Below are 144,179 nucleotides of genomic sequence, written 5' to 3'. Positions count from 1 at the left end.
GTGTGTGTGTGTGTGTGTGTGTGTGTGTGTGTGTGTTTGTGTATGTGTAGATGCTGCCGTGTTGCCTGATCCTGGACTTGTGAAGGGATCCTTTTTTCACTCACACCTGTTTCTTTTATCATCTGTGTTTTCCTGCTTCTCTTCTGATATCTGTGGAATGTCATCTTCAGACATCAGGGATTTCGGGGGTAGTTCACCCACGCTTGCAGCAGGAAGACTGCCATGTGTTGTTATTACCATATTGTGTAACATGGTAATCATTGTAATCATCTGTGCTGTCTTTTCAGATGTGCATTGCAATGCAACCCCGAATGTGCCCAGACATCTGAACTTGGCTTTCAGTACATCAAAGACATGCTGTATGGTGTTTCTTGTTGTGGTATGCACTCTGTTTTAGGTCTTATCTCTGGGGGTAGAAGAATCTCTGTACGGGGTCATTAGCCACAGCTTGTGGATAATCACAGTCACCTGTTGTGGGGGGCACATATGTTGTTATCATGCATAAATGTGACAGGGATGTATTTAGCTTATATACTAGCTGTATTTCTGTATTTATCCAGTAGCTGTCCTTCAGGTATTGGAATGCAGCCCTTAGACCACTTTCCCTGCATATGGCAGCACCAGGATGCTCCAGGCTTGTGTCATTGTGATATTTATTATGCTGCCATCTTATGTGCACACCACTAGACAGTTCAGGGATGGTGACCCCTTTTTATTGATGTGTCCTTCTTCTTCTGGTTCCATGGCAGTATTAATAGGGATGTGGGGGCAGTCTATTGCACCAAGGACAAGGGGGAAATCGTCAGTGTCATAGAAATGGTGTACGATATTTCATCCATGGGTGTAGATGGAAAGTGTATATGTTCATTTATCTTGGTGCACATTGCTGCCAGGCATTGTGTGACGATGCAACTGGCAGCTGTCCGTGACACTCCTACAACATCTCCCATATGATGTTGGAATGTCCCAGATATCAGTACACCTAGATTCAGACAGACTTTTGTTTCAAGAGGTATGAGGTTGTCTCAGAATGTGAACACAGACATGTGTGGGTGATATATGTTGCATACATCCTGTACAGATGTCTGTCTAGGTAGTACTTGTCAATGATTTCTTGATCTGACAGTTGGCTTAGTTGTAGCCTGGCCTCACTCTAGCTGGCTGTCTTCTAGGATGTGCAGCCAGATCCTCCTTCATAGCTTGCAGTGCCACAGTCTGTTGCAGTTCATTCACTGCAGGTAGCATTTTTATCATGCAGTATGGTTATGGATTCCATAGGATTCTGTGGCTATTAGCTTCCTTTTCTTGTGACACAATACGGCATTCGGTGAGGATTTCGTAAATAGAGTAAGTGTTGCTCTTCGTTGCGCTGGGCATGCATGATGTGTTTTGGAATGCAGTTGGCATGAGTGGAGTCAGTAATTATCCTATGCTGAATAAATAAGTATTCAGACTGATTCTGGCATGATGTCTTCTGAAATCATTTCTTCAGCTGGTGCACTGAAGTCTTCCTTTGGCGTGCTACGGTGTCTGCAACTAGCTTTTGGAATCCAACCCAAAGTGTACTACTGTATCCGCAGTGTGGCATATTTCTTCACTCCTTCACATGTTAAGCTCTTCTAATTTTTATATTACTTCTAATGGAGGCAATGTAACATTGTTATTACCTTTCTCTGAATGCTGTCTGTCCTGCCTATATCCTTAGAATACATCTCTTTCTAGAAATGCGCACAGTACTTTGCACGACAGTTTTACAACAATCTATAACAACGGACAATAACTTGCTCTTTTCTACAATGCTTTTCCTCTGTATCCTGGTATTCCACCAATCTCCTGCTTGGATTTTCACACTGCTTGCTTTAGGTAGGCTGATATGCTTGTAATACTTACTTGTTGCTGATGCTGTACCTCTTCCAACTGAGACTACTTTCTGAGGTTTATGCTTTCCACTTGGATTATTTTGCTGTTTCTATTTTATTTAAGTTGCTGTGTTTTACACCATTCCCTCAAGCTTGTAGGTCTTTTTTCCTCCTTTCTACATTTCTTTTTGTGTATCAGCCTTTGTGATCAACTTTACCGTTAATAAAACTGCAAGCATTTCTATAAGGTCCTTCTGAAATATTGATGATAAATACTGGCAGGCCAGGTAGCTTACATCCTTCTAAGTTGTGAACTGCTGATTGAGGGCTCAGTGTCTGTTATTCTAAAAGTGTATTAGTTCTGGTTTAAGCACTTGGGCTTCAGGCCAGTTATTTTACATTAAGAAGGTTCATAGTCTGCACTCTTGTGGGAGGAGAGGCTGGACTCTGCCCTTCTGAGCTGGGAATTTCTGGTTAAAGGCTTATAGTGCCTGCATATTTGAACTGTTTCTTACTGAAATTGGTACACCTTGTTTGCTGTAGCATAGACTAGATCCAGGCCTGCTGAATCTAGCTTTATTTGTATGCTGCTTGTTTGTTTGCTTGTTATTTCCCTGAAACGCTAATTCCACCTAAAACGCGGCTTTTCAGCTTCTGTGGATCCCTAGTGATATCTGCATTGCTTACTGTACTTATTTCCTTGTTTCACTTGAAAGAAAGTTACTGTTTGTCGTTTTTGCATTTAAGTTACCTGTAACACACTGCATTTAAGTTACCTGGCACTTGCTCACTAAAGCAATTATATAAGTCAGCACTAAAATATTAAAAGCACTACACTCTCACAAACTCCCCTTGAGTACCTTGTTCCCCATTGGCCCTTTTTTTCAATTATAAAGGAATTCCCAATTCTATTCTAGCATGTCCAAAGGTCAGTTGTCAATCTCCTCTCCGGTCCAGCTGGTGAATCTGGGAATCTTGAGGCAATGTTAAAACTGCCTCATGTACACAGACAACTCTCTCCTCCTCCCAACAAATTCCAACACATGTAAGAGATGCAACCATATAGCCATACTGGAGGTTAGGCTCTCTCAACTCAGTACTGGTGAAACCAGTCAGGAGGAGAAGGAAACCACACTCACTACAATTCCAGTCTCACATAGACCTACCACGACAGCAAACCAAACACATAAACACACAAAAACATACTCGGAGGCTCTAAATAAAAATCTGCCTAAGCAGCAGAGACCTCCAAAGCAGACACCCAAGGAACCGCTACCCCAAAACAAAACACGTGCAACACATTGCTCACAAAGCCAGTGTGCCGAACAGTCACAGCCCTTAAGGCTAAACAACACACCTGATACACTTGTAATAGGTGACTCTATCGTCAGGCACACTGATGTCCCGCTCACCAGGCTAAACAAGGAGAAGGTCACGGTGAGCTGCCTGTTGGGTGCTAGGATCAACCACATAACACAAGCACTCAGGTCACTCCAAGGCAAGTACAAATATGACTCAGTCATTGTCCATGCCGGTGTGAATGACCTGAGATGTACCTCCCTGGACTACATGAAAAGAGACATAGAGGAGCTCTCTGAGCATGTAGCCCAGGCCGGTATGACCCTGACCTTGAATAGCATCTTACCCTCTCCAAGAATGACGCTACAATATGAAGACAAGATGATCAGTTTCAACAATTGGCTTAAGTACTGGTGTCATTCAAAGGGGATCCAATGCCTGTCAGCCTGGGATGACATGCTCGACAAGCCACGATGCTTCACTAGGGACGGCTTGCTACCCCCATAGTGCCTTTTTTAGGCAAGGCTCAAAATACAGACCCACCTCCATAGGTATCACAAGGGATAAGAAACTAAGAGTAATGCTACTCAATGCCAGAAGTCTAAACCTCAAGATGCACGCACTCAAAATTCTCCTTAGCATGGAGAACATCGATATCTGTGCAGTAACAGAAACCTGGTTCAAGGCTCCAGAGAGCACCCCAGCACTACCAGGTTATACCTCATACCATGCTTTTCGGCCCCAAAACTTGGACCGTACCACAAAAGGAGGGGGAGTATCAATATTCGTCAAAGATATCCACACCTCCAGGTTGGTGGCATAGCACGAAGCATCAGAGACTATCCATGTGCAACTAACAGTGGGTAAAACTGCCTTCCAGTTTATAGCCTGCTACAGACCACCCTCCCAAATCCAGGAACCCCACTCGGCCTTCCTGAGAACACTGGAAAATATGAAGGTCTCTCCAAACACCATTATATTGGGCGACTTCAACTACCCAAACATAGACTGGGAGCATTACTCTAGCTCCAACACCCTAGCCCAAAGGTTCCTAGAATTTATAAACTCAAATGCTATGGAACAACTTGTTACCACTCCCACAAGAGGGGAAAACATACTGGACCTGATCATCACCAACATGGGGACACTATGCTCCAGACCAGAAGTGTATCCCTCACTGGTAAGATCAGACCATAAACTAATCTCACTGGATATTCACATCCCGACTCCACCCCCTGCCCTGAAAACCACAGTGAAAATCTTCTCTAAAGCAAATTTCACACTCCTCAAAACCGAGGTGGAATCCTTCAAAGCCCCGGGACTGTGAAAAATATGGCCCAGACCGCAGAATCCTTTATAAACGCATTCTATGGACACCTTCAGGAATGCATGGATCATGCAATCCCAAATAAAACCAAGACCCAATCCTCCAAAGGCAGGCGTCCTGTCTGGTGGACCCCAGCCATAAACAAACTATACAATAGAAGGAGGAAGCTACTACATGATAGAGCAAAATCCCAAAAGGAAGGCATCTCTGATCAGTATTAGCAAAAACTATGGGCACTCATAAAATCATCTAAGGCCAGCTTCGAGAGAAAAATTGCACAGGACACTAAGGATAATCACAAGGCTTTCTTTAGTTATGTTAGGAACCTGGGTGGGAATTCCCAGATATGGTCAGAATTAGTCCAAAATGACAAAAAATACACCAAATATACAGACATTGCCAACATCCCAGCTGACAGGTTCAGCACAAACTTCTACCCCCCTCCCCACCAAAAGGGCAAATATTTATCCCAGCAGAGTGCTGCCCCCTGACATCTCAGATGCTCAGGTAAGAGCTGCCCTCTCCAAAGCAAAAAACACAGCATCAATGGGACCAGATGGTGTCCTGGGCTGTGTCCTACATGAACTCCAAGAAGAGCTAAACCCAAACATAAAACCAGTATTCAATCTCAGCCTTACTACAAGATATGTACCCAAAGAGTAGAATACAGCAATAGTGGTCCCTCTCCACAAAGGTGGTGCCTCAATGGATCCTGGAAACTATCGCCCCATAAGCCTGACTAGCTTGGTCTGCAAAGCTATGGAAAGGATCATCATGGACCTCATAAATAAAGATATCGGGGACCTACAGACACTGGATCCTACCCAGTTCGGCTTTGTTAAGGGCAGATTCTGCCTCTTAAACCTGGTTGATTTCTTTGAAACAGTCACCAAGGCCATTGACGAGGGGAAGGTGGTCCATACAGCTTATCTGGACCTCGCAAAAGCCTTCGATACAATACCCCACTCTGGCATTATAGATAAGCTCACCAGCTTAAATATAAACCCCTATGTCACTAGATGGGTTGCAAACTGGCTCAAGGACAGAACCCACATGGTTAGAATTGCTAGAGCCATGTCAGACTCCAAACCAGTTACAAGTGGCGTCCCACAAGGCTCAGTCCTGGGACCTCTCTTGTTCGGTATATATTTCTCGGAGGTACAGGCCAACATGGAAGGACTGTGGCTGACTAAGTTTGCAGATGACTGCAAACTGGGCTCCATAATCGACTCTCCAGCCGACACAAGCATCCTCCAAAAGGGCCTCATAGAAACAGACAACTGGTGCCAGAGCCATGTCCTCAAGCTAAACGCCAAAAAGTGTATAGTCATCCCCTTTGGCAAAAACAAAGTGCCCACAAATTACGACATAGGTGGTAATCCATTAAGTACAGAAGAAGTAATTAGGGACCTGGGGACCCAAGTTGATAGCAATCTCTCATTTGACAACCACATGGCCAAAGTGGTTAGAAAAACATTTTATATAGCCCACCTAATCATGAAGGGATTCACATCTAGATCAGGGAGGTCATCGTGCCTCTTTACTCATCCCTCATCAGGCCCATAATTGAGTACAATGCCCCTTTTGGGATGTACCTTACCAGACACCTGCAGCAACTGGAAAGACCCCAAAAGTACCTCACCAAGAGGATCATAGGGCTCAAACAGATGCCATATGCTGCCCGGTTAAAGAAACTCCAGCTCTACTCAGTGGCATACCGCCTGCTCAGAGGTGATCTGTGCCTGACGTATAAAGCCATGTCCAACCCAGAATTAATGGACATGCTGCACCTCAGAAAATCCAAATCCCATCACGCTACGCTCGAGACTTGAACCTCAGCACTGAAATAAATAGGACATGCTGGAGGGACAGATTCATAACCCAGAGGCTCCCTTCACTCTGGAATAAAATCCCAGTCCAGGTTAGGCAGAGTCCCTCATTGACTCTCTTCAAGAGGAATCTTGATGAGTGGATGGGAGATTGTAGGTTTACCCCGGGTATCACTTCTGTGTCACTGTTAGACAGAGGCACAGTATACTAACCTCGAAAAGGGGCATAGCAAAATTAATTTAAAATGGGTGGCGAAAGCCAAACACACTCTGGCTAGGCTTATAAATGCCCTAGGGCAGATAGCCTAGTATGAACCAATGAACCTATGAAAAGGAGTGGCTCTAATGTTGGACCTTTTGATACACTATTTGTCACGATCCTTTTATCTGGGGAGATTCCATTTACTATGGTCCTTTTGCCATATCACTTAGCCAGAATTTTCATAACAATCCCTTTCCTACAGACCCCTCCAACTCTTCCTGTTTAGTTCACTAACTTTTATGTGGTATCATGCTGGATAACTAAGCAAGCAAGCACAATATAAAGTAGATTAACTTGAGAAAGCTTTCTAGTTTTTTTGTTTTGTTTGTTTTACTGATTCAAATGTCTCTCTATCTGGCACTTTTATTAACAGCTACAGTTTGGCAAGTTAGATGCACTGTTTATTCTATAATGTTCATAAGTTCATACTAGGCTAACTGCCCGTGCAAGCCATTTTAAGCCTAGCCAATTATCCCCTGTGAGATTCAAACCATGTATCTTGTGTTTGCAAGGTAAACACCTTAACCATTAGGCTATCCTCCCAACCCCTGTCAATGGCTTATCTAGTGAATTATACTCATTTTAAAATCAACTTCTTTCTTTCAGCTCCATGTGACTTTCCGACAAGTAAACTTAATTGGGAGCATGCCTAGTCACCAGTTCCAAATAAAACAATCAGCTACGTAGTACACAGAGCACTGTGATTCTGCTCCAATATCACAAAAATGATAAACTTGTTAACGAATTATCTGGTGTGAATGACTAACAGCGGACAGTGCCTGCCAGCAAGGAACAGCAGCAAAAGACAGCATTGTTTTTCCCCACTGTCTGTGCATCTCAGCTATCAGTGACTTTGTCACATTTTTGCTCTGTCCCTCATAAATTGTTTGATTTTCTGGTAAATTAAAAGAATAAGTTCCAGTCAGTCAAAAAATGGCTTGGTTTTAGTGTTTCATACTTCTTATTGTTCAAAAAATATGTATTGACGCAAAACATGTTCTGTTAACTTATTTAGTGAATAAAAACAATATTTAAGAACTGCCCCTGATTTTGATCATTTGTCCCCCATTTATTTTTGGACTTACCCAGAATTCTTAAGCAAAGAAGCTGAAATTAATGTTGCTATCTGATTGGCAGTGCCAGTTGGTTACAGGCTTTCAAAGCTCATAAAACACTTCATGCTCCTACACTTTTTTCTGCACCTAGTAGTACATGGAGCAGATAAAGATCTATGCAGTTACAGTACAAATAATTGTGATTGTTTCACTTATCGTAACCTTTTATTATGTGTTCTCAACATAGATGCCTAGATTTACCCCTTGAGCATGCATATCTCAGACGGATAATAATTATGAACAAAGACATACCTCTCAACTGACCAGATTTCCGCAGACTATCCAGATTTTTGCCTCATATTTTTGGTCTGTTCCTCTTACAATTTGTGGTTTTCTGGAAAATCATTGAGGATTGAAGTCATTAAATAATGCAATGTGAATGCAAAACCTACTATTTTAGCAACTATCTAAGAGTAATGTTTAAAATCTGCTGCTATTGGGCATTTGACCCCCATCCCCGTTATTTTTGTCTTTGTACCAATTTCTTGTGCTAACAGGTTGAAAGGTATGATTGGAGACTTGATCATAATACTCAATAATGATTTCCCTCTAAATCCAAAACATTTTATAACCCTGATCATTGTTACTCACATCCTTTAAATAATAATTCAGGGCCACTAAATTACTTTAATGACTAATGATGTTCTTTAGGCACTTTCACAGATCGCCCATTATCCTAGATCAGTAAAAGGAATAGCCTTTGATTATAATTTGTTTTCTCCCAGGCACTACAACTTATGTTACTTTTCATTTTGTACATCAGTAATCAGTATACTTCCACCTTTCTTGTCATCATTACATACATTCTGCCATTAATTTTTATTTTAAATCAGTTTCATGCTGACTATATCTAAAGTATGGAGCAAGCTGCTTATGTATATATATATATATCTATATGTGTGTGTGTGTGTGTGTGTGTGTGTGTGTGTGTGTGTGTGTGTGTGTGTGTGGTGTGTGTGTGTGTGTGTGTGTGTATGTATGTATATATATATATATATATATATATATATATATATATATATATATATATACACATATATATATATATATATATATATATATATATATATATATATACACATACACACACACACACACACACACACACACACACACACACACACACACACACACACGTTGCATCCCTCATCTCTGTTAAAAAACAATGCATACTAACATTACCAGCTTGGCCCTCTCTTTTGTAATATACTTTCAACATATTTATTTATTTAATGTTTGTTGACCAGGAAATCTGACTGGGCACATGCCCTTTTTCAGCGGAGGCCTGGGGGGAAAACCCCAAACAGAATAAAGATTGGTACAAATAAATTATACAATACATAAGCTCATACAATAGTGGTACAATCAAAGGCTTACAAGTTATAAATAGAGATATTCAAGCATAGACAAAACAGTTGACTATACAAGATATACATGGTGGGAAGTAGATATTTTTCTTTGTTTAGGTAGGAAAGATTAAGAGAACAGTAAACTTGGAGGAGGATGTAGTAGAGAAGTTCAAAAAGAAAGGGAAGAAAGGATGAGGTACAAAGGAATAGACATGAGATTTAAAGAGAGATAGAGACTGTAGGAGGGAAATTAGATGGGAAATAGAGACTACTATCAGGCTGAGTGAGTAAAGATCAACAGTGAGGTGCAGTGAAGGAAAACCTATAAAGATGGCAGGAAGGGGATGACGGTATCAGCCAGGTGTAAGGCAGCAGCAGAGCCAAGAATTATATAGGTGAGATTTGAGGAGTAATTTGAACTGTAGTTGATTTGGTGCAGTAAATGTGTTTTGGGGGATTAAGTTCCATGTTCGGGTCTACTATACATGATCGAAATCTCACAAAGCCGAATTTCATATGGCCGAGACCATATGATCAACTTTTGAAATTTCAATCATGTTAAAAAAAACAAACAAAACAAACACTAACCTTCTTATTGCTAGCAGGGGGTCAAGCCCCCTGCACCCCCCCACATACACCCAAATTTAAATATATCAACTCCGAGATTGCACTACAGTGCAGAAGATGGAAATCTTCCCAATCCACACTGTACGGAGATGCCCATTCTGCATGGTCAATATTTGAAAAGTTGATCATATGGTCTTGGCCATACGGTCTTCGGCTTTGTGAAATTTCAACCATGTGTAGGGGACCGCCATGTTCTGGTAATGGAATATAGAGAATCACCAGAAAAGTTGTTAGCTTTTGTAACTTGTAAGAGGAATTTGTCAGAATATCTAAGTAGTCTTTTATTAGATTAGGGTTGAAGTAGGTTGCGGAGTTCAGGACACCTGTCTGTGAGGTAAAGTATGCCATGGGCCATAGCGAGTTGGGCATATGTGAGGTAATTGGGGAGCTGAAGCCAGTTTAGTTGGCGTAGAGCAGTACAGTGATGGGATCTATGAGAAGAGTTGGTGGTGAATATGGCAGCTTTGTTGTAGCAGGCATCTAGTTTTGCTAGGTCAGTTCTGTACAGGTTAATGAAAATGGGTGAGGCATAAAGAAGAGTAGCTATTAGGTATGTCCTGGCAATAGAGTTGTCTTGTGGTGTCAGTAAGGAAGGGTTTGACTCTGTACAGAGAGCCTAATTTAATGTGAACTTTTTTCAGTTAGGGTAATGCATTTGTCAAATCTCATCTTGTTAAAGGTTGTAACACGAAGAAGCTCAGTGCGAGAAACAGGTTCAGTTTTTGTGTTATTAGAAGAATGTATCATGAAGGGGAACAGGAGGTCTGATGGTTTGTTGTGTGAGGAAAATCATAAGTTTAGTTTTATTGGGACTGAGGATTAATGGAGCATCAGAGAGTCAAGGATTTTTGGGTTATTTCTTGGAGTTTTAGGAATGGATACATTTCTCTAGAATTTTGGATAGTGGAGATAAGATGGCAATAGGTGTATAATTGGAGAAGTCTGTGGAGGTACCGCCTTTATGTAATGGGGTGATATAGGAAATTTTCCAAATCTTGGGAATGTACTGTTCTGTTATGGAGCGACTGGATTGGGTAAGAGATTGCGTCGGCAGCTAGCTTGAGATATTCAGAAGGGAGGTTGTCAGCATGAGGTGTATATCACTAAACCTGTTAGTCTTACCTTTTATTATTGTCTAAGCATTTTGAATTCACTCACATCAAAGGCACTGGAAATTTATCTGCTTATTTATTTATCATTTATTTACTTTTGTTTACCAGGAAAATCTGATTGGGTACATAACCTCTTTTCAGTGAGGCCTGGGGAGAAAAGCTCTGAGTGCAAAGACATTTTTACAAGAGTTATATACCACAATTGACTGTAAAAATATAATGTAGGATTATGTACATTTCAATATTATAATATAGTTTCAGCTGCAAAGTACAACTTAGAAAAAGACAGATAGATAGATATATACATATTTACAATATTGTAAATTCTACATCTTCAATTTATGGGGGCATTAGGAAGAAGTTGTAAAATAATTTCAGAGATTACTTTTAGAGTAAAGTAAAGCATGCCTGTGTAGACCTTTAATATAGAAATACAAGAGTTCAGTTTTTGGGTGACTTTAGTACTTTCCTTAAAGTGTATCACTACACTTCTCATACAGCTGTATTTTACAGTTCATAGGTGCATAGGTGATCACTAGGCTTACAGTCCTACAGGGCCTTTTTAAGACTAGCCATGCTTCACAACTGTATTTGATAGGTTATGACACCACTCATTTTATAGGTAGTGTAATTTGGGTATGAGTGCTCAAGCATTTATAAGATTCCTCTTTCTAATAAGGGTATAGTTGGCAGACCAGCAAGAAATATTTTTGATTACTCATCCAACGATCCAAGTTGCAATTGAATAAGTGCAGGGAGGAACTCAGCTTCACATGGGTGTGAAGCCTGTTCCAGAGAAGAGGTAGTCGGTGAGACATATACCTAGCTCTCCAACATGTCTTACTTTTGTTGCAGATCAGACTCAGGTACCTAAGTCAGGTGTTTCTGATGCTAGGTCCATAATGGCTAGATAAGATGCTGCTTTGAAGGCCAGGTATAGATCACCTATCAGCAGTCTGTAGAAGATCAAGTACAAGGATAAGGCTTTGAGGTGGTCCACGTAGGACATGTTTACCATACCATGCATTCTTTTGTGAGGAACCTCTGAAGATGTTCCAGTTATTGCAAATAACTGGTCAGGTACATACAAAACAATGACTGGTCTGATGAGAGCTGAATATAATGGAACAGGAACATCCATGGACCTAGATGCCATGTCCTTGCTTATAAATTGAGCAACATAGAATTACTTCCTTACTACAGCAGACACATGATGGTAAAAGGCCAAGTCACTGTCTACATGCATTCCCAAATCTCTGAACATAAGGTCAACATTTACTAATGTTTTATCAATGTAGCAATTTCCAGGGGTGGTTGTTTTTCCAAAAATTACTGTTATGCATTTTATGGCATTGCCTTTTAGACCATGACTCTGGCACCAGCTATTAGTCAGTATTAGGCATTTTTGGGGATGTTTGTATCTTTCTAGGATTCTATGACTGCATCAAGTTTTCAATCATATGGAAACTTGATCGGCAGAAGGCTTTTGACATTGGTATTGACTTCAGAGAAGTAGATGCTGAAAAGGAACAACCCCAGAACCCAGCCCTGGGGAACCCCACTAGTGACTGGCCTTTCTGCAGAAGTAAAGTCACTTATCCTAACTTGATGAAGGGGTTTATACCTAGGCTTTTGAGCTTTTCTAGAATGTCCTAGTGAGGCATTGTGTCAAATGCTTTGGCCAGGTTGAAGTGGCGGTATGCACCCTTTTGCTGTTGTCCATTGCTTTGGTGACCTTCTCAAAAAAATACAGGCGGTTGAGTAGTTATGACCTGCCCTTGATGAAACCAATGTGGGTTGAATCCAGTGTCTGAAGGTTTCCTATGTCATTGTTTATCATGTCCATGATTATTTTTTCTATGGCCTTACATATGATTCTAGTCAGGCTTATGGGTCAACAGTTACCCAAGTCTGTGGGTGGCATGTCCTTGTGCAGAGGGAAATCAGTTGCAGTCCTCCATTTTCCTGGCACAAGGCCTGTTTGCAGACTAACAGTGAATAGTGCTTTTATTGGGCCTGTTAGGTCATTTCATACCATTAAGAAGGAATCCTAGGATGTTATCAGGTCTCATTGCTGCAGTGGCTTTGGATTTGGAGAGCTCATTGATGACCTGTTCCTTTGCAATAGTTGGAGGAACCGGGGTTTGAGTTTTTTCTTAAGCGGTATCCAGTGGGGGGGGGGGGGGGTTGGGGAAGCAGGGTAAAATTGTAGCTGAATTTATTGGCCAATAGATTTGCTAGATACTCTGGCTCAGTAGAGATGGCTCTATTTACAATTAATTCAGTACATTGTTGTATATTACCTTTGAGGTTTCGGACATAGCTTTTGAATGCCTTGTGGTTGTCCTTAGCCTGGAAGGCTACTTTCACCTCAGATTTAGCTTTAGCAACTTAATTAGTCCCCTAGGTTGTTTATTTAGTGTAAAGAGGGACTTTTTACCTTGCCGGACATTTCACTTTATTATTTACCATAATTTTCTTCCTTTTGTTATACAATCTATGAATGATGGAATTCCACCAGGGTTCCTTAGATTTAGAGTTTGTCTGCTTATTTTGGGTAGGTACCACTGCCTTTATGCATCTACTGTATATACACGATTGTACAAGGTTTTTGTGAACAGTTCCTCCTAGGCAGCATTACGTGGGTTTGGGGAAGCTTGACATTTTACCAGGATGTCACTTAAAAGTAGGAAGTTAGCCTTGGAATAATTCCAAAAAGTAGCAGGGTTTCATGGTTTCCCATGTTTTATTTTTATTTTGAAAGCGGTAGTTCAACCTGACCAGTGAGAACATTACACTAGGAGGAGTTCAACATTCCCCCATGTTGGTGAGAACTAGGCCAAGGATGATTACATCCCTAGTTGATGTACTGACTACTTCATCCAGGGAATTCATGGACCATGTAAGCTACTCTTAACGTTTGACCAAGGTCTTACAATATTCTTACAAATGTGACCCAGATGCATGATCTATCAAATCTATAAATTATTCTTCCTCTACTCTTTCCTATAAGCTCTTGTAACAATAGATCCATCACTTTTATAAATAATATTAACATCTAAGAAGTTAATACTCTCTGCTGAAGTCATTACTGAAAATTCAAGAAAATCAGTAGGATTCTTTAAATATGTTATAAACAGCTGAGGTGATTATAAGAGGTCAAATGTTGAGGGTAGCTTGCTTGATGACTGATAATACTTTATTTGAAGTGCTGAATGATTTGGAGAATGATTTTTTTGGCTAGAGGATACCCTGTAGATAGAGAATGCTATGCAGGAAGTATTGAAAGGAATGATAAAGCTAAACCCTTCTTTATTAATCATTTAAGGGATATGGGTGATACTTCAACTGGAGTGCCTCATATGCACAGAGTACTGCTTACTTTTGATGTAAGTTGCATTTGTGACATCGTTAAATGGCATTTCTATATTTTAACTGAAGACTGATCTAAGAAAGATAGTTAGTCAACAACCTGCATTTACTTTTAAAAATAAACTGTCTTTGAAGAAATAATTATGCTATAGGCCTCCGCAAAATAGTAAGTTCATGATGAGACATGGTACATTCCCATGTTTAATTGTAATTATTGTAAACATATAGCCCAGCAAGAGAACTTCTTTCATCCTGTTATGAAGTTATCATTTTTAACAAAGTGTTATGCAGATTATAATACAACGAATTTCATTTATGTGGCTAAATGTATGCACTGTACTGCTTTTTATGTAGGTAACACCAATGGGCATTTGAAAGACAAAATCTAAAACCATTATGAAATTATCAAGTTCAATAATAATAATTCTTTGGCAAAACATGTTATAGAGGAAGGCATTACACACAGCTAAGTTCACAATGATGCAAGTTATTCCTGTAAACATACAAAGTGGTGATATCAGAAGTGTAACACAGAGCATGATATAAATGGATAATTAGCCTAAATGCTGTCACTGGTGTTTGTAAGAAACCAGTACTGACTACTAAGAAATTACATCATTGTTTTGTTGGCTATGTTTTAATTAACTCATTGAGGGTGTTTAATATTGAAACTAAGTGATGTCTGTATGATGTATTAACTAGATAAAGCATCTCTTGTACATGAAAGCGCTTGTTGTCTTGCATCTTTACGTGTTTTATTTATTAAAGGAACTATTTTTTGGAAAATACTTCTGTCTCAGTTGCATGTTTCAAGCTATTATTTTGTTTTATATTTTAACTAGGAAAGAGACCACAGCTGTGTCTCTTGTGAGTCACACAGAAATTAAATTTTTCATCACCCTCACACCTTGGTGCTGTGGTGTTTTAAACTCAACTGTCTTTCTAGTTACCTGCCCCTTATCTTAATTTGACCACATATCTTCTTCCCTCTTCTCTTTTATTGACAATTGTGAGTAAGCACTATTTTGTGAAATCACTCCCCTTCAACTATTTACATTTATTGGCCATCCCACTGTCTTCCATACAAGAAGAATACTAAGTGCCCTTCCAATCTATCTTGCTCTTTTAAAATTAGTGTCTCTCCACTTAGATAGCTAAAACTTAACTCATCCCTTATTTCATATCTAACTGTTAATTGCACACTGCAGATCTTAGGGTGTTAATTCATGTTTCCATTTTATCTTTCAAATTTGCAACATCTACTCCAAGACCAATTACTGGTGAACCCACATTCTGCCTCTCAGTAGTCATCTTAGGATTAGTGCTTCTGTATTGCTCCTGATGAGAGGATCATATGGATATTATTTCCTGGGGACTGCTAATCACCAAATAGCCTAATAACCGCTTCATAGGTGCCAGCTTGGAATTTGTAATTATATTTTGCTCCTGGTGAGAGAAGGAGCAGAGTGTTTAGATTCCTGACTCTTTCTGGTTGGGAAATGAGTGTCTGTGCTTGACCTTCCTGATTGGTCTGATTGCTAGTCAAGGCATCTACCAGGAAAAGGCTACAACAAGCCTACAGATTCTTGCATCATCTGGGACAAGACTGTGAATCATCAAACAGGCTGTGGCCTGTTTCACATCTTGGGTTTGGAACTACTGTTTTACATCTGGTGAGAGAAAAAGCAAAGGGGCACTGTATCCCAGCACAGTGAAGCTGTGGTGAGACCAACACTAGTAGTAGTCAGGCTGTAACCATTCAGATGACTCCCTTCTTTTCATCATTCTTCACAAGCTACCTCTCTTTCTTTACAGTAAGTACTGCTTGATTTATTTCTAACTTCAGAATATTTGCCTAAATACTTTATCCATAAATAATTAGGCTCTACTTATTAGTTTCCCCTCCAGTGTTTGGCAGTACCCTGTATAGCCATAGACACCTTGAGTTGACATTTTTCCTGTAAAAACACCATTGAAATGTCTCCAATACCTAATTGCACACAGGACAACTGACTTGCAGTGACAAGCATTGTCTCAGAGCTGTAAACTGGCTATTCCTGACATTACTTTATACTCTCACTCCAACTATCTAATCGATAAAAAGGGTCTGTTGCCATGGATATGAACTTTCCCACTATCTCCATTACCAGCTTGGTGGGTATGGATGTCCTGAGGCAATGTAGAAATTGCCTCATGTTTACTAATAACCAGATAATTCTCAAAAAAACTGACATGGTATTTGAGAGATGTGTCTGCACACTGTCACTGGAGGTAAAGCACTCACATAAAAGCACTCCTAACGTCAATAAGGTTGTCAGTAGTACACACTCTGCACCCATCACACACAATCCAAAATAGATGCATAGACCCACATATGCTGAGACACTTAAATGTAAACCTCCTAAACCCCAAAGATCTCTTAGACAAAGTACACATAATAAACACCCTCAGCAACTCCAAATGCAGTCTTTCAAAACAACCCGCATCAATACATATAGCCACATCTCATGGAGCCTCTACTTCTAAGGCCATAAGGCAAGCCACCACAGAATCCAACATTCTAGTCATTGGAGACTCTATTTTGAGACACACTGATCTGATGTCCCTCTTACCAGGCTGAGTAATGAGAAAGTCATGGTCAGTTGCTTATCAGGGTCCAGGATCACCACATTATGCATCCACTCAGGTCACTGGACCACAAGTACCAGTATGAAGCAATCATTGTCAATGTGGGTGTAGATAAACTTAGACATAACTCCCTTGACTATATGAAGAAAAACATCATGGAACTCTTGGAGTATGTGCCCTAGGCTGGTATGAGCCTAGCATTGAACATCATTTCACTTATTCCAAGGATGATGCCAAATATGAACAAAAGATGACTGACTTTAATAATTGGCTTCGTTTCTAGTGTCATTCTAAGGGGGTTCAATATTTGTCAGCATGGAAGGAGATGGTCAACTGACCATGCTGCTTTGCCAGTTATGGTCTGCACTTCTTCCTTACAGACTTTTGAATATTAGCTAAAACATTGTCCTCCCCCATAGTGCCTTTTTTAGGCATCACCAAACTGAAAGTACTTCTGACATAGCAAATCAAAATCAAGAAAATCTAAAAGTGTTACTGCTCAATGCTAGGAGTCTAAACAAAAAAACTCCACTCCCTAGAAGCTTACTTCACCCTAGAGAATACTGATTACAAAAGGTGGAGGTGTCTCAATTTATTTAAAAAATAAATATACCTCAAGGTTGGTCAAACAGGACAATGCACTTGAGCTTCTCCTCTTTCAAATCACCATAGGCAAAAGCCAGTACCACTTCCTTGCAAGCTATAGATCCCCCTCTATGACCCAGGAAACCCATGCCATGTATTTAAACTTATTTGAAACACTCACCATTCAACCCAATACCATATTCATGGGTGACTTTAATTACCCCACTTTCAACTGGGAATCATATACAACACCAAACATACAGGCACAGAGATTCCTGGATTTTGTAAACACAAACTTTCTGGACAAGATTGTCAGTACTCCAACAAGGGGTGCATGTACTGGATCTGGTCATCACTAATATGGGAGAGTGCTGCACACCCCCTAGTGTAATATCTTCTCTGGTTAGGTCAGGCCACTAAATGGTCTCCTCTGAAGTAAAAATAAAACCTGGAACCCCAGCTAAACCTGGAATATTCAGGAAATACTCTAAGGATAACTTCCAACTATTAAGTGATAACCTGGCAAAATTTTAAGCCCCTTTAAACCCTGAGAAGACTGCTGCCTACACAGAACTGTTCACAGAAACCCTATACAAGCATGTTAATAGCTGTACAGAAGAAGCTGTACCAATCAGGAAGAACTACAGAACTAACTCAAAAAACAAGCCACCTTAGTGGAATCACAACAATAGGCTGTATAACAGAAGGAAGAAAATCGTGACAAAAATTATGAGGTGCAGCACCCAGCAGGATAAAACCAGTCTCATTAAACTAAACAAACAACTCAGGGGACAAATAAAGTCTAACATGGCCAAATATGGGGTAAATTTGGCCTTCCAGGCCATTGATAACCACAAGGCATTCTTCAGCTATGTCCGCAACCTCAAAGTCAATGCACAATTGTGTGCAGAGTTCATTGTAAATGGGGCCACTTATACTGTGCCAGAAAATATAGCAAACCTACTGGCCAACAAACACAGCTCCAACTTTACCCCTCTCTCCCCATCAACATTCCCTCAGGAAATAACATCAAATATAATTCCCCCTGCTATCACTAGGGAACAGGCCCTTAATTCTCCTTCTAAGGCCAAGAACACTGCATTAATGGGCCCAGATGCCTTCTAAATAGCACGAAACATAAGCTACCAGGCCGTCTGAAAAAGAAGTTATGTTCTTACCATAACATTCCATCTGTTGTTGATCTTCATTCATTCATTACTGATGGGAAGTTGGTTCCGTCCTTGGAACCAAGTATGTCATTATAATAAGCTCGCACCAACCAAAAATCTCTTGAGCTAAGCTTTACCCATAGTGCTCCTCTCAGTATTACCTCAGATCAAGTTTGCTCGTAAGGAAGAAAGAAAGAAAGCAAAGGCTTTATCTGAGCAATTTCCCTATCCTAAGATAAGACCATGTCCGAACCTCCAGGAGTCTTTTGGAGGGGGATAGAGGGTGGGTTGTAATGAATGAATGAAGATCAACAACACAGATGGAACATTATGGTAAGAACATAACTTCTTTATCTGACGTTAATCTTCATTCATTCCTTACTGATGAGACAGAGTCCCTAGCTATTTTATTTTCTGGGTGGCCCTATGGAAGGATATTCCCGAGTACCATTGAACCATAGGAAGCTCTCCCTCTGGAGACCATATCCAATTTGTAATGCATGATAAAGGTATGAGGGGTGGCCCATGTTGCTGCTGCACAAATGTCATTCATGGAAGCCCTTGCATGGAAGGCAACAGACGTTGCCACTGATCTGGTCAAATGCTCTTTGACCTTAGATGGTAGAGGAGCTTTGTTCTGTTGATAGATAAAGCAAATGCAATCTCTCAACCATTTAGATAGAGTAACTTTGGAAATGGATCTTCCCAATTTTGGTCCTGGGAATGATACAAATAATTGGTCAAATTTTCTTAGTGATTTAGTCCTGTCAAGATAAAATTACAACTGTCTCAACTGTCTATGCATGTCGAACAAACGTAAAGAATATTCTCCTTTGTTAGAAAATTTTGGAAAGAAAACTGGTAGATCAATCATTTGATTAATAGTCAAGTCAGAAATAAATTTGGGTAGAGGTAAGATTAGTCTGGAGTGATATTCTGTCCTTATGGAATACCATGTAAGGACAATTTATGCACAAGGCTTGCAATTCAGATATTTGTCTTGCCGAAGTAATGATTACCAAGAATAAAGTTTTCCAGGATAAGACTTTCATATCGCAATTGGCAGCAGGTTCGAAAGGGGGGGTGAGTCATAGATTGTATACCTAATGTCAAACTCCAGGGCTCGACTGGCTTTTTGAAGGGTGGCCTAATGCGTGTGACACCTTTCAAAAAGGTTTTACAAAGGTGATGTGAAATCAAGGAACAGTCCTTAAAGCCATTATGGAAGCTAGAGATCGCTGCTAACTGTACTCGAATAGCTGAAGCTGCCATCCCAGAGTGAAGGAGGTTTGCCGAGTAATCTAGTACCAAGGTAAGTGGTGCTGAAAATAGGTCTATTCCCTTTTCTCAAGACCAGATTATGAATCTTTTCCACTTGCTGAGATAAAATTTCCTGGTGGATGGTTTATGGGAAGCCAGAAGAATGCGACGGACAGGGGAGGATAGGCAAATTTGCCTGGCGATTACCAGAAATGGAGGAACCAAGCTGTGAGCTTCAGGCTTGATATGTTTGGATGTTTCAACCCCTGTGGGTGCGACAGCAATTCTGGAGTTGGATCCAGAATCCATGGTTGAGGTACCAGGTGAGGCCAAAGAAAGGGAAACCAAATTTGTCAGGGCCAGTAAAGTTCAATGAGGATTACTTTGCTTTTCAACTGAAGAGCCTTCTTTAAAAATTGCGGGATTACAGGAAGTGGAGAATAAGCACAAAGAAGTCCTGTGGGCCAATCGTGCACAAAAGCGTCCCTCTGGGACTTCTCCTGTGGGAGAATTAGAGCAAAGTAGTTGCTGCATTTGTGATTTGTGGGGGATGTGAATAGATCACAGTAAGGCTGGCCCCAGTAACTAAAGATCTTTGCCACTATAATAGGATTGACGTACCACTCATGAGGCAGGAGAATGCATCTGCTCAATTTGTCTGCAATTACGTCAGAATCCCTGGGAATGTGCATTGCTATCAGAAAGCAGTTAGAAGCTATCACCCATTGCCAAATTGTCAAGGCCTCTCAACACAATGGGTAGGACTTAGTTCCCACTTGTTTGTTCATATACCAGACTACTGACATGTTGTCAGACTGGATGGCAATGGTTCCGAAAGGGAGAGCAGGTTGAAAAAATGCTTGCAATGCTAGAAGCACTACCCTTAGCTCTATAACACTGATATGCAGATTGGCCTCCATGGGTGACCAAGTGCCTTGAACTGCCTTTCTCTGGAAATGCCTCCCCCACTCAATCAGGGAGGCATCTGTGGTCACTATGGCCCTGGGCTGAGAGAGGGAGAAGGGGCGACTTCATAGGTGCTCTTCTGGCTTCCTCCACAAAAGTAAATCTTGTTTGCACTGATTCGTTATCCTGATCTGGAAGGACACAGAATAAGTCAAGGGGGACCACTGTGTTAGCAAAACCCACTGTAGAAGTCTCATGTAATCTTGACAGTGGAACTATTGTTATTGATGCTGCCATTAACCCTAGCAGTTGGAGGACTGCCCGAGCCAAAGCTTTGTCCTGATAGAGTATCACCTGGAGTTCAGACCTGAGTCTTCTAGCCTGTGAAGTGGAAGGGAGACTAGACAAGATTAAGTATCGAAAGTTGTCCCTATAAATTCCAGCCTTTGAGAAGGAGTCAACTTGCATTTTTCTTCATTTACTGTTATGCCTAAGTGTTTTGTTCGTTGTAGGGTATAATGTACAGCTGAAACCTGTAGACGCTTGGTTGGGGTGGTGAGCAGCCAATCATCTAAATATGGAAACACCCAGAATCCTTGCAGTCTCAAGTGAGCTGTTACCACTGCCATTCATTTGGTGAACACTCTGGGGTTAGTAGAGAGACCAAAGGGCAGCGTTCGGAATTGGTAGTGATTAGCTCCCAGCCAGCAGCAGAGGAAACTCCTGGAGCATTTGTCCATTTTTATGTTGTAATACATATCCTGGAGATCTATCAAGCACATCCAATCATCTTTCTCTAGAAATGGGAGGATAGACTGAACCATGACCATCCGGAATTTTGTCTGTCTGATGAACTTGTTTAGGATGCTGAGGTCCAAGATTGGCCTCCAGTCCCCTGTCTTTTTTGGCACTAAAAAGAACCTTGAGTAAATTCAGGATTCTATCTGGTCTGGTGGGACTGTTTGGATGACTCTTTTTAGAAGCAGCTTTTGTATTTCTTGAGCTGCTGCTTCCCGTTGAGTGGGTGGAATGTTGGGAATATGCCTGAGCGACCTTGCTAAAGATTGAAAGGGATATGATAACCTCTGAAAATTATCGTCTGCACCCAATAATCTGTAGTTATGGACTGCCAGGTGAGGAGGTGCATAGAAAACCTTCCCCCGACTGCTTTTAGAGGTAAGCAGCTGGGCCGCTCCTCAGGAGCACTGATAGGGCTGTTCAGAGAAAGAATCTCTGGATCCCTGATTATGCTGACCCCCTCTGCCTCTGAAGGGGTGTCTTCCAGGTGAGTTTCCCCCTCTACCCCGGGAGTAAACTCACCATGTGTGTCATAGAAAGGACCCTGGGATTCCCTCTACCACATCTTTCCACTCCTCTGATTCCTAGAATAGGGTTGTTCAGGGGTGGAAAACATGTACCCACAGCAGACAAAGTCTTACCATCCTTTTCACACTTGACTGAAGTGTCTTTCACCTTTGGGCCAAAAAGAGTGGATGCCTCTATGGGAGAGTTGAGAAAGAAAGACTTAAAGGGATCTGCAAAATCACATAAGCACATCCAGGCATGATGTCTCATGACAACTCCTGCACCCGCTGCTCTAGCTGCTTCTTCGGTAGAATGAGAAATCAACTGCATGGACGAGTTATAAATAGACTCCAGGGTGGCAAACTGTGAGGCAACTTTGTCATGTAACTCATCAGAATCTGCTCCTGCCAAGGTTTCTGAGCGTTCCGAGATTAGGTCTCTCTGAACCTGGGTACAGTGTGCCAGACAGTTCATGGCAAAGGTCGATGAAGAATACACCTGCTTCCCTAGTCTGTCTATCACCCGAGACTCCCTGTTAGGGGGAAGGACAGTAGGGGTGTCCTCAGCGAGGTCATTCTTAGTGGCCACCGTAATGACCATAGCGTTTACTGGTAGGCCCTTGGACCAGTGTGGATTGTCCTCTGGTGAAGAAAGAATTTTGTCTGGTTTCCAGGGGATAGGTTCAATAGTATCAGGATTCTTCCAGTTGTGCTGCAAGATGAGCTGAACCAGGTCATCTGCAGTTGAGGTCACCCAGGAAGTAGAGGGTCAAGCACAGAAAGCCTGCAAAAATACAGACTCCTGAGAGGAAGGAGTGGCGGACTTCCAGTCTCCCCACTGTTTCAAGATCTTCAATATGTCTCCAAAGGAGACATCCTCAGGGGGCGACCGTGAAGACCCTTCCCCTTCATTGTAGTCTGTATCTTTGATGAGGGATTCCTGGAGTAATCCATGTGCTTCCTGTTGCATGATCTCTTGCAAGGTACCTCCTCAGTGGGGATGTCTGAGGAGGTCTCTGAAAAGTGGGTACCTTGTGGAAGGGTCTCTTGAGGTTCCTGTGCCCAATGTCCCTGAGTAGTGTGCTGTGACAGCTGCAGCTCAGAGGAAAAGTATATATGAGACCCTGGCACTGAAGGGACCAGCTGAGAGCCTGCTGAGGCAAGTGCCCTCTGCATCACCTGGAAAGTGGGAGTGCCCGAAGAGGGATGGGAGCCTGGAACTGAGAAAGAAAACTTCGTGACTGGGGTCACACCCCGCTCCGACGAACCCACTCCCAGGGGAAGGGGCCACGAGAGGACTCAATTCCATCAATGCAACTTGTAACCATAGTAGACGGTGCCATGGTAAGGTCTACCAGTGGAACCGAAGAAGCTGGAACCGGGGTTGGCGTCAGTACCGAGGGCTCTAATACCTCCATGGAGATCAAAGGAGGAATATGCATCGGAGGCTGTGGAGACAATTCCTCAGCTCTGGGTGGGAGGGAGCTGATCCACTAACCTCACTACGTCCAGTTCCAAAAGGCTCTTGCAGGAGCAGGAGGACATCCCAGATGGGGAGCCAGGATGCTCCAGAAATGGGCTGCATTGCTGTCCAAAAAATGGATCCACCAAATGGGAATATTGGGTCTGAGGGGGTACTTCACTTTTCGGCACCGAGGTCAAAGGACCAGTATGCTGTAAAGGTAGGGGGAAGTGACCAGAATTGGAAGAACTATTTTTGGTGCTGAAAGGGATATTGGTACTGTAGTCAAAATTGGTGTCATAGTCGGTACTTGAGGCATTGGTGCAAAGGACGATACCATAGCCAGCTGCTGAGGTCCTGGAACTGAAGATGGCACTGTGGAGGGGGTTTGAAGCCTCGGTGCCAAGGTTGTTGGTGCTACTTTAGAAATTTTTGCTTTTGGTTCCATAGATTTTGATTCACTGACATAAGCAGAGGAGGGAATGGATTTACTCTTCTTTTTATGTTCCTTCTTAGGAGGGGTTAAGCCCTTCGACTCAGATATAGCCCCCAAGAATGGAGATTTCAAGAGACCTTTAAGCATCAGTTTTTCCATTCAGTCAACATGCAGGTGCTAAACCCCTTACATATTTCACAAGGGGGTTTCACAGACAGGTGTGGGATGCCGAGACAATAGACACAAGACAAATGGCTATCCACATTCGGCATTTTCCTGTCACACTGTTTACAATGTTTAAAACCAGTTATTCCCTTTTTCTCAGAAATATCAATAACAATATTCCCCAAAAATACAGTTTAAACAACACTGAATATGATTAAATCATACTCACACAAAGAAGAAAAGGGATTTATTTTTAACAGTTAAAAGGAGAAAGGGGGAAAGGGAATACCAACAATGGTATTGGGAATTACCTCAGTGTTAAGAGAAGGCCTGTAACAGCAATGTTACAAACAGTACCAAACTTGGAAAGAAAAAAGAAAGAAAGAAAGAAAGAAAGGGACACTCACGCAGATAAGCAGATACTATGCAATTAACAACAAATTATTTAAATATGCGAAAGAATCTAAGAAAAGGTTTAAGCAATGAGAAAAAAAAATTGTATTGCCTTAGCTGAGAACTGGCCTGACACATCTTGATTCAGTATGTGGCAAATGAGATCTGAGGTAATACTGAGAGGTGCACTATGGGTAAAGCTTAGCTCAAGAGTTTTCTGGCTGGTGCAAGCTTGTTATAATGGCCAACTTGATTCCGAGGATGGAACCAAATTCCCATCAGTAAGGAATGAATGAAGATTAACAACATCAGATTTGTTATTTAACTGTAGCCTCCAAACAGGCTTTATGCCTCATGAATGGAGAACAGCAGCAGTCATCCTACAAAGGTGGACAATCTACATACTCTGGAAATTAGAGACCCATGAGTCTCACTAGTCTCATATGCAAAGCCATGGAAAGAATTATCATGGAAATGATCAATAATGACATAGGAAACTTTCAGAAACTGGACCCAACCCAATTTGGTTTCATCAAAAGCAGGTCATACCTACTGAACCTAGTGGACTTCTTTGAGAAAGTCATCAAAGCTATGGATGATGGCAAAATGGTTCACACTGCTTATCTTGACCTGGCCAAAGCATTTGTCACAATCCCCCACACAGGCATTGTTGGCAAACTTAAGTGGCTAGGTACAAACCCTGATGTAACCCAGTGGATAGTCAGCTGGCTCACAGACAGGACCCAGGAAGTGAGAATTGGGGAGCCCACCTCTACAAAGAGGTTAGTCACAAGCGGACTCCCTCAAGGATCAGTCCTGGGACCGCTGCTTTTTGGTATTTACTTCTCTGAAGTCAAAGCCAATGTCAGTGGCTTCTGGCTGACTAAATTTGCAGATGATTGCAAATTAGGAGCTGTCATTGAATTGCCCACCAATTCAAATGTTCTCCAGAAAGGGCTGGCAAAAACTAAATGCTAAGGAATGCTTAATAATAACCTTTTGGAAGTCATCCACCCCTGGTAATTATCATATTGAAAACACATCCCTAAGAGCTGACCCAGTAGTCAGGGACTTGTTGACACACATAGACAGTAATCTATCCTTTCACCATCACAAACTCAAGAGAACCATACAGCCTTCCTGAAGACACTAGAGAGTATGAATGTTCTGTAAGATCAGACCATAAATTAATCTCACTGGAGAAATAACTATCCCAGCAGAGTGTAGCCTCCTAATATCTCAGATGCCTAACTCATAAGAAACAGTGACTAAGGCCATTGATGAGACAAACTCACCAGCTTTAATGTAAACCATATGTCACAAGATGGGTTGCAAACTGGCTCAAGGACAGAACCAATCCATGTTAGTCAGAGCGAACCTATGAACATGTCTACAGTAGTGAGGAAATCATTCTATGTTGTGCAACTTATAGACAAAGGTATGGCATGTGTGTCCAGGGAAGTCATTGTTTCACTGTATTCGGCATTCATCAGGTCTATTGTTGAGTACAGTGCCCACTTTGGTATGTACCTAACCAGGCATATCCAACAACTGGAACATCCATACAGATTCCTCACTAAAAGAATACAGGGCATAAGCAACATGTCCTATGCTGACCACCTCAAGGCCCTATCCCTGTATTCTGTCTCCTACAGGCTGTTGATGGGAGATCTATGCCCGGAATACAAGGCATTGCCAGACTCCACTCTGATGGACCTCCTGCATATCCACAAAACAAACAGCACCAGAATTACCCATTCTAAAGACTTAAACCTTGCCTATGATACAAACAGGACCTGCTGGAGAGACAGGTATGTATCCCAGAGACTAACTCTTCTCTGGAACAGGCTTCCCATCCATGTAAAGCAGAGTTCTCCCTAACCCAATTCAAGTGTGGCTTGGTTAACTGGATGGGGAACAGGAAACGGATCTCTGGTTTTGCACCCATTTCTTTAATAGACACAGGCAGCCTATAAAGGTTTCACCTCCCAAGCCCCTGCTTACACTTACCAAGGGTACCATAACTTGACAGAGATTTGGGATGCATGACTAGGCTTAAAAAGGCCCTTGTGGTCGTTAGCCAAGTAAACACCTATGAACCTATGTAGTACTGTTGGCCATACTGTTCCAGGATGTGGCTGAAAGGGGTCCATGGACTACTTCACTTACCCAGTTAACAAACGTTAAATAAAATAAAATAAACTGTTCCACCACAATGCAGGACAAAAATTCCAGAACTAAACATTCTTTAGTAAAGTTCAGCAAGGAGCTTTAAATTTGTGTCAGTTTAAGGTCAAAGAACAAAACATGAACGTTTAGTGCCATTTAAAAAAAGATTTGTTAAAGCAACACTAAGCAACAGCCACAACCAGAAGCAAGGTGTTTTACACGAGAGATGGGCTTTATTGATATGATGCCATGGAAGTGGACAGTCTGCAGTAGTATGGTGCATTGTAGCTCCAAATTAAGGTGCTATTTATTTGTTTAATTATAGTTATTATGTTTGGTTAGCTGAAAGAATTGCATTTACCTAGTATACACAATTAGTGAAATAATGTACTGCAGTAATTTAACTATTCTGTGAATTAAGATATTAGGTAGGTTAACCAGTATTCCATAAGCTAAGGGATACTGGTTGCTTAATAAAAAGGTTAACACAGCAACCACCATAGCAAAGAACAAGACATCAGACTCATTCTGACAGCTTCTGGAAAGTGACTCAGCAGACAGCACAAAGACACTCGATCAGGTTGCAAGGCAAAGAGAGAAAGATAAAGAAGATAGTTATCAGACATCCTTCATAAAGGATGCCAGCAACAACCTGTTCACCAGTCCACAGGATATCAAAGGCAGATGGTAGAGAAACTTTCATCAGCTTCTGAATAAAGAAAACCGCACGGAAGCTGTACCATCCCAGACACAGCCTATGATGAAAGAATGGGAAGAACAGCCTACCCTAGAATGGGTAAATATAGCACTAAGGAAAAGGAAGTAAGGAAAAGCAGCAGGCTCAGATGATGTCACAGCAGATATGATCAATATGTTGGGTGAATTAGGGGGAAAATATCTCTGGAATGTGTTCATAGCAGTTTGGAGAGAAAGACATAGCCTATATGACTGGAGAATAAGCATTCTAGTGCCAATGTACAAGAACAAAGGGGACATTCACAACTTTGGGAAGCATATAGGTATTAAACTTCTATCATACTGTCTGAAAGTGCTGGAGAGGGTAATTGATAAATGAATACACAGAGAAAGTAAAATGAGAGGCGAGTAGCTCAGATTCATATCATGATTCAGCACAACTGACCCAATGTTTGCAGTGAAACATACAGTTAAGAAGAAGCTAGAGATGAAGAAAGAGTTCAACTGGGCATTCCTAGATTTAAATAAAGCATATGACAATGTCCTAATTAAGCTACTTTGGGCAGTCCTGCAATGGTTCAAAGTTCTGGAAACATTGGTAGAATTAGTGTAGGCAATGTACAAGAAACCAATAAATATGTACAAAGAGTGTTTGGACTCACAGAGTTGTTCCCAGTGAGAGTGGGTGTGTATCAGGATTCATCTCTGAGCCCATTTGCTGTTCATACTGGTAATAGACTACATTAGCTAACAGGTCAGAGTGGACAGATCAACAAAGCTGCTGTATGCAGACAATGTGGCATTGCAAACAGACTGAACAAGAACTTCAGGAAATGGCACTGGAATGGAATGCAAAACTGAAGGCACATGGGATGAAACTGAGTGCAGACAACACAGTTGTCATGGATGCAAATGGAAAAAGTCAGAGGTGGAAATTTGAGAAAAAGGGAAATTAGTGGAACATATTAATAGCTTTAAGAATATGAAAGGGGTGGTTGAGAAGAATATCACTGTACGTGTGGGTGAGAATGACCTGAGACATATCTCCCTGAACTACATAAAAAGAGACGTGGAGGAGCTCTCGGATTATGTAGCCGGCGGGTATAACCCTAGCCCTGAGCAGCATCCTACCATCACCCAGAATGATACCACAGTACAAGCAGAAAATGATTGATTTCAACAACTGGCTAAGTTTCTGGTGTCATTCTAAGGGGATCCAGTATCTGTCTGCCTGGGATGGCGTGATTGACAGACCTTGATGCTTTGCCAGAGATGGCCTGCATCTGTCACCCCTGGGCTTCTGGATATTGGCCAAGGCTCTTGCCACCCCTATAGTGCCTTTTTTAGACAGTATTCCAAAGACCAAACTACCACTGTAACAGCTACAAACAAATGCAATCTGAGGGTCATGCTGCTCAACGCTAAAAGTCTAAATTTCAAAATGCACTTACTCGAAGCACTCCTTAAAATGGAGAACATCGACATTTGTGCTGTAAGAGAGACCTGGTTCAAGGCAGCAGAAAGCACCCCTGTACTACCAGGCTATAACTCATTCCACACCTTTCGGCCCCAGAACTTGGACTGAAGCTCCAAAGCAATGCACACACCTCCAGACTGGTAGCCCAACATAATGCATCAGAGATACTTCAGGTGCAGCTAACACTGGGTAAGACAGCGATTCAGGTTGCAGCCTGTTATAGGTCTCCAACCATGTCCCAAGACACTCACTCCATGTTCCTAAGCACCCTGGAGAATATTAGGGTCCAACGTTAACACACTCATACTGGGCGACTTCAATTACCCCTCCATTAACTGGGAAAACTACTCATGTACCAATACACTTGCCCAATGTTTCCTGGAATTCATTAATTCCAGTGCCCTGGACCAGCTCGCTCTTACCCCCACTAGAGGTAGCAACATCCTTGACCTAGTCATTACTAACATGGGCGACTGCTGCTCTACACCAATAGTCAACTCCTCCCTGGTTAGATCCAACCACAAACTAATCACCTTGCATACACATCCTTCCCACCCCCACCCCACCCCTGCAAAGATAGCCACCATGACAAACTTCTCCAAAGCTAACTTTGGGCTCCTAAAAACAGAGGTGGCTAATTTCATGGCACTGAAAAAACTGATGTGTTAAATGAACATCTTAAGGAAAAGGGGTACCTAAAGGAAAACTTAGGGCAGCATAATATCTAAATGGTTTTCTGATAGTAAAGAACAGCAGGGAGACAAGTTAAAGTCATCTAATAAATATGACAAAAAACCAAGGTAATGCTATGTTATAGTAATAATGTGTATGGGATATGTGATATTATTAAGCAGAATTGGAAGATATTAAGAAGTGACAATCACCTGAAAGATATTTTAGATGAGAAACCTAGATTTACCTTCAAGCTAAATAGCAATATAAAAGATGTTATCCATAGAACCTGGGCTAAAAACTAAGGTTAACAGTTTTTCCTCTGCACATATGAGAACAGGGACTTTTCCCTGTAGATATTGTAAAGCATGTTCAAATGTGAATGGTTTCAATTATTTTATACATCCTGTTACAAATAAAAAAAATACATTTCAGTTTTATTTATGTTGGAAAAACTAACTGTAAGTTAAAAACAAGAATATTGCACCACTTGTCATCTATCAGACAGAAGGATCAACATAATGCATTATATCAACATGTTTTTAGTTTTCCAGATCAGACTTTTGTTTTTATGGCTCTGCATGTTGCACAGATGAAAACAAAAGTGTGTGTGTGTCTGTGGGGGCATTGTTAATGACACAGAGTATGCAGAATTAAGATGGATTGTACAGTTGGCTGCTGACAACCCACCTTGGTTAAATAGTTCTGTACCTATAAAAACAGCCTTAAAGAAAAGGCGGGTCAAGTATAAAAAGTAATTGGTTGCTTTTAAAATTTTTTAATATTTAAGGACTGTAATGGTTATGTGAAGTTTGTCTGATGAAGGGTTTTTTAACCTGAACATGCTTAGATTTTATAATAAAATATTTTGGCCAGTTTGGACTCTGTTTCATTTGTTTTTGGATCTGTTTCTACAAGAAGTTCGAAAGGAGTCCTTAAGGGAAGCTAAGAGGCTTGTGTTTTGCTACATATCTGTTACTATATTCACTACTTCTAGTATGGTTGGTTTTGACTTTGATTTCCATTTTCTAGTAACTGCTTTTTTGGCACCCACAAGAATAAAACTCAGCAAGGCCTTACTATGTCTAAGCAATTCCAATTGCGCATCACAGCTCAAAAAAAGTAATTTTGTTGTTTATATCAATTCGCTCATCTAGTATTTCTAACAGAGTAGTCTGCAGGGAATTTTTAAAGTCTGCCAACTCATTACACTCCCAGAAATAAATTCCCAATTACCTCTTTCTTTTCCATCACACCTCCAACATTTGAAAGCTACCTCTGAAAAAATTCGTTGTAGTCTGCTTGTGGTATAAAAACACCTATAGACTTCCAAAGATCTTGGGGTATAGCCTTAATATGTATCCATCCCACTTCCATGGTGACATGCCTACTTAGGGTCCCCATCCTCAAGGAGCCTCCAATAGGGCACTAGAAGGACATGGTCCACCTAAATACGACATGCGTCACCACCTCTTCCCATCTGGCCATGGACTCCACTGTACTCCCCAGAACCCCAACAACACAACAGCTACAATCCTTCCCAGCATGAATCCCTGCCTCATCCCCAAGAGAAGCAAATGGGCACTGCCCCTTCATTTCTCTCCCTCTCATCAGCTCCTCCAATAATGGGGCCACGAATCAAACCCTGGTCACCTGTGTCATAGGCAGCGCTCCTTCCCTCTACACCACTATGAAGACTAAACTGCTGCAGTTTGCTTTTTTTTGTAGACATCAAAATGGATGTCAAATACCCCAGCCTGCATGGGAGGCATAAGGAACAGTGACCTGACTATGACCAGGTGACCTAAATTCAACTAGCAGCTTGGATACTTGATGGAGCATGCAGGCAGACAGGTGAAGATTGGTGTGCCCATCACTGAGACATATGTGTGTTGGCTGTATTTCCTAGATTGAAACCAGAAAAATTACCAAGGAGTAATACGTGTGAGTAGGTGGGTAATCCTGCTGACAACTGCTTGCAGAAGTAAGTAGTGGTGCAGTGCTGGCACCCCCTATGTGCCCCCTACAGGCTGTTGCTAGGTAGGCATGGGGGATTAAAGTGGGGAAGGGACTTAATGATGACCTGTCGCAATCAACCCTTGCACTCATGATGAACAAATGGGTCATTCAGCTGGAAAGGGGCTGATGTTCAGAAGAGGCAACATGTCCCAAATTCTTCTTCTTTCAGATTTTTTCCTGGTTAGGGGTCGCCACAGCAGATCACCTGTCTGCTCATGATTGGCAGTGGAGTTTTACAGTGTCGAGTTGCCAGCCCGGCACCCAACCTTCCACAGAAGGCACACACGCACACACTGACACCTAGGGCCAATTTAGAGTGGCCAATCCACCTACAGCATGTCTTTGGGATGTGGGAGGAAACCGGAGCACCTGGAGGAAACCCATGCGACCACAGGGAGGACATGCAGACTCCGCACAGAAGACACCCCAGCCAAGGATCAAACCGGAGAACCTTTTGCTGTGAGGCGTCAACTCTAACCGCTGCACCACCATGGCCGCCAGGCAACATGTCCCAAATAAAAAGTAGATATCCAATGTTGTGATCTGATGGCTTTTTTGAATGCTGTCAAAATACCTGTCAAACTGCAAAGCTATAAGCCAGTGGTTTCAGTGTTGCTCAACAGCATTTAAGTACAACTATTTTCATTACAGTCTCTGTTACTATGTAATACAGTGCAAAATGTCCATTGCCCCACCTACAAACACCCCCACATCACAGTTCCTGCCAAAGTATGGCTGGAGTGACTTACCTACAAGCTGTCTAGCTTAAACTGTATGAGGTGCCAACAACTCAGTTTCACAACAGCAAAGCTGAACTCCCTGATCACTATTTTTCCACTGAAAATCACTGTGGAGGGGTTTCTAAGTGTGTGATGGCAGTGACTCACTTCTTTTGTGAGATTTCACCCCTTTTCATGATTGTGTTATCACTGTCTTAGTATTTTTAAGTTCAGGTGTATGATGGGCTCTCTCGGTTCCCTTTTCAGAATTTATTATAAAATTCACAGGTGATAAAAGGATGCTGATATAGAAATACACACAAGACCGTTATTCTAACCTTACAGGAATCAATGCAAGATACTCCTGAATCTGGCCCCTACAACTTTAGCCACTAGAAAGTATGGCATTGCAGCCAGAACATGACACAAGTGAAACAAATTTGGGGTGAAATAGTATTTTTACTTTATATCTAATACCAGCTCATTAATGAAGTTGCATTACTGTGTTTTGCATCCTGATTCAAAGCAACACTCATTTGGAAACAAATATAATGCAAAATGTCATACTGCAGTAATGGACACCAGTAAATGTATTTATATAATGCCTATGTAGCCTATCTACAAAAAATGCTACTTTTAAAGATTTCTGTGCAGCCCTAGCTGAATATGGCTTCATTTCATTAGTTGTGCAAACATTTAGCATGTCAGCTATAGCACACTGCAAATTTTACATACAGTGGATATAAAAAGTTTATACACTCCTGTTAAAATGCCAGGTTTTTGTGATATAAAAAAATGGGACCACAATAAATCATTTCAAAACTTTTTTCACCTTTAATGTGACCTATAACCTGTACTATTCATTTGAAAAACAAACAAATCTGTTAGGGGAAAAATATAAAACACATACAATAAGCTGGTTGCATAAGTGTGCACACCCTTAAACTAATACTTTGTTGAAGCACCTTTTGATTTAATTATAGCATTCAGTCTTCTTGGGTACACAGCTGCCATCAATTAAAGAGACTCTGACTAACCCCAAATAAAGTTCAGCTGTCCTAGTAGGATTTTCCTGACATTTACTCAGTTGCCTGCTACAGCAAAAGCCATGGTTTGCAGAGAGCTTACACAAAGCATCAAAGGGATCTCATTGTTGAAAGGTATCAGTCAGGAGAAGGGTACAAAAAGATTTCCACAGCATTGTATATACCATGGAACACAGTGAAGACAGTCATCAAAAAGTGGAGAAAATATGGGACAACAGTGACATTGCAAAGAACAGGGCACCCCTCCAAAATTGATGAAAGGACAAGACGAAAACTGGTCAGGGAAGCTGCCAAGAGACCTACAGCAACACTGAAGGAGCTGCAGGAATGCCTGCCAAGTATTGGTTGTGTACTACATGTGACAACAATCTCTTGTATTCTCCATATGTCTGGGCTATGGGGTAGGGTTGCAAGATGGAAGCTTTTTCTTACACAGAATAACATCCAGGCCTGGCTAAAAAATGCAAAACAATACACCAAGTCTCCCAAAAGCATGTGGGAAAATGTGTTATGGTTTGATGACACCACGGTTTAAATTTTTGGCCACAATTCCAAAAAGGTATGTTTGGCGCAAAACAACACTTCGCATCACCAAAAGAACACCATCCCCACAGTGAAGCATGGTGGTGGCAGTATCATGATTTGGGGTTGCTTTTTTCAGCTGGAACTGGGGCTTTAGTCAAGATGGAAGGAATTATGAACAGATTCAAATACCAGTCCCTTTTGGCCCAAAACCTTCAGGCATCTGCTAGAAAGCTGAAGATGAATTTCTCTTTTCAGCACAATGACCTTAAGCATATATCCAAATCAGCAAAAGAATGGCTTCACCTGAGGAAAATTAATATTTTGGAATGGCCCAGCCAGAGCCCAGATCTAAATCCAATAGAAGATATGTGGGGTGACCTGAAGAGGACTGTGCACAAGAGATGCCCTTGCAATCTGACAGATTTGGACTGCTTTTGCAAGGAAGAATGGGCAAATATTACCAAGTCAAGATGTGCTATGCTGAAAGACTCCTACCCAAGACTGAATGCTGTAATTAAATCAAAAGGTGCTTCAACAAAGTATTAGTTTAACAGTATGCACACTTATGCAACCAGCTTATTGTATGTTCTTTATTTTTATATTTTTTCCCCTAACAGATTTGTTTTTCAATTGAATTGTACAGGTTATAGGTCATATTAAAGGTGGGAAAAGTTTTGAAATGATTTATTGTGGTCTCATTTTTTTATATCACAAAAACCTGGCATTTTTACAGGGGCGTATAAACTTTTTATATCCACTGTGTGTGTGTGTGTGTATGTATGTATGTATATATATATATGCCATTGTAGTCAGACTGCTGAACAGACGTTCTTCAACAAGACACCAAAAATGAATAGGAGTATAATGCTCTTAGACTGTGGCAGTAATAGTAAATGCACTAAAGCTACTGGTGACGGTCTTTAAAAACCTGTATCTCCATTTCCCTTTGAGATTTCGTTATGAAACATTCAGGTAATAAGAGGATGCTTAGTTACAAAAACAGACAGTATTGACATTCCAACTTCAGATCTCCCAATAGAGAACGACTTTTAATTTAAGCCCACAGCTTTAGCTATTAGAAAGCATGTAAATGTAGCCATGTCATATTATAATTATGAAAATAGTATTTTTTGGTGAAATATGTATAAGTTTGCTTCTGTTCTAATAACACGATAAAGTAGTATTACAGGATATTTTTTTTGTTCTGCATACTGAGCAGAAGTTTAAATCAACAGTTCTAATGGAAACCATGTATAATGCAAGATTGTGGCAGAGAAGACTTTTAAAACTGCAGACATAGTATTGATTTTTAAAACACCATATCTCAGTCTCCTTTGAGATTTCATTATGACACTTTCAGCATGCCCCAATAGCATGATTCTAAAAAAAAAAAAAAAATAATTTTACTTTTACAGGTTTCAGTTAAGCATTATGCTGAGTCTGACCTAGTGCATAGGCTGGTCAATATAGATAATTTTTTGACAACCAGTGTAATGATAATTCAGTAGAGAACTATTCCCGGTCACTACTCTACACTGAACATTGAGTAGAAATTCAACAGAGCATCAGGAAAAATTAGAAACTCAGTGTAATGGAAAATGTCACACTGTGGCACTAAAGGAATATGTACCAAAGCCTCAGGCACTGATTTAAAAAGGTCTCCATTTTAGATTTCAGTATAAAACTTCATGATAGTAGTACCTGGATGATCAGCTACAAAATGCATATACGACTCTTATGCCGTCCTCAGGAATTACAGTGCAGCTCAAATTGAATTTGAAAGGACCTACTGAATGAAAGCAATTCACTGTAATCAAATGCCATGACAAAGTATTTTTTTTTTTGCTGGTGAAATACAGATTTTTTTTTTTTTTACATTTCACATAATGAAAATGTAGTGTACATATATTTTGAACACAAGTAACACCCAGCTTTTTAAACAGAACTCAAGTAGCCCCAGTTAGTAATGAAATATAGTGCCAGACCATGGCAATATCAAAAGCCTTCTGAAATGCTTGCTTCACTGTTTAAGCACAGACAAGTGACATGGTCACTGTTGAATGATCATAGATATGGTTGGTTGGAGACAGTGCCTGTCTGTGGCCAACAAATTTTAATAAACTAGTGTGACAATTATGTCTTATAATTTCTGTACAATTAGACATTAGGAGGGTACACAAAAAGATATGTTTTGGGGGGCACAGTGTATGAAAGCAAAGTACAATTAAAAGATTCCTTTAAATCAATACAGATTGTTGGGCGTTCATGTGCATATGTCTGAGAACAACAAGTTGAAATATATCACTGTGGTCACTACTCGTTTCACTTTCATCCAATGAAACTTGAGAGTTAGTGGCAGATGACTGTCTTTTAGAGGTGGGGGGGGAGAAGAAATGCTGTGTAAGAAAAAATAGGATCATTACAAGATTACCACTGAGTGATCACCAAAATAGCTTATCAGGTGACAGTGTACATGTCTGAGGACTAACAGTTGAAATACAGTATGCGGCCATTTTTGTCTTTCACTTTCTTTTTCAGTGAGGAATTAGAAGTGCATGAGGAAATGGCAATATTTTTGATGAGTTATGTGTGAAAGCAAAAAGCAGTTACATCATAATGATTATACATTTGGTACTAGCTGAATACATAAACAGGTCTGGCTTGACCCAACTGTGAAAATGGTGTCCACTGCAGTCTGATGTGCGTATCACTTATGAGGCATCAGCAAACACCAGCTGAGCTGCTGTGAAAGTCAGTCTGGCCGATTGTGAATATGTGTTGCTATCAGAAAGTGTAGAGTCAACATGGCCCACTTCCATAGCCAGATGGTATTCTGGCACAGCAGATAAGAACCAACTCCCTCCTGCTTTTGATACACCAAGCTGCTGCCATAATGTTAGCATGGACAGTTACATCTTCTTTTGGTTTTCCCGGTTAGGGGGCAAAACAGTGGAACAACAGTCTGCAAACGATTGGCAGTAGAAGTTGCCAGCCTGGCACCCAACCTTCCACAGAAGGCACACACACTCACATCTAAGACTGAGTGTCCAATCAACCTACAGCATGTCTTGGGAGGAAACCAGAGCACCCAGTGGAAACTCACGTGACCACAGGGAGGACACAGAAACTCCACACAAAAGACACCCCAGCCGAGAATCAAACCAGCGAACCTCTTGTTGTGAGGCAGAAATGCTAATCATTGCACCACCGCGGCCACCCTTAGCATGGACAGTTACTATATCCTGAAAAAGGTGGCTCTGTAAAGCCCATGATGCTAGCAGGACTGCCCTGATCACCAGGACACTGAAGTGCACAGAGGCTTATTGTTGTGACCAGATTCTTTGGACTGTCTACAGTAAATAATGCCCCACACCAGGGCAGAAGATTCCATGAGGATGGTCACTTTGGGGGAAGGATAAAGGGGACATTTCCATAAAACACTGTCCAGCTGTAAACACCACTGCAGACACTGATGACATATCCAAGAAATCAACACTGGAAGACACAAAGTCAAAACATGTGATTCCACTGGATGCTGTGGATCTACTCAAGAACTCGCATGTGGTACTTTGTAAAATGGAACCAGAAAAATGTCAAAATCAGAGCAAAGGTAGAGGATACAAGATAATACACTTTGGCTTGCAGGGATTACTGGCTATATAGGTCAATATGTTCAGGTGACACGTGATTAGTTTTGAAGCCAGCATTACAACAGAAAGCAATGAATGCAGTGAACATTCTGAATGATGTGTTGTTAACTTATTCAGAAACTGCAAATGCTGCTAGTCTTTCTTTGGGACTACAAGAAGCAACAAAAGTATTTCACTGGTTCTATAAAATAAAATGATTTAATGACAGAACAACATGATGGCAACTGATTCTTTTGGAGCACTTCTGGAAAGTGTAATGGAGTTAAGCTTCATTGTTTATTTACTTTTTGACACAAAATCTGCTGTTTTACAAGGCTGAAGTGATTAAAAAACGTATTAAAAGGGAAATTCTCCTCTAAGACAGTTGGAGTGGAGAGCAAAGTGCAACACAGGAAGAGTTGGTAGGTACCAGTTTGTAGAATGTATATGGATGGCTGTTACTTTGACAGTACTTAGACCTAGTTTGTTTTTCTGAAATATGGGCATATTCTAGTCAGTAAACCTGTAGAAACATAGCAAGGCTAGAAAGTTTACTTCATATCTCAGAAATTATTCAGAAGGGAGAAAAATGCAAGGAAGATTCCTTAAGGTACCATTTCAGGTATAAGCTGATATATGTATATAGGTCCCAGAAGACGTGCAGGGTTCAAATTCCACCAATAAAGAAATCCAGCAAACCTATTGGAGTAATTCCCATAAAACGGCACAGCAAACAATGCTGCTCATCCATTAAAGACACCACTAGAGTCAGTGTACTCTAGAAATGTGTTCATAACAGCCTTTATTAATACCTGACCTCAGTCACGTGACTCATTAAAAATTATCCATCCATTCACAATCCCTTTTCCCATTTTTGCACAAGAGGTCAGGGTGTCACTTCAGCAGTGACAATCTGCATGAGCCAAGGTTTATACTTACAAGTGGCTAGCTCTACCACAGTAGTTCCCCCCACACACACACCTTTGAGCAATTTTCAGTGTTCAGTCCACCTACTGCATGTCTTTGGACTGTGGGAGGAAACACACACAAACTGCATTTAAGTCAAGAATCAAATCAGGAACCTCTTGCAGTGAGTTGATAATGCTATCCATGGACATTTGTTCATAATCCAATTAATTAAAATATGTAAACACTGAGGTTTTTATATATAAGCAAGCATAAAAAAATAATTAAGCTGCAATGGATATGAAAAAATCAAATGCTCGACACAGATGGAATAAAAAAAAATACATATATTGTCAGAATGTCTCCACTGAGTGGAGTGGAGTGGATAATCTTGTACAAGTCATAAGCATATTTTATGATTTTTTTTTTAATAACATTAATTATACTTTTATTACTGAAGCACATTCACAACTGTTCATTCATAACTGATCAGGAATCCACATTCTTTTCTTTCCTATTTAATAATTTGTATTATTGTTCACTTGCATTGTATGCTGTGCTCTTTTGTTATATGGGAATTAAACCAGATATAAACTTACTGGTGTGCTAGACTTCTTTACTGGTGGAATTACATTACACAGGTGTACATCACTTTGTCGAAGGTAGCTTTGACAGAAAAACACTAGGTATTTTCACTAAATTTTCTTTTGACTGAAAAGGTATTTTGTCAAAAGCTGTTTAAGTCTATAGATTGTACTTCATAGAAGTTTTGATCATGGGAGTTGCTAGCAACATAATTTAAAAGATTGTGTGGATTGGCAATGCCAGCCATCAAGTTGTACCATCAGACTTGTAGATGACTGAATTTTTTGTACCAGCACTGATTCACTGTGTGGTGATATTTTCTTTTCCTCCATACGTCTTAGACCATGGAGTAAGAATGTATGTAATTAAGGTGCAAGTGGGATGACAGAGGGTTGTCACCTGCAGAAAGCTTTTTTTATGGTACATAGGCTGTGCAGAATGATTTTGACGACATGACAGTCTAAAGCAAGTTCAGGAAAAAGTGCATTCTGTTATACCTACTGATTTTTCTTTCAGTCAAAGCTACCTTTGATTAAATTATACAGAACTGCAAATATATTTTATCTTGCCATGAAATATTACACAATTCAAACCAGCCAGTACCACAATAACTACTGGTTATTAATTCTATTTCCCCCTAACACCGAATAGGCCCTAATGGAAGCAAAAATGTTGGCATCATCCTCTTTTCTTGAAAGCCCACTTCCTACCCATAATGCAATACGAAAGAATGACCAATGAGATTACAATCTCATACTCTGTCAGATCACAGTCCCATTCACTTGGAATGGAAGGATTGAGATATACTACCAAGTTAGGCAATCTTAGTAAAATGTCTGACTTTTTGCAGTGACTTGCATACGTGTTGAGTTGTTGGGAGTTTCAGGTCCCGTCTTCCTTCCCTGAATCAGACAAAACAGTCTGATTTCCTAGCTTGTAAAGTTCAGCTAATTACTGAAGTTGCTCTAAGTAGTTATCAGGTTTATTCACCTCAGATATAAATGCAACTTTGCATGACAGCAGAGAGTGAGAGCTGTGAATTCTGAGCCCAAAAACCTTTACAACCTCAAGGCCTACTTGTACCTTGCTGCAGTTCCTTTCCTTACCAAAATATTTTCAGACACTATATGCATAAATGATGCAACAAGGGAGTCAAATTCCAAGTATCATGAAAAATTTAATTTATCCCCAGGATAGTGTACATTAAGAAAGCTAACTAGGACAGAGGGGACACGTGGTGGGAGAAACAGACAAGTCATTATTTAACTGAAAGTATGGGGATATTCCTCTCTGGATGAAAATGCACTCTGGGGAAAGAAAATGTTGCATTTAGGGTGTAGTTGTCTTCTAATGGAATTGCTGAGCTTTGCCTTTGTTTTATAGAAAAGGTGTGCATGAAGCCAAGTAAATACAAAACTCCTAAATGCATCACAAGCAACAACCCCAAATTAATTAACTGCAACATACTCATGCCAGTAACATTCCCAAGGACAAGCATGAGCTGCATTACCAGCACACGGATTCAGGAAACCACACATCACATAGGGACAGTAGCTTAGTAAGGTTGGGGCGAAGGGGCAGTTTTCCCAGCTGCAACTGAGAACTCTTCTGCACCATTATGTCCCATAAGAAGCTACAGCTATATTAGAATAGGCTTTAACTGGGGCATAACGTTGTTTCATATGGAAGGAATAACAATGAAATAACCTTATAAATCCAGTTTGAAATAGTGTTAGAAACTTAAGTTTTTGTCTTGAAAAGATACATAGTTGGTCAGATAGAGATATTTTATTTTATCCAAGTAAAATCTGAGTTGCCTGTGTACATCCAAAGAATGCAAAATCATCCATCCTTTGTCCCGAGAAGGTAGGAAGGTTTATAGACTGATGTAAGCAAATCTAGAACTAACCCTACCTTCATGTCTACAGTGATAAGAATTGGCTTGTCCTTATGAAGATGAGAAAAGGTGCAATGACCATTAATGCTGCAGCTCTGACATTCGTTTAAGCTGAAGTCAAAGCCGCCAGTAAAATGTTTTCCAAGTGCAGAATTTGGAGATGAGGATGCAGCAGGCTTAAAGACAGCAAGGGTGAGTTTTTCCAAGACATAATTCAGATTTCAAGGTAAATGAATGACTCTTCTTGATGGTCTGATGTACAGTGAGCATTTCAGGAATTATTTGATTTCAAAATGAGCAAAAAGTGGTAGATTTGGAGACAGACAGAAATGGCTGACAGATGTGCTTCAATAGAAGACCATTCCAGTTCAGAATTGTGCAGCTCACACACAAAATGTTGTGGATATCAACTTGGTAATGGTTCTTATTCCTCTTATGGCACAATAAATAAAATATTTTCCATTTAGAAACACATGATTTTCTAGTAGTTGGTTTTCTACCACCCATTAGATCACAAAGCACATGTTCAGAAAGGGTCCTTAAACAGGATTAAATTTCTATGCAAAAAGAGTTAGATTCAGAGTTTGAAGGTTTGGGTGAATGAGAGACTCAGTGTGCTGTGCAAGTCCATCTTGTATGGTAATTTGTGAAGATTGCCCTTGGCCAGATGAAAAAGAAAGGAGAACCAGTCCTGTCTGGGCCAAAAGGGAGTCACCACCAAGATTTTTAGTTTAACTTTCTTGATTTCAAAAATAATTTTGGAGCTCAGAGGAAGGGGAGCATATATGTAAAGAAATTTCCTCCTCCAAGAAAAAGGCATGGCACTGGAACAGAACAGTCTGAGCTGTTCATTCTGTATCTATTTGGGGAGCATCCCACTGATAAACAGGTCTTCCTATACACTGTCTATTATCCATTTATGAAGGTCTGCTCAAAAGGTCTGCCAGTGTTCCTTCCTGAGGGAACATATACAGCCTGAAGGAAAAGTCTGCAATTAATTTAATATCCCATGCAATTAAGGATCGTCTGCAGAGGTGGTAAGACTTGGCAAACCCCCCCATTTGTTTATGTACCACTTCACTGTGTGGTCTGTATGTACAGATCTAGAGCACTGAATCTGCATCTTAGGAAAACCAGATGCTGGGATGAGCTAAAGAAAGACTCTGTGACTCAAAGTGAACCCATGCCACATAACGCATGCACTCAAGTCACTCCACAACAAGTACAAATATGACTCTGTCATTGTCCATGTTGGAGTGAATGACTTGAGACGCACTCCTGGACTACATGAAGAGACATGGAAGAGCTCTCGGATCATGTGGCCCAGGCAGGTATGACCCTAGCCCTGAGTAGCATCCTGCCTTCGCCCAGAATGATACCACAATACAAGGATAAAATGATTGACTTCAACAATTGGCTAAGCTTATGGTGTCATTCAAAGGGGATCCAGTATCTGTCTGCCTGGGATGACATGATTAACAGACCACGATGCTTTGCCAGAGATGGTCTGCACCTGTCACCCCTGGGATTCAGGTTACTGGCTAAGGCTCTTGCCACCCCTATAGTGCCTTTTTTAGGCAAACTTCAAAGGACAAAACCACCACCGTAACAGGTACAAGCATGCAAAATCTGAAGGTAATGCTACTCAATGCTACAAGTCTAAACCTCAAAATGCACTCTCGAGGCACTCCTAAAAATGGAGAACATCGATATCTGTGCAGTAACTGAGACCTGGTTCAAGGCCCCAGAGAGCACCCCTGCAATACCAGGCTACAACTCTTACCACACTTTTCGGCCACCAAACCAGGACCGAAACACTAAAGGAGGAGGAGTGTCAATATTCACCAAGGATATTCACACCACCAGGCTAGTTGGCCAACACAATGTGTCTGAAATTCTCCAAGTGCAACTAACACTAGGTAAGACTGCAATCCAAACTGTAGCTTGCTACAGATCCCCCACCATACCCCAAGATTCTCACTACACCTTTCTAAACATACTGGAAAATATTAAGGATAGAACCAAACACCCTAATACTGGGTGATTTTAACTACCCTGCCATTAACTGGGAAAACTACTCATGTCCCAACACCTTTGCACAACGGTTCTTGGAATTCATAAATTCCAACGCCCTGGATCAACTAATCCATAGTCCCACCAGGGACTCCAATATCCTAGACCTGGTCATTACCAACATGGGAAATCAATGCTCCATACCTATGGTCACCCCCTCGTTAGTCAGGTCTGACCATAAGCTAATCACCCTTAACATCCACATCCCACCCCAGTAAAGAAACCACCATAAAAAAAATTCTCCAAAGCCAACTTCAGGCTACTCAAGTCAGAAGTGACAAACTTCATGACACCCATGCAGACGGGAACTGAAAGTTCAACTGCTGAATCCTACACTGTACGAGCACATCCACTCATGCATGAATCGTGCCATCCCAAATAGAACCAAAATGCTCTCATCCAAAAAATGGAAGCCAATCTGGTGGTCCCCTGCCATAAACAAACTTTACAACAAAAGGAAGAAACTTTTGCAGAAGAGAGGAAAATCCCAGGATGCAAAAAACTCTTACTAGCCTCAGTAAGAAACTGAGATGCCTCATAAAATCCTCCAAAGCTAGTTACGAAAATAAAATTGCCAAAGATTCCAAAGACAACCACAAAGCATTCTATAACTATGTCAAGAATCTAAATGGCAATGCTCAGATCTGCTCTGAGCTAAAATAGAATGGCATTAAATATACTGATCCGAAGGATATTGTCAATATCCTGGCAGATCGATTCAGTGCCAACTTCACCCCCCTCTCACCCCCTAAATGGCCCATCTCAATACTGGAAGATTGCCAAATTCCAGTAATAACGGCCACACAGGTACAAAACATACTCTCTAAAGCCAAGAATACAGCATCCATGGGACCAGATAACATCCCGGGCTGTGTACTACATGAACTACAATATGAACTGGCACCTCACCCAAGTGTCATGTTTAATCATAGCCTCACCTCAGGTTTCGTGCCCACTGAGTGGCGCAGAGCTACAGTTATCCCAATCCACAAGGGGGGATCCACCTTGGATCCCGGAAAAGTACAGTTTTGTACCTACCATAAATGTAGATGTTCGAAGATCCACATTGCTGCAATCCTAACACTTGGGTAGTCCGCTGTCCCAGTCGGCCCGAATACCAAAGTATATGGCTGACGTCGGTCAAGGCGCATTAGTCTGACGTCAGGACGTCAGGGTACAAATGCGCATGACCGACGTCATATCCTCAGTCTTTTCTTGCCCCAGATGTCAGAAGACCCTAAAAAGATAAGGCTAAAACCAAAACACCACACACTCCTGCACCAAATATATATATACAATATATACAAATTTACAAGAGTATAACCTCACCCACACAACCACCCCTAAACACAGAGGGAAGGAGGGAGGACTGCAGCAATGTGGATCTTAACATCTACATTTATGGTAGGTACAAAACTGTACTATGTTCTTCATACCACATTGCTGCAGTCCTAACACTTGGGTAGAATCCCAAAGCAGAGGTAAGGGAGGCTGGCAAATCATAAGGAAGCAGGAGCTGACAACATGCCCTGCAAAATAGCCGTGGCAAAACCAGCCCTAGATTTAGAGTAGAGAGGAAGGTGGTAATGCTTAGAGAAAGTATGCACTGAACTCCAAGTAGCTGCATCCAAAATATCCTTAGTTGCCACCCCCCTTAGAAATGCTGTTGAAGTGGCAGTAGCCCTAGTGGAATGAGGCCTAATCCCAGCTGGAATCTCCTTGCCATGATGGGAATAACAAAATGCAATGCAAAACCCAATCCACTTAGAAATAGTTTGTTTTGACACAGGCTTGCCCTGAGAACTCAAAGCAAAAGAAACAAACAACTGCTGAGACTGCCTAAAATCCTTAGTCCTGCTTAAATAATAACGCAACTGCCTGTGTACATCTAAAGTGTGCAAAATCTTTTCCCCTTATTTTGGGGATCTGCATAAAAGGCAGGCAAATGAATAGTTTGGTTTAAAGCCACACTAGAAACCACTTTAGGCATAAAGGAAGGATTAGTCCGTAAAGATACCCTATCCTTATGAAAAATCAGGAAAGGCTCAACTGCCATAAGGGCCTGCAATTCAGACACCCTTCTCGCAGATGTAATGGCTAACAAAAAAGCAGTCTTCCATGACAAATATTTCAATTCAGCAGTAGCTGCAAGCTCAAAAGGTTGTAAAGTGAGTTTCTCCAACACAAAATTGAGGTCCCAAGCAGGAGTAGGAGCTCTACGTGGGGGTCTTATATTCTTTGCCCCTCTAAGAAATTGCTTGAACAAAGGATGAGAAAACAATGGTGGGTCACAATCATAGTGAGCTGAAATTGCTGCAGCATGAATCTTAATGGAAGAGAAAGACAAACCTTTGTCCAATAACTCAGTAAGATATTGAAGAGCCACACTCAAATTTGGCTCAGAAACATCCAAATCCTTTGCTGCACACCAAAATAAAAATCTCTTCCATTTTCCACACTTTCCTTGTACTAGGCCTTCTGGCTTCCATAATCACATTCAAAACTTGTTGAGGAAGCTGAGACCTGCTATGGTTCAAAACAGAATATGCCAAGCTGTTAGATGAAGAGAGTGAAGCTTGACATTGATCAGATGCCCGTCCTTCTGAGACAATAGGTGTGGAATCAAAGGTAAGGGCCATGGAGGCTTCCTTACCAGACTCCTCAGCAATGGGTACCAGTGCTGCCGAGGTCAATCTGGAGCTATTAAAATCATCCTTGGCTTGTCTTGTCTGACCTTTAGAAGTACCTTTGGGAGGAGAGGCAGAGGTGGAAAGGCATACACATGAAGATTTTCCCAACTGAAAGAAAGAGCATCCACTTTCCAGGCTGTGTGATGAAACCTTTTCGTGCAAAACTTTGGCAGCTGGTGGTTTAGTGGAGAAGCGAACAGATCTATGTCTGGAGTTCCCCATGACACTGTCAATGTCTGAAATACATGAAGATCCAGTTTCCACTCGTGGGGATCCATGATTTGCCTGCTTAATACATCTGCTAATGAGTTCTGTGCTCCTGGCAGAAACCTTGCTTGAAGATTCAGCTGCAAGCTTAACGCAGTCACCCACAAAATCATTGCTTGCCTGCACAGAGGATAAGAATGTGTTCCCCCTTGTTTGTTGATGTACCACATGACAGTTGTGTTGTCTGTTAGAATCAACACCTGCCCTGGAAGAAGTAAATCCTTGAAAGCCAGTAATGCAAACTGGACTGCTAACATCTCCTTCATGTTGATATGTAGATGCTGCAGTCTGGCAGGCCACTTGTCTTGTATCCACTTTCCATTCAGATGAGCTCCCCAAGCTGTGTCTGAGGCATCTGTCGTTAGAATCTGACTCGCCTCTGGCCGGGTCACAGAGAGTCCCTTGTTTAGGTGACATTCCTGAGCCCACCACAAAAATTCCTTTTGAATGCAAGGTATTATTTGAATGACAGTGTCCAAATCCTGGCAGTGCTGTGTCCATACATTTTTGAGATACCATTGTAGCTTCCTCATATGCAGTTTGGCATTGGGAAGTACCAGAATACAAGATGCCATGAACCCTAAGGCTTGAAGGACTGTCCTTGCAGTCAGCCCGGACTGATGAGATAGTTGACGGAAGTAAAGAGAAAGATTCTTTTGTTTGTCCGGGGTTAAAAAGGCCATCTGGGTTGCTGTATTCAGTCTCACACCCAGAAAGCACATGTCTTGAGAGGGTACTAGACTGGACTTTATTTCATTCACAGAATACCCTAGGCATCTTAGCACTGCTATCACATATTCCAAATGCTGAAGAAGCACGGCCCTTCCTTGAGCCAGAATCAGGCAATCGTCCAAATAAGGATAGATTTGTATTCCTTTTAGCCTGAAGAAAGCTATCACTGGAGCCAGAACCTTTGTGAATACTCTGGGCAGTAGACAAGCCAAAGGGCAATGCAGAGAACTGATAATGAGAATTCCCAGCTCTAAAACGCAGATATTTCCTGCAAATTAGTCTGATAGGAACATGAAGGTAAGCTTCCTTGAGATCCAAAGTTACCATCCAGTGATCTTTGCCCAGCAGAGGTAAAAGCTGTTGTAACGGCAACATTTTGAACTTGGGAATGTCCAGATAAGTGTTGAGGATAGACAGATCCAAAATTGGTCTCCAAGTGTTCCCCTTTTTTGGTACTAGGAACAGGCGAGAATAAAATCCTAGGCCCCTTTCTGGCACAGGAACCGCTGAATGGCCCCTATTTGGAGCAACAGAGAAATTTGCTTGTGAGCCTCTTTCTTTGTTGACGAGGAATGTCTGGCATGCCTTTGAAAGGAGGCAAGGTATGGAAATAAAACCTGTAACCGTGGTGAATGATATCCAATACCCATCTGTCTTGGGTAATTAAACTCCAGTTTTCTTTGAAAAGTGCCAACCTTCTTCCCAAAGGTGCTGCCAGACGAGAAGATTCTGGCAGCTGAAAAGGCAGGTCATTGTGTCTGTTTACGAAAGGACTGACCCCTGCCCTCACCAGAAGACTGAGCAGGTGAACTCCCTGTTCTAGGCCTAAAAGAACCTTGAGCTCTGCCTCTACCACGTCTAGACCTACCCCTAGACTGGGAATCATAAGCAGGATATGTCCACCCCTTGGTAGGCCAATTTCTACTAAACTCGGAGGCTGAACCTGCAAAAATCTTTAACAGTCTGCATAGACTTAGCCTTGTCTTCCATTTTCTTTAGAACTGCTTCCACAGGCGAACCAAACAACACATCAGATTGTAAAGGAGCATCTAAAATCCTTGTTTTCACATGCTCAGCTAAATTCTGATCCCTCAACCAGGCGTGCCTGCGAAGAACCGAACCAGTGGCAGCCACCCTCGAAGAGGCCTGCACAGCATCAAAGCCACATTGCAAAGAATGCTTACCCACCTGTTCAGAAACATGAACTAAATCCTGCAACTCTTTACACTCAATACCTTCCGCCAAAGCATCTACCTTAGACTTTAATTGTGAAAGGAGATAATTTTGGTATTTCAACATGTGAAACTGGCAATTCAAAGCTCTCATGGCCAAAGTGGAAGAAGTATACACTTTCTTTCCCCATCTATCCAAAGCCCTAGCCTCTATCTGGAGGAACAGGATTTTTAACAACAGAAGCCTTAACACCTTTAGGCCCCTGTGAAACAGTTTCTGGGTCTGCCCTGGGACTCTTAAAAAGATACTTATGAGCTTCAGGCACCCTATAATATCTATCCGGTTTAACTGGAGCAGGAGGCAAAGAGCCAGGGTTCAGAGAAGCCTCTGCAAAAACATCCTCTACCACATCTAGAACAGGAGGTATAGCTAAAGGCCTATGCTGGGGTAGAAACAAAAATTCCCTAAGCCTTTTCCTGGAATCAGAGAAATCCTGACCTTCCCATTTAAAATGCTCCTCATGGAATGAAGAGTCTCTGAAAATGAAAAATCCTCAGGAGGAGAAGCAGAAGGAGTAGAATCATCTACATCAGAATCAGAGTAAGGAGAATACTCCTGCAAGTCTTCAGCCGAAGACTCAGAAGCATCCGAACACTGCTCAAAACTCCCAAGCTCAGGTTCCACCCTAGGCCTCTTATCAGGAGGGTGCATAGAACCTCTAATCATTGTAATCAAATCTTCTGCCATCTTAAGCATATGCTTCTTAGGTACAGACCCTGAAGAACTAGGGGTAACTCCTGAAACAAAACCTGGCCTGCCCCTGGGAGAAGCCTTGGAAACAGCAGGGGAGGGCCTAACCACCTTAGGAAGGGAGGGAAGAACAGCTACCAGAGAAGCCCCTTCCGCCTGGCCTACCTCCTGAGAGGTCACATCTTGCAGTAATAAAGTCTCTCCCTGGGATTCCAAAGAAATTTCTGGCTGAACCCCTGGCTCCACCGAGCCCTCTAAAGAACAGACGTCCGGGACGGACGGTTCTTCCAGCCTAGGCTTTGCTGTTTTGTCCTTGCGCTTTTTTGATGAAGCGGGCGTCGGAGCATCCGACGGCATTTTATAATTACACCGCTCCCAAAACTAACCTGGCACAATCTAATCTTCTCTTTATAGTGCGTTTGTTAAATCTAGCACAAGAGCGACAGCCAACAACGTCGTGCTCAGGCCCTAAGCAAGGTATACACAAGGTATGGTAATCCCTATGAGGTATCTGTTTCCCACAAGAAATACAGTTATTCACTTTCTGACATCCGGTAAAATACTGAGGCAAGAAAAACCAAAATAATCCCCAACGGGTACTTAGCCAACTTGATTCGGTCTGAAACTCCGACTTCGAAAATCTCAGAACGCCAACCTGCACTTGCAAAACTGCTTCTGCATCGGACCATGCGGCAAAAAAGACTGAGGATATGACGTCGGTCATGCGCATTTGTACCCTGACGTCCTGACGTCAGACTAATGCGCCTTGACCGACGTCAGCCATATACTTTGGCATTCGGGCCGACTGGGACAGCGGACTACCCAAGTGTTAGGACTGCAGCAATGTGGTATGAAGAACATCTACCGTCCCATCAGTCTGACAAGCCTTATCTGCAAGGCCATGGAGCGTATTATCATGGAACTTATAAACAAAGACACTGGCAACCTTCAAACACTGGACCCCACCCAGTTCGGGTTTGTGAAGGGCCAATCTTGTCTCCTGAACCCGATTGACTTCTTTGAATCAGGTCTCCAGAGCCATGGACAAGGGTAAGGTGGTCCACACAGCCTATCTAGACCTTGCCAAGGCCTTTGACACCATCCCCCACTCTGGAATCATAGATAAACTTACTAAGTTGGGCATTAATCCCTATGTCACCCAATGGGTTGCTAAATGGCTTACTGATAGAACCCACACTGTAAAAGTAGCCGACTCCAAATCCAGCTCCAGACAAGTGGAGTACCTCAGGGTTCAGTCCTGGGGCCGCTCTTGTTTGGCATCTACTTCTCTGAAGTACAGGTCAACACTAAGGGACTCTGGCTAACAAAGTTTGCAGATGACTGCAAACTGGAAGCCATTATTGAATCCCCAAATGATGTGGATACTCTACAAAAGGGCCTCACAGAAACAGATGCTTGGTGCCAGAGCCATGGGCTCAAGCTCAATGCCAAGAAATGTATTGTTATCCCCTTTGGGAAAAAAACATGTATCCATGTATTACCATATAGGTGGCAGTACACTAAACACAGAAAGTGTGAGAAGAGACTTAGGGACACAGGTAGACAGTGGTCTCACCTTCGATAACCACATCGCCACAACAGTCAGGAAATCCTTCTATGTGGCACATCTCATCACGAAGGGCTTTTCATCCAGAAAAAAGGAGGTCATTGTCCCACTGTACTCATCCCTCATTAGACCCATTATAGAATACAATGCCCCATTTGGTATGTACCTCTCAAGACATCTGCAACAACTGGAAAAACCTCAGAAATAACTCACAAAGAATCACTGGCCTAAAGCAGATGCCCTATGCTGACCGCCTTAAAAAACTCCAGCTCTACTCTGTCGCATATTGTCTACTCAGAGGCAATCTCTGCTTAACATACAAGGCCATGTCAAACCAGAAGCTGTTGGACATGCTACACTTAAAGAAATCCCAATTCCTCAGAGCTACACGCTCCAGAGATCTAAACCTTGTCATCACAATAAACAAAACATGCTGGAGGGATAGGTTCCTGACCCAGAGACTCCCCAGACTCTGGAATAGATTGCCCATACATGTCAAGCAGAGTGCCTCTTTGGACCTCTTCAAGAGGAACCTTGACGATTGGATGGGAGAAAGGAAATTCACCCCAGGGATCACGTCAGTCGCCCTGCTAGACAGGGGTCCAGGAAAGTAAATAATGTGGGAAGAAATAGCCAGGGAATTGTTCTGGCTAGGCTTGTATAGGCCCTAGGGCTGATAGCCTAGTACCAACCTATGAACCTATACTATGTAGAAGGTTCACTCTGAAATCCAAATCCTTCAACCAAATCTCATTTGAAGGACCCTAGTTCTGGAGATCATCCAAATATTTGAACTCCCAAGTCTGCCTAAGGCAATGACAGGCACAAGGCACTTTATGAATACATTTTGGGTAAGGGTAAAGCAGAAAATTGAAATGGATACAAAGAGACAATCTTAATCTCCTGCAATGTACAACAAGCATAAAGAGCAATACCACAAAAAAAAAAAAAAACTTGGGGTAAGAAAGTTAAAGATGTCAACATTTTACAATTCAGAATCTAGAAACATGTTTATAACAGATATCAGAATGGGTCTCCAACTGTCTGCCTTTCTGGCAACCAGAAAAATTCTGTAAATCTCTCTAATATAGGGCAAATTCTATTGTCCCCCAAGCAAAGTGGCCCTTAACAAAAAGGAATAAAGAGTGGAAAATGGTTTCAAATAGGCTGAAATCTGAGTGGTGGGGAGGAGCAATCCAGGGCAATTTGTATCAGACATACTGGACTCGTTTGGCTGTGCTTATGGCTTGCAAGGTTGGGAAGGAAAGGGATAACTTTTGTGACGAAGATGGGGCTGGCCAAGACGGAGGAAGGGGTGGTAAATAGCAATAGTCAAGAGCCTGTTTCCAACAGATCTAAACCCTCCATTCCTGACAAACCAGCCTTTTTCAAGAAGCTGGTTTGTCAGGAAAGGATGGTTTAGGTCTCTCTGGAATCCTGATAAGATTTGTTCTGAAATGTTCTTTAATTGGGCTTTTTTTGCACAGAGTTCAGCCTTAGCAGGATAGTTCCTCAAACTTTGGAACCAGAGGAAAGAGGACTTAAAATTCTGCATGATCTTACCTCTCTTTTGGAAAGCTTGGAAAACCTGTGCAGCAGTAAAACCATAAAGATGTTGGTAATCCGGAGGAGTGTCAAGAAGTTTTGCTTTGACATGTCAAGTAAGGCCTCTAGTCTAAGCAGAGCATCTCTAAAGATGACTCAGTAGCAGGTGCTCTACAAGAGGCATCCTCAGCATCATAAGCTAGTAGGCATTCTATAAAATGCAGTTGAGAGTTTAGAAGAGAATGTACAAGATTTAGTATCTGACTCCACTAAATTTGAAAGGACATTGCCCAGGTTTCTCAAATCTGATCACGTGGGTTTGGTAACGGATTTGTATGGCTGAATTATACACCTACACCTTTTTGCCATGCATTTCAATAGCTCTGCTATCTTTATCAATGAGCAAAACTTTAAGAAAGCAGAAGCAGCTTAGTTGGCTTTTCAGTAGAAAGGGAAATCAGAGCTACATCTGAAGTAATTTTATTAAGAAATGTCTGGAACTTTGTAAAAATCTGTCAGGTTTTAGGGTCAGGTGGCTGAGATTCAGGATTACAGAGGTGGCAGAAAGGGTGTCCAGTAAATCTTCTAAAACAGGAGGCATGGCAGGGGATTAGGCACTGCAACTTCCAAAAGGTCAGAGTATCTTTTCTGAATGTCTGACAACTGAAGACCCTCCCACTGCTAATGCTGCATCATTTTAATGATGCCTTGTCCAAAAGAAAGCTCTTCCATAGAGGAATCGGGAGACGAGGTGACTTCATCAGAGGCATAAGCCACAGAGAAACAATATGGGAATAAGCCAATGAGTCCTCCTCCTCAGAAAGAAGAGGATGGATGATCAGAGCAGGAAGACAAGCCATCTTACTCTGAAGCGAGCTGATGGTAACATTTTAAGGAATACAGATGGCTACAAAGTGTCTTACGAACAAACTGACAATGGGAGTAGTTTTTACACTTACCAGTACCTGGGCAATAAAAAATGGCAACCATTTAAAATGAACTAATTGCATTTCAAATTAACTATAAATTAGTTTGTTGCATGTGATTTTACTATTCTGATGGTTTCCTGAAAGGAAACAAAAGTGCTAAATCCAGTTTTATTTGTGTTTTAATAAACAGTTATTATATATGGCCGTTGACTGATAGTGTCCTGGAACTGACTACGAACTGTATGTGGGACTGCCTTAATTGGGATCCTGTGCTCGGAGATTTGAGTTTTTTTTTTTTTCCCTGTCTCCATTGTCCATTTGTTTGGAATTAGTTTTTTTTTTTCTCTGATAGGGTTACAGGATACTCGGGGGTGGGGGTGGGGGAGTGGGGGCTCACAATCTACGAGAAACGACAGATCTCTTATCTGTGAGCTTACCTGATTGATTCAGGCTTTTTCACACCGGAACTGGAATCCTCCATTCCATGTGCACAACAGACTTCCGGTAACCAGGGCAGGACTGACATTTACTCAGGAGCAAAACCAAAATGGAATGATGGAACACCATTGCAGGATTCCACTGTGACTAATGTTGAACATTCTGGGTTCCATTCAAACGAGCGATCCAACACATGGTGTAATACGGGCTCTGCTATGGTTTTGGACAACTATGATGACATCAATTTCAACGACTGGTAAAACAGAAGCTTTAGTCACACGAAGCTAAAAGACCGTGGAAACAAGACACTTCATATTTGGAGAAGTGTAATCTTTTAAAAGTATATATGCTAACATTTAAAAACTTGAACCTTGACAATTGTTTAACTGAATGTATTAAGAGGAAACATGTGCCCAAGGGTCTTAGGCTTAAGTTTCCAAACATTACGTCAGGTTCAGCTTTTTATAATGAAATTGTGGACATTTTAAATGATTGTGGTATAGCTCTTATGAGAGCTATGGTTAACAATACTTTGACAAGTTAAAGGACAATATTGATAGAATCAATAATGAAATGTGAAGACTTATTGTTTACTAACATGATTACTTTAGGGTTTAAACGATGTTAACACTATGGCCAAAAATTACAAGAGGAAGTTGGGTAAGTTAGATAGGGATGATAAGGCCTATGAGAAACAGACACACTGTGGGTCGTAAAAAAAGAGCACTTCAACAACCACTTTAAAAGAGAGTTCATGCAGTCAGGTCATTCAAATTCATGGTCCCATTACTGGGAGCAAGGGGGAAATTAAATATAATTGGAAGGGAATGTTCATTGGTATGAACATACTTACAATGAGGGGAATAGTGAGTACGATATCCCTTTAGAACAGGAGGGTCTTAGGAGATCCAAAAGGATCTGGAATTTACCAACACATCCAACATATGCACAAGTCATGCAGAAACACCCTCAGAGACATCAGGGAACAGACAGTACTGACAAGAAATGAAATACCACTACTTTGGTTCACCAGTAATGAGAACTTGGAAGTGGGAAATATGGATATTGAACAGTGTGGGGAGCACAATTTTAGTACTTTTCCAACCAATTGAATGGTAACTTTTTCATTTACAATTACAGTGACATTAACATTGAAGACAGACATTTTTCTTTATTCAAAAAAGGTTTTACTTTTGTTCCAGCTAAAAATGTTGAGTTAGTTGGAATTATTCTTGATGTAAAATGGTTTACGAGGAAGTTAAACTTGGAGGTTTTAGCTTCCAACAGTGATTCAGAAGACCATTGGCCCACCAGACCATGTAGTGACTTGGTGAGGAGGAGAAGTACATACAACCCTCCCTTACATAATGACATTAGTAATTTTGAGAGGGTGTTAAAGGAAATAAAATTCAGTTATTACAAAAACTGAAATAGACACCCTTCATCAACTTAGATTCAGAGGAAAGGGCGACTTTGGAAGAAATTACACACCATTCTAACATAAGGGTCATGAAGCCCGATAAAGGTGGAGGGGTTGTTTAATGGAAAATTGGTCTTGTATTGCTAAAATGATGGAAATCTGGTCTTGTATTGCTAAAATGATGGAAATCTTAGATACACAGGGACGCTACACTATTATATCTCGGAATGAACTCAATATAGCATACAAAAAGATAGACCTTATTATTGAGGACAATTTACTTCAGGGGTTAATTGATGATAAACTGTACAGATATTTTGAAGTTGACAAATCATTTCTTTCCACCATATTTGGTATCCCCAAGGTGCACAAAGACAGTGAGAATCCACCATTAAGACCTATTGTGACATCAGATCGTTCCAAAACCCAACCATTAGCTGTCTATGTAGACGCAAAACTGAAACCCTTCCACAAACTATATCCACACATTTTGATTGATTCCTGGGACTTGTTAAAACAAAATAAACCAATTAAACTTCCAACCCCAATATTCATTTCTCACTATAGATGTAAATGACTTGTTTTCCATTATACCACACAATACAGGACTAGAGTGGTTTGAACACTAATGAAATTCAAATTTCTTAATGAACACGAATTCAGGCTTGTATTGGAAAACATGGAGCTGGTCCTCAAAAATAATTTTATTTACTTTCAGGGAGATATTTTTCACCAGTTAGATGGTGTGGCTATAGGGCAGCATGTGCCCCCATTTACACTAACATAGTCATGCTATACTGGGAATCACATTTACCTCCCCATTTATGGATAATAATGTCAAATATTTTCGTTTTTTGGATGATATATTTATAGTTTGGAAGGGTACTGAGGATGATATACCTAAAGTTATGGAATTTTTTTAACAGCTCTACTGAATTCTTTAGGTTTATCCACAAATTCAATACAGATGAGATACATTACCTTGATGTATGTATGTATTGTAAAAGACATTTTGAACAAGAAATAAGTGTAAAAAACCTATAGGAAGTCTTGTTTTTCCAACTACAATAGTAATCACCCTCCCTTACAGAAGAACACCAAAGGACAAATGGTTAGGACGACTTCAAATTATGTAGATTTTATAAAAGAACTGGAATATGTACATCAACTATTTTTGGAGAGAGATTACCCTGACACCCTTGTAAACTCCTTCAAGGAAGAAGTGATTAAGGGGTGGGGTATAAGGTATATACCCCATTAAGTTCTGAACATAACACTGTGAATGAAGGTTCAAAAACGGTTGATACTGTGGTAAATAGGGGGATTCATTCAACAGATAAAACTACTCCTTTTTTAGTTATGACATACAGTTTGGGTACTAATACAATGAGAAGGGCTATTGATTAGACATGGGATATGTTTAGGAGTATGCCCAACAGATTAGAATTATTTGACAAGCGTTTGATGTATATAGTTTTAGAAGGGGCTTTAATATCAAAGATATCTTTAAGTATAGAAGTGAGTGGTCACCAGATTGACAACAAAAAGGGAACCTTTCGTTGTGGAAGATGTTCACAATGTACATTTGTTGCCAACAAGGGGGACCTACTTTTATCCACCATCCCATTTACCCTTAAGAGCAAGGGATACTATACTTGTTATACCAAGGGGATTGTGTATTTAGTATACTGCACATCCTGTTGGGCATATTATGTGGGAAAAACGGAAAGACATCTCCATCAGAGGATATATGAACACATGTATGATGTTAACAGAAGAAGGGAAACTAATGCACTTTACAGACATACTATGTTATGCTGATTTTGGAAATGGTTCCCAAGGACAGTAGAGGGGGCGATTGGGAGAATAAATTGTGTTTTAGGAATTAATTTGGCAGTTACGGTTGGATGCAACCACGCCCCCTGGGATGAATGACCACATATCACTCTTACCAGATTTAAAACTCAGAGCAAACAAGATAAAACAAAACAAAATTTACAAAAGTATATGCACACACTATTATTTATTATGTATATGCTATATATTAGTTTTTTTCGTTGTTTATACTTTGATTATGCTTATCCACAACATCAAGCACAGTATGATGCATTTAGGATATATTTATATTTATTATTCTATAGGTCTAACAAATAGGAAGAACTATGGACGTTTTGCCTTGTTAATATCTTGTTGTTGCACACTATATTTATATACCAAGAGTGCAGCCTTGCCTGTCATCACTATTATGCATTTTGTATTTTGCACTATGACTTTATAACCAGTGCAATTAACCAATGAATTAACTAATTGCATTTCAAATTAACTATAAATTAGTTTGTTGCATGTGATTTTACTATTCTGATGAAGTTTCCTGAAAGGAAATGAAAGTGCTAAATCCACTGTTGTGTTTTAATAAACCGTTATTATATATGGCCGTCGACTGATATTTTGTGTCCTGGAACTGACTACGAACTGTATGTGGGACTGCCTTTATTGGGAATCCTGTGCTCGGAGATTTTTGGGTTTATTGTTTTTTTTCTGTCTCCATTGTCCATTGGTTTGGAATTACAACCATTTAAAACTTTGTGACCCACATTAGCAAATCCTGTAATACAGAGACTGGCTGAAAAAAATGGGTTTTCATATACCAAGTCAGAGACTGCCAGAATATTCCCTTTTTTCTGAGGTATGGCAATCTCACAGCTGGTGCACACAAGTTTGGAGGGGGGTTACAGGAGGGCTTGTCCCCTCTGCAAAAATGAAGTTTGAAAGAGAAGAGCAATGCTCATGATTTGATCTTTTCTGCCTTTTCAGTATGTCGGAATTTGGCATTTTTGAGTCCCAACATTTCAACAGGGGGGGGCATTTCCCATGTTCAATAACATGTACAAAATTCTGTTCAAACACAACAGGAATACTTATCCATCCAAGAGTTAAAGAAATTCTCAAATCGTATGTCAGACAGACTAAGGCGAAAGGAGAGTATAACATTTGGGCTGGCAACAAAAAAGTTCCGAGTTAATTCAAGCCTGTATGTCCATGTACTCCTACTAGAATCTTCAGGGGCTTATGTCACACATTTGATGTACAGCATGAGAGGAAGGCAGTTAGGCGTTGATCTGATTGCCAGACGTGCATATGTCCTTGGCAGGATATCCCCATCGGTTAGTAATATTTACAAAAGTGATCTAAAGGAGGAAATCTGAGGTTGCTATAACAATGTGATGAACAAACTCTTAAGAGCCAATACACTGTCCTCATTTATTTACAATAAAAGCATTATAAGACATATGCAGGAAAAATGATAAATTTGGTGCATCTGAAATGGAAATAAGTTAGACCATGCAGAATCAAGTGCAACAACCTCAATTACTTTGTGAAAATGCCATTATGAAGTAAAACCCTATTAAAAAAAAAAAAAACACAAGTAGCCAGCTAACCCGGTAAATACATACTTGAGGCTTAAGCATGTCAGATGTCAAAAACTGGCAAAAAGAAAAACTTTTTTCTGACTGAAAAAACTGCCTGGCATTTCTTAACTCGGCAAAAATCCGAATGTGACAATGTAGGAGAAAGAAAAACTTACAATTAAAAAAGGCTTCCACTTTTCTGCACTGTTATATATTTACTGTATTTCTTATAAAATTATTAAAACAAATGTTTAAACTGTTCACGTGCTGTATAACATAAGACTTGTCCCGCTCATAGTCCCCTTTGGTTATGATGCAGGGATTCCCTTTTTTTAGCTAGATGACGGCACGTTTTACAGGAAAGTCTTGCAACTGACTGTTAAGTGGGTGTGATTCCTATACAAGTGCAAGTCCTGCAATTATGAAAATGAATGTGCAATTGCCCAAAAAACACAACATAATGCTATTAAAGCATTTAGTGTGTGTGTGTGTGTGTGTGTGTGTGTGTGTGTGTGTGTGTGTGTGGCTTTTCTCTAATGAACCAACCCCCGAACACCCCTTCTATTAACTATGAAGAAAAATCAGTATCAGCAAGGATCATACTTTAAGATATTACAAACACTTAGGCTTGGGATACATCACTAATTTCTGCTCTTTCCAATTTCAGTCTCCATAGTTAATATAATGCTGGGTTTCTCTTAACATTGACATTTTTTTAATCTTTGTACAACTGTGTAATCAAACTGCCTGGCCAAAAATGTTAATTTATTGTAATTAACAGTATTCAACAGCAACATCTTAAAATACAAAAATCTGTTGAGTTACTCTGTCAATGATTCATTAATAGTCTTATTACTGTATATACGATGGGATGCCTTTTGGAAACAATTCATTGCAACAGCAAAGGCATGCAAGTGTAACAAAATAATTTTATTTCAGTCTTTGGTCACAGTATAAAATGATACTTCAATTACTACTTTCAGTTACAGCAATTCTTCAACAGCCTTCTGCAGCATTTCTTTGTTAGCACCACAGAAATCTTTAACCTAGAAAGACAGAAAAAAAAAAAATTCAGTCATTGTATACTTATTCAGACATCACCACAAGTCTGGCACTACATTAAAAAGAATGCATCACAGATGCACTGTGGCAGAATTTGGCCGCACTGTTACACGTCTGGTAACCAGCAGGTCCAGCTAGGCCCAACTATAATAGAGGTCTAAGGAGAAAAGCTCCAAGCACACAATTTACTAAAAAGTAAATAATTTCTGCAAAAACAAGGTGGATGTACGCCTGAAAAGCAGTTAAAGAAATCACAGGTGGGAAAGGGTACTCACTATACGTGCATATGTTAGAAGAGGATCAGTCACTGGTACAATAATTTTATCAATAGGATAGATGCACTACATATAGTAAGGAAATAAATAATTTATGGCACAACAAATGCTTAAACAAGTGTCAGGCTTTTAATGCTGGCTTGACCTCAAAGAATGAGCACAAGTGAAATGATGTGCTCACCTAAAACACAGAGTATAAGTATGTGAAATACAAGAGTCAGATCTACAAAATAAAAATTCACAAAATTCTGGGAAGTGTTTTAACAGTAGTGAATCTGAAAATAATTTAATCTGGCAATGGATTGTTAACAGACAGGATCCAATATGGATCATGAAGACAATATTATCAGTTATCCAAGCTAGCAGGAGAGTGAAAGGTATATATTTAGCATAAATGTGCAGGATCAGCTCCATCTTTCTCTACCAACAGGATTAAAAGACCATAAAGACTTTATTAGCTTGGCATCAAACTTCCCCAGGCTACAAAACGCATACCCTTTTTGCCATAATCACAAGTACAGAAGGACTTCTCTCCAGAATACAGGCTTCACCAAAGTGCCACAAGCAATAAGAAAATATGATTCTTGGGTTCACAGGTTCGTACAAAACTTATTGTCAAAGAAACCATCAAGATGCTTAGCCACATCAAATACTGATTTTCATCACATATCCCAGATGAACATCTGATCATCCATCCAATCAACCAGACTGGTTCTAAAGGCTTCTAGAAGTACTCCGATATGCAAGGGCAACCTATTCCACAGATGGGGAATATGCTGGGTTACGCACCTATCACACTACTTGCTGATGTTGATGCATTAGTCAGGTTTGGGTCTTTGGAGCAAGTGTTTTCTTTACCATTGATGTAAAGGAGAAGAGTGATGGGCTATTCACAACACAGAAGGCTAAGCAGATATCACCCTTCAGATGTCTGTATATGACTACGTAAGGGGCATAAAGTCTGTGCTACCTACCTAGACCTTTCAAAGGCATTTGACACCATCCCCCATGCTGGTATCATTTATCTTTAGTTCTGTTTGGATAAAGGAGTTCAAACAGTGCAGGGTTATTCGCAGCACAAAAGGACAAGCACAGATCATCCCTTAGTAGTCTATTTGAAACCATGTAGGACAGGACTTTTAATCTTGCACCGAGTCCCTAGGCCCCCCCTTTTTTGTGGCGAGGAAAGAGGGATCTTGAATTGGTTTAGGCACCTAGCAAGGTACATACCAAAGGGCTCAATGTATTCAATGAAGGTCCTAATAAGGAGGAATAAAAGGGGGACTATAACTTCTTTGGACCTTTAAGAGATGACCATTAAGAATAGGTTGTGCAAGGTAGAAGATTCTAACCACCACAGACTTATGGTGGCCAAAGGACAGTCTGTTTTCAGCAAAAGCTAAGTCACTAATGACTGTGTGAGATGCTAGCTTTACCAAAAAGTACACTGCATTCCTTGGTATACAATGTAATCCTGCGATTAACACAAGTATTTGTTTGGTCTAGATCTTGCTGTAGAACATGAGTATCAGAGTGGGATTTGATAACTGACCCCCAGTTTGTCATCTTCAGCAAACTTGGTTAGCCATAATCACAGTCCAATAACTTGTTTTCATGCCAGAAAAGTGTACGTTATAGAGGAGGCAGTCTGGGACAGAGCCCTGTGCGATACTGTTAGCAATATTTTTGTCTAGATCAAACACCATTGACCTTAATGGTATGGGTTCTCTAAGACAATCAGGTTACCTATCCAGTGAACTGTATTATAGTTTAATAATGAGTTGGGACAGTTTGTCAATAATGCCAGCATGGGGATAGTGCCAAAATGCATTAGCAAGGTCCAGGCAAGCAGCATGGACTTATCAATGGCCTTGGTAACCTTTTTAATAAACCAAGATTGAGTAGGTATGGCCTGCCTTTTTATATATAAAAAGTTATACTGGTGTGGATCCAGGATACAAGGTTACCTACATGGTTTAAGTCAGCTGTAATATAATCCATTGATTTGCAAATATTAGTGAGACTAATAGTAATGTAATTCCCAGGGTCATTACAGGGACTTCCTTTATGCAAGGGCACCGCAACAGCTGTTCTCCACATGCTGGGTATATAACCAGTGGAGAAACTCAGGCTGAAGGGTTAATGGAAGGGTTTTAAACTACCCAACCAAACTGAAACAGGCTGGGGGTCAGGAAGGTGGACCATACAAGATGGCTCTGGTTCAATACATGTACCATTATAATAAGTATTAAATAAATATTAAACATCTGACCCCTTCCCCAAATTTTAGAATAGGAGATTAGGAATGCCATTTGTAGACAATGGTAGAAAATCGATCAGAGTTTGGTGCTCTGTATGAAACATCCCTATCAGATTGGTGCTCTGTATGAAGCATCCCTATCAGAGATTAAGGATAAATAGGACTTGGGAATTCACCAGACTGAGAAACAGTCAATCTGGAGGCTAGAAGTACAGCTGGGGAACACAAGCATGGCATAACATTACACAGTTAAAACCAAAAAGAGAGTCACTCCAAAGAGAATAAAGCTAAAGATTAGGAACTGCCATAGTTGAGAAGATTGCTACATAGTTATAACTGTTGTCTAAGAACTTCATTCTGTACCAGCAACTTTTAATCAAGGATTCAAAGCTGGAAAGTAAAAGGGGTAGAGATAAACGCTATAAAAAAATGTACAGGATATCCTAACCACACAAGAGCATAAAAAAGTGTATATCAGAATCTGAAAGTGTTATTCTATTAAAATTCTACTACCCCCTCAGCTAGTGCCAAAGGTAATACAGGCTGTGCTGCTTAGCAGCTATGGCATTAGTAAGGCAGATACACATGGACATCTGTGTCTCTGCAGACATTTACATACGAGTAAAACTGCAGGGACACATTTCATTTGGAGGAAGTCCTGGAGAGTTTTAAGAATAATGAAACCCCACAAACCAACAAAAGTGCGAAGTAAAGATTAAGGGTCATTAAGGAAGTAACCTTGTTGGGTGCAAGAGCAGTGACTGAATGTAACATACAGAGGAGTAGTAATCACCGAAGTGGCTTTAAATAGGAAAACACACTCTTCAAAAAACAAAAGGAAAAGTCGTCCTTAAAAGGAATCACAAGAAAAGCCTAGTCCAAAAGGAGACAATATCCTTGAGAGCAGGAATATGTGCAGGGACAGACCCAACCGCAGGTAATACAGTAAGACCAGTAGGAAACCGCATAAGAGAACTTGAAATGACCAACTCTAAACAGCTGCCTGAAGTCTGCTGCATGTAATGCCTTAGAATGAAGTAAGGCCCATAACCATACCATTAGCTTTGTCTGTGGAGGAACATGAAGTATAACTACATCTATACACTTTCTACATATTGTTCAGTACTTAACAGAGAGGTACTCAAGTGGAAGTCTAAAGTTATTAAAGTTAACCATCTCTGAAAGCTTTACCTCTCAAGACAGGAATGAAGGTGAAAGCTTCTGGATAACTGGGATTAATACCCAGGTAAAGATTCAAAAGTATGTGATGAGTTACAGGGTATAACATGGCAAAATATTCCAAGTGTTTGACCATCATGTTGATTTGTACAACAGAATAGATGCAGGACAGTCAAAAGTCTGAGACCAAGCCATTGGCGTTGCAACTGAAAGACACAGCATAAAATGTAAATATATATGCACTTCCTAAGCACCTTCTCTGAATATCAGGAAGGATGTCAGAAGCTGAAGAAACTTCTAGAGAATGTTGCACTTAACTTTGACCTCTTAGAGCAGGAATGATAGTAGAAGTTTCTCCATAAGACTAGGATAATGCATTCAGGATTGCACAGAGATTGAAAGTATACTGAGACCATATTCATGGCCAACCTACAGTCAGAACTACTGACAACTATGTTCATTAATACAAAACACAGCTCTACTAGCACCCTAAAATGGAACGTGGCAGAAGGTGGCGTACGTTGGTACAAAACAGTTCACCACCAAACCTAACAAGAAAAGAGGTAGGTAAAGACTACATGAGACGAGTGAGAGATACCCGTTTAGCACAAAACACCACAACCCAAGATATGCTGCAGTTCACCTATGCATGTAATGAGAAAGGGATGGAAAGTGCTCACAAGTTTGTACCATATTAAATGATCTTATTAGTTTTAGTATGCAACTGTCTCACATCCATAAGTTCGTAGGTTCATAGAAGGTTATTAGGCTAGTGGCCCTACAGCTTCTACAAGCCAAGCCATGTTAATCCCAAGTATCCCCATTCTTTTTGGGTAGTTCGCAGAAAAATTATATGAAAAGAGAAGGTCTGTGATCAACAAAGGCTACCCCTGTCCATGAAAGACATGGGTGCCACCCCAGAGGTGAATATGCAGTCTCCCATCCAATCATCAATGTTGTGTTTGAATAGGGTCAGTGAGACGCTCTGTTTTATACGAACAGAAAGCCTATTCATGAGCAGTGGCAGTCATATCTGTCTGTCCAGCATGTTCCATTAATGCCAAAAGCTAGGTCGAGATCCCTACAGTGAGCAACTAGTGTCATTTAAACTTGCAGAATTGCAGCATTTCCATTAGGGTAGGGTTGGAGACTGCCCCATAGGCCAGTCACAAGGCACCTCTCAGCAGCCTACAGGATACAGAGTGAAGTGACAGGGCATTCAGCCTGTCCATGTAGGTCATAGTGGAGTCCCTGTAGTTCCAGAAGTGACTGTAAGAAACTATGAATAATTGGTGTCTTACAGTCACTTCCGGAATTAGAGGAATATATATATATGAATTGCATTACCTTAAAAAGGTGTCTATGCTCTAAAGACTTTGCATAATAAACAATCTAAATCATCTAAAACAGGGACAATTCCGTGCTATAATTGTGATTAATTCAGAGGTTTGTTTTACACATTGTTAGTGGTAAACAGTATATGTGCTCCTGTTCTGCTAAATGTAATTCTACTAATATTGCATACTTAGCAACATGTAAAAATGTCCTGTTTTTTATATTGGAAAGTCAACTTAAAGAAAATGGGAATGATCATTTCTTTATGTTTAGGGTTATGGAAATACTTTTAAAAATATTAGGGGTGGGACATGAACAAATTGGAGTTGAAAGAGTATGAGTGGATTTTGTTTTTAAATGCTGAGCATTTACCAGCCATCAATAAGATGGTTTCTTTAAAATACAGTCTTAAAACAAAAGCAAATGTGTTTGAAATACTTGTTTTATTGTTTATGCGGGTACTGGCTGTATAACGTCATGTGATTAGGTAGTTTTTATATTTAACTGCAATGTTAATTCTGTATTGTGTACCGATAAAGGATTGTACCCGAAAGCTGTACGTTTTTAATGTTTAAAGTAACAACGCTGCAGTGCTTTATATATATATATATATATATATATATATATATATATATATATATATATATATATATATACACACATATACATATACACACACACACTCTGATTCACAATGTTTATTCATTTATTATATACCTTTTTTGTAACCTGCTCAGGAAAGTAAGATGGCGTGCAAACTGTGCAGACTGGAGAAGTTGACCGCAACTGAGATCAAAATATAAGTATCTTGATTTTTTTTTTTTTTTTTTTTTTACAGATTACTGTTTAAAATTTAATATATATAAAGCACTTTGTCTATTCAGCATCTTCACAAATCCTTCCGTTTAAAAACTTTCATTTGTCTCTTGCTTGCAGGCTATTTTATACTTGGTGGCTTTGCAGTTGCCCGCCCCTAGTGTGACACACCTCCCAGTCTAGTGTCATTAGCTCATTCTGCCTAATACAGAGAGAACATTTGATAAGGCCTTCTGTTCCTCCTTTTTCCCTTTCAAAAAGTAAATTTTTCTCTCTTTCGCCTGAACCTTCTTGTGTTCTGACTGTCCTTCTCAAACATTTTGGAAATATACAGTATATTTCAGAGCATTTGTTATAACTGTATTTGCTATAACTGATTTAAGTATTTTTTTTCTGGCTTTTTGATTTACTGCTTAGCGACTTCATTTTCGCCTGTTTATACAGCTCTGCATTCTAACTGTTTTTGTGTTGATTAACTGTTTTGCACTTTTAAAACGTTATTTGTTGCTTAATTTTACCTGTAGGCTAACACACTCAAGTGCGCTAGCCATTTAAAAGCATTTATAGCATTTACTGTCTGTTTTGCCTCTGTTTTCTGCAAAAAAAAAATCTTGTTTTCCCGCCTTACTGAACTAGAATAGTCCAGTCTTCAGAGTTTGCTGATCTCTGGGCTTTGTCTTGGTTCCTGTGCTATTCCATATCCTTATTTGGATAAAGGGAAGCTTCTTTGTTCACCAGTGGGAGTGGGGAGCACTGAACAGCCTATTTGTCCCTAGAGGAGTGGTTCCAGCCAGAAACTTGTATTCTATTGGCCATTTTGGGTCAATTCCTAGCTCTTTTCAACCCCTTGCTATAAAGGCCGCTTTAGCGTGATTTAGTGTGGAGTTGCCCATAGAGCACCATCGGGCAGCGCCGGTTAAACTATTTCTGGCTCCGTAAAGTCTGCTCTTCAATTTTTCCCTTAGAACTTCTCTACTTGCAATCTAAACAGTCTACTCTCTCTCTCAAAAGCTCAGCACTTGCTCCTAGAGCATTTTTATATAGGTAAAGTACTTGTATACTAAACAAAGTACTACATTAGCCTAGAATCCCCTTGAGTACCCATTTCCCTATAGGTCCCTTCTGACTCAGTTACACAGCAAACTTTTTCACTTTTTCTAGCATGTCGAAGGGTCAGTTGCTAGCGTCCTCTCCTGTTCAGCTGGTGAATCTGGGCATCTTGAGGCAATGTTACAATTGCCTCATGTACACAGACAACCCACTCCTTCTCCCACAAAACACAAATACATGTGAGAGATGCAACTATATAGCCAAACTGGAGGCTGAGCTCTCAACTCAGGACTGGCAAGACCAGACAGGAGGAGAAGGAAACCACGCACACCACAAACCCAGTTTCACATAGAACTCACAACTGCAAAACAAACACAAACACACAAACACATACTCGGAGGCACTGATCAAAAATCTACCAAAACTACAGAGGCCTCCAAAGCAGACACCCAAGCAACTGCCACCTCAAGACATAAGACATGCAACACACAGTTCTCAAAGTCAGTGTGCTAAACAGTCACACCCCTTAAGGCCAAACACAATGCCAGACACACTTGTTATAGGTGACTCCATAGTCAGACACACTGACATCCCACCACCCGACAGAACAAGGAAAGATCGGCAGTAAGCTGCCTGTCAGGCGCTAGAATCCACCACATAACACAAGCACTAAGGTCACTCCACAGCAAGTACAAGTATGACTCAGTCATTGTCCATGCCGGTGTGAACGACCTGAGACGTACCTCCCTGGCAAGGACTACATGAAGAGAGACAGAGGAGCTCTAGATTATGTAGCCAGGCCGGTATAAACCCTGACTGCCTCAGTATCCGTACCCTCACCAGAATGATGCCTGAAAATACAGAGACAAAATGATCAGCTTTAATAATTTGGCTTAATTACTGGTGTATTGTCATTCCCGCGGGGATCCAATGTCTGTCTGCCTGCGGTTGTACATGTGACAAAGCCACGGCCTGCTTCACAGGGACCGGCTTGCACCTGTCACCCCTGGGCCACCGGGATATTGGCCGAAAGGCTCTTGCCACCCCATAGTGCCTTTTTGAAGCAAGGCTCAAAAATGATAAACCTACCGCCCTAGAAAACAAAAATGGAAAAACTAAGGGTAATACTGTCAATGCCAGGAAGTCTAAACCTCAAGATGCACGCCCCTCGAAGCCCTCCCTTTCAGTGGAGAACATTGATGTCTGTGCTGTGACTGAAACCACCTGGTTCAAGGCTACAACAGCACCCCAGCACTATCAGGTTATACCTCATATCGGCGTGTTTCACTTCCCAAAAGTCCGGACGAACCACAAAGGAGGGAGTATCCATATTCATAAAGGATGCCGCCAACCACCGGAGGTGTGGGTAACGCTTCAATGGCATCGGAGACCCATCCAGGTGCAATTAACCCATAGGTAATTACGAACTGCCCTACAGTTTGTAGCATGTAACTACAGACCACCCTCTCCAACACAGGAAACCACACACAGCCTTCCTGAAGACATGCTGGAGAGTACGAATGTCTCTCAAACACCATCATATTGGGTGACTTCAACTACCCAAACATAGACTGGGAACATTACTCAAGCTAACACCTAGCCCAATGGCTCCTGGAGTTCATAAACTCAAATGCTATGGAACAACTAGTCACCATTCCCACAAGAGGAGAAAATATACTAGTACCTGATCACAAACATGGGGACAAAATGCTCCACAATCGGAGAGTATATCCCTCATTGGTGAGATCAGACCACTCACTGGAGATCCAGCTATCCGCCCCCAACCCCAGCAAACTAGACCACAGTGAAGAACTTCTCAAAGCAACAAACTTCACACTTTGGCCAGACTGGAGTGGTATCCTTCAAGACCCCGAGCCAGTGGAAACCACAACCCGCTGCTGAAACCCTTACAAATGCCTTCTTGAGCACCTCCGCGGGAATGTGGATCAAGCAATCCCTAATAAAAATCAAGACCCTTTTCCACCAAAGGTAGGTTGGGCGCCCGGAATCTGGTGGACCCCAGCCATAAACAAACTCTCTACAACAAGAGGAAGAAAGCTTCACACTACGCTGACAGAGCAAAATCCCAGAATAAGTCCCTGAGGCATCATCTGATCAATACTAGCAAAAAGCCTCTGATCAGTCTCAAAAGATCATCTCAGGCCAACTTTGAGAGAAAAATCACTAAAGACACAAAGAAGACAATCCATAAGGCCTTCTTTAGCTATGTTAGAAACCTGGGTGGAAACTCCCAGATATGCTCAGAATTAGTCCAAAATTATACAAAAAAAAATCACTGAACCCACAGACATTGCCAACATACTGGCCAGGGCAGGTTCAGTGCAAATTTCTCCCCTCCCTCCCCCCCAAAAGGAGAAATATCTATCCCACCAGAGTCCATCTCAGATGCCCAGGTGAGAGTTGCTCTCTCTAAAGCAAAAAACACAGCATCAATGGGACCAGATGGTGTCCCCGGCTGTATTGCTACACAGAAGCGAAAATGCCTGAGCTCAATGAGGAACTAAAACCCACACATAAGGGCTGCTGTTTAATCTTAGCCTTACTACAGGATAAATCGACCAAAGCCGAGGCGTCACCGTGCAACTAGCTATGGTCCCACTCCCACAAAAGGCGGTGCTTCTACGGACCCTGGAAATGAGAGCCAGGCCTAGTCTGCAAAGCTATGGGAGGATCATAATGGAACTCGCATAAAGGCACAGGGGACCTACAGACGCTGGATCCTACCAATTTGGCTGTCATGAGGCAGATCTGCCTGCTTGAACAGAGTGAAGCTTACAGAGAAAGCAGTCAACCGAAGGCACACTGATAGGGTAAGGCAGTTCACACATACCACCTGACCCTAGCCGCCAGGCCTAACAAAGCGTTCGAAACAATACCCTCGGGGCATCAAAGAAAAAGAATCCACCAGCTTAGATGTAAACCCATGTATGTCACAAGATGGGTTGCCAAACTGAAAAGCTCAAGGACAGAACCCACAGAGGGTTAAGTTGCACAGTTGCCATGTGTCAGACTCTAAGCCGATTCACGAGTAGTGTCCCACAGGAGGTGATCCTGGGCCCCTCTTGTTCAGCATTTATTTTCTGAAGTGCAGGCAACACTAGGGGGTTGGCGGCAGCAACTTGTTGCAGAGGGACTGCAAACTGGGCGCCATGGTGACCTTCAGACACAGACATCCTCAGAGAGGAGTCTCATAGAAATGGAATGTGGTGCCAAGAGCCATGGCCTTAAGCTAAAGGCCAAATATGATCATACCCTTTAGGCAAGGTAACCCCTAGGTACCACATGGGGTGGTAATCCATTAAAAACTTCCGCAGGAAGAAATTGTCAGGGGACCTAGGAACCCAGGGTCAGTAGTAACCTCTCTTTGACACTCACATTGCCAAAGTGGTTAGGAAGACCTTCTACATTGCCCACCTGATCATGAAGGATTCACATCCAGATCAGAGGTCCCATTATGCCCTGTGCTCTTCACTTATCAGACCAATGATTGAGTACAACGCCCCATTCGGGTGTACCTTACCAGACACCTGCAGCAGTTGAAAGGAACCCCAAAGTTTTCCTCACCAAGGATAAAGGGCTCAAAACCATCCATGTCACATCACAGCTGCCCGACTGAAGAAACTCCTAGCTCTATTCAATTAGCATACAGTCTCTGCTCAGAGGTGATCTGTGCCCTGACATACAAGGCCATGTCAACCGGAATTAATGGACTGCTCCACCTCAAAAAATCCAAATCCACCAGAGCCCACGAGGCAAGAGACTGAAACCTCAACACGGATGCAAATAGGGCGTGCTGGAGGACAGATTCATCCACTTGAGACTCCCCTACACTATGGAACAGAATTCCCAGTCCATGAGGCCAGAGCCCCTCCTGCCCCTGACTCTATTTCGAAATCTTGGCCCGATCTTAGCCTTGGTGGATGGGGAGATCGTGGTTGGAATCCATCTCATGTGTCTGCTGGACAGGGGCACAGCAAACTATGGTATAGTATTCTGTCTGAGGGGGTGGTGAAGCCACACACACACTCTGGCTAGGCTTATAAATGCCCTGAGACGAATGGCCCTGGTCTGAACCTATAGACGGTGAAGGGTTAATGAGAGAATGTAGTCTGGAAAGAGGAGGGACGAGGGCCTGACAGAACAGGACAATACTTTTACTACCCATGACCAAAAAGCTAAGAAAACAAAGTCCAAGTCCCATGCATCTTTATATCCCTGCAAGAATACCAAAAACGCCAGTGGAACAACGACAGCATACTGAAGACAACTTTACAACCCACTGCTGAATCCTTTGCAAATGCCTTCTATGGGCACCTTCAAGAATGCATGGATCATGCAATCCCAAATAAAACCAAGACCCATTCCCCAAAGGCAGGCGACGGTCTGGTGGACCCCAGCCATAAACAAACTTTACAACAGAAGGAGGAAGCTACTACATGACAGAGCAAAATCCCTAAAAGGTAAGGCATCTCTGATCAGTACTAGCAAAAAGTATGATCACTCATAAAATCATCCAAGGCCAACTTTGAGAGAAAAATGCAAATGCCACAAAGACAATCACAAGGCCTTCTTTAGCTATGTTAGAAACCTGGGTGGAAACTCCCAGATATGCTCAGAGTTGGTCCAAAATGACACAAAAAACAGTGAACCCACTGACATTGCCAACATTCTGGCAGACAGGTTCAGTGCAAATTTCTCCTCCCCTTCCCCAAAGGAGAAATAACTATCCCAGCAGAGTGTAGCCTCTCTAACATCTCAGATGCCCAGGTGAGAGCCGCCTCTCTAAAGCTAAAAACACAGCATCAATGGGACGGATGGTGTCCCGGCTATGTGCTACATGAACTCCAAGAGGAACTAAACCCACACATAAGGCTGCTGTTTAATCTTAGCCTTACCACAGGATTCGTACCCAAAGAGTGGCGTACGGCAACAGTGGTCCCACTTCACAAAGGCGGTGCTTCTACGGACCCTGGAAATTACCGCCCCATAAGCCTGACGAGCCTGGTCTGCAAAGCTATGGAGAGGATCATTATGGAACTCCTAAACAAAGACATTGGGGACGTACAAACATTGGATCCTACCCAATTTGGCTTTGTCAAGGGCAGATCCTGGCTTCCGAACCTGGTCGAATTTTTTGAAACAGTCACCAAGGCCATTGATGAGGGTAAGGCAGTTCACACAGCCTACCTTGACCTTGCAAAAGCCTTTGACACAATACCCCACTCGGGCATCACAGACAAACTCACCAGCTTAAATGTAAACCCATATGTCACAAGATGGGGTGCAAACTGGCTCAAGGACAGAACCCACAGGGTCAGTGTTGCTGGAGCTATGTCAGACTCTAAGCCAGTCACAAGCGGTGTCCCACAGGGCTCAGTCCTGGGAACCCTCTTGTTTAGCATTTATTTTTCTGAGGTACAGGCAAACATAGGAGGATTGTGGCTAACAAAGTTCACAGATGACTGCAAACTGGGCGCCATAATTGATACTCCAGCGGACACAAACATTCTTCAGAGAGGCCTCATAGAAACGGATAATTGGTGCCAGAGCCATGGCCTTAAGCTAAACGCCAAAAAATGTATATAGTCATACCCTTTGGGAAAAACAAGGTACCGACAATTTACCACATAGGCGGTAATCCATTAAGTACGGAAGAGGTAATCAGGGACCTAGGGACCCAGGTTGACAGTAACCTCTCATTTGACACTCACATAGCCAAAGTGGTTAGGAAGACCTTCTATATTGCCCACCTTATCATGAAGGGTTTCACATCTAGATCAAGAGAGGTCATTGTGCCCCTGTACTCTTCTCTTATCAGGCCAATGATGGAGTACAATGCCCTATTTGGGATGTATCTCACCCGACACCTGCAGCAGTTGGAAAGACCCCAAAAGTTCCTCACCAAGAGGATAAAGGGTCTTATACATATGTCATATGCTGCCAGACTGAAAAAACTCCAGCTCTATTCAGTCGCAGACCGCCTACTCAGAGGTGATCTGTGCCTGACGTACAAGGCCATGTCCAATAGAACATGCTGGAGGGACAGATTCATAACCCAGAGGCTCCCTACACTCTGGAACAGAATCCCGGTCCATGTTAGGCAGAGCCCCTCACTGACTCTATTCAAGCGAAATCACGACGAGTGGATGGGAGATCGTAGGTTTACCCCAGGGGTCATCTCTTTGTCACTGAGAGAGACAGAGAGAGACAGAGAGAACCTTAGGCCTTGCTTCCCATTCCAAGGAGGGCCAGAGTATTCATACCAGGGATGAATTTATGAACACTCATCCAGTTGTCTTGCGACTTCCATGCTGTGAGGCAACGCTACCGCTGCACCACCAAGAGGTTCTCTCATTCGATTCTTGGCTGGGGTGCAGGGAGTGCCTTCTGTGTGGAGTCTGCATGTCCTCCCCGCGGTTGGACAGGCGTTCGAAAGACATGCATAAATGGGTGTGCCTTCGTTGAAGGTTGAACATCGAGCTGGCACCGGAGTTCCGTTGTGGCGACCCCTAACCGGGAAAAGCCGAAAGACAACATCATCCAGTTGTCTTGTAGTCATACCAGGGACGAATTTATGAATACTCATCCGGTTGTCCAACTCCTTTTTAAAGGCAGACATCTTGTCTCACAATATTTAACTTGGACAGGAACTATGTTCCAGAGAAGAGGTTGGAGTTGTATGACAAATCTTTCCCTCTTTCTTGTCTTATCCTCAAACTTTAACCAGAGAGGATCCACAGACTATGAACCAGAAGGGTGTCTCAACCTCAGAACTATTTTTAAGACTCCTGGCAAAGAACAAAGACACTCAAATGTTTTCCAAATTGGAGTTTGCTAGGTGGGAATGTTGAGTGGACAGACTACCTAAGAATGGTACTAGGAGGGCAGCAAATGCTTTTTACCAATACGTGAAAGCCCTGATAAGGAAGGTGCGGACCACCCCTGGCAAACCTGGTTGATCTTTCAGACATCTTTTCCCACTCACCAGGTACTAAGCAAATTACTGAAGCCAATTATTTCTGTTTAAATTCAGGCATAGTTCTAGATGCTGGAAAAATACCATACTAAACCAGAGTCTTTCCTGTCTTCATCATACACACAGCAAGGTTGAGCAAATTACTCTGCATTTCCCCAAAGGATGGAGTGCCCAAGTTAATTCACCCTTGTGGGACAGCTCCGGGTTGTAGCTATATTTAATCAAGGTGGACGGATTTAAGAGCCCTTGGAACATCTCAGATCCTGCCTCCAGAAATAAAGTCACCCTGTTGTTGTCCAATCTCATGAGGGTCATATTTGAGCAACTCATAATATAGTCACCAATTACCAAAACATTTCCTAGAGTGGATGAAGCCAATGCAGGCCTTAAGTGCTTGTGACAATATCCTTGTGACTATGAAATGTGTGTCATGGATAATGAAGTATACATTGAGGATGATGTAGATGTACGGCATGGTGGCCAAGATTTCTTAACTACCAAAATAATACTGTTTTCTTTATTCTAACTGTAGGTTAATCCCATTACTGTACTATATGGGAATGACTACAGCACTAAATGTTTTCCTTTCTATCTGTATTAAAAGCATTTTAAACTGTGCTATACTACTGCGATAATTATCTTTTTTTGGATCTTTTTACCCTACACTTCTGCCAAAAAGGGGCGATTCTCTCAGTAAACAAAAGCAAACAAAATTCCAGGAAGCTTGGAGGGTGACTTAACCTTTATCTTTTCATGTATTGAGTGTGTAGTAGTGGCAGTAATGTTCGATATTATAAAAAGGTCTCTATACGTCTCAAAACACCAAGTGCTCTCAGACTAGCTACAGAAAGGGTTAAAGCTGACTGTGATACACATTAGCCAAAAGTGCGGGTATGTCTACTGAATTATGAAGGTGATAAGGTTTTATCACAGTTGGAACAGAATTAGGTCTCCTAGCACTTGTACTGTTCACTTATCCTTCAGTAGAACCCAGGTCACTACTGAACCATGAAGCTAAACCACTTTGCTAGTGGTACAATTTGCTAATGCAAATCTCTCAGCAAGAATGTGCAGAGAAATTAGGACAGCATGATCTGTATACAGTAACTACCACAGTATTAGTGCCGTAACTACCGCAGTGTCAGTGCCGTAACTACCGCAGTGTCAGTGCCGTAACTACCGCAGTGTCAGTGCGTAACTACCGCGGTGTCAGTGCCGTAACTACCGCGGTGTCAGTGCGTAACTACCGCAGTGTCAGTGCCGTAACTACCGCAGTGTCAGTGCCGTAACTACCGCAGTGTCAGTGCCGTAACTACCGCAGTGTCAGTGCCGTAACTACCGCAGTGTCAGTGCCGTAACTACCGCAGTGTCAGTGCCGTAACTACCGCAGTGTCAGTGCCGTAACTACCGCAGTGTCAGTGCCGTAACTACCGCGGTGTCAGTGCGTAACTACCGCGGTGTCAGTGCCGTAACTACCGCAGTGTCAGTGCCGTAACTACCGCAGTGTCAGTGCCGTAACTACCGCAGTGTCAGTGCCGTAACTACCGCAGTGTTAGTGCCGTAACTACCACAGTATTAGTGCCATATGATATACAAGGAAAATAGAACAACGCCATTACGGTGGAACAGCAGAGGTTAATGATAAAGTTGTAATAGTACAGCAGGTGAACACTGAGGCACAATTGACACAATGTAACAATGCTGTGGCAGAATAGTGGAAGCATAGGCATCAATTTCTTGAATAACGAGTAGCAGAAAATTCAGTGCAGCAAGTTAACAGCAAATGCAGGCTACTATTTAAAAACAAAAAAAAAAAAAAAACTGATGTTTCATGATCAGAGCAGTAGAAAGTTCAGATAATCAGTACTTCAGGTGAGCAATGTTATGCAGCTCAGGTGAAACAAGTCTGTTCAGAAAATTAATTCTGCAAAAATAGCTCAAATTGCAAACCCTGGGAAAGGATTTAGTGAAACTTCACTTATAAGCCTACAGGATGGAGGCTCTCAAGGTTAGACATTTGATTTGATGGGAGAATAAATGCAATTCTAACCCCTTTGCTGTTAGTGAAAAAACTACATCCTGTTATGAACTTACAACTAGTAATAAAAGGCATATCACTAGAGCTGTAACTAGGTCAACTGATGTTTTAGACAATGAACCAGTAAAATGAAAGGCTGATCTCATCACAAGCTGCAGTAATTTTCATTATCCTTATAAACAGCTGCACTTATGCTGTGCGAATGAAAGTACTTTCACATGCTTCACCTACCATCTATCGATAGACCACTTTTTGACTCCCCATTCATTGAAAGACAAGTAGAAAAAAAATCTTTCGCAGGAAGCTCTGCGCCCACCCTCCAAAATAATGCACAATTCCATGATTGCACCATGGTGGAAAAAGGGGAAAATCCCTGAGAAATTTACTGCAACATTTTCAAAATTTGAACTCCCGATCAAAAAGATGACCAGTAAGTAAGCAAGCAGTTTTAATCTTGCAAAAATTAGCAAGTTACACAGGAAATAAGAAGTTTGTACTCACCATAACGTTCCATCTGAGTAGGTATCTTAAATTTGTCTGCAACCTGTGGGATACGGATCCGATCTTGGATCTGAGCCGGCAACTTCTAACATAGCATAGATCCGAGCTCCTAGCTCCTCCCCCTTACCCATAATCCCCTGCCTGCCCTAACTGACCTCAGATCAAGTTTGCCCTATAGCAGAACAGATAACAGGTGTCCCAATGGGAACATATGCTAATAACACAAGAGCGATCCAATCGGTCAGGGGGGGAAGGAGGGGGGGGATGGTTGCAGACAAATGAAGATACCTACTCAGATGGAACGTTATGGTGAGTACATTCTTAATCTGAAGTAGCAACTTCATTTGTCAGCAACCTGTGGGACAGAGTCCCCAGCTACCTAAGCCTTGGGTGGCCTTCATGGAAGGATATTCCGGAGCACCGCAGAGCCAAAGGACGCTCTACCTCGGGAAATAACATCTATTTTATAATGGCTGATAAAAGGTGTGAGATGAAGCCCAAGTGTCTGCGGAACAAATGTCATCCAGTGGAACCCTAGCCTGAAAGGCTGCAGAAGTGGCAATGGCCCTAGTAGAATGAGCATGGACTCCTTGAGGTGCAGGCCTTCCCGAACTCGGATATGCTAACAGAATACAACTCGAGATCCATCTAGAGAGAGAAACTTTAGAAACTGATTTTCCGAAATTACTTTTGGCAAAGGAGATAAACAACTGATCGGATTGCCTATGACCAGCAGTTTGTGGATATAAAAATGTAATTGTCTGTGTACGTCCAAGGAATGAAGCTTGTACTCTCCTTTGTTATGAAAGTTGGGGAAAAACACTGGGAGATTGATGGATTGATTGATGTTCGCTTCTGAAGATACCTTAGGTAGAAAGGACGGGTTGATTCTGAGATAAACCCTATCCGGGTGAAAAACCAAATATGGTGGTTCGACGCAAAGGGCTTGCAATTCAGATACCCTTTTGGCTGAAGTTATGGCCACCAAAAAGGCTGTCTTCCAAGAGAAATTTGAGATCAACCGTGGCAGCCGGTTCGAATGGGGGACCAGTCAAGGCCTGCAAGACTAAGGATAAATCCCATGGAGGTACCACCTCTTTATCTGGAGGCCTAAGGAGGAAGGTACCCTTGAGGAAGGTCTTACACAGTTTGGAAGTGATAAGAGGGCCAGACTCTTGCCCCACGTGATAGTATGAGATTGCTGCCAGTTGTACCTTGACTGTGGAAGAACTAGCCCCCTGGTGAAAGAGAGGTTAGAAAATCAAGAACCGACGATATTGGGGCTGTAAACGGGTCTAAACTACGGTGTTTTGCCCAAATGGTGAAGCGTTTCCACTTACTCCGATAAACCTTCCTGGTGGAAGGCTTGTGAGCCGCTACAAGAATGGCTTTAACCGGTGATGAGATCCCGGGAGTCCTTATGAGGAGTGAAGCAGTCAGCTTGAGGTTGACCAGGTTCGGAGTTGGAAGACCGAGAGGATGAGAGACGAGATCCGGAATGGGATCCAGAATCCATGGTGGATACACTACGTGAGACCATAGGTAAGGGAACCACGTCTGACGAGGCCAGAATGGGGCAATGAGGATCATTCTGCTCCCCAGCTGCCTGGCTTTCTGTAATAATTTCAACATCAGGGGTAGAGGAGGGTAAGCATAAAGCAGACCGGGAGGCCAAGCATGAACTAGAGAGTCTCTCGGGGACTTCCCTGGAGGGGGGATCAGAGCGAAGTAATAGTTGCATTTGGTGTTTGAAGGAGAGGCAAAAAGATCGCAACAAGGTCGCCCCCATCGGGCAAATACTTGCTCTGCCACTCGGTGGTTGAGAGACCACTCGTAAGAAGTCAGGATAGTACGACCGAGTCTGTCCGCTAAAATGTTGGACAGTCCCGGAATGTGCGTTGCTATGAGAAAGCGGTTGGTGGAAATAGCCCATTCCCACACTCTCATGGCCTCGCGGCAAAGGGGGTAAGACCTGGTTCCCTCCTGTTTGTTGATGTACCAGACTACTGACATGTCTGTCTGTACCGCAATTGTCCCTACCGGAAGAGTTGTGAAGTGCTTGCAACGTCAAAAGCACTGCTCTCATCTCTAGGACGTTGAGGTCTCTACGTCGTTCCAAGTGCCTTGGACTGTTCTGCCTGAAAAATGCCCCCCCCACCCCAGGCGAGAAGCGTCCGTGGTCACTGTCGACTGGTGGAGGTAGTGAGAAGGGACGGCCCGTGTGGAGGTTGGAGGTTGGGAGACTGGAGCCACCACAGGAGCGATTTTCTGCAAACTTTGCTTAAGGAAATGGGGTGAGACAGAGGGTTGCAAGACAGGGACCATTGTACCTGGAGGGTCCACTGTAGAACCCTCATGTTCAACCGGGCCAATGGCAGCAGAGGGACTGCAGCCGCCATAGATCCTAGGGCCCTCAGAATCAATTCCGCCAAAGGAGTTTGCAGATGAAGAATGGCCTGCACATGTAACATCAGGTTCCGAAGTCGATCTGGAGTCAAGAACGCAAGCATCTGTCTGGAATCCAGTCTTGCCCCTATAAAATCTAGCACCTGTGTAGGGATGAGAGAGGATTTGGTCATGTTGATGGTTAATCCCAATAGTGGAGCCAGACCGAGAAAATAGTCCCTGCCTAGTAGATGCCTTGTTGGGGCTGTGAGGAGCCAATCGTCCAGGTATGGAAAGACCTGAATTCCCTGGAGTCTCAGGTGGGCCGCTACTACCGCTAGGACCTTGGTGAACACCCTGGGGGCTGAGGTGAGACCGAAGGGGAGGACCCTGAATTGAAAGTGACTGGCTCCCAGCCGGAAGCGGAGGAACCTCCTGGAACGCCTGTCCACTAGAACGTGGTAGTACACATTCTTGAGGTCTATACAGCACATCCAGTCGCCCTCCCGCAATAAGGGGAGGACGGATTGCAACGTGACCATTCGGAATTTTTGTTTGGGTACCACCAGGTTTAGGAAAGAGAGGTCAAGGATGGACCTAAAGTCCCCAGTCTTTTTTGGCACCAGAAAGAACCTGGAGTAAAACCCTGATCCAACTTGATCTGGGGGGATGGGCTGGATGGCTCTTTTTTGTAGAAGCTGCTGTATTTCTGCAGTGGCCGCCTTCTTTTGACTGGGTGGGACGTCGGGAAGGCTTCTGATTCTGGGGTTGGCTATGAAGGGAATTGGGTAACCTCTGGATATAATGCGAAGCACCCAGCGGTCTGTTGTTATGGACTCCCATATTGCCAGGTGCTTTTAAAAAGGCCCCCCCCCCCCGACTGCCACCAGAGTGGAGCAGTCGGGAAACCCCTCAGGGGTTCTGCGTGGGCCTCTGAGAAAGGTTCTCTGGACCCAAAATTCCTCGGACCCCCTCTGCCTCTGGGGCGGCGTCCTCCCTGTCCTCAGCCACGAGAGGACTAGTTGTCCTGAGCAGACTGAGATTGATGCGTTTTTCGGAACCACATCTTCTTCTGACCCTTTTGGTTCTTGGAAAAGGACCTCTGGGGCGCAGAGAAGCGGACTCCGACGGCAGACAAGGTCTTCCTGTCTTTCTCGCTCTGGACAAGAGTGTCGCGAATGGTTTTGCCGAACAGTGCAGAACCATCAAAAGGGGCATTCGCGAATGATGCCTTAAAGGGTTCAGAGAAGTCACAGTGACGGAGCCAGGCCTGTCTCCTCATGACAAGCCCGACTCTGCCAGCTCTAGCGGCTCCCTCTGTAGCATGAGACAATAGCCGCATAGAGGTATTAGAGATAGAGCGGAGGGTGGCCATTCGGGAAGAGTACAAATCCTTGTCTCCCTCCGACATGGACCCCGGGGGGGAAGCAGCGTATTCCTTAATTAGGTCCCGCTGCATCCCAATAACGTGTGCCATATAGTTCAAGGCCCTCAGAGAAGGTCGCTGAACTGAAGGCCCGCTTCCCAAGACGGTCCATCGCGCGAGACTCCTTGTTCGGAGGATGGACCGTGGGGCTCTCTTGAGCCAACTCTTTCTTAGTGGCTGCAGCCACCAACATGGCATCCACAGGAGGACCTCTGCTCCAATGTGATCTCTCTGCAGGGGGGCTCAAAATTTTGTCTGGGCACTTGGGGATCGGCTCTACGGTGTCCGGTTCCTTCCAAGCCCTAGAGGATATGAGATCCACCAGGGGGTCGGGTGGAGGGGACACCCAAGAGGTAGATGGTCCTGCCTCTAATGCCTCAAGGAATACGGACTCGTCAGAGGAAGCCTTGGGGGCAGACCACCCACCTCTGATTCTGAGCATTTCCATGACGTCTCCAAAGGAGACATCCTCGGGGGGTGATCTCGGGGAGCCTTCCCCTTCATCCAAGTCCGTATCTTCTGTGAGACTCTCAGGGGAGTCTGTGCCTCCTTTTGCACATTGCCTTATGAGGAATCTCCTGAGGGGGGCTGTCCGAGGAGTCGTCATGGGCTGTAACCTGTTCCACTGGAACTCCTAAAGGCGCTGAGGCAGGCTGTCCAGAGGTCCGGATGAGGGGAGCCAGGATCAGATGAGGAGTGCAGGAAGGAGCCGAAGCCAAGACCGGAGGCCTGGAAGCACTCGACAGTGCCCTCTCCACCGCAGCGAAAGCAGAGGGGGAACCGCTCTCAGAAGGATCCGAGATCCGACTCCCACTTGGATCCGAAGCGGGGATCGGACCCGGCTCCAAGAACATCGGATCCGAAGGACCAGTGTGCTCCGACTGGGACGGAGCCGAAAGCACACCGAATCCCTTGGATCCAAAGCTCGGCCCACGGCTCAGAGGTCGGATCAGAAAGACTCGAGGGAATGGTCGGAGCCGAAGTGCCCAGCACGGTCAGCTCTGATCTACCCCCGGATTCAACGTGGCTCGGCTCCGAGCCCGGAATGCGGGTCGGAGAAGGAGCTATAGGAGCGAAAAAAAGGGGTCAAGCCCCACCCCCCAGAGGGGGGGGGGCAAGAGCACTCCCATCTGCATCTGGGCCTGGATGAATCTCATCATCCGGTCCATATCCGCATCAGACATGCTAAAGGTGGACCTCGACGAGGCCGAGGCAGACCTGGAGTGTCGCCTCGATGACAGACGGGGACCGGATCACCTCCTCCTCAGGACCTGAGGAGAAACAAGGGGATCGGATCCGAGGAGGAGGAGATAGAGAAGACTTGGACGGGGAAGCCCTCTTGGCGGGCGGAGCCAAAGAAGAGTCCTCGGCCCGCCGCTTAAGGTGCTTCTCCCGCCGCTTCTCTTTCCTGGCCTCCCTATCCTCCGGAGCCGAAGTGGGAGGATGAGTCCCGGTCGGAGGAAGGGAGGCAGGGGTGACCGCTACCAGGGGGGGGGGGGGTAGCGGGCACCGAAGGCTGAAGCAGAGTCTGGGGGTAGAAGATCCGCCAGAACTAGCTTCGACCCTTGAGTGCCCTGGGGTTGAACGCAGCACAATCGCGCAACCCGAAGAGAGGTGTTCAACCCCAAGGCACCTAACACACTGAGTGTGGCCATCAGCCGGTGAAAGCTTGTGACCACACTCGGTACATTTCGAAAAAATTGCCTTAGGGGCCTCCGACATACTAAAGTAAGCACACTCACTAGGCCCCTAATCCAGTCACACACACAAGCTACGACCAGCGGGGGAGGGGGAATTATACTTAAAATAAAACAAGTAAGTTATAAAAGTAAGTATAAAATCTATTTTTTTCTCACAAAACGCCAAGAGCTCTGAACCTAGCTGTTGCTTGAAGAGCAGCAAACTAGATCTGGGGTCAGTTAGGGCAGGCAGGGGATTATGGGTAAGGGGGAGGAGCTAGGAGCTCGGATCTATGCTATGTTAGAAGTTGCCGGCTCGGATCCGAGATCGGATCCTTATCCCACAGGTTGCTGACAAATGAAGTTCCTACTTCAGATCAGCTATTATACTCGTACACAACAGCTTTTTTCCTACCTTCACATACCAACTGCCATTTAGTATTTAAGCAGTCACAGAAGTGCAGTCAGGCAATAATGCTTGCATTTCCAGAAAGTGATTGCTTGGCACCTTGGCAAAGCTGCCAATTACACATCCTAATGGCTTGAGTCTGGGGCTGTTGCTCCCCTTGTCCCACCCCTTGCTATGGTTATGCAAGGCACCATTTAGATAATCTGACTTGTACAACTATGCTTTGAGTGAAGCATATTAACTTTACATACCTTGTTGAGAGAGGAAAAAAAAAAAGCCTTCAACAGGAAGTCAGCTCAGTCAATTCACTCAGAATTCACAGCATTCTGTGGTCAGATGCAAAAAAGCAGCTGGAAAGCTGCCTTACTATGAGGGAGGCTTTCACCCTTGTGCTTCAAGGGCACCTAAGGAGCATAGTATACCGACAATTAACCTCTGTACAAAAATGTTAACTTGCAATCCCCCCCTCTTTACAGAGAAGGGGATTGCCAAATCTGCAGGTACTTTTAGTTTCAATTTAGAGCAGCATCTGGTTACGGTAAGCCAGGACTCCAAAAAAGTTAAAACAAATAGTAAGCCCTTCCACAAACAGGCAATCCCTCACGTTACCCCTCCTGATACAGAGGCAGGCCCATTACAGTGCATTTCCACAGCTGGAAGAATCAGTGAGGCGGGCTGTCCCACACTGGCTGTGCTATAGGATAATGAAGATTTGAGGGACTCGCTAATACTAATTAGCTATGTGCTATCCCCAGAAATGCCATAGGGAGTATTTTACACTGGCAAGCAATTCAGCGGATCCCATCATTCCATAAATTAGCATGACGATCCCCATTCAAGTCAATGGAGAAGCTGTGCTGCAAACAAGTTTAGTGAAGCTCAGCTGAGATGTAGTGGCAGTGTGTGTGTGAATGTGTGTGAGCATGTCTACAGGGGTATGAATGAACAGGGATGACTGTGTGAGTGTTTATACATGTAAGTGATTGGGTGGTCACAGTAAGTGGGGGTTAGGTAGAGTATATAAATGTGCGTGTGAAAATGGGCGAGTGTGATCGTGAGTCCATTCGAGGTGTGTGTGTGTGTGTGTGAGAGAGAGAGAGAAAGTGTATGTTATCGAGTGTGTGCACGTTATTCCTACACATGCATGGCTGACTCTAAGGCTATGTTCCAAGCAATCACTTGGCAGTCAGAATGGGGTGGTGGTTTAAGTAGGAGCTCCTCCCCGCTTGTTTATGAACTACATCACCACTGTGTGTTATTAGCTAGGGTTCCCAGCTTCCATATCAATTACAATGTCTCTAACACAGAGATGAACAGAATACAGTGCTTTTCACCTACAGTCAACTGCTCCAGTACTGTTGTTTGTAATACTTATGTTCTGATTTAGCGCATACCCATCCAAACTTTAGGAACACTCATTTCTTCAGGGAAATTCACAGTACTGTACCTTCTTTCCATTTTTGTAAAAGTGAAATGTAGGCATTGCAGTTACACCACAGTCTGCAGCGACATCCTGAAAAAGTTAAAAAATAAATTTTGCAAATATGCAAATGTACAGTAATAAAGCAATCATTTAAAACAATATTTCATAGAAATTTGTCTATAGACATTTTAAATGCCACAGTCTTTGATAAATCATAGTCGAATTAGATAAATGGGCATATGGAGAAGTAAATGAACAGTGTAGCTTAACTTGTTAGTTTATTGTTAAGAACTGAACAGACACCGGAAACCATGCACTTTCCAACTGCCAATGCAGCGTTAAGATAAACGATTATTCGGGACCATACAGCTCAACAGAAAATACTGACGAGTGTTACAATTAACTTATCACAATAAGAATGTGGTGTTTGCACATATAACTTTAGGGAATTAGAGAATTCTACAGCTGGTGGAGGTCCGGCATCCAGCCAGACTTTCAGAACCGAGCAAATTTCCTCCTTAGCTGGTACAGCAACCACCTTTTTCTTGAATGTCTCCATGTTCTTGGTATAAAAGGTGGCATACATCTAGCCATGAAGTTCTTTATTACCCCCCCCCCCCAACTGTCAGGGCTGGATTGTGCCCAAAAGTGAGAGCCCAGGGTTCTGGCAATGTCCTGGGGAGAACCATACTTTCCTGTGTCACTGGAACAAAAGGGGGGGTAAGAAGACAATGGGGTGTAAAACAAGAATGCAACAGTGACCACACTTTACCATCTACAATTACGGCACACACACTACACAACTGTATTATATATGTGTTGTGTGGTTCACTTTTGCAGTCATAACTTTATGGAAGACTACATCAGCTGGCAGTCCCTGTAGATAAGTGGCTGAAGGCACTGTAGATGGTGACGGCAGCATGCCATTCTCTACCCTTTTCTTTGCCTCCTGCAGAAAGGGTCTTTATTTTGATGGCAAATTATTGCTGTACTTAGCAGACGGATGTGGAATATATTCTTAAGAGGTGTGCTGCCCCACCACTGGTCCAGTAATCAAGGAGCTTCAATCCTCACCACTAACAACCCGTGTGGGTGGGGCGTACACTGAGAGGATGACAGGTACAGACAGTATTTTCAGAAGCAGCTCTCTGCATCAAATGCAATTTTGCTCAAGAGCACACAGAGACCATGATCAGTTCGGGGCCATTTTCTCCCTCTTTCTCCAGATCCCCAATAAGATTCCCCACTGGGGCAGCTATAGAGTTGAGATCTCAGCTGAGTGGCCAAGCCAAGACCTCCAGCACCCTCTCTACCACCAGTGCTGTGTGTCCCTGCCCAAGTAGCCGACACAGACATCGGATTTACACACACACACACACACTCGTTTACTAGCTATGTCCCCCCCTACTGCCCGGACTATAAGGTAGTTATCACTGCCATCAGCCACATCCTTATCAGCTACTTTAAGGCCCTTAAAGGGCGTCCAATCTTACTGCATGTTACCATCAATACAAGTGGTAGTTTGACCAAGGGCAAGGCTATTAGGAGTGGCCTACACAGTGTCACCAAATGAATATGCAATATACAGAAGTTAAATATATATCTCACTTATTAGTCACAACGAAAGGTTTAAATAAGAATAAGACAATACTAAATATCTACTTACATTAACAGAATCTAAAAATCACAGGAAATATTTAAAACATTGCAGGATAGACTCAAATAAAGAAAAACATCTAAACTATGCTATATTCCCGATTGTATCCAAGAGAATTATACTATACCCTAGCATAGCCGGTTTTAGGCATAGGCCAACTAGGCGGCTACCTAGGGCGCCGCTCTAGGAGCGCTTTTCCAGTATTTATTTGGTGTAGGTAGACCAGGATGGGGGCAGCACTGGGTGGTGTAGTGGTGGGTGCCATGGAAAACTTTTGCCTAGGCACCAGGTGACCTAAGGCTGCTCCTGTTAACCCCAGTACACTTGGAGCAGTAAGACAGATGTGGCGAGTGGATCTTGATGTTGTCAAGTCACAGAAAATACAGAATGCTAGGTCTCTGAGACTTCCCAAATTAAAATCTCAAATATTACTACTGGGATAGCTTGCAGAATTACCTCATTTCTGGTCACCCGAGTCTATTGCAGATACTGCTGAAAGCTAGCAATACTTGGTATCTACCTGGGAAAATACAAACACAAGGGCTTTCCCTCAGATCTTTGCAGATCCTGGAAGTCATAAAATAAGTTACATTCCTCCACATTTAAAGACAATACAGAAAACTTTTCTAGTACAGACATTATGTCTCTTGCTGCACTGAAACTGAAAGATATCTTTTTATTGTGTGGCCATAAAGTAATTTAGTTTTTGCTATTTCTCTGAAGTTAACCTCCTGTGTTTAGTTTCCACTGTTAAAATATATACATCTAAATAGTTACAATAGTGTATGTACACATCTTCTTTTCTAGTAGGGTATACTGTGGTTACATTTAAGCTCAGTACTTTACAAACTCTCTTCAACTTACACTTTCTGTTCCAGCAGTTTGATATACACCGACATACAGTTCTAATACATTTGTAACACACACAGTTCTAATAAATGTGTAACACACATATTTTATATGAATGATGCTGATATTCATGACAATTTACAAAATTCCATATAGCTGGGCTGGCAGTATCTCCTTTCGTGACAACAGGTTCCAAAATCTTCCCACTGATCTGCAGCCTTTTAAAGGCACTAAGCATGGGGTCCAAAAATCATCTCTAGCTAGCTGGGCACTGAGCAACTGCAGTTACATCTTTGGATAGAGACTGTACTCAGCCAAGAGGGCCTTCTAAGGACTAACCCCAAAGCTGTAGCATCATACGCACATTTTATAGGTTAATCCAGTAGCAAACAGGTCTAGACTTGCTGGAGCAAAGCAGTCTTCCTCATCCAGGCCTACAGTTTGTTAACTCTTCAAGTAGTTGCTTTAGGACATGTTCTTGGCATCTGAAGATGTGGATCTGGAAATTAGTTGCTGAAGCATACCCTTTCCCATAATAAAAGCAAATACATAGACTGGTATGGCAAATTTATAACATCCTGAAGCCAGTCTAACCCTCTTTGCAGACAATCCAGGAACACCCTGACTAAATCTGCCACAGGATTTTTTATATAGGAACTTGAGGACTCTTAAAATGGACAGGCCTAATTTGGGCAGGGGACTGGGAGTTTGACTGTAAGCAGTTTTTCCTTGTGAGCAGAAGCTTTATGCGCTTTCAAGAGCAAGAGCATCTCCAAACAACAAGTCCTCTGGAGGAGAGCCAGAGATCTAAAGGGGGAGAACATCTGGGATCTACAATCCAGATCTTCCCCTTCATTTTCAGTCCTGGGAGTCTCTCGCTGGGAGCTCTCCCCCTCTCCACTGGAGGTCTTGGCTTCCATCACTAAAGGCATGTCTGGATCAGGATGTAAGCTCTAAAGTGAAAAAAGCACTAAGACAGATGGAGGTGGACAGCCTTTGCTCGACAGTGGTCTGGGCTTCGGAGTAGCTCTTAGATATGTGAGCATGTTGACATCCTGGGAACATGAGTGGTGAAGTCCCTGGGTTCGGACTTCTGCGTAGTAGCACAGACGTTCTCATTTACAATGAGTAATTAATGTTACTGTCCTCCCTTTGCTTAATGATTAATCAATGTTCAGGGTGAACATGTCCCAATCCTCCTCATCAAATTACAGCGCTGTTTGACAAATGAAAAATGTTGTTAATGGCCAATACCATGGCAGCCTCCAAAGTGTCTGCTCTAGTGGCATGGATGGCTACTGTGCATGATTAGGTTCATTAATACCTCTGGTTAAGGTCAGTGGGTCTGGATGGGCTCAACAAAGGTCAGTAATTCACTGCTGATAAAGGTATTTGCTAGCCACCTGTAAATATATTGCTCAGTCAATTGTCTCCTTTCCTCCCTTTGTAAAGGGTATAACACAATGCATTCCTCATAAAAAGGACAGCTTTCTGCAAACAGACTCACCATAATGCTGGCAATGAAAGGATGCCTCCTGAATTGGACCCACATGCTAGGACTTATTCCATTGCAGGTACCTTAATTTGATGCCCCTATATACACACACACACACACACACACACACACACACACGAGTATTTAACTGCCAGTGCAACAGTTGGACTGGTATTGCAACATTCCTGGTTCTCTCCAAGCAATATCCCCCTTCCCAGAGCAGACTCCTAAACTAACCTCATCTCTTGTCCAGTTTTTGGCATGAGCCAAAACAAGATTCTTTACCAGGCTGTGGATAGGAGAAAAAGGAGCTTCGTACAAGAGACCTCCAAGATCCAGTATCATTGGGGGGGGGGGGTGCACTACAGCCCTTACTTCAGGACACCTCACAGATCCACTGAGATGGGTCAGTACCATATGTAATAAAAGGAAATATCACTAGAGAAAAAGGCAGCAGACTTCAGGCATATATATATATATATATATATATATATATATATATATATATATATATATATATATATATATATATATGTGTGTACATTATATATATATATATATATATATATATATATATATATATATATATATATATATATATATATATAGCGATCGAACACAATGAAGGACGTCTTCTTTGATAAAGTCAACGGCAGCCAGAAGTAGACAACGAAAACAGTTTATTGAAGAAAATTACTCATCCAACCCTCAGATAAAGCGCTTTCGTCTCCAACACGGAGACTTCATCAGAATCTAAGGTAGCACAACACCACATCCCTTATATACTAAGTACATCCAATTAGCTGACATTTAATTAGATAAGTAAATAAGTTAATCAATAACCTCATTTTGTCTTAAAAGACCATGCCACAAAAAATGCATGCTGACAAATCCTGGAGACATTGTAAAAGCATTTGAAAACCTGTATGAATAACAACCTTGAGAAATACATAGTAAGTAGGAATAAAATCATGATAAATAGAAAGAATCATAAAAAGCATGTCATACTGTTGTACCAAATTGTACTGTTTAAGGATATTTTTTAAAAACATATGCATGTAAAGCAATATGTCAAACCTAAATATATGTAAAATATATATATATATATATATATATATATATATATATATATATATATATATATATTTATTATATATGTGAATATAAATATGTAAAATGCATAAATATAAATTCAGGTACATAAAAATATATAAAAGTGTATAAATGTATAAATATATAATTTCATAAACATTTTTTATATATATATATATATATATTTATAAAAAAATATGAAACATATAGTACTTTCAAATGTTGTAACTTAAAAAATAATGTAACTTAAAAAATGAAAGACCAATGACTATATACGTGTATTTAAATATATGAAAATCAATCCCACTAAAATTGTTTCCAATAAAATAAAGCACAGTTGAATAAAAAGGTTGAACTATTACCAACAATATGTGTATTACTAGGCACAACTAAAAATATATACATCTATTCAGTTTTTATGGGAAATAAGAAATGTAAAAAACCTAACAAAACTTGAGAAAAACAACATCTATAGTGATTATTGTTCTCTAATAATGTTTGTTTAAATAAATATGTATAGTAATATTCATATTTTTATTTTATTTTTATTATTTATTCTTATGTTTCTTAGGATCACCTGCAAGCATTTTCAATGCTGGGGTAATAGAGATGTGGTCGTTAAGGCCCTTGCCACAACAAGAGTCCAATCTAAGCTGCCACATAATTTCTTTTAACTCCAGTTGGGTTTCCCAATCACCACCTCTCTCAAAACATTTCACTTCCTCTATTACCCAGAATTTAAAATCTGCTTTTGGGCAGATCAATACATGTCTGTACATAGCATTATTTACATTTTGTTTGCTTATGTCTCTCATGTGTTCATAGATTCTGGATCTAAGTGTCGTTCAGTTTTCCCAACATAGTAGCTCCAACAGATTTTGCAAAAAACAAGGTATACCACCCCTTTTGTATAACAGCTACTATAAGTTTTGGCAACCAGAGTTGTTCTAAGACTAGGTATTCTAATCTCCTTTTGTCCTGCTATAAACGCACATTGTGCGCATCTACCACATTTAAATGTCCCACATTTCTTATCTGCTCCTTGTATATTGTTACCTTGTTTTTCTAAGATGTTAATATTTCTGTTCCTCCTGTAACTATAACTTATATCATTTTTGATTACATCAGTTTTAGTAGCAATTTCTCTAAACATATCCCATGTCTCATTTATACATTTCCTAAGTTGACCTATCCCTTGATAGTACGCAAGGGTTAAATAGGGAATACTTTTTCCATGTTTTTTATTGTGGTGGTTACTATCACTTCCCAATTCCTGAACACCCCCATTCACTACGTTGTTGTCTCTGCAGAAATCGCTGCTCTTAACTAATAAAGGAGTATATTTTTTTATCACTTCTACCCTTTAGGACCTGATGTTTTACATCATTAATCAAATCTATCGGGTATCCTCTCTCCAGGAACATTTTACCCACAAATTCAAGCTCTCCCATAAATTCAACGTCATCTGAAATCCTTGCCATCCTAATCATTTGTCCCTTTATAATATTATTTTTTAATACATAAGGGTGGTCACTATCAAAATGTAGATAAGCGTTGGAAAAATGTTCCTTTCTATATATTAGATTTATAAACACTTAACATAATCCTTCTCTAACCTCACATCCAAACAATGAATAGAATCTGTTCCAATATCATGTGTAAATTCTAAAAATGTCGTAGTATGATTAATATAAACAATAAATTCATCTATCCTTTCAGTAGGCCCTTTCCAAACAAAAATATCATCTAAAAATCTATAATACTTACTAATGTGCTTATAATATAGTCAGACAGAAATATAAACTTCCTTTCCCAATATAACATGATTATATTAGCATAAATAGGGGCACATGCAGAACCCATTGCCACCCCTTCTTTTTGATAATATTCGCCTTGGAAATACACATAATTGTATTTCAGGACTAACTCCATGTTTTCTAGTACTAACCTAAATTCATCATTAGTTACTAACTCTGTTTCAGTTAGAATCTCTTAGGGGCTATATACCCAAGCAGAGCTCCACGTGGTCCTGCAGAGGGGTCCTGGCAACAGAGAACTGAAAGAAGCGACCACTTTCCAGATTTAAGTATTTTTTGGCTTTTTTTATCTGCATTGTCCTCTCTGGCTTTCATTTAACTAGATATAACTGTTTTTGTGTCTATCTGCTGATTTCTAAAGTATCTGCACTTTAAAGTAGCATTTTGGTCGACTCTGGTCGAATAATACTGTTTTTTGCTAATTTAACTGCTGAGGCTGCCCACTAAAGTGTGCTAGCCTGTGTAAATCGATTTTACTGTTTGCTTAACTGCATTTCTGTGTGCTTTCCTGAAAAAACAAAATAAAAATACTCCTTGTTTTCCGCCTTTGCTCGACTAGTTAAGACCAGTATACAGGCTTTGCTGTATTCTGGGCTGTGTGTAGTTCCTGTGTTGGCCATTGCCTTACTTGGATAGAAGGAAGTTTCTGAGCTCACCAGTGGGAGTGGGGAGCCTTGAGCAGCCTATCTGTCCCTGGGGAAGTGACCTCAGCACTTGAGCTGTAAATCATTGGTTGCCTTGGACCATTTCTAGCTCTTTTCAAGTTCCCTGTATAAAAATGCGCCTCAGGCGCTTAGTTGGGCGCCTAAGCGCAGCAGTTATACAGGTTTAAACTATTTCTGGCTCCAAGTCTGCTCTTCAATTTTTCCCTTAGAAGCTCTACTCAGTCTATTTAGCTGTATATATTAGCACTTGTTTTCGAACTTCTATCCTTAGCAAGCACTCATAATAAAACAAGCACTCTTACCCTAAAGTAAGCACTACAGGCATCCACTACCCCTGTGAATACCCACTTCCCTTAAAGGCACAACACTCCTTATAATATTCTAGTATGTCGGTGGTAGACCACTAGCATCCTCTCTTGTTCAGCTGGTTAATCTGGGAATCTTAAGACAATGTTACAATTGTCTCATGTACTGAACAACCCTCTCCTCCTTCCTACTAACACATATACTTGTGAGAGATGCAACTATATAGCCAGACTGGAGGCTGAACTCTCTCAACTCAGGACTGGCAAGACCAGACAGGAGGAGATGGTACCCACACCCAAAGCAAAACCAGTCACACATAAAACCACCACTACTACAAACCAAACACATAAGAACACAAAGACATACTTGGAGGCTCTTATAAAAACTTACCAAAACAACAGAGGCCTCCAAAGCAGACACCCAGAAATACACCCCCACAAAGCAACACCTACAACACATACCTCCAAGCAACAGGTGTGTCACACAATCACAGCCCCTAAGGCAAAACACTATGCCAGAGACATTAGTAATAGGTGACTCTATAGTCAGACACACCGGCGTTCCACTTACCAGGCTGAATAAGGAGAGGCTAGCGGTGAGCTGCCTATCGGGAGCTAGGATCCGCCACATTACACACGCACTCAGGTCACTCCAAAGCAAGTACAAGTATGATTCAGTCATTGTCCATGCGGGTGTGAATGACCTGAGGCGTACCTCCCTGGACTACATGAAAAGAGACATTGAGGAGCTCTCCGATTATGTAGCCCAGACTGGTATGACCCTGACCCTGAGCAGCATCCTGCCTTCACCAAGAATGATGCCTCAGTACAAAGACAAAATGATCAGTTTTAACAATTGGCTTAATCACTGGTGTCATTCTAGGGGATCCAATGTCTGTCAGCCTGGGATGACATGCTGGACAAGCCACGTTGCTTATGAGGATGGCTTGCACCTGTCACCACTGGGCTTCGGATACTGGCCAAGGCTCTTGCCACCCCATAGTGCCTTTTTAGGCAATGCTCAAAGGACAAATCAACCTCCATAAAAAACAAAATGGAAAAAATTAAGGGTAATGCTGCTCAACGCCAGAAGTCTAAATCTCAAGATGCAGGCACTCGAAGCACTTCTCAGTATGGAGAACATAGATGTCTGTGCAGTAACTGAAACCTAGTTCAAGGCTCCTGAGAGCACTCCAGCGCTACCAGGCTATACCTCATATCATGCGTTTCGGCCCCAAGTTCCAGGCCGAACCACAAAGGGAGGAGGAGTGTCCATTTTCATAAAGGACACCTACACCTCTCGATTGGTGGCTACCCATGAAGCATCAGAAACCATACAAGTTTTACTCACCATAGGCAAAACTGCCATACAACTGGTTGCATGTTATAGAACACCCTCCCAATCCCAGGAATCCCATCAAGCATTCCTGAAAACACTGGAGGATATGAATGTCACACCAAACATCATATTGGGTGACTTCAACTACCCCAACATAGACTGGGCCCACTATTCTAGCCCTAACACCCTAGCCCAAAGATTCCTGGAATTCATAAACTCAAATGCTATGGAGCAACTGGTCACTTCTCCTACGAGGAGAGATAATATACTTGACCTGATTATCACAAACATGGGGTCCAAATGCTCCGCACCGGATATAAACCCCTCACTAGTAAGATCTGATCATAAACTGATCACGTTGGATGTACATATCCCACCCCACCCCAGAACAAAGACTACAGTGAAAAACTTTTCAAAAGCTGACTTTGCGCTCCTTAAGTCAGAAATGATATCCTTTAAGCCTACTGGGTTAATGGAAACCACATCCCAAAATGCTGAATCCTTCACAAAAGCCTTCTACGGACATCTCCAAGAATGCATGGATCAAGCAATCCCAACTAAAACCAACACCCTCTCCACCAAGGAAGCGCCCGGTTTGGTGGACCCGCTATAAACAAACTGTACAACAAAGAAGGAAGCTACTGCAGGACAAAGCCAAATCCCACAAGGGAAAGGCTTCCTGATCAACACAAGTAAAAAACTACGTTCTCTCATAAAAACATCTAAAGCAAACTATGAGAAAAAGATTGCCAAGGATACCAAAGACAATCACAAGGCCTTCTTCAATTATGTCAGAACCTTGGGAGGAAATTCTCAGATATGCTCTGAGTTAGTACACAATGACAAAAAATTCACTGACCCTACCGACATTGCCAATATTCTGGCAGATAGGTTCAGTGCAAATGTCTCCCCTCCCTCACCCCCTACAGATGAAGTAATTATCCCTGCTGAATATAACCTACCTGTCATCACAGACATACAGGTGAAATCAGCACTCAACAAGGCAAAAAACACAGCATCTATGGGACCCGATGGTATCCCCGGTTGTGTGTTGCGTGAACTTCAAGATGAACTAAACCCACCCCTAAGAACGCTATTCAATCTTAGCCTCACTACAGGATATGTACCTGAGCACTGGCGCACAGCAACAGTGGTCCCACTCAAATTCTACTGACCCTGGTAACTACCGCCCCATAAGTTTGACCAGCCTGGTCTGTAAGGCTATGGAAAGAATCATCATGGAACTCATAAATGGCGACATTGGGGATCTGCAGACCCTTGATCCCACCCAGTTCGGTTTTGTAAAAGGCAGATCCTGCCTCTTAAACCTGGTTGACTTCTTCGAGACAGTCACTAGTGCCATCGACGAGGGCAAGGCTGTCGGCATTTACTTCTCAGATGTGAAAGCAAATATGGGAGGATTATGGCTGACAAAGTTTGCAGATGACTGCAAACTGGGTGCCATAGTTGATTCACCTGCTGACACACATCCTACAGAAAGGTCTCACTGAAACGGACAACTGGTGCCGGAATCATGGCCTCAAACTTAACGCCAAAAAATGTATAGTCATCCCCTTTGGGAAAAACAAAGTACCCACAAATTATCACGTAGACAATAATCCACTGAATACGGAAGAAGTAATCAGAGACCTGGGGACTCAAGTCGATAGTGACCTCTCCTTTGACAACCATGTTGCCAAAGTGGTCAGAAAGACATTCTACCTTGCCCATCTCATCATGAAGGATTCTCATCCAGATCAAAGGAGGTCATTGTACCTCTATATTCCTCCGTTGTCAGGCCCATGATTGAATATAATGCTCCATTTGGGATGTATCTCACCCGGCACATGCAACAACTGGAAAGACCCCAGAAGTACCTCACCAAGAGGATCATAGGTCTCAAACATGTGCCTTATCCAGCTAGATTAAAGAAACTCCAGCTCTATTCAGTAGCATACCGCCTGCTCAGAGGTGATTTGTGCCTAACATATAGGGCCATGTCCAACCAGGAATTGATGGACATGCTCAATCTCAAAAATCCAAATCCACCAGAACCACGAGCTAAAGATTTCAACCTCTGCACAAATATGAATAGGACATGCTGGAGGGATAGATTCATAACACAGAGGTTACCCATACTCTGGAACAAAATCCCAGTTCATGTGAGACAGAGCCCTTCATTGGCACTGTTCAAGAAAAATCTCGATGCATGGATGGGAGATCGCAAGTTTGAGTCACCTCAGTGTCACTACTAGACAGAGGTATAGTTTACTAAATAATGGGGTCCCACATGTGTCACTACTAGAGAGGCGCAACTATATAGTATGGGGTGGCGTAAGCCACATCACTGTTGGCTAGGCTTATAAATGCCCCCGGGCAGATAGCCTAGTACACTACTATGAAACTATGAAACCATGTCATTCCTATGTCTGATGGTATGACGGAAAACAAATCTTACATCTATAGTGATAAGAATACTATCATTGGTATATGAACATTCTCCCATTTTCTTAAAAAAATCCCAGGAGTCTATTAATATATGATCATATTTCTTGTAAAACTGCTTTAGTTTTGAATAAACATATATAGCCAATGGTTGCATCTTAGAACCCTGAGATGAGACAATAGGTCTCATAGGTGGGTCAAACTGATTTATGAATTTTCGGTATACCAAAGATAGCTGGAATAACTGGTTTTGGGACTTTAAGGAAGTTGGAAAGATCCATATCAAACCCTGTAGTAGGTTGTCTTCCAATACTAAATCAATCTGTCTGTAGGATATATTGATTTCATTTCTAGAGACACTACTATATTGTTTATCATTGTCTAGAATATCCTTCATCCTAGTCGTATAGTCCCATTTGTCCATGAATACCACACCCCCACCTTTGTCCGGTTTCATAACTCTTATTTTGTCATCCTCACAACTCTTTCAATAATTTCGTTTCAACGTCAGTCAGATTCCTAACTGGTTTGGTATTGTACATATTCGCCATACGTATCCTCCTAGTTACGCTTCTCTCAAAATTCATAATTTCGTAATGTATAGGGGGATTAAATGTACTAGCTCTCTTAAGTAGGTTTTCCTTTCTAGTAGTATTCCTGTCTTTGAACATGTGAAGAAAATTTAATTTTCTCGTAAAAAGTTTTATATCCAATAAGACATTTTCTATTCTAGGAATGTTGGTAGGTACAAAGGTAAATACTTTAATAGGTTAAAATAATCTTCAGTGACCTGCTTGTCGGTATAATTGAATATATTGTAATTCCTACTAGTACAAACAATATTGTGCCTATGTTCATCTATTGGAACTACAATTCCAATATCACCAAAACTGGTATAGAGCACTGAATTCTCATGTGTTATCTGTGTAACCTCCCCATATTTTGAATGTTGTTGTTCTCCATCACCTGTGTATATGTGGGTTGCTGCATTCGGTTCCGTAACCGCTCTGACCTCCTGGGTTCCTCCAGGTCTAAAGGGATCTCTTCCCTAACAGTGTTAGCGCTTTCCCCACGACTAGTAAAATGCTGTTCTCCTTCATTGTCGTCATATTCGTGATTATATATATATATATATATATATATATATATATATATATATATATAACACTATGCCCCCTCCACACACAGTTCAGAACTGATCAGTTTTACCATATTTTTTGAATGCACAAAGTACCAGCAACCAGAGCTCTTGTGGAATAAATCTTTGCAGCACCTCTTAATCATAATATGCTAGTGTACACATGCAGTAGCTTGCAAACTGCTGCTTGCCATATTTCTTCACCTTTATCCCATTCCAACATATAAAAAGGTGTAAATCTTTTTAGAGCACACATGCTTTTGCAAATATACAGCTAGCACAAAAAAGGAGAAAAAAAGCTTAATTATGAAATTTTTAAGACTAATGTGCTGATTTGTGCTCCAACACGGACATTAAAGAGAAAATCTTAAATGACAGGTCACATTACATACACACAGAAACTGAACCCTACATTAGGCACTACAAAATTTTGTATGGTGGAATGCAGATAAGCATTCTGCTATGCTGTACAATATTGTCCCTTCAAACTCCGTGCATTGGGGACCATGAATTCTTGTATGGACTAAAAATATGACCAGAATTAGGTAATCCAAGAACCAATTAGTGCTTACCTTCTGATGTCACTGCCGTGCTAATGTATGTATCTGGTTATACTGCCAATGTAGAATTAGTGCCATACACTCATTATGCCATACCAGCCTACTGGCATTTACATTCACTACCCAATTGACCTTTTCATGCTTTTCCAGTGATACTTCATGCTCAAGGACTGCATACCAGAGAAATTGTGTCGACAGCCAGAAGTCACTGGGTTTCAGTAGTTGGGATGCATTCAAAAGGGGAGGCTATACAATACAGGCTACTTTGTAAGTGAGGGAGGACTGTACTGTAACTCCTGTACATTACATGGGATGAAGGATGGCAGAAGAAATGGACTGACTGAGCCTGTGCAGTTGCACACAAAAGCCGGCCTGTGAACTGCCTTTTCAGTTCTGAGGGGCATAAGTGGTCTTCTATGCAGATTGCTTATCAATTCCTCTGTCTGCCCTGTACAAAAATCATGCTATACTCCATGGTACAAAGTTATTTCTATTGGAAAGCAAAGCCATTTTCTCTGCAGAATGATTTCTTATGAGGAGATTAAAATAGAATTTACACAGAAGAAAAGTTAAATGGGTTGGCTAGCTCATCTGTTAGCTACAGCCAATGGAAAATTAACCCATCCCAAAGATGACAGCAACATGGCATAACAGAACAACTCAAGTCTGCACACACTTGCAGCAGGGAAGTATAAGAAAAGCAATCATTACCTTCTACTCAGAAATAAAACTGTTTTCCATTAACAGAATAGGTTTTAAAAGACGAGGAAGAGCAACAACAGTGGCAGGTAATGCCACAGGACTTCACAGGCTAATGGTCTTATTCCATCTGTATCTACACCCCCCACAGCAATTATTAGTAAACAAGGTTAACATGAGAACCCCCACAGCAATGGGAGGATCCCTAGTCAAAACAAAAAGTCAACTGCCAGGTTAGGCCCAGTACCACACCAAGAGACATTAGCCCTAGCTAATAGACCAGCTTCATTATATCTCAAAACTAGCAGCGTAGTTTGTTAATGAGTACAGTCAGTAAAGTGGTACAGTACACGGGGAATGGAGGTCTCCAACCCACTTCCATCCCAGACTGTTCTCACACCCCATCCACCTTTTAAACAAATTACTACACTTCCCAAACTCACCATACTGACAGATCTGTTAGAAGAGTCCATCTACAGTAAAGTGGTCAAGACGGATGCTTGTTTTAGGTAAAAGTTGTCTCAAGGTGCCAGCATCTAGTCCCTTATTCCACAATGTAATTATCCTTGCTGCTTCTCTCCAGTCCTGGACTCCGTGAAAGCTCCAAATAAACTAAATAGTACTGGCACATCAAAACCCTGGAAAAGCCCTCAATGCATAGGTAGGATGATGGAGGGAGGTCTAACAAACATCTGTTAAGCATCCATAAATTTCATATCAAGTACCATAAACAGATAGATTGCCATCATTGACATGCACTCCATGAACACACTGGAGGCTGTGATGAGGCCAAAGAGCCTGGAATTAATAACCGACACCTATTCAGGAATATTCTGGATCATTTAGCCACTCCCCCCCAATCAATCTAGTCTGCTTGTAGAAATCATGGGTGTAAATGAAGGGTAATTAAGTAAAATGGAGGTGAAATGACAGTTACAACTGGAATGGTCATGGACCCCTCTTTTTTTAGCAACAGAAAGAACCTGAACAGAACAAGAGTTCTTACCAACTATGGAAACCTTTCAGATTACTCTGTAAAGGGAGATTTTGCATTTCCTTCCTTGCCTGTTACTTTTTAACAGGGTGAAAAATTTGGAGTTTTTTTCTTTTTATTAATTGGTGGAAACAAGCTTGGTGGCTATTTTAATGGTCACTTAAGAGACGTGGGTTGCACTGTGGACAGTAAAGGGAGTTAGACTACCTGAACTGTCAGCCTGCTGCTACAGCTTTGAGAACTGTGGCTAGAGTCTGTAAAAGAAAGACTCAACACGTATGTCTACATGGGGAGATCATTACCAGCAAATGATGAAGGGGAGAACCACTCTGCTGGAAACACATGAAGAAATGTGAGATTACTGTGTACCATTCTACACCGAAGCACAAGGGAGTAGGTATTAAAAATTACAAGAGTAAATACTACCTTGCTTATAATCAATCATACAGCATGAAGAGGCCGGGGATTTTCTCTCGATGTTGTGTCACTGTTTTTTTAAACAAAAAAAAAAAAAAAAAAAGTGTAAGGGGAATTAACCAACAGTTAGGGAAGACTCAAATCGAACCAAATTAGATATTCAACAAGAGGTATGAAGTGAAGATGAGGATTTAATGAGCAGGATGGTAAAATGTGCAAAAAAGATAGGGCAGGATGGTAAAATGTGCAAAAAAAGATAGGCAGAAAAACAAAGAGGTAGGAGACCAAAAGAAACTTATCTGAGAAGTCAAACTGTGAACTTAAGATCACAGCATACTGCTGAGAATAAGCAGATAAGAGAAATCTTAAGCAATCTATAGATGAAGTAGATAAGAATGATTTAAAAAAAGAAATTGTAACATACACAGAATACAGACAACACTGAGAAGAGAAACAGTATGTTAAGAAAAAGTAAATAAAGCAATAAATTCTAAAATTAGTCAAAGTACAGTCTGCACAAAATAATAAAAACTCACTGTAGGGTTGTTACAAAAGCAGAGTGGGTGGTTGCAGAGGAAACAAGATCACATACAAGTAAAAATGTAATGACAGTAACCAGAAAGATATGAAAAACAGACATCATGGATATAGGAAGAGAGTTAAAAGGGATGGAAAGAAATTAGTGCAAAGTGAAACATCACCTTTAGAAGCTGATACCAAATGGTCCGTTACCAACTTACCTAATATTTCCCTGCTCACTACAGCCACAGCAACTTCCACTGAAAAGCCCAAGCTGAAGGACAGTGATATTCATACAATTATGGAATCCATTGATTACCATAAGTGTCTGCCACCCTAATCAATTATGAATGAAAAGCAATTGTCTACCTGGTGCCAGTATAGGGGAATCTCTCACAGACTTTACAAAAACATTAGTGAAAACAGTTAAGTTCAGCAATACAATTGTTCAGACATTGACAAAATGATATTCAGGAAACCATTACTGTAAAGTCTAGATATATTTAATCCAAGTAGGAAAGAGGATTTTTGGGTACGACATTCTGAAACATGAACCTAAGTTTTGTTATGTCCATCTGAACATAAAATCTGACAGATTACGATTAGTTCCCCATTTGTCAAAGGTTGAGTGTTGGGGTGTTATGTAGATAAAAATACTGAACTCATAGATCATTTGTTTAATTGTATAGGCATGACTACAACAGACAAGCATTTGCAGAAGTCCTGGATCAAGCAAATTACGATAGATGGGCTTTCCTTTTTCTCTGAACGTAACCAAAGACATGCTCCCACTACCCTTTGCTACTTTTCTTTCCCCTACTAGGTCTTAAACTTGGGTACCTGCAAGCCTCATTCTCCAACAGGCAGTGTTGTTATTTCTCCTAGAATGCTTCGTTGGGGCTCAATCCACAAATATTTGTCAATGTCACTTTCATATTTTTATATTTATTTCCCTAGAATGCTTTGTTAGAGCAATTCCACTAATGTTTTTGTTCCATGTCACTTTGTTTTCGTTATTTAAAACTGTATTAAATGAAAGCCTTGTTTTTTTTCTGTATTGTAAAACCGTACATGGAGCTTTTCTCCCCGGGCCTCCATTGAAAATGGGCTCTTTCGTCCAAATGGATTTTCCTGGTAAACAAACTGCAAATAAATAACTTTACAGCACAAGCTGCATAAGGAAGATTTTTATTACATTTTGTTAGAAAAATGACCTTTGACAAATTAATGAACCTACATGAGGCAACGTTTTGGACATATTGTGCATTGTACAATTTATACTTGTAAACATCAACCTTAATTATCTAGGTATATCTACAAACTATACAAGAGCTAAAATAAATCTGAAAAAAAAAAAAAAAGTGTTCCATGATGAAACTTAGACAGGAGCTAAGTGGTGCATTCTGAGTGCTTGTGTTTTAAACTTCAACAAGAAAAGGAAAAACAGGCGAGGAAAGTAGTACTTCTAGTGCAATGGATAGAGACGGCCTAATTTACTGTAGAAAAAAGTAAATAAAAGAATGCAAGGCAAAAATAAGAAACTGAAAGCTAAGAAATATCTTGGACAAAACAAAAAGATAAGATTCAAAATATTATTAAGAACACATCACGAATGTCAACAAAATGGCTTTCTTTAAATACACAAGAAAGGCCAAGGACTCAGCACTTCAGGGTTTTTACTGAAAAGTGAAAAATACTAGCAGATATTGCAAACAGAATACAAGTAATGCAAAAGAACAAGAATGTGGCGTAGACAATTGGTTCAACCAACAACTGAACAAAAGTAAACCAAAAACCAAAAAAGAGGATGAACCAAACCACAGCAGGAAGCAGATAAACAGAATTCCGTTTAACGGTAAGCGCTTTTGCAGCACATCAAGCTGCTTCATCAGACAGGCAAAGATAAATACAAAGACAACACAAAGTAGATTTCCCCTTTACAGAACTGTTACAAACTAAGAAGCCATGAGCTACAACAGGTGTATTTATGTAGGGATTTAGGAATATGGGTGTAGAGTAAATTCATCTTCAATTATCCTACAAACTGAAAACATACAATACCAACACCAGGTGCGTCAGAAAATATATTCAATCTAGGAATGCTGAAGTGATGGAACTATACATACAAGCTTAAGTAAACCCCAAATTATGTATGGGGAAATGCTTATGGTTTTAATGCCCCAAGTTACAGACGATTAGAGTACAGATAATGCAGGGGATGTTTACAAAACACCAGACTAAGATGCTGCCATCTAAAGAATGGGTCTCCAAACTGGGATTAATTCTCAAAAGCATACAGGCATAGATGTGCAAACCTCATTCAGGTACACAAAGAAAGGTAGGGTCCTTTTTCATGGGAGTGCTTAGGTTTAAAAAGCGAGAAACACTCAGCATGTTGGCCTGTCAATATCATTTTAGAGAAATAAATGCCAAACTCTTTTTCAGAAAGACTAATTATACACTGATAAATATACCAAAAGGCTAGTAAGTTTAAACACTGGTTAGTAATTTTTAAGACTGGTATAGACAAGTTATTTGGTGTAGCTGGTTAAAAGGTCTGATGTACTAAAAGGTTTACAAGTTCCAGCCTGAGCATGCATTGTACTGAGTCCACTTGGTCACTGGCAAAGGAATGCTACAACAGATGCAGACAAGGAGAATGCTTAATATTACATATTTCAGCTTTAATGGTCTTGTTAAATCAAGTCACAATGGAAACGTGGCATGTAGGTAAGAATTTAGCCCCAAAGTCAAGGTGGAAGACAAACACAACTTCACAATACACTGCTCTCTACCCCAGAAATGGATTGCTGGACCTTATTTGTTGTAGTCTTTTCACCAGTGCTGCAGTATTGGGTATTGGGCTTGGGGGGGGGGGTGCTGTTCAAAATGAACTGTACATAAGATAACATACTAAATCTGCTTTTTTGGGGGGTATAGAAGCCCTGTTCTTTGGAATTTCAGAAGTGACTCAAAATCTAACAGTAACTTTGATCCTTAAAAACAAAGGACGGTCAGTGGGGAAAGTGGAAAGAAATACCAAGTCAGATACCATGAAGTATTCACCACTACTCCATACCACCGTAATCTCGGGAGTTATAAACAAGTATTAGGGGTGAAGATGAACATTGTCTCCCCTAAAAAAAGAAAAAGCAATAGCATTTTCAGAAAGTCTCCAAATTTGCCATTACTTGTCTGAACTTCAGAGTGGAGATCCACAATTTCAGTCTTGCAATTCTGCTAGGGATTCAGGGTTTTCACAGTAGTAACATTCTACAATGTCCAGGTAGCCTACTGGAGAAGTGTACATGCTTCTAGTAACAATATTTGTGGGAAGCAGCATTAGTTGGGAGTACTCCTGCAAAGTCTGGGCTTGCGACAGAAGATGCAGTTTCATCCTCCTCCAAATCCTGCTGTAGTGGGTTCGCTCTGATCCCATTTATGAAGCATAATGGAAAAACCTCACTTTGACCAAGTTCAAAATGAAGTAAAAATAGACAAAATGCTACACCTACTCTGAGGTCTGACAAGATCAGCGTTGGACTCCTTAAGTTGGCATTTGGTTCATACTACAGTATTAGTTCTGCTTACCAAAAGTGGCAGAGTCAGCACTGGCACTCCACTCCCAGCTCAAAGCCAGTATGTTGGGCTTCTTCCCCATTTAAAGTCTGAGCATAGGTTGAGATAAAATGATTAGAGGTCTTTAAGCAAAACTGTTTCACCAAGCAAGACTATCGCTGACAGTCAGCTATCCAGAGGGAAATTTCACAAGGAACCAGCTACTTAGGCTTTCACCTCTGTACCCATGATTGAATATGGGTTTAAAACCCACAAAATGCTCATAAGAAGCACAGCCACTCCAATAAAAACAGTTTAAATAAAAAGCACTTTTGTCAGGCTAATGTCAGAGATTAATTCAGAATCAACCCAAACCTTTAAAAGCACAATTTAAACATCCCTCCTTGTAATCACATGACTTGCTGAACGAATACAAATCAATTAAATCAAAAACTTAGTGATTCAAAACAGTCTTAAAATACTAGCTCTAGAAATCTGTTCATTACAACCTAAAGCACAGGCATTTAACCTCAGCTGCCATAGTCTCCTTATGCTCGATCAGCTCAGACTACCGCCAAAACCCATGGGTATGGTGTCACTATCAAAAAATACAAATGCACGACTGGGGTGCTTTTCCACATATTTGTATAATGAATTATAGATTTGTTATTTAGCAGTCCTTCTTATGAGCTTTGGTGGTTAACAATGGTTGTTTGGAGGTTCTTGGTTTTTATGGAATACTGGTTTGCCTATCAGAACCACTACAGACCTCCTCCAGGGTTTCCTGTAGCTTGACCCTACCTAGGCAGTCCATCACCCTTCAGATCCCACTAGGTATGCTCATGCTCTACCCCTTGACAATGAGTAAGATAAGGTAGTAGTGCATCTCCCCATGTGGGGTGGGGAATGGGAATCCCACATCACCTGGTGTGTGCCAGCCCTCAGTGGGGTCTCTTCTGCACTACAACTTGTGCATCCGTTAGACTCTTTGGTCTGAACAGCATTAACATTGCCACAGATCTGTGGTACCTGAATTTTACCTCCTGAAGACAGTCCAGCCCACCTGACAGTCCCACAGAGATGGAGGGTCCCAGACCCCCAAAGCCCAGTGAAAGGAATGGGAGGAGCAGGGTGTGACAATGGTAGTCTCATGACTCTGGAGCACAGCTACAGCTGCTGTAGAATTAGTGCTACCAACTGAGGAGGGGAGACACCTTCTTGCTGGCCTTCCCAGCCAACACAGAGCCAGTTGTGCTGCACCACTGCAGAGGGAATGACCCCCAATTGTGGCCAGCTGGCCCGAGATGGGAAAGCAGGCTTCTCCTTCCCAAGAAAGCAAAGCTGACAAGGAGAGGAATCCTCCCAAGTGGACTGGACAAACCCCATATATTTATAATGGGTTCACAACAATGGCTCCTGAGTCAACATAATGTACATAAAATATCTGAACCTGTGGTCCCCTTCATATTGACCAGGATTACTACTGCAATAAACCATCATTAGGAGAGAAATAACCTGTCTCATGAGGGTCTAAACTAGCTTATTCTTTACCAAAAAATAAAATACATAAACAGGTACATATTTAAATATTTCTAGACACAGTAAAAGCTCTAACCAATAAATGACCTTTTCAGATGCATTTTTGTAGCGACCAGTGAAACAGTCCAAGAAAAAGGTTGGTACTCTTTCAGTAAAAGCACCTGACATACTAGAGATGGGTGAAAACTTACATTTTACAGACATAGATTATTTTGTCTCTATATAACAATTCTTTTGTCAAACCACATAAATGACGAGGGGCACTAACTAGTGCACTCATGTATCCATGGATGGTGTGGTATACACTGGAACACTTTCTGAATGCAACAGTTAACACTACACTCTGTTTAGTTTTCTCACCCATGAGTTTTTACCAGATAAAAACTACTTAAAAATCTTAAACCTTATAGCAAAAAGAAAGCTTCCAAATCAAGATGCACTCCTAAACATCAGAAGATCAGACCAGTTCACTACTTTTGCTTCCTTGACCACACCATTTTTTCAGAGAAAAACCATGTTATAGTTTTCAAGTGAATGTTCCCCAGCTCATGTTTAAATGCTATGAAAAATGTGCTACAGGATAGCCCAGGTGCCTTACAACTCATTAAATTAATAAGCATTAGAAAGCAAAACAGAGTTGTCTGTGCAAGCCAGTCTTCTAGAACTGTATGTCACCTACTGTATTCATAGAAATAGTAAAAAGTACAAAAACAGAAAAATACATGACCCCCTGCTACAGGACTTACAAATGGACAGATTAGTCAAATCTTCCTACATGCCCTTTCTAAAAAGGTAAGGTCTTACTGTACCTGACCCTACTATTTTTTTTAATGGAACATCTTCTTTCGGCTGCTCCCATTAGGAGTCACCACAGCAGATCAACTGTTTCCATTTCTTCCTGTCCTCTGCATCTTGCTCTGTCACACCAACCACCTGCATGTCCTATCTTACCGGGACATATTTAATCATACTGCAAATTCAGCTAGCATTTGGTGCACAAGTCAAATTAAGTGAAAAACTTGGAAGATTGATTACTCAAATAGTTGTAAAATAGCCTGGTATTCTCAAGATGAAGTATTCAATTAATTTCTGTTATAGCCATTCAAATTGGTGCACAAGTCAAATTAAGTGAAAAACTTGGAAGATTGATTACTCAAATAGTTGTAAAATAGCCTGGTATTCTCAAGATGAAGTATTCAATTAATTTCTGTTATAGCCAACAATGCCGCCCAGCCTACAGTTTGCAACTTTCTAACATTTCTAATGCACTAGAATGAATTATTTTCTTCCCATTCCTCCTGGAATTGCTCTGAGGGACTGTTCCATGCTTGTTAAAAGAACTGTAATGGGCCACAATTAGAAATCCCAATTTTAAGAAATCAAAGTTTACTCTATCCAGCCACTATTACTAATGGTAGAAAGCATATAAGCCTTGGTAAATAAAAAAGACACACACATACACCAGTTGTAGTAAAATATTTTTAAATTTCAGAGCAATTACAGAGTGATCTTGTTAATATCCCATTATCCTTCAATATACCACCACTGTCCAAATAACAAAAAGATCCTCTCTTGAATTAAGCAAATTTATCTCTTTTTAACCCTCCTTGATCTTTCAATCTGCACTGTCTCAACAGTATACATAACCAAAGTTGTTAATTTTCAAGCATGTCAAACTGACATATCTAAAAAGAGACACTGATATGACTAAACAGTTAGGACTTGAAGCATGTCAGCAAAAATGGAGTAAAAGTTCAAAGCAGTTTTGTAGCTTACCGATGCTTCATCAACATCAACTTTTACAAACTTTATATTTGGATATTGCTGGGAAAGCTCCTACAAGACAAAAGAAACAAAGGATATTTGCAACACTGCACAGAATACATCTATCCATCTACAAACTAAACAAAAACAGCAGACAGGGTTTCATACAGACTCTATATGAACATATTTACAAGAGAATGACAAAAGGCAGTCATAACTTGAAAAGGATAAATTTGGAAGGTGACATTCTATTCAGATCTGCTTGGACCTTAAAGGTCACATCTTCTAGACCTAAATGGTAGAACCTAAATTCTGTTCTTCACTCAGAAATGATAGGCACAGAAATGGGGGCCAACACTTCACACATTAGAGATAACGTAAGGGACACTAGACATAGCAGACTGCTGCAAAATAACCAAGACAGTACACAAAATGGCCAAAATTCAAAAGGTATATCCTGGCAGTGTAACTGCTCAAGTATTCAGTGCTCTAACAGCACAGAACAATTGGACAGGTTTTAGGTTCATGGAAAATGTTTTAGTTGATCTGTTTGACCTACTAAGGTGAAGTAGGCTGAAGAATAGATATGTCATCGCAAGAAATACAATGTAAAGATGATCTCTCAGGAATGGTTATCTAACCCGTCCAAGGTCAGATATTTTAATTAACCACTGTTAAACAGGTGAGCTTTACTGGACACAATTGCTCAATCTCAGATTTCATTTATGCTTTAACATGGTTAGTGCTACTGGGCCATGACCATTTACAAAGATGACAGAAAAGCTTCCCTTAAAACTTACAAGTAAACAAATAACTTCATGTGACTTACTGGTCTGAAGTGTCAAAACTACCAACAATGTCCACATTATTACATTTACATGTAGAATGATCAAGCGACTTCCCCTCTTAGAATCATTCTGTGGCTCAGCTCGAGATCCAAAAGCAACTCAAGCAAGACACACCTGTGAATAGTAAATGTGGGATGGCATTACAGTACAATGGATAAAACCAATGTAGGTCAGGTGTGGAGGGAAGGGTGCAGCTGTACACGATCTTGGGCTTGAGAAGCATAAACTGACCTACAGCAGTCAATAGGACTTAAGACTATAGATACAGTACTCTACTAAGACAGAGGAGCTCTACAACAGGTGTAAGCAACAGAAGGAGCGCCAAGCTTTGCATACTTGGGCCTTCTGAAACATTGCCAAATGACTGAACCTACACAACAGCATACCTGTTGTGCATGCCAAATTGGAGGTTAGAAGCAGTGCTGTACTCATTCTGGACATCAGTGTCACTCATCCATCTTTAGTCCTGAGGGTCTGGAATACAACCGGTGCTGCTGACTAGGTCTCACAATATCAAGACACTCCTGGGGAGAAAAATATTCCTTGCAAAGCCAATTCACCTCTTCTGCTCTATGACAGTCCTTTCCTATACTAATGTGAGGTTTGACTGTTGGCTTCTGGTAGCACAAAAGCCAACTGCTAACACTTTCCTCTTGGTCTGTCATGTCCTGATATGTACAGTTATTCTGAACTATCTTCTGCTACCCCATTTGGGAGAATCATCCCATGTACTCTCTTCCCAGTCTGCCTGCTCTTGCATCAATGTTTTGAAACCAAGAAAACAAAATGAAGTAGAAGACAAGCAATATAAAAGGTGTAGACCCCCCCCCCCCAACACACACACATACACACTCTGGCTGACAAAATTCGCAGATGATTGCAAGTTGGGAGCTATTATCTCCCAAGTGATAATGACATCCTACTGAATAACCTCACCGAGACCAATGACTGGTGTCAGAACCATGACCTTAAGCTCAATGCCAAAAAAGGTTTAGTCATCCCCTTTGGGAAAAACCCGGTTCCCATGAACTACCACATCGATGGTAGTCCACTGAACACAGGTGATGTTATAAGAGACCTGGGAACACAGGTTGACAGGAACCTCTCTTTTGACCACCACATTGCCACTGTGGTCAGAAAGTCCTTCTATGTGGCACATCTCATTACTAAGGGTTTTGCATCCAGGAATAAGGAGGTCATTGTCTCCCTCTACTCTTCCATCATTAGGCCAATCAGAGTACAAAGCCCCATTTGGCATGTACCTCACTAGACACCTGCAGCAACTGGACAGGCTGCAAAAGTACCTCACAAAGAGGATCCTAGGCCTTAAACACTTGTCCTAGATGGACAGACTCAAAAGACTCCAACTATTCTCTGTCTCATATCACCTTAGAGGCAATCTCTGCTTGACTTGCCAAGCCATGTCTGACCCAGCTCTGTTAGAAATGCTACATCTAAAGAAATCCCAATCCCTCTGCACCACATGCTCCAAAGACCTCAACCTCATTACCACAATCAGCAGAACATACTGGAGGGACAGGTTCATAACCCAGAGTCTGCCCATGCTATGGAATAGACTTCCCATACAGGACAGGCAGAGCACCTCGCTGACCCTCAAGAGAAATCATGATGGGTGGATGGGAAATAGAAAATACACCCTGGGATAACTCCCGTGGCTCTACTCGACAGAGGCAACAGGAACTAAGGTCAGGTGGCACGATGCCAGGGTAATCCTATGGCTAGGCTTGTAAAGGCCCCAGGGCCATTGGCCTAGTACACATCTATGAACACCACCCAAGATGTTGCCAGAGCATATATAAACACTATGTGCAAGGGAGTCTTGTCAGCAAACAGAAATGGCACAACTAGTGGGAATCATAATGAGGCAGACAGATAAAAGCTCAATCAGCAAAAAAAAATAAAATTATATAGCAGACAAGAAGCAGTACTGAAACAAACACCATTTCGTTTGTACAGCACCAGACATCAATGAAAGGAGAGCCCCCAGAATAATGCTACATGTACACCTACGAGCCTGGGAAAGGAAATCAGAAAGAAACCCATCTGTCTCTAAGTAAGACAGAAATAAACACTACAGACTTCCTTTTACAGTATTTCCTCCTCCCATCTGTAAACACTCACCTCAAAACAAGGTGCAATATTTCTGCATGGACCACACCAGCTTGCTGTGAAGTCAACCACAACTGCATCATTCTTCAGCATTTCAGCAAATTCCTCCTGGAAAACAAGAATGAAAATAAACAGGGACCAGATTTACACATTTTATACTAGATTAGACAACAGTGTGACACTATTAAATATATTTACATTAAAATAAGAGTTACTGTACATACACAGCAGGCACCTACTGCCATTATTTGGAGCCACTAGAAGGCTGTGGGATCTATTTCCTCTGCGGGTGACTAAAACACTGCAGTGGAGCATTAGGAAAGTGCTGTAATCTTGAGTGTGCCATCTTTTGGATAAGAGGTTACTGCAAGCCATTAATTAATACTGTACCGTGCTGTCACAAATGTGACACTTTTTATATATAAACCACAACTTTGACAATTCCAATTGGGTGGGGCAAAAACACGTAACAAGTCCTTGCAAACTCAAAAACTATATACAAATGCACATAATTCCTTCAAATCATTAACAAGTGAGGGCCGAGCATCAATTACAGTACCAAAGGTGCATTCAGTACATTCTAGAGCGGTTCTCACAAATATATGGTCTTACAATGGTACATTAAAAAATGTAACCCCTACACAGAGCCATTGTAAAGGAGGATCATTTAAACAATGACAACTTTTCCTTAAGCTTAGTAACTGTTAAATTTGGATTCATTCAGTTCCTGCATCAGACTTTATTTCCTCAATTAATGGAGATCTTTTATTTTTCCATGCCCATGTAACAAGTTTTTCCCCCCACCAGCATCAACCCTATTAGGAAAAGTGATGGGGTAAAAATAATTTCCCTAAGCCAGTCCCTATTATACCATGACTACAGTTCCAGCTTTACAGCAGTTAGCACCACACAATCTGCAATTCTCAAAAAATATGTGCCCAAATACCTACAGCTCCACTCTTCACATTTCTAACACCTGGAGTCCTGATTGAGGAACATGCGGGCAATTATTGCAAGGATATAAAAAAGATAAGTCTTAATATCTCTGGAATTTCTTCTTATGCAGAAGTTAACAGAAATATAGTGAGCTAATATTTTATAAGATGCAGAACCCCCCCCCCCACATGAGGCAGTGTGCAGGGGTTGGGGAACACCCCCTCACATGAGGCAGTGTGAGGAGGGTCAAAGCCTGTTGTAAAAATGCTTTGCATGATATTTTTGTACAGAAGAATAAGCTCTTTAAAAAGTCACTCCTTTGTGATTGCACTTACAAGTGTACATCAAATGAGTGTTGATCATATAGAAGAATTCACATTTTTGTCAAGAAGCCCAAGTTTAATGCTAATGAGCCAAATGAAGGGATGACCAAGCCATATAGTACACACTTATTTCTAGACAAATCAGATGGAATACAGACCTCATCTCTTGTTCATAGGTGTGTACTAGACTAATGGCACTGGAGTCTTTACTAGCCTAGCCCAAGAGTTGCCCAGGCACCATGCCACCCAATGTTAGTTCACCATGCCCATATCCAGTAGTGCAACTGGAATGATCCCTGGAGTGAACTTGGTTACCCATCCACTCGTCAAAATTTCTCTTGAAGAGGGCCAGTGAGGTGCTCTGCTTGACATGGATGGGAAGCTTATTCCAGAGTATGGGCAGTCTTTGGGAGATGAACCTGTCCCTACAGCATGTTCCATTAATTGTGGTAATGAGGTTGTGATCTCCGGAGTGTTTGGTGTGGGTGGACTGGGATTTCTTTAGGTGTATGATTTCAAGTAGAGCTGGGTCGGACATGGCTTTATCACCTCTAAGTAGATGATAAGAGACTGAGAACAGTTGAAGTTTCTTGAGTCTATCCATGTAGGACATGTGTTTAAGGCCTAGGATTCATTTTGCGAGGTACTTTTGTGGCCTGTCCAGCTGTTGTAGGAGTCTGTTCAGGTACATGCCAAACGGGGCATTATATTCGATGATTAGTCTAATGAGGGATGATGACCTCTTTCTTCCTGGATGCGAAACCTTTGGTTATAACAAGTGCCACATAGAAGGACTTGGTGACCACAGTGGCAATGTGGTGGTCGAAGGAGAAGCAGCCATCGACCTGGGTGCCCAGATCTCTTATGGCCCCTTCAGTGTTCAGTGGGCTCCCATCAACGTGGTAATTCATGGGAACTTAGTTTTTTCCAGAGGGGATGATAATGCATTTTTTGGCATCAAGCTTTATGCCATGGTTCCAATACCAGTCACTGGTCTCAGATAGGCTCTTCTGTAGGATGTCTGCATCACTTGGGGAGTTGATAATGACTCCCAGCTTGCAGTCGTCAGTGAACTTGGTCAGCCAGAGTCCTTATGTGTTGGCCTGGACTTCTGAGAAGTAGATGCCAAACGAGGGTCCAGGACCGAGCCCTGTGGGACTCCACTCGTGACTGATCAACAGTCTGACTTGGAATGTGCAACTTTCACTCTGTGGGTCCTGTCTGTGAGCCAATTTGCAACCCACCTAGTGATGCAAGGATTGATGCCTAGTTTGGCGAGTTTATCAATGATACCAGAGTGGGGAATGCTATCAAAGTCCTTGGCCAAGTTGAGGTAGGCTGTATGCACTGCCTTACCCTCATCCAAAGCCTTGGTGACTGCCTCGAAGAAGTCAGCCAGGTTCAGCAGACAGGATCTCCCTTTGACAATGCCACACTGTGTGGGGTCAAGAGTTTGGAGATTGCCTATATCTTTGTTAAGCAGGGCCATGATGATGTGCTCCATAGCTTTGCATACCAGGCTTGTCAGGCTAGTTCCCAGTTTGTAGTTGCTCCCAGTCTGTAGTTGCTCCCTCTTTATGGAGTGGGATGACTGTAGCAGTGCACCATTCGTTGGGACACAGCCTGAGGTTAGGCTGTGATTGAACAGTGCACACAGGTGCCAGTTCGTTTTGTAGCTCATGTAGGACGCAGCCAAAGATATTATCAGATCCCATGGATGGTGTATTCTTGGCTTTGGACAATGCAGCTTTTACCTGTGCCACAGAAATGGTGGGTACCAGGCTATCATCTAGTACTGTGATAGGGCCCTGGGGGGGTAAAGTTGGCACTGAATCTGGTTGGCCAGTATGTTGGCTATACCTGCTGGCTCAGTACAGGAGGTGCCATTGTGCCATAACTCGCACCAGATCTGGGTATTGCCTTTGAGGTTTTTGATATAGCTATAGAAGGCTTTGCGGTTGTTTTTGGTCAGCCGCAATTCTGCCTTCATAGCTGGCTTTAGAGGATATGATAAAGGATCTCAGCTTTTTGTTGAGAGACTGATAAGGGAGGTTTTCCAGTCTTGTGACTTCATTTTTTTCTGCAAAAGTTTATTCCTTCTGTTGTAGAGTTTACTGATGGCTGGGGCCCACCAGACTGGCTTTCCTTTTTTAGGAGGAGAGTGCCTTAGTTCTATTTGGTATGGCAAGGTCCATGCATTTGTGTACATGCTCATACAGTGCATTGGTGTACGATTCGGCAGGCATGCAGCTACTTTCCATTGGCATGGGTGCCAAGACGTTGGCTACCTCTGCTTTTAGGAGCCAAGTCGGCGTTGGAGAGGTTTTTCAGGGTGGTCACCTTAGTGGGTGTGTGTGTACATGAGATGGAGATTTCAATGGTGATCAGTTTGTGGTCAGATTTAACCATAAGTGTGGAGCAACAGTCTCCCATGTTGGTGATAACCAGGTCGAGGATGTTGCTTCCTCTAGTGGGGGTCAGAATGAGCTGGTCCAGGGCATTGGAATTGATAAATTCCAGAAAGCGTTGGGCCTGTACATTGGTACTTGAATAGTTTTCCCAGTTGATGGAAGGGTAGCTGAAGTCAGTATTGGGGTGGACATTGATTCCAGGGTGCTTAGAAAGTTGGCATGCGAGTCTAGGGACATGTCTGGGGTTCTGTAGCAGGCTATGACTTTGCCGTCTTACCCAGTGATGGCTGTACCTGAAGCATCTCAGATGCATTATGCTGGGCTACCAGTCTAGAGGTGTGTGTATCCTTTAAGAATATGGAGACACGACCACCTTTGCAGCTTCCAGACGCATTCTGGGGCCAAAAGGTATGGAATGAGTTGTAGCCTGGGAGCACAGGAGTGCTTTCTGCCCCTTTAAACCAGGTCTCACTTACAGCATGGATGTCGACATTCTCCATTATGAGGAGAGCATCGGGAAAATGCATCTTGAGATTTAGACTTCTAGCACTGAGCAGCATGACCCACAGACTGCATTTGTTTGTAGCTGCTACGGTGGAATTTTGGTCTTTGGAACACTGCCTAAAAAGGCACTATAGGGGTGGCAAGAGCCTTAGCCAGTACCCAGAATCCCAGGGGTGACAGATGCAGGCTGTCTCTGGCAAAGCAGCGAGGTCCATCGAGAATGTCATCCCAGGCAGACAGATACTAATATCTTTGTTAAATTTTATTAAGCCTGACATGAAGTGGTGTCAAACAGTGGTGATCTACCAGAACTGAAAAAATACAGCTGTAGAAGTGAAGAAATGTTTGCTTTCAAGAGTTTCTATTAAGGAACAAACAATAAGAGACAACCTCCGACTTCACCACCCACACAACCTTTTACGACATCTGGATCCTTATTGAAATACTGCAACTCGAAATACTGAGGCCCCATAGCCGGCCTTAGGCATAAGCCAACTAGGCGGCCGCCTAGGGCGCCTCTCTAACAGGGGCACTTTTCCAGTATTTATTTGGTGCAGGCAGACCAGGATAGGGCACCGTGGAGCCCTTTTGTCTAGGGCACCAGTTGACCCAAGGCCACTCCTGCCCATCCCTCCCCAAAAGACTGAAAATCCAGGAGAAGAGAGAATATCCAACATCACTGTTCTCTTCCCCCCTTACCTACAGATGTATAAATACCAACTCAGACTGCCATACCTTGGAGAAAATGGAATGTTCCGAGAAATGGCAGTCTAACTTGGTATATACAAGTCTAGATTTTCAGTAATTCAGCCTCCACCTTATGGGACTTGCTCATATGTGCCCCAATATTTGAGGATTGCCACCCCCCTTAAGGCAATACCCAGTTAAATGAAGCCAAATGAAAGTTTGTGCTTATCCATTAGTCAATTATCTCATTTGTGTTCACACCTATTGCTACACAGCCATACCACCATACCACAGTTACAGCTCATTAAATCAAAACCAAATGGTTAGAGATACATGCCTGCACACAACAGCCCACATCTCAACGTCCAAGCAAGAAATCATGTTATCTATAATGGCTGACAGGAGACAACTGGCCCAGGTGTGTGGCAAATGTAGACTATGTACACGTCCCCATCCCTACCCACAATCCACAGAGAGGCAAGCAAACAAACCTGGTCATTCGTTTCTTCTCTGTCCTGGATCACCTGGGTTGTAGTCAGGGACCCATCTGTCACAGAGCTGGTAAAATAAACTTTTAAATAACAGTCAACATGTTGACAAGGAAAAACACTGATAACATCATCAATATGATGTTCTGGAACATGGAGTACATTAGGGGCTATCTTGAGTATTCCTGTAACAGACACAACACTGCCCTGCGCTACTTCTACTACCTATACTAATATTCCTAGACAAAATATCACTCTTTCTTTACACCTGTTTATGAAGGCATTGCACTCATTCTAACAATTCTTTATGCTGCTTTTGTCAAGATGCTTTTTTGCAATCCCCCACCCACTATCAAGCCTCCCCAGCTAGACTCTACCCATTAATTCCCATACCCCACGGAATTTTCAGTACACTATCGGGGCAAGAGTCATCTAAAATATCCATCATACAAGCAGTCATGGAGGCTGTTGTGCCCTCTCCAGCATTCTAGCAGTGAAAGTGTTTACATGGCCCTACCATATCCCCCTGTGTGATGGTTGGGGGATGGGAGCTACATGCATAACTATGGGGAAACCAGACATCCGTCCACTATTTCTGCATGCTCCTGTATCCTCACTAATGAAAGTTACCATAAGGCAGAGTCAAATGCCTATCCAAACGACAAATCATAATGTTATCCCTCCTCTGTGGGTCTGAAACTGAATGCTCCACCCCTCTCCCAGGAGGGGCATGCCCATTTTCCCCTACCATCTCCATTGTACACCTGAGACAGTTGGAACTTTAGTCACCCTTGCTGTAGGCAGGAATGTCCCTATGCCACAGGAGCTGGCTTTTCTACAGTTTAGACAAATTAAAGTGTCCAAGTCTCTTACATTCCCTCACACTAAAAGATACTCCTGAACTGCTGCACAGTTAAAGGAAATATTTGATTTTATATCAAAATCAAAGATTTTATTCACCTTGAAAGCAGTACCACTTCAGAGTATATTATTTAATTAAGGCAGTCTATCCACTATTCTCCCCCAGAAAAAAACAAGTCAGAACAAACTGAACTAATGTATGCAGAGTGCTATTTCCTTCAGTGTAGTGGTGTTGTTAACTTATTCAAACCTACAGTGCCTTTTTGTATGCTTCCCGTTAATACCCATAAACAGCTTATGCTGTCCCATCTTCTTTGGTTTTGACGGTTATACTTACTAGCCTAACAATAGGCAGTATTAGGAAGAGCAATGAGTTAATAAAGTGAGATTAAGACTACTTATCTCAGTGTGCTACAGCAGAAAAATGAATCAGTTTGCCATTTATTATTCATGTTTTCTTTTTTATATGTATTTAATACTTCAACAACCAAGTGACTTACAAACTATTGCATGGCATCAGGTGAAATGTTTATATTTGCACAATAACTTGCACATCCTGAGAGATGTATGCATTACTTATATTGATGATACAATTAAAACATATTTTCTGTAAATATCTAAATAAACAAGCACACCATCAGGAATTTCTTGCTGTCAAGTGAAAGTGTATATGTGATCAACAAAAGTATTCTAACAATGTACATGTTGTATAGTTTCCAAGATATGACAATTTGTGTGTAAAGTTTAGCAAAAACAAAACTCTTGTTTGTGTGCATTGTAATACAATGTAGTTTTCATGGGGAAAATTATGAATGCACTTACCATTACAACTGTAAAAAAATACTCCTACTGACAGAATGCAATTATAGATTTTAGAGGTTTTAACTGCAATCCTATTTCAAAACATCTGTAGCAGCACTCATCTGTATCTTCTCCATACTAAACTGAGCTACACTTTTATATAATTCTATACCTTTACAAAAAACCCTTCTAGAATGATGAGCTAGATTAGCCCTATCAATGTTGAAAAAATCCGTTATTTATTTTGCACTGTTTAACTTTTCTTTGAAATTGTATTTGGTAATCAAGTACATGGGCTAATAGCCTATGAACATTGGTTCAGCCACAGCCTAAAAATCCAATCATTAAAAAACGCAGTACACAAAACTGGTACACTAATAAAAATGACAACCTCTTAAGAATCAGCAGGGGCCATAGCTCTCAACCTTCCATCTCCAAAATGAGGAACACTAGCCCTCATAATGTGGAACAAATGGGCAAAATGTGGAACACATACTAATGGCTTACTACCAACTTCAACTAGGAAGGCCATAGGATGGTTAAAATATGCTGGTTTTGCTTATAAAGAAGATCTTTTAATGAATTAATATGTCATTTATATTTACCATGGATTTCACTTAAAAAATTCCCAACACTGAATGTGTGGAGTCTTGCAATGTGGAACTTTAAGGAACATGAACTTTTAAGACCCCAAATGAGGTACGTTCCTCGTAATGAGGTAAACTTGAGAGGTATGGGTGCCAGGGGCAAAGCCACAAAATATTGCTGGACTAAGGTCTAATAAGGGACCAACTTAAAATAGTGGTCTTACACACTTGGATAGTTGATCGAAAACATGTTTTTCCATTTGAGTGAGCATTTCTAAAGAATATGAAATAGTTTCTAAAGAATATGAAATCTATATGAAATGCCTGTCATTTAGTGATATCATTCCTCAACAATTTGTCAGAAAACCACAAATCTGTCTGAGGAACCGGAAAAATGTAAAATCAGTGGCATACTACGAAATCTGGAACAGTTGCTGGGTAGTAACTTTTTCTCTATATTACACTGCATCTTTACCATTCCCTGAAACGTAACAGCTTCAAAGTTCAGCTGTGGTAGCTTTTACTATATATACAGACTGCTTCATTCATACAGATATTAACTACTATTGAAGGGAAAATTATTATACAACACAGCACTCCTTTTTTATTTTATTTAAAAGAGTACCGATAGCATTTGTCATCAGCGACAACTACCAAAACACTTTCCATAAATACACAGCCTCACTTTCGAATGGGTGCGGCAAAGAAATTCACAGGGACAGACACGGTGGGGAAGGAAGCGGGCGAAGCCTACAGATAAACAACTGGTTAGGAAATAGGAATACATACACATCTTCAAATGCAGCAAGAGGTTCTCACGTTTGATTCTCGGCTGGAGTGCGGAGAGTGCTTTCTGTGTGGAGTGTGGAGTTTGGAGTCTGCATGCCCCCCCGAAAAACATGCGTAAATGGGCGTGCCTTCGCTGAAGGTTAAACGTCGAGCTGGCACCTCGGTGTTCGTGAAACTCTACTGCCAATCATTAGCGGACCGGAGTTCCGCTGTGGCGACCCCTAACCAGAAAAAGCCGAAAGACAACAACACATCTTCAAATGCACGAGTATCGTGTGCAAAAGCAGACGCCCTCTAGAGCTCCTGAATGAGGCAGTGCCACTGCTCGATGCTCACAGGCCTGATTGGACGTACTGGGCGACACCGGAACTTCCTGAAACGCTAGTGAATTTTTTTAAATTAAATGTGCACTAATTCACATATTTTATTCAGTAACTACATCAAGGTAATGGCACTACAATTTTCAGAGTGCCCCCCTGATTATTTCTGGATTTGTTAACTGGTTGACAACTATGGTGCCTCCTAGCTTCAGCACAGTGGGTTACCACCTGTCCCACTTTGCGAGGGACACTCCCTCTTTGGGCAGATGTGAAAAATGGCAAATGTCCTGAGATTGTAGGACACAATTATTTCCTATATTTTATGTAATAGTTGCATAAAACAGTTATTCTCTATATAAAATAACTAAAAGTTATAAGAAACAGAATAAGCAACTAAAATGCCACAAGAATAAGCTTTTATTTAGGCAAAGAAGTTATACTGACCGTGGGAATTGTCGGCCTGTAAAATCTGACGTTTGTACCGAAAATGTCCCACTTAGCACACTTATCAGTAGTTTGTTTTTTCAAAAGATAGGGGCACTTGCCAGGTGACATTTTCCCTATTTAAGGCCTTTGTCCCACTTTCATTTATGGCTTTGTCCAGACTTTTCGTATGACCTGGGGGTGGTGTCCATGCCCCTTATGAACAGGGACTACATGTAAGATACTCAAGGCGTGGGCACAAATCTGTGCCATGTAATCGCCCCCTGGACCATATACTAGGTAAAGTCGTGTATTATGGGCTAGACTTGTAAAGGACTGTTAAACGACTAGCCTAGTAATCTCCCGTGAACCTGATCTGTTTACATATTCTTGCGAGAAGAGCAAAATACGACCCTTAAAACATACACACAATGCTCCAGTCTGTATACGCCAATACCACCAATTAACATACTGCAAAAACAAACTATCCTGTTGAAACACCAGGGTCACACCTTGTTAAAAAATTTGCGAGAACGGTTTAGAAGGATACCTGGGCAGTTATAACAGATGCAGGCATTTCTCACTATCCCCGACTTGCCTTAAAATGTTTGCTCTTTCCTTGTTCCACTGATTTTGAAGCAAGCCAATAAGTTAAAATAATGACAATACGAAACAAACAAATAAACATACAATTCTTATTCTATTAGAATCACTGCTTTAAAACTGGCCCAGAAATGAAGGAAAGTAAGTCAGCAGCGGTACTTTATGGAAATCAGGCGATGAAGCAAAGCTGAGCGTGGACTCTTACAAAAACTTGATCTGCTTGATCTTATCACAAGACAAGTACAATGAGTTTTTACATCAGAACATACTTTTCAGCCTCTGAACAAAAAAAGTCTAAAATGGGGAGGGGAGACAAAAGCCTCCAAAATAGAAAATTTTCTTTGAATACTGCTGTCAGTTGTTAGAATAACAGGATTTGCGTTAGCATACATTTTCTGTAGTATAGGAAGCCTGAATATATGCGACTTAAAATGTCACAAGGACCAAACGTAAAACATGAGGTAAAAAAATCCAGACATTCTGGCTGCGAAACTATGCACAGCTGAGAGGTGCACATCACTAAATTTTGCGTACAGTACTTTTTCTGTTTAGACTAAAACTTTCTACCAAGACGGCAACAATGAAATTACCACACATCACACTTTCCCCGAGTGCAATGGACAAAGTCATATATAATGGAAGGAGGGGCACGGGCAAAGGCCCACAAATGTGGACATTTTTTAAATAGTGCTCTTACAAACTTAAGAAAGTTGATAAAAATAGCAGATTATGAATTTCATGAAGTATGTAACTCAAATGCCTTTCTTTATTTTTTACTTTCATCTTCAATAATTTGCCAAAAAAAACCCCAACTTTTAATGAGGAACAGACTAAAATTACCAGGCGAAAATATGTACAGTTGAGAGCTATGCAAAGATATGAAACTTTTAATTTATCAATATTGTACTTACCCTAGTTTTAACATGGTAAATCATCTCGATCAGTTAACTAAGCTTAATGAAGAAGATGTATATATTACAAATAGGCTACTGCTCATGAGTAACGGAACAAGAGGCTCGCGCTTTTAAGAATGTAGGGAGTGGGCGGGTGTAGGGGTTGGGTATTTTCATAAACTGCACAGTCACCGTGACTGTACGGGAAAAGTGGAATAACGCTCATTCATATGTATTAGCCTTTAGTTAAAGCGCACGACTTCCACAAATGCTTTAATTACGAGGTAGTTTACACCAGTATAATAGATATTTTATACCTCTCGAATGTTAATAAGGTTCGTACAAAGGTTTTGTATTAGATCACTACCCCCTCCTCACCAGATAAGACCTTCATCGGCAATATGAATATTCAAACAGTAGATCGTACTTCAAATTGTTCTTGCAAGCTTCTGACTAGCGACCCCAGTGCATCTCGTAAGGAATGCACATAAGCAACTGTAGTACTTGGAAGAAAACAGTACACCATACCACAGAAACTGATTTGGGGAAATAAGGTCAAGAACAGAAAAGATCGCAAAAATGCATGCACCATACCTCTCAAGTGTACCTCATTACGAGGAATATACCTCATTTGGGGTCTTAAAAAGTTCATGTTCCTCGAACTTCCTCAAAGTTCCACACTGAAAGAGTCTGTCACACATTCAGTGTTAGGAATTTTTTTAAGTGAAATCCATGGTAAATAGAAATTAATCATATTAATTCATTAAAGGATCTTCTTTATAAGCAAAACCAGCATATTTTAACCATCCTATGACCTTCCTTGTTGAAGTTGTGTGTTCCTCACTTTGGAGATGGAAGGTTGAGAGCTATGGCATGCACAACTAGAAATGCAAGTCAGTTCAGTCTTGAAGGAACATAAAATAAAAATGGAGGTTGCTTCCTGATTACATTATAAGGTCCCACATGTGCAGCACGACATCCCTGGTTATTTTATTTTAATTTTTACTTTACCACTATATGTCAACCTGTACATTTCAGCTCTCTACTTCTGATTTCTCTCCTGAGAGTTCTCAGGTTGACATTCGGTTATCGTATCCAGTCCAATTTAGGTGGTTATTCAGGCCGGAAGTTTAAAAATAAACATATTAATTAATATATTAACCAGCAAAATCACTTAACCGTAGTGAATCTCCTATTTCTTACTTGTCCTCGTATTTATGGGAGTACACTGCACATTAAGCAGCTACCATCATAGCTCTCAACCTTCCATCTCCAAAATGAGGAACACTAGCCCTCATAATGTGTAACAAATGGACAAAATGTGGAACATATACTAATGGCTTACTAACAGCTTCAGCTTAGAAGGCCATAGGATGATTAAAATATGCTGGTTTTACTTACAAAGAAGATATTTTAATGAATTAATATGATTCATTTCTATTTACCATGGATTTCATTTAAAAAAAATTCCTAACACTGAATATGTGACAGTGTCTTTTAATGTGGAACACTAAGGAACTTTGAGGAACATGATGTTTTTAAGACCCCAAATGAGGTACACTTGAGAAGTATGGATAACACTGCGGACAGAAAAACGTCAACTTGGTTATACTGCGTATTACTGTGCACTGTGCATAATATTGAGTTTGGGACTTTGGGCCTGGTTAAGAAGTGTGATTATCCTTTCATTTCTTTAAAAAAAAAGGAGAAACTTTTTTTTAAAAAGGACAAAAAAAAACACAAGAATAACTCCGCCAGAAATATAGCCAGAATGAACATTTTCTGAAAATGGCACAGTACAACCACACAATGAATATTCATGAAGACACTTGCAAATCTGCATGACTTGTCAATCATGCATGATTAACATGCCACGTCAGATACCTTTGCCATGTCAATCACTTTCACCACACCCATTTCTGTGCAGAAATGCCAGTGGTGTAGTCAGGAGCGGCCTTAGGGCAACTGGTGCCCTAGGCAAAAGGGCACCACGGCACCCCCGGCCCCACCACACCACCCAGTGCCCCCATCCTGGTCTACCTAAAGCAAATAAATACTGGAAAAGTGCCCCTACTAAAGTGGCGCTCTAGGCGGCCGCTTAGTTGGCCTATGCCTAAGGCCGGCTATGGGTGTAGTGTTGTAATACAAAGCCCATACGGTTAAATCTTAGCAGAGCTCGCAATTTTGCGTCGTCCTTAAATTATTTTAATTTTTTTTTAGGGAAGGGGGTGAATTATGGCCAGTAGGTACTGCTGCTCATTACTGTTACAGGCTTCTTTTACTTCAGAAACTACATCTTAATTCACATCCTCTTTTTTTCTATCAATTTTTTCAGTTGATAGTACTACTATTAAAATGTGTGCAATACCTTTCAATTATCCAGATTTTCGCAGTGTGTCCAGATTTTTGCCTCATGTATTTGGTTTCTTCCTCATAGGTTTTCTGGCAAAAAAAAACCCCACAGAAGCCTTAAAACATAGAGTTTACCAAGTTTATTTCCCTGAGTATTTGCAGCTACAAGTTAAGGAAGCAAAATCTGCTCTGAGAACACAAATCAAAGTACACAAGCCAAAAGATGAAAATGAAAGTAGGCCGCAAAAGCTGTGGAGGATCCTTGTGACTCGCACTGCTGTCATTCTATTTCCATGGAAGTTTAAAAAAACGGTTTCATTATGTCCAACATGACTCATGTAAAAGGAGTTTTCAAGTGGATTCTAGAAAAAAAAAATCCAAGATCACTTCACAGTGACATGTAATAACCATAACCACATCACTTAATGATGATGATGCATTAAAACTGTCAGAGTACAAAGTTATAATGAAATAACTGAGATATATTGGCAAACATAATTTATTTGTTCAGACTTTTTGGTGACTAGGTTAATCCCATTAGGCCAATGGTTATTTTTCAGGGGAGACCTAAGGTGGTTTTCATACTGGCTAGGGGATGTTTGGCCAGAACATTGGGAGACTTCCCATACTCTTTTTACTAAGTTACCATGGTATCTTTTACATCCACCTGAGCTGCCAGCAGCCCAGGCAGGTGGATTTAACATTTCATGCAAAGAATGGCACACTCGGGAATGCAACACTCCTCTTATGCTGCAATGCAGTGTCAATATTGAAAAGTTAATACACAAAAGAAAGTGGGACTACCTGTTGAGCTCTTGAGACTGTAATTGGGCATGTTAGTTTTCTACCCCAATTCTAGAAAATAGCACTGATACAGACAAAAAATTGTATCCAACAAATGCAGCAACATAAACCATCTAGTACTTTGTTTCTGGTTTGCTGAAATAACACCAGTAGAAATAATTTAGATCTGAATGTTTTGAGGTAGCACCATAACATACTTGGTCAAGAATTTTGGACAAAGCCAAAAATAATAGGGGACAAATTTTAAATATCATTTTGTGTACTTGTTAACCAGGTAAACCCAAAGGGCATAACGTTCCTTACCAGGGGTGACCCGGTAGCAGTGCCTGAAGAGATTTGCTCAAAGTAACAAAGTAAGCAAATGGAGGTGAAAGGATTCATCCCTTGTACGTTTGACTACAGGTCAGGAAGCAGTTCATTAACAAAAGTGCCAGACAACTTCAAATTATGTTAAATGTTAACAGAGTAATAAGTGTTGCATGGGCATGCATTCTCTGAACAATAAAAACTATAAAACTGTAATGAATGGCATTACTGACTAATAGTAATCCTCAGTGATTTATCAGAAAAAAGAAGTTAAAGAGCGACAGGACATAAATATCAGGCAAAATCTGCAACAAGAGGAAAACTACTCTAATTTTCTTAAAAGAATGAACAGAACAACAGCTTTTGCAAAAACATGGATTCTTGGAACATTTGAACAGCAAAAATATGAAACTTTCATTGACATTATTGACTGATTATAAACCTTAGTTGTGGTGAGAGAGGACATGCAGGTGGTTGGTGTGACAGAGCAAGATGTAGAGGACAGGAAGAAATGGAAACGGATGATCTGCTGTGGCGACCCCTAATGGGAGCAGCTAAAAGAAGATTTTTAACCCTGAGTGATTCAGCAGAAAATAAAGACACAAATGGGGGGGAGGGGTGCAGATGATTAAAGCTTTCTGGACTGCTGTGCAGATAAAATGTTTCAGTGCATAGGGCTGCACTCAGAGTCCACCAGTGGTCCTGAGGATTTACAGGCTGTATCATTTCTACAGTGCACTTATACACACACACACACACACACTCTCTCTCTAAGCTGGATTCTGTAAATCTCACTGAATCTCGGCCATTATGTGATCACTCCCCAACATTCCTACTCAAAAAATACCTATACCAAGCTAAACCTGTCATCTATCGTCAAATACGTAAAAAAATAAACTTTAACCCACTCACATTCATCTCATCCCTCAAAGAATGTAACTGGCATGCTCTAAAGTACCTCAGTCTAGATGACGCAGTTGAATTTTTAAATACTACCTTCCTGAACATCCTTAATTACCATGCCCCCATAAGATTTTCCAGAACCAAAGCACAACCCTCCCCATGGCTACAGAAAACCACTAAGTCAGAAATGAAAAACAGGGATAAAGCCTGGGAGCACTGGCGCAAAACCAAAACCCCCTCAGCTAGACAGAAATTCCTAGAACTACACAATAGAGTCATAAAGCTAATAAAACAGGACAAATTCCAATACTACCAGTCTGCCCTAGACTCCTCACAACACAGCCCCAAACAATTCTGGTCCTCCATAAACTCCATCCTCCACCCAGGTAAAGTCAGTACCCCTCCTCCTAACATCCCTCACTCCTCAGAAAATATTGCTACCTCATTCAATACACACTTCACCCAAACCATACTATCACTAGCTAAACACAACCCCCCTCCCCTCCAACCCACACCTTCAACTAGCAATCTCCCCACTGCCTTCTCTTTTTCTCCTGTACCTACCTCCAACATAAAAAACTCTTAACTAAACTTAAACCCACCAAATTAGCAGCAGATAACCTCCCAAGTGAATACCTACAAATCGCAGCTGATGCTCTGGCTTACCCAGTATCCATCTTGATTAACTGATCTCTGTCAGAAAGTTACGTTTCCACACTGTGGAAAGTCTCACATATAATTCCCCTCCACAAAGGCGGACCCTCTGCAGAACTAACCAATTACCGCCCCATAGCTATTCTCTCTCCACTCTCCAAAATACTAGAGAGATGCATACACTCTCAGGTCTCAGACTACCTCCTTACTAACAACCTCCTTTCCAGTACTCAGCATGGTTTCCGACCAAACCATAGCACCACCACTGCCTTACTCTCCTTTACTAACACTACCCTTCAGCATAAAAACAATGGCTATCTCTCCTCTGCTACTTTCCTAGACCTATCTAAAGCATTTGACATGGTCCCACACAAACAACTTATCTCTGTCCTCAATAACCTATCCTTCTCACAATCAGTCACCAACTGGTTTCAGAGTTACCTGTCTGACCGCCAACAATCCGTTGTATGGCAGAATGACATATCTCCCCAACTACCTGTCTCCATAGGGGTTCCCCAAGGATCCATCCTTGGACCCCTACTCTTCTCTGTTTACACCAATAATCTAGCCTCTGCCACCAAACATGGCACACTCATCCAATATGCAGATGACTCGACCATCATCTGCTCAGCCCAGTCCCTACCCAAACTGCAAAAAGTCACACAGGAAGCCTTTTCCTCTGTTGAAACATGGTTATCCGATGCCCAATTAATACTCAACCCAAACAAAACTAAACTACTCATCTTCCAACCCACCAAACATACTCAAAACAACTCTCACTTTAACATCACAGCAAAAGACTCCACTATATACCCAACTGAACACACCAAATTGCTAGGAGTGGAAATAGACAATAAACTAAAATTTGACATTCACATATCCATGACCATAAAAAAAGTCCACAAAAAACTAGGAGCATTATACAGAAATAAACAATTTCTCACCAAAGCAGCAAAGATTTCGATAGCAAATTCCCACCTCATCTCCACTCTACTTTATGCCTCTCCAATATATACCAACCTAAGGCAATGTGATCTAAACAAGCTAGAGACCTGCTACAACAAAATTGCCAGATTCGCCACAGGGGCATCCTACCGTAGTCACCACTGTCTCTCACTTGCTGAACTGGGCTGGCTTGAACTCCCTCACCTCCTTCAGTGGTATCAACTCTCACTCGCCCACAAACTAGTAAACCATCCACTAAATGTCCCATCCCTCCAGAATCTACTCCAACCCTATCGCACCACCAGACCACTAAGATCCAGCAACAAAAATCACTTGCAGATCACTAAAGCCAATAACTCTGCTGGTGAAGCACTATTCTCTTGCGCCATAGCCAAATTATGGAACTCACTCCCACCCACAATTACCTCCCTACCATCATGCACCCACTTCAAAACTTTACTAAAAGCGCACCTAAAAACATGCTGGCTATGCCCTTGCAACTCCCACTCTAATATCATCCACCCCATCCAACTACTACCTTTCTTTCCACTACACTAACTACCTTGATTATAGCAAGCTCAGAGGCTCATAAGCCTAGTACTTATTATACAGCAGGAACTTCTCATTGTTACATTTGTTAATGCCTGTTATGTACTTCACAGATAAAGATTCTAGTTGTCTACTGATGTACTATGTTCTTCATCTGTAAATATGTTGTAAGTAATTTCTATGTTAGATTGTTAATCGCTATGTAATCCAATGTAACTATTGTCTGTTTATTTTACTGTGGAGCTTTTCTCCCCGGGCCTTCGCTGAAAATGGACCCACATCCAGTCGAACACTCCCGGTCAACAAATTTAAATAAATAAATAAAAATAAATACAATTATGGCGATCTTAGTGCAAAACTTGTGTATAATGTTATAATATGCTAATATACAACAAGAAACCCAGAATACCTCAGCACACAACAGAGTACCACAGTTTCAATGGGCAATATAGAAATCTGCAAGTAATCCATAAGTGTAAGAAATAGCTGTCCAATAATGTTGTACATTACCAAACAAATGGAAAGCTATCACAAATTAAGAATCCCCATAGATGTTTAGAAAGATGATAAAATCTGTACAGTAAAAATGCAAATGCAAAGTATCCCAAACTAATCAGCATGGCAATCATAACAAAAATTTGCAGGCGTACACACAGGAACATATTATACAATCACAGATATGTCCGTATGCAATTCACTAACATATAATAGGAAGCTGCAAGGCTATTTTTAATACATATATATTTACATAGTGGTGCTGTGGTAGCGTTGTCGCCTGACAGTAAGACGTTGTCCTGTTCGATTTTCAGCTAGAGCGTCTACTGTGTGGAGACATGCGTGAATGGGCGTACCTTCGTTGAAGGTTATGCATCAGGGCTGGCAACTCGGCACGTAAAAATCTACTGCAAATCATTAGCGGACCGGAGTTCCACTATGGCGACCCCTAACCGGGAAAAGTCGAAAGACACAACAACATATATTTACATAAGTCATTACATTAAAATCAGAGACAACTACAGATATCTACTTAATACATGTATCACAAAAAAATATGGACTTGAGTTTATGGATTCCGATGGAATTTGTAAATTTTCTAATTAAAAAAAAAAATTAAAGGAGAAGGGCATTCATGGCCACTTCACCACAGTAACAGTTGCTAACACTGAGTTCAGGATTTGTGTGAGGAACACAAGTAATACACACACCCAAACAAAGTGGGAGAAAAGTAGATGTGGGGTACTGGTAAGAGAAGGGACAAACGAGGAATGTGGGAATAGGGAAATCCGAGGAATCTGTAAATTTCCTAATAAAAAAAAAAAATAAAGGTGAAGGGCATTCATGGCCACTTTGCCATAGTAACAGTTGGTAACACTGGGTTCTTAATCTGTGTGGGGAACACAAGTAATGCACACATCCAAACAAAGTGGGAGATAGAAAAGAAGATGTGGGGTACTGGTAAGAGAAGGGACAAACAAGAGGAATGTGGGAATAGGGAAATCCGAGGTAAAGTCAGAGGTGAACGGGCACTATTTTTTGGGTGGGAATAGGCTCCATTTTTTATTTTTTAAAGAATGGAAGGAAAGGTAAACATAGGGAGAGAAGAGGTGAAGGTAAGCACAGCAGGTATACCCATATAACAAATAGCACAACACAAGACAGACAAAGGTTAAAAAAGCAGTATGAACAGGTGAGTTACACAGACAGCACACTGCACAACATGGGCAATGGAAAGTTGTTAAACAGGGTGAGGATGCATACCAGCCATGGTGAAATGCAGAAAAAAATCTATGTATGCACTATCATGTGAGCACATGTTGCATAATGTGTGACAGCCATACCTGGATGTGTATGACCAATGGTATATGTATGTTCCAGAGCAATACATTAGGATCACAGTACACATTGGATAAATATACATATATCTAATTAGTCCATCAGCAGTGCAGGTGTTAGCTAAGCCAGATCACAGATGAATGAATGCAGGTTAAGCAATGTTACTTTTCTCCACAGAACAGAACCAAACCTACTATCATGCATGTGAAAAGCAGTCAATCTCCTCTCCGGTCCAGCTGGTGAATCTGGGAATCTTGAGGCAATGTTACAACTGCCTCGTGTACACAGACAACCCTCTCCTCCTCCCAACAAATTCCAACACATGTGAGAGATGCAACCATATAGCCAAACTGGAGGCTAAGCTCTCTCAACTCAGTATTGGCATAACCAGTCAGGAGGAGAAGGAAACCACACTGACTACAATTCCAGTCTCACATAGACCTACCACGACAGCAAACCAAACACATAAACACACAAAAACATCCTCAGAGGCTCTAAATAAAAATCTGCCTAAGCAGCAGAGACCTCCAAAGCAGACACCCAAGCAACCGCTACCCCAAAACAAAACACGTGCAACACATAGCTCACAAAGCCAGTGTGCCAAACAGTCACAGCCCTTAAGGCTAAACAACACACCTGATACACTTGTAATAGGTGACTCTATCGTCAGGCACACTGACGTCCTGCTCACCAGGCTGAACAAGGAGAAGGTCATGGTGAGCTGCCTGTCGGGTGCTGGGATCCGCCACATAACACAAGCACTCAGGTCACTCCAAGGCAAGTACAAATATGAATCGGTCATTGTCCATGCTGGTGTGAATGACCTGAGACATACCTCCCTGGACTGCATGAAAAGAGACATAGAGGAGGTCTCTGAGCATGTAGCCCAGGCCGGTATGACCCTGACCTTGAGTAGCATCTTACCCTCACCAAGAATGATGCCACAATATGAAGACAAGATGATCAATTTCAACAACTGGCTTAAGTATTGGTGTCATTCAAAGCGGATCCAATGCCTGTCTGCCTGGGATGACATGCTTGACAAGCCACGATGCTTCGCTAGGGATGGCTTGCACCTGTCACCCCTGGGCTTTTGGATATTGGCAAAGGCTCTTGCCACCCCTATAGTGCCTTATTTAGGCAAGGGTCAAAAGACAAACCCACCTCCATAGGTATCACAAGGGATAAGAAACTAAGAGTAATGCGACTCAACGCCAGAAGTCTAAACCTCAAGATGCACGCACTCGAAACTCTCCTTAGCATGGAGAACATCAATATCTGTGCAGTAACAGAAACCTGGTTCAAGGCTCCCGAGAGCACCCCAGCACTATGAGGTTATACCTCATACCATGTTTTTTGGCCATAAAACTTGGACCAAACCACAAAAGGAGGGGGGAGTATCAATATTCGTCAAAGATACCCACACTTCCAGGTTGGTGGCAAAGCATGAAGCATCAGAGACTATCCATGTGCAACTAACAGTGGGTAAAACTGCCTTCCAGTTTATAGCCTGCTACAGACCACCCTCCCAAACCCAGGAACCCCACTCGGCCTTCCTGAGAACACTGGAAAATATGAAGGTCTCTCCAAACACCATTATATTGGGTGACTTCAACTACCCAAACATAGACTGGGAGCATTACTCTAGCTCCAACACCCTAGCCCAAAGGTTCCTAGAATTCATAAACTCAAATGCTATGGAACAACTTGTCACCACCCCCACAAGAGGGAAAACATACTGGACCTGATCATCACCAACATGGGCACTCTATGCTCCAGACCAGAAGTGTATCCCTCACTGGTAAGATCAGACCATAAACTGATCTCACTGGATATTCACATCCCGACCCCACCCCCTGCCCAGAAAACCACAGTGAAAAACTTCTCTAAAGCAAATTTCACACTCCTCAAAACCGAGGTGGAATCCTTCAAAACCCCGGGCCTGTGGGAAATACGTCCCAGACCGCAGAATCCTTTATAAATGCATTCTATGAACACCTTCAGGAATGCATGGATCATGCAATCCCAAATAAAACCAAGACCCAATCCTCCAAAGGCAGGCGTCCTGTCTGGTGGACCCCAGCCATAAACAAACTATACAATAGAAGGAGGAAGCTACTACATGATATAGCAAAATCCCAAAAGGGAAGGCATCTCTGATCAGTATTAGTAAAAACTAAGTGCACTCATAGAATTGTCTAAGGCCAGCTTGAGAGAAAAATTGCACAGGACACTAAGGATAATCACAAGGCTTTCTTTAGTTATGTTAGGAACCTGGGTGGGAATTCCCAGATATGCTCAGAATTAGTCCAAAATGACAAAAATACACCAAACCCACAGACATTGCCAACATCCTAGCTGACAGGTTCAGCAAACTTCTCCCCTCCCCACCAAAAGGGCAAATATCTATCCCAGCAGAGTACTGCCCCTGACATCTCAGATGCTCAGGTAAGAGCCGCCCTCTCCAAAGCAAAAAACACAGCATCAATGGGACCAGACTGTGTCCCCGTCTGCGTCCTACATGAACTCCAAGAAGAGCTAAACCCAAACATAAAACTACTGTTCAATCTCAGCCTTACTACAGGATATGTACCCAAAGAGTGGCGTACAGCAACAGTGGTCCCTCTCCACAAAGGTGGTGCCTCAACGGACCCTGGAAACTATAAGCCTGATTAGCTTGGTCTGCAAAGCTATGGAAAGGATCATCATGAACCTCATAAATAAAGATATTGGGGACCTACAGACACTGGATCCTACCCAGTTCGGCTTTGTTAAGGGCAGATCCTGCCTCTTAAACCTGGTCGACTTCTTTGAAACAGTCACCAAGGCCATTGATGAAGGGAAGGTGGTCCACACAGCCTACCTGGACCTCGCAAAAGCCTTCGATACAATACCCCACTCGGGCATTATAGATAAGCTCACCAGCTTAAATATAAACCCCTATGTCACTAGATGGGTTGCAAACTGGCTCAAGGACAGAACCCACATGGTTAGAATTGCTGGAGCCATGTCAGACTCCAGACCAGTTACAAGTGGTGTCCCACAAGGCTCAGTCCTGGGACCTCTCTTGTTCGGTATATATTTCTCGGAGGTACAGGCCAACACAGAAGGACTGTGGCTGACCAAGTTCGCAGATGACTGCAAACTGGGCACCATAATCGACTCTCCAGCCGACACAAGCATCCACCAAAAGGGCCTCATAGAAACAGACAACCGGTGACAGAGCCATGGCCTCAAGCTAAACACCAAAAAGTGTATAGTCATCCCCTTTGGCAAAAACAAAGTGCCCACAAATTACCACATAGGTGGTAATCCATTAAGTACAGAAGAAGTAATTAGGGACCTGGGGACCCAAGTTGATAGCAATCTCTCATTTGACAACCACGTGGCCAAAGTGGTTAGAAAAACATATTATATAGCCCACCTAATCATGAAGGGATTCACATCTAGATTAAGGGAGGTCATCGTGCCTCTTTACTCATCCCTCATCAGGCCCATAATCGAGTACAATGCCCCTTTTGGGATGTACCTTACTAAACACCTGCAGCAACTGGAAAGACCCCAAAAGTACCTCACCAAGAGGATCAAAGGGCTCAAACAGATGCCATATGCTGCCTGGTTAAAGAAACTCCAGCTCTACTCAGTGGCATACCGCCTGCTCAGAGGCGACCTGTGCCTGACGTATAAAGCCATGTCCAACCCGGAATTAAGGGACATGCTGCACCTCAAAAAATCCAAATCCCATCGAGCTACATGCTTGAGAGACTTGAACCTCAGCACTGAAATAAATAGGACATGCTGGAGGGACAGATTTATAACCCAGAGGCTCCCTTCACTCTGGAATAAAATCCCAGTCCAGGTTAGGCAGAGTCCCTCATTGACTCTCTTCAAGAGGAATCTTGATGAGTGGATGGGAGATCATAGGTTTACCCCGGGTATCACTTCTGTGTCACTGTTAGACAGAGGCACAGTATACTAACCTCGAAAAAGGGCATAGCAAAATTAATTTAAAATGGGTGGCGAAAGCCAAACATACTCTGGCTAGGCTTATAAATGCCCTAGGGCAGATAGCCTAGTATGAACCTATGAACCTATGAACCTATAACAACCATAGTTGAGGACAATGAGTGCAAAGCCAACTGAATTATCCCTATCAGCTAATTCACAAAGTAGCTAATACTTTTTAATTACAAAATGTATATGATATATATGGGTCAAATAAATATCTGTAAAATCCATAGGAATACCAAGGAATACATAAAATATTGGTACTTACTGTAGGGATCTACTGGCTGCCTCCTCACCTCATCAACCCTCCTTCACTTGGCTGCATTTCTCCAATGCAGGTCATCATAGTGGTGATGAATCTGCACTCCAGTAAGGAAGATCCCTATCCTCCATTGGTGCTCTCTCACAATCCTTTGCCATACATTGATCATAATGAATTCCTCGGTCTGGCTGTCATCCTCTGCTCCAGACCATCATAGACTGTCAACATCTGGTCATCTCTTCCTCGGTCCAGTTGGCTGCAGAGACATATTGTAGCCTTCTCAAAGTTGCCATCATAATTTGCAATTCTTTCAAAGCTGAAAAACAGAAACACAGAGAAATCTTCACTGTGGTACCACTCAGTTCGCATATAGCAATGGTCTGATCAGTAAATGTATCAACATCAATATTTGAAAGTAATGCTGATGTCATGTTCTAAGATTATTGAAAAATAATGGGCACATGCTACACATAGGTTCATAGGTGTATACTAGGCTAATGGTCCTGGAGCCTTTACATGCCTAGCCCAAAAAAAATTTCCTAGGCACGGTGCCACCTGATACTGATTAATACTGTGGGAAGAAACAGCCAGGGAATTGTTATGGCTAGGCTTATATAGGCCCTAGGGCCGATAGCCTAGTACCAACCTATGAACCTGATGATAGTTCACAGTACCCATATCCAGTAGGGCTACTGGAATGATCCCTGGAGTGAACTTTCTGTTACCCATCCACTCATCAAGATTTCTCTTGAAGAGGGCCAGCGAGGTGATCTACTTGACTTGAATGGGAAGCTTATTCCAGAGTATGAGCAGTCTTTGGGAGATGAACCTGTCCTCCAGCATATTCCGTTAATTGTGGTAATGAGGGTGTGATCTCTGGAGCATTTGGCACTGGGGGGATTGGGATTTCTTTAGGTGTAGCATTTCAAGTAAGGCTGGGTTGGATATGGCTTTGAAGGTCAAGCAGAGATCACCTCTAAGTAGACGAGGACATGTAGGACATGTGTTTAAAGCCTAGGATCCTTTTTGTGAGGTACTTTTGTGGCCTGTCCAGCTGTTGTAGGTGTCTGGTTAGGTACATGCCAAATGGGGTGTTATATTCGATGACTGGTCTAATGAGGAATGAGTAGAGAGGGATTATGACCTCTTTCTTCCTGGATGTGAAACCTTTGGTTATAAGATGTGCCATGTAGAAGGACTTTCTGACCACAGTGGCAATGTGGTGGTCGAAGGTGAGATGGCTGTCGATCCAGGTGCCCAGATCTCTTATGGACACTTCAGTGTTCAATGGGCTCTCATCAACATGGTAATTCATGGAACTGAGTTTTTTCCAAAGGGGATGATAACGCATTTTTTGGCGTTAAGCTTCAGGCCATGGTTCCAACACCAGTCATGGGTCTCAGAGAGGCCCTTTTGTAGGATGTTTGCATCACATGGAGGGTTGATAATGACTCCTAGCTTGCAGTCATCAGTGAGCTTGGTCAGCCAGAGTTCTTCTGTGTTGGCCTGGACTTCTGAGAAGTAGATGCAAAACAAGACAGGGCCCAGGACTGAGCCCTGTTGGACTCCACTCATGACGGATCAACAGTCTGACTTGGAATCCACAGCTTTCACTCTGTGGGTCCTGTCTGTGAGCCAATTTGCAACCTACCTAGTGATGTAAGGATTGATGCCTAGTTTGGTGAGTTTATCAGTGATACCTGAGTGGGGAATGGTATCAAAGGCCTTGGCTTTGTGTGGGGTCAGGAGTTTGGAGATCGCTTATATCTTTAAGCAGGTCCATGATGATGTGCCCCATAGCTTTGCATACCAGACTCGTCAGGCTAAAGGGGCGCTAGTTCCCATGGTCTGTAGTTGCTCCCCCTTTATGGAGTGGGATGACTGTAGCAGTGTGCCATTTGTTAGGGACATAGCCTGAGGTAAGGCTGTGATTGAACAGGGCACACAGATGTGGCGCCAGTTCATTTTGTAGCTCATGTAGGATGCAGCCAGGAATATTATCAGGTCCCATGGATGCTGTATTCTTGGCTTTGGACAATGCAGCTTTTACCTGTCAGCCAGTATGTTGGCTATATCTGTTGGCTCAGTATAGGAGGTGCCATTGTGCAATTACTCAGAGCAAATCTGGGTATTGCCTTTGAGGTTTTTGATATAGCTATATAAGGCTTTGTGGTTGTTTTTGGTGTCAGCTGCAATTCTGCCTTCATAGCTGGGTTTGGAGGATTTGATAAGGGATCTCAGCTTTTTGTTGAGACTGATAAGGGAGGTTTTCCAGTCTTGTGACTTCATTTTTTTCTGCAACAGTTTCTTCCTTTTGTTGTAGAGTTTATTGATGGCTGGGGACCACCAGATTGGCTTTCTTTTTTGGAGGAAAATATCTTGGTTCTATTTGGTATGGCAAGGTCCATGCTTTTGTGTACATGCTCGTACAGTGCATTGTTGTATGATTCGGCAGTCATGCAGGTATTTTCCATTGGCATGGGTGCCGAGAAGTTTGCCACCTCTGTTTTTAGGAGCCCAAAGTTGGTTTTAGAGAAGTTTTACAGGGTGGTCATGTTAGTGGGGGGTTTAGGTGAGATGGAGATTTCCATGGTGATCAGTTTGTGGTCAGATTTAACCAGGGAGGAATTGATTATAGGTATGGAGCAATGGTTTCCCGTGTTGGTGATAACCAGGTCAAGGATTGTTGCTTCCTCTAGTGGGGGTCAGAATGAGATGGTCCAGGGCATTGGAATTGATAAATTCCAGAAAGTGTTGGGCCTGTACATTGGTACTTGAATAGTTTTCTCAGTTGATGGAAGGATAGTTGAAGTTGCCCACTATGAGTGTATTGGGTTGGACCATGATAGATTCCAGGGTGCTTAGGAACTTGGGCAGAGAGTCTCGAGACATGTTTGGGGTTCTGTAGCAAGCTATGACTTGTATCGCCATCTTACCCAGTGTTAGTTGTACCTGAAGTATCTTGGATGCATTATGCTGGGCTACCAGTCTAGAGGTGTGCATATGCTTTAAGAATATGGAGACACCACCACCTTTGGAGCTTCCAGCCGTATTCTGGGGCTGAAAGGTATGGAATGAGTAGCAGCCTGGGAGTGCAGGGGTGCTTTCTGTCTCTTCAAACCAGGTCTCTGTTACAGCACAGGTGACTACATTCTCTATTTTGAGGAGAGCTTTGAGCGACTGCATCTTGAGATTTAGACTTCTAGCACTGATCAACATGACCCTCAGATTGCATTTGTTTGTAGCTGTTATGGTGGAATTTTGGTCTTTGGAACTCTGCCTAAAAAAGGTACTATAGGGGTGGCAAGAGCCTTAGCCAGTACTTGGAGTTCCAAGGGTGACAGATGCAGGCCATCTCTGGCAAAGCATCAAGTTCTGTCCATCATGTCGTCCCAGGCAGACAGATCCTGGATTCCCTTAGAATGACACCAGAAACTTAGCCAATTGTTGAAGTCAATCATTTTCTGCTCATACCGTGGTATCATTCTGGGTGACAGTAGACTACTGCTCGGGGCTAGGGTCATACCTGCCTGGGCCACATAATCTGAGAGTTCCATCACATCTCTTTTCATGTAGTCCAGGGAGGTACATCTCAGGTCATTCACGCCCACATGGACAATGACTGAGTCATATTTGTACTTGTTGTGGAGTGACCTGAGTGCATGTGTTATGTGGCAGATCTTGGCACCTGATAGACAACTGACTGTCACATTCTCCTTGTTCAGCCTAGTGAGTAGGACATGAGTGTGCCTCACAATTGAGTCTCCTATGATTAGTACATTGGGCAAAGTGTTTTGCCTTAAGGGCTTGGGTTGAGGGGCACACTGTGGTGGTGAGCAATGTGTTCTGGGGATGGTGATGTGTTGTGGTGGTCGAGTGCATTTCTGTCTTGGGGGTCTGTGATGTTTGGGTACATTTTTATTTTGAGTGGGTGTATGGTTTGTGTTTCTGTGTGTGGGTTGTGATGGTTGGTGTTTTGGAGGGCTGTGTGTTCTATGTAGGGAGGGAACAGAGTAGATTAAGATATTATAAGGGATGTCCTTCCCAAGTGCTCTCTCTGTACACAGCAGAGGAGATGGGGCTGGTAGGAGTGAATGAAATCAAAATATGATCTCACTGTACTCAGTTGAGTGGGCAAATGAGATGGGCCCAGAAGGAGTGTCCAAAAACAAATTTACAACAGGGGCAGGCAATTCCAAAGCCACCAAGATTAATACCACAACAGGAACAGAGAGGGGGTGGGGTGGGAAACTAACTGCAGCAAGACAGAGACCACAATATTCAATGACGCAAATATCTAATCTTAAATACGCAAAGTGCAGAGAAAAGTATACTTAAATCAGCTTGTGTGTCTAGTTGATTTTCGCAGGTAAATCACAGCAGCCAACATGGTACCATTTCTCAATACTTATTGGGTTTTCACACGAGACACTTGATATTTTCTGTGCATAATGGCATTTTACATGGAAGTGCATGAATGGGATTCAAAAAACTTGAAATTTAATTGACTTCATTAATTATGTATGGCACAAATGGTTATTAAAGCCATGTGCACACAAGGTGCACTTTGATTATGTGAGTCTGATTGAGAGGTACATAATCAAATGGTGGAATTTCTGTAGCAGTTATTAGTACATCTGTTGAAGTTAATCATTTCATAAGGTACATGTTGAAAGTTATATTTAACACAAATGTTAAGTTTTACAGAAGTTGCCATAAGTTCCTAGAGTGATGTTTTGAAATTTATGCATACAGGTGTTGCACTTCTAAAACTGTTTACTTCAGTCCCATGTGCAATTGTATAGACAGGTTTCCAATGCAAATAGTAATAGTATATGGAGGAGGATTTATGGATTATCCAAAATTCTTGCTGGTATCTCCTTGCACTCTGTGGCCTAACTACAGAAACCTACGGATTGCAACAGTGTCCGTATCAAGTATGTGATGTTGATGTTATGGATATTTTTTGTAAGAAAGTATCTGCTGTCATTCTTCATACTCGAAGTGCCACAAAATATTCTATGTGTATTACTACCATTAACTAGATTATGCAATTCTTTGCATTTTATGTTTTTCTAATTTTTAGAAAATTGTATATGCTATAGAACTGTATAAAACTTTATACTCAATGTAATTTCTAATCTTTAGAAAAGTTTGTAAAAAGCTTAGAGCACTTCTGTAAATATAATATGGTCTTAAATATTTCTTAATTTGTAAATGGAGCTTTTTTCCCAGGCCTCCACTGAAATGGGTTTTCGAACCAGTGGACCTTCCTGGTCAACAAATGTCAATAAATAAATAAATAAATGCAATCATGTCTCCTAAAGCAGTGTTATACCATATTCTTATGCTGTTACAGATATTTCTACAATGATGCTTTGTAACAAAGGTGTTATCAGTACTGTGTCAATTTATTATGAATCTATGGTACCTACAGATCCAAAAGTAGGTTAAGTGATTTAGTATTGTAATATAAAATGAAAGCAATCTGTGGTGGCATGATGTTGTTGTCTCTGGAGCTGTATTCAACATATCTGTGATGTCAGATGTTCCAATTTTGGTTATGAAGTGTACAGATATTACAGGTTTTGTTGTTTATATGGATGTATGACACCATTATTGATACGTTTCACGTTATGTCAGTATTTCTCACAGATAGTGTTATACAGATGTTTGCATTGCACATAATGCATATTGTTCATTTTGAGATATGCTGCTCATTGACTCAGCTGCATTTGTAAATTCTTGCATACACTGTTGGAAACTCCTGGTGTTCTAGCTGGTGTGATTCTCAAACAATTTGGAAATATATCGCTGATTGAAAAGTATATTTCTTGGCATTTTAACCTTTCAGAGTTCTGCATTGTCTTAATTTTGTCTGACTGAATTATTGTTTGCCTGACTGAATTCTTTTATATATTTTTTGGCATTGTTTTATGTTTATCATCTGTCCTGAAACTGTTTTTTCCCCTCTCTCCCACCCTATTCTTGTAGAGTTGTTATAGTTGGTAGCTTTGCAGTTGCCCGCCACTACTGTAAATTTGATCTGGGACACCCCTCCCAGTCTGGTGTTCACTCTACTTAATACAGAGAGAACGTTTGAGAAGGCCAACCCACTTAGGTTCTTAACCTCTGCTCCTCCTTCCTCTCTCCTTGCACTTTACTAAAAAAAATAAATAAATAAAAAAAATTGCACTTTATTTTGCTTTTGCCTCTTCTTAAAAGTACTCAATTGTATTTATTCTGCTGCATTTATTACTGCTTGGTAGTAGCCTGATTAACTTGTAACTGTTATTCTAAGCCTTTTGGTTTAAGCACTTGTGCTTCAGACCAATTGTTTTACATTAGGAAGGTTTGTGGTCTGCACTGTTGTGACAGGACAGGTAGCTTACCTCCTTCTAAATTGGGAATTGCTGATTGAAGGCTCAGTGTCTATTATTCTAAAAGTGTATTAGTTCTGGTTTAAGCACTTGGGCTTCAGGCCAGTTATTTTACATTAAGAAGGTTTGTGGTCTGCACTCTTCTGGGGGGAGAGGTTAGATTCTGCCCTTCTGAGCTGTGAATTTCTGGTTATAGGATTATTGTGCTGCTTATTTGAACTGTTTCTTTCTGAAATTGATGTGCCTTGTTTGATTTAGCATAAACTAGATTCAGGCATGCTGAATCTATCTTTGTTCATAGGTTCATAGGTAGGTACTAGGCTATTGGCCCTAGGGCCTATACAAGCCTAGCCAAAAAGGTACCCTGGCTTTCGCCACCCAAGAAAATTATTTGCCTGTGCCCCTGTCAAGCAGAACCACAGAAGTGATCCCCAGGGTTAATTTCGTTTTACCTATCCAATCATCAAGATTTTTCTTGAAGAGTGCTAATGAGGAGCTCTGTTTGATATAGATAGGTAGTCTGTTCCAGAGTATAGGAAGTCTCTGGGACATGAATCTATCCCTCCAGCATGTTCTGTTTATTGTGGTGACAAGGTTTAGGTCCCTAGAGCGTGTAGCTTGGAGGGATTGGGATTTCTTTAAGTGGAGCATGTCCAACAGCTCTGGGTTTGACATAGCTCTTATGTTGGGCAGAGATCGCCTCTGAGTAGGCGATATGCAATGGAGTAAAGCTGGAGTTTTTTGAGATGGTGTGCATAGGGCATCTGTTTGAGGCTGGTAATCCTCTTTGTGAGGTATTTCTGCAGCCTTTCCAGTTTTTGTAGATGTCTTGCGAGGTACATACCAAAAGGGGTATTATACTCTATAATGGGTCTAATGGGTGATGAGTAGAGGGGAACAATTCCCTCTTTTTTCCAGGATGATAAATCTTTTGTGATGAGCTGTGCCACGTAGAAGGATATCCTGACTGCTGTGGAGATGATTATCAAAGGAGAGACTACTGTCCACCTGTGTCCCAAGGTCTCTTATCACACTTTCGGTGTTATGTAGACTTACACCTATGTGGTAGTTCATGGGTACAGAGTTTTTACCAAAGGGATGACAATGCACTTTTTGGCATTGAGCTTGAGACCATGGCTTTGGCACCAGGCATCTGTCTCAGTGAGGCCCTTTTGTAGGATGTCCACATCATTAGAAGTTTCGATTATGGCTCCTAGTTTGCAGTCATCTGCAAATTTAGTTAGCCAAAGACCTTCTGTGTTAGCCTGTACTTCAGAGAAGTAGATACCAAACAGGAGAGGACCCAGGACTGAACCCTGTGGTACTCCACTTGTCACTGGTCTGAAGTCTGATTTGGAGTCTGCTACTTTCACAGTTTGGGTTCTGTCAGTAAGCCAGTTGGCAACCCATCTTGTGACATAGGGATTTATACCTAATTTAGTGAGTTTATCTATAATTCCAGAGTGGGAGATGGTGTTGAACACCTTGGTGAGATCTAGATAGGCTGTGTGAACCACCTTACCCTCATCTATGGCTTTGGTGACTGCTTCAAAGAAGTCTATCAGGTTTAGGAGACATGATCTGCCTTTTACAAACCCGAACTGTGTTGGGTCCAGAGTCTGGAGATCTCCAATGTCTTTGTTTATGAGTACCATGATGATACGTTCCATGGCTTTGCAGACCAGGCTCCTCAGGCTAATGGGGCAGTAGTTCCTGGGGTCTCTTGTGGCCCCCCCTTTGTGGAGTGTGATAACCATTGTGGTGCGCTATTCAACGGACACAAAGCCTAAGGTGAGGCTATGATTGAAGATAGTACTTAGGTGGGGTGCCAGTTCATTCTGTATTTCATGTAGAAGGCAGCCTGGGATGTTGTCAGGTCCCATGGATGCTGTGTTCTTGGCTTTGGAGAGTGAGGTTTTTACCTGTGCAGCCGTGATTACAGGAACATTGCATTCTTACGCTATAAAGATGGGCCCTTTAGGGGGTGAGAGGGGCGGTAAAGTTAGCACTGAACCTATCTGCCAGGATGTTGGAAATATCAGTTGGTTCTGTATATTTAGTGTCATTCTGCTGTAACTCAGAGCAGATCTGAGTGTTGCCATTGAGATTCTTGACATAGCTATAGAATGCTTTGTGGTTGTCTTTAGAATCAGTGCTGATTTTGTTTTCATAACTAGCTTTGGAGGATTTTATGAGGGATCTCAGCTCCTTACTGAGGCTGACCAGGGAGTTCCTCCAATCGTGGGATTTTACTCTTTTTTGCAACAGTTTCTTTCTTCTGTTGTAGAGTTTGTTTATGGCAGAAGACTACCAGATTGGCTTCCTTTTTTGGAGGATAGCATCTTGGTTCTGTTAGGGATAGCACGATCCATGCATTTGTGTAAGTGCTTATAAAAGTGCATTTGTGTAGGCTTCAGCAGTCGTACCTCTATTGTACATCTGCATGGGTGTCATGAAGTTTACCACTTCTGTCTTAAGAAGCATGAAGTTGGCTTTGGAGAAATTTTTTACGGTTGTTTTCCTAATGGGGGTTGGGAGCAGGATGTGGATGTCTAGTGTGATTAGCTTGTGGTCGGATCTGACCAATGAGGAGCTGACCTCTGGTGTGGAACACCGGTCGCACATGTTGGTGATGACCAGGTCTAGGATATTGCTGCCCCTGGTGGGGGTGTGGATAAGTTGATCCAAGGCATTGGAATTAATGAATTCCAGAAAAAGTTGAGCAAAAGAGTTGGTACATGAGTAGTTTTCCCAGTTAATGGTGGGGTAGTTGAAATCACCCATTATTAGGGTGTTGGGTTGTACCTTAATATTTTCCAGTGTATCAAGAAATGAGGAGTGGGAATCCTGGGGCATGGTGTGGGTTCTGTAGCAAGTTACAATCTGGATTGCGGTTTTGCCCAGAGTTAGTTGAACTTGGATAATCTCAAATGCATGATGCTGAGCAACTAGCTTGGAGGTGTGGATATCCTTAATGAATATGGACATGCCTCCACCTTTAATGTTTCAGTCTGGGTTTGGTGGCCGAAAGGTGTGGTATGAATTACAGCCTGGTAATGCAGGGGTGCTCTCTGGAGCTTTGAACCAGGTCTCTGTCACTGCACAGATGTCAATGTTCTCCATTTTAAGGAGTGTCGCGAGTGAGTGCATTTTGAGGATTAGACTTCTAGCATTGAGTAGCATTACCCTCAGATTTTGCTTGCTTGTACCTGTTACGGTGGTGAATTTGTCATTTGAACCTTGCCTAAAAAAGGCACTATATGGTTGACAAGAGCCTTTGCCAGCATCCCGAATCCCAAGGGAGGCAGGTGCAGGCCATCTCTGGCAAAGCAGCATGGTCTGTCGATCATGTCATCCCAGGCAGACAGATACTGGATTTCCTTAGAATGACACCAGAAGCTTAGCCAATTGTTGAAGTCAATCATTTTGTCCTTGTACTGTAGTATCATTCTGGGTGATGGCAAGATGCTACTCAGGGCTAGGGTCATACCTGCCTGGGCTACAAGCTCCTCCATGTCTCTTTTCATGTAGTCCAGGGAGGTACGTCTCGGGTCATTCACACTAACATGGACAATGACAGAGTCATATTTGTACTTGTTGTGGAGTGACCTGAGTGCTTGCTTTATGTGGTGGATCCTGGCACCTGACAGGCAGCTGACAGTAACTTTCTCCTTGTTTAGCCTGGTGAGTGGAACATCAGTGTGCCTGACTATAGAGCCACCTATGACTAGAGTGTTGGGTACGATATGCTTTATAGGGTGTAGTTGAGTGGCACACTGAGTATGTGGGTTATGTGTCATTTGGGTTGTGTTGGGGGTGGAGGTTGCTTGCATTTCTGCTTTGGAGGTCTCGGTTGTTTGGGCAGATTTTTACTGAGAGCCTCCGCGAATGTAGGTGTGTGTTTTGTGCTTCTGTGTATGTGTTTTGGTGATGTAGGTTTTGAGGGACTATGTGATGAGTGTGGTGCGGTGCAAGTGTTTACCTTCTCCTCTTGACTGTCTAGTCCAGTCTTCGGTGAAGAGAGCTTATGGACTTATCCTCACCAGCAGCGGTATGTGGCTCAGAACAGGTGGAGATGAGTGATGGTTCCCGACATTGTTTTGTAGTAGGTGAGACACTATTTAATGATGATACAATACAGGAAGATGTTTTTACTGAGTTTGATCATTCCTTTAAACTGATGCACCATGATTCTTTTAACCAACAATATGCTGTAGATAAGGCAAAATGTGTTAATCTTATAGTGGTTGACGATGTTTCAACACCTCCTTTGGAAGCTACTATTGGTTTGGTTAACACAGATGCATTTGGTGACAGCATTTTGTTATTCAGTGACTCTAATTTAAATGAAACAGAAGAGTCGTTGGAGGATTTGAGTATTTATCCTGAACATTTCGAACATATGAACAATAAGGACAATGTGGTGGGTGATGAATGTATTACATTTGGGGACAATAGTGTTACACACCAAGTGCAAAATTGTATGCCTGCTGATGTGGTTGTTGATGAACATTCTACATCTTGGTCATTGTTTGCCAATGAAGGTAATGGTGTTTTAAATAGCGGACAACTTCATACGTCTGCGAATTCAACTGATGTTAATAATGTTGAATTATTTATTACTGATACAAGTATTGATGGGGAATTATCCCAAATGATTGAGGTAATTGATGCTGGACAGGAGCGAGATAAAGTCACATTAACAGGTTACCCTGTAGTTATTTCTAATGTACTTAATGATTACCGAGTATATAATTATTCCTCTAAAAAAATAACTGATGGGCATGTCCAATTGTTGTCAAAAGGTTTTTCTTTTGTGCCGCTTGTTAGGGGTAAATTAAATGAGATATTAATTGACTTAAAAATGTTCACTAGAAAAATGAATCTTAAGCTGGTATTTCAGGGCACAATTGAGCAGTGTGGTCAGACACTAAGGAAACCTAGTAAATTCAACCCTCCTTTGAATAGTACAGTGGCATTTTATGAGAAGATATGTGAGTTGGACATAAGAGAACATATGTCCAGAAGTAGAAATTATGTTAAAAGTAAGGCATTTGGTAGGGCCAATAATTTAAACATTGATGAACGAAGTTTGTTGAATGAGTTGATTAATGATAACACAATCAGGTTTATGAAGCCCGATAAGGGCAGTGGTACTGTTATCATGGACAAAAATGATTATATTAATCATATGTTGTCCATGTTAAACGAAGATGCATATGAAGAAAGTAGTGTAAATCAGGTCAATATAGCCCATTCTAAAATTGATTTATTAATCGAAGATCTATTAATACAGGGGCAAATTGACGAGTCTGAGTATTATTACATAAAGAATGACCATCCAATGATAAGTAGTATATTTGGGATTCCCAAGATCCACAAAGGATTGGATAATATTAAGTTTAGGCCAATTGTTGACAGGAAACGAAGCAAGACATGCTTCATAAGTAAATTTTTGGACTTTCACCTGCAGAAAGGTATTAAGAAATTTGAATATATTACAAAAGATTCCTGGCATTTTTTGGAGAATTTGAAGCCACTTATGATTACTAAACACACTATATTATTGACTATAGATGTTTGCAATTTATTTACGGTTATTCCAAGTGATATAGGTTTACAGTGGTTGGAAAATCAATTATTGATCACTGGGTTGTATGACCAAGACCGTATTAACTTGTTTATAACCTTGATGGATGTTGTTTTGAATAATAATTACATATTCTTTGAAGGACATTATTTTAAACAAATTACAGGAGTAGCAATGGGGCTGGCTTGTGCCCCCATATATGTGAATTATATTATGTCCTTCTGGGAACAGGAATATGTTTTTTCTAGTGTGTTCATGCGACATATTCAACACTATACTCATTTTCTGGACGACATTTTTATAGTGTGGGAGGGTACGGTTGAAGAAATTGGTTCATTTATTGAATACATAAACAACACTGTCTACTTTTTAAAGTTCACTTATGCCTACAGTAAGGATGAATTGTCCTACTTGGATGTTAATCTGAAAATTGATAGACTTAAATTTTCATTGGCTTCTACTATTTATAGGAAGCCTACCTTTTCGAATTCATATTTGAACTATTCTAG

At 41.6% G+C, this 144,179-nt stretch overlaps 1 protein-coding gene across 2 annotated transcripts; it reads right to left on the bottom strand.

Annotated features, from left to right (window-relative positions):
* Positions 1-58,702: 58,702 nt before the first annotated feature.
* On the bottom strand, positions 58,703-119,378 carry LOC122793207 (thioredoxin-like). Of its 2 annotated transcripts, none has more exons than XM_044061039.1 (5): positions 119,103-119,378; positions 108,471-108,566; positions 105,493-105,552; positions 82,653-82,718; positions 58,703-58,839 (listed from the first exon to the last, which is right to left on the bottom strand). In XM_044061039.1, the coding sequence occupies exons 1-5, from the start codon at positions 119,124-119,126 to the stop codon at positions 58,777-58,779; spliced, it is 309 nt and encodes a 102-aa protein (XP_043916974.1). In that variant the 5' UTR covers positions 119,127-119,378; the 3' UTR covers positions 58,703-58,776. The 2 variants fall into 2 exon arrangements, with proteins under 2 accessions (XP_043916974.1, XP_043916977.1); XM_044061042.1 differs by lacking the exon at positions 119,103-119,378 and adding an exon at positions 116,846-116,868.
* Positions 119,379-144,179: the final 24,801 nt, after the last annotated feature.

Source organism: Protopterus annectens, chromosome 2.part0 (genome assembly GCF_019279795.1).
Source record: "Protopterus annectens isolate FY-2018-M chromosome 2.part0, PAN1.0, whole genome shotgun sequence".
NCBI classification, from domain to species: domain Eukaryota; kingdom Metazoa; phylum Chordata; order Ceratodontiformes; family Protopteridae; genus Protopterus; species Protopterus annectens.
This window is presented reverse-complemented; position numbering and strand designations above follow the sequence as displayed.

Bases quoted from the DNA above. Each gene is read 5' to 3' on its own strand.
- LOC122793207 (XM_044061039.1), bottom strand. From the start codon at position 119,126: ATGATTTACCATGTTAAAACTAGG. The intron at 82,719-105,492 runs GTAAGCTACAAA...TAACTTTTTCAG, and splicing joins TTGATGTTGATGAAGCATCG to GATGTCGCTGCAGACTGTGG. The intron at 58,840-82,652 runs GTACAGTACTGT...CTGTCTTTCTAG, and splicing joins TTTACAAAAATGGAAAGAAG to GTTAAAGATTTCTGTGGTGC.